The 102,723-nt window shown below is 38.4% G+C and overlaps 1 protein-coding gene across 1 annotated transcript; it reads right to left on the bottom strand.

Moving 5' to 3' along the window:
• Nucleotides 1–28,010: 28,010 nt before the first annotated feature.
• On the bottom strand, nt 28,011–80,193 carry LOC121374577 (gamma-aminobutyric acid receptor alpha-like). The gene is given in 9 exon segments (XM_041501681.1): nt 28,011–28,946; nt 33,451–33,671; nt 35,133–35,285; nt 36,520–36,687; nt 42,047–42,129; nt 43,811–44,031; nt 47,259–47,326; nt 77,850–77,959; nt 80,177–80,193. Coding segments are annotated over 9 exon segments (1,338 nt in total). The 3' UTR covers nt 28,011–28,649.
• Nucleotides 80,194–102,723: the final 22,530 nt, after the last annotated feature.

Here is a 102,723-nt window from a genome sequence, read left to right as displayed (position 1 = left end):
ATATTGCCTAAAATATTGGTATATTAATTGATATGCGTTGACTAAACAGAGTGGGGCGAGTTGACCAACCGCTGAGTCGAGTTTGTAGTGGGCGAGATGGTTTTGGGGCGCGTTGACCTGCTCCCGTGTAGCCAACGCATCATTGATGTCTTAATGTTAAAACGGGGGGGGGGGGGGGGGGGGGGGGGGGCGTTGCCCAGTGGTAAAACACTCACTTGATGCGCGGTTGGTTTGGGATCGTGTCCCGTTTGTGGGCCCATTAGGCTATTTCTCGTTCCAGCCAGTGCACTACGACTGGTATATCAAATGCCGTGGTATGTGCTATCCTGTCTGTGCGATGGTGCATATAAATGATCCCTTGCCACAAATGAACATATGTAACGGGTTTCCTTTCTAAGAATATATGTCCACATGTTTGACATCCAATGGCTGATGATTAATAAACCAATGTGCTCTAGCGGTGTCGTTAAACAAAAAGAAACTTTAACTTTAATGTTAAACCGGGAATGGTAGACAATACCAGTAGTAACAAGGCCTGTTGAGAGTCATGACCTACTTTCCGTGACCTTGACCTTGGTGTACTTGGCAGGTGTGAGTCATAGTGGTGTGGTCTACCAGGGTGAACGCTTGCCCGTGTCCCTGACCGACTTAGGTTGGTACTGATGTCCTTGGACTGGCCCTGACCGATTTGTTTAGCATTGACCGACTTAGAAGGCAGTGACTGGTATACCTGGGCAGGTGTGCGACCTTGGTGTAAGTCATAGCCTTGACGTACTTGGTGTGTGACTCGTCGCCTAGCCTTGACAGGGATGGTGTAGGATCCCAAATTGCTACTAATGGGAAAGTGCAGCGGCTTTCCTCTCTAAAACTGTCAGAAGTATGTTTCACATCCAATAGCCGATGATTAATAAATCGTGATGCTCTAGTGGTGCCGTTAACCTACCACTTCTAAGGACTGCCCGACGCGAGGTAGTGTATTTAATTTTAGCGCGCTGAATGATGAATGGCTATCACTGTTTACATCCGGCAAGTGATGGTATCTTGTGTTGTCAGTCTCTAAATAAAATACTCTACGGAACTTCTAGAAGTTAAGTTCTCAAAGTCTGGCAGAAAGACGAAATGATTGAAATAGGTGCAAAAAGGAATTCTCGTTCTACACTATCTGATAGCGCATTCACAAGATTATTATGAACTGACCTATTTCGTCGCTTCATCCCGCGAGCACACACACACACACCCACACATATATATGGTTTAAATGACAGATTTTGCCAATGTCACCGTAGCTCAGTCGTTAGCGTAGTCGACTTGAGCGCGAAAGTTGCGTCGTTCGTATCTCATGTAGTAGAATTTTTTTTCTTCTATTATTATTTTTTAAATTAGTTTATTTATTTATTTATTTATTTGTTTTTATTTTATTTATTTATTTATTTGTTTATTTATTTATTATGTTCAAGCAGAACCCAATACAAGCATCCTCTAATAACCCTGTGTGGACGGGACGTAGTTCAGTGTTCCCTTGATGTGCGGTAGGTCTGGGATCGATCCCCGTCGGTGGGCCCATTGGGCTATATCCAGCCAGTGCTCCACAACTGGACAACGACCGTGGTATGTGCTATCCTGCCTGTGGGAAGCGCAACTAAAAGATCCCTTGCTGCTAATCGGAAGAGTAGCCCATGTAGTGGCGACAGCGGGTTTTCTCTCAAAATCTGTGTGGTCCTTAACCATATGCCCGTATAACCGTAAATAAAATGTGTTGAGTGCGTCGTTAAATAAAACATTTCTTTCTTTCCTCAATCAATATCTGTGTGGTCCTTAACCATATGTCCGTATAACCGTAAATAAAATGTGTTGAGTAAATAAAACATTTCCTTCCTCGTAAAATAAAGATTAATTGAATACAAATATTTATTTTTAGTATTTTGTTTTAGTCATAGGGAAAGAAAGACATATTTGTCTCGAAGAAAGGAATGTTTGTTAAGAAGAAAGGCATATGCGTTAAGGAGAAGAAAGGAATATTTGTTAAGGAGAAGAAAGGGATGTTTGTTAAGGGAAGAAAGGAATGTGTGTGTGTGTGTGTGTGTGTGTGTGTGTGTGTGTGTGTGTGTGTGTGTGTGTGTGTGTGTGTGTGTGTGTGTGTGTGTGTGTGAAACATCCCCAGCCCATTGCTTTGAAGAAAGAACGACCTTGGCACACTTGGCAGGTGTCTGGCCTTGGTGTGAGTCATGGACCGCCCTTGGCATACTTGGCAGGTGTCTGGCCTTGGTATGAGTCATGCCCTGACCTACTTAGACTAGTTCCGTTGTGCCCTTGGACTGTCCCCCAGACTATTGTCCTTGGCCTACTTACGACTGGTCTTGACCTATGTAGGCTCGTATTTAGATATAAAAAGGGGTGTTTTGTTAGTAGCGTCATTCGCTTGCCGAAAGTTCTGTGAACGAGATCTATTTTTGCCTTGGAGTTTGAAGATATTCTGGTACGAAGAAAATGACATCGGGATATTCGAGCAGTGTTAGTAGCAGCAGCAGTAGCGACGAGGACGACGTCTTGGTCTGCAAATGTTCAGAAAGACATACAATCAAAAGAGTGACTACCAAACAAGATGAGGAGAAGAAGAGTATTCATTATACGGATCAAACGGATGCTACACGTGACATTGGGGTTGGAACTGAAGATGGCGAACTCGTGGATGAACCCACAGATCAGACGGATGCTGCCTGTGAAACAGATGCTGCCTGTGAGGAAGATTGCTATTCGAGACGTTACGTGTTCTGTCATCGTCCCGAAATGAGACTTTTCTATGCCTGGATGCTGACGTATGCTCGGTGGCTCATACAATTACGTCAAAAACCAAAAGAACTTGCCAAGGCCGGTTTCTACTACACGGGAGACCACGATGCCATCACCTGTTACTGTTGCGGACTTCGCGTCTACCGATGGAAGAAGACAGACGACCCAGTGATGGAACATTACAGACTCTCTCCAAGATGTCCTTATGTGAACAACCTGTTCAGACATTAAATGTTTTAGACACTTGTGTGCTATGTTTTCATGTTGTATGTTGTGAATAAAACCGTGAATAACAGGTTTTGCTTTCTTATTTATGTCCTGGGTCCATGAGTGTGTCTCTGGACGTGTCCCTATGGTAGTAACACTGGTAAAGGGTAATATTTTGGTAACGATTATTTTTGGGAGCTCGCACGATGAGATTTGTGCTTGGGAGGAGGGACACTGGTCATACGTATCACACACATTCAAATAGTTGAGAGATGGTAAAATCCAGCCGCCTCCCCAGCGCGTCATCTGGCTCTACAAACGATGGCAACCCCTCTATGATATGATCAAAAAGGTTGCTCGAGGGAAATTTGTTCAAGGTATACCTGAGAATTTGGAAAAGGATCGTTATTTGGATCCCAGAGTGAGAAATCTCATCGTGTTGGACGACCTGATGTGTATGGCTAATAAAGACTCAAGGATCACCGACCTGTTCACAGAAGGAAGTCATCACAGAAACATATCCGTCATCGCTATCAACCAGAACCTGTATCACAGCAAGGACCCGACACAGAGAAGAAACTGCCATTATCTAGCGCTGTTCAACAACCCCATCGACAAGCAGCAAGTTCTGACTTTGGCACGGCAGATGTATCCGGAAAACACTAGTCATTTCATGCATCAGTTTGAGGAAGCTACCCACAGGCCCTACGGACATCTCTTGGTGGACTTGAAACCGACAACACCCGAACATTGGCGTCTTCGGCCTAATTGTTTAGATACGGGGCCGTCCGAATGGTATAAAAGTACGAGCGTAACGGCGAATGTCTCAGAAGACGTGCAACCACTGTCGAAGAAAGAGCTCTACCTGCAAATTATGCAAAGGGGCGCATTCAAGAGAAAACTACCAGGCATACCCGCCTACGAAAGTGACGACGAAGAAGAAGATGATGAGGTAGAACCCTATCTGAAAAAAGTCAAGAGGATGCAGTCTTGCGATACGTGTGGTCTGGTCTTTAAAGACGGAAGCGACTTGCAGCGACACGTGAAAACGTGCGAAAAGGGAAATGGAGAGCCGTCGCCCGACCTGGAAAACGAAGGCATTCGTCTCATGGTGGAACGTGAATTCGACATCAATCGTGACTATCTCCAAAGCAAGAGGAAACGCTACGAAGAAAAAAACATGTCCCAAGATGCCATTGAAAGAAACATGAAGACATTGCAATGGAAGTTATTTTAAAGACACGTACTCTCGCTTTCTGACATATATGCATTACTTTGACAAAGGTCCCAACACCAGGAAAATTTTACAGTTTGTGAATCCAGACAAAGATGTGAGACCACAGATTCGTTCTAAATTAAATCAGTATCGTTCATGGATCGGCGAATATTTGGATGAACAAGACGACGACGATACCGACGATGAGGAGGACGACGATGATGAAGAGAAATGAACACTCATATTATTCGCATGTCGCCATTAAGGCCTCTCAATGTAACCCAATGTGTGTCCATTTCATGTGTAGTTGTCTCTAGAGAGACCAGTGATTGTAATTTAGAAATAAATGAAAAACCAAACCATTGCGTTTGTTTTTTGTGTTTTTTACTCTATGACTAGATTTGTGATTGGATATTTCTACCGCTACTTTATAGTAGCAAGAGCTGTGTGTACAAGACAGAACATACCACGACCTTTCATATACCAGACATAATACACTGGTTGGCTATAGCTTAATGGGCCACCGACGGGGATCGATCCTAGATCGACCACTGTATTTACCCATTTGGTAATTAAAAAGCCCTGTAATTGCTACTCACAGGAACAAAGGCTTGTACTCTAGGGAAATACTTGTGTTTAAAATGCAGTTAAAAGATCATAGGTTAGGTTGGAGGGTTGAGTTGCAGTCACGCGTTCTTTCTTCAAAGCAGTGGGTTGGGGATGTTTCACACACACACACACACACACACACACACACACACACACACACACACACACACACACACACACACACACATTCCTTTCTTCCCTTAACAAACATCCCTTTCTTCTCCTTAACAAATATTCCTTTCTTCTCCTTAACGCATATGCCTTTCTTCTTAACAAACATTCCTTTCTTCGAGACAAATATGTCTTTCTTTCCCTATGACTAAAACAAAATACTAAAAATAAATATTTGTATTCAATTAATCTTTATTTTACGAGGAAGGAAATGTTTTATTTACTCAACACATTTTATTTACGGTTATACGGACATATGGTTAAGGACCACACAGATATTGATTGAGGAAAGAAAGAAATGTTTTATTTAACGACGCACTCAACACAATTTATTTATGGTTATACGGGCATATGGTTAAGGACCACACAGATTTTGAGAGAAAACCCGCTGTCGCCACTACATGGGCTACTCTTCCGATTAGCAGCAAGGGATCTTTTAGTTGCGCTTCCCACAGGCAGGATAACACATACCACGGTCGTTGTCCAGTTGTGGAGCACTGGCTGGATATAGCCCAATGGGCCCACCGACGGGGATCGATCCCAGACCTACCGCACATCTAGGGAACACTGAGCTACGTCCCGTCCACACAGGGTTATTAGAGGATGCTTGTATTGGGTTCTGCTTGAACATAATAAATAAATAAACAAATAAATAAATAAATAAAATAAAAACAAATAAATAAATAAATAAACTAATTTAAAAAATAATAATAGAAAAAAAAATTCTACCACATGAGATACGAACGACGCACCTTTCGCGCTAAACTCGACTACGCTAACGACTGAGCTACGGAGACATTGGCAAAATCCGTCATTTAAACCATATATATGTGTGGGTATGTGTGTGTGTGCTCGCGGGATGAAGCGACGAAATAGGTCAGTTCATAATAATCTTGTGAATGCGCTATCAGATAGTGTAGAACGAGAATTCCTTTTTACACCTATTTCAATCATTTCGTCTTTCTGCCAGACTTTGAGAACTTAATTTCTAGAAGTTCCGTAGAGTATTTTATTTAGAGACTGACAACACAAGATACCATCACTTGCCGGATGTAAACAGTGATTACCATTCATCATTCAGCGCGCTAAAATTAAATACACTACCTCGCGTCGGGCAGTCCTTAGAAGTGGTAGGTTAACGGCACCACTAGAGCATCACGATTTATTAATCATCGGCTATTGGATGTGAAACATACTTCTGACAGTTTTAGAGAGGAAAGCCGCTGCACTTTCCCATTAGTAGCAATTTGGGATCCTACACCATCCCTGTCAAGGCTAGGCGACGAGTCACACACCAAGTACGTCAAGGCTATGACTTACACCAAGGTCGCACACCTGTCCAGGTATACCAGTCACTGCCTTCTAAGTCGGTCAATGCTAAACAAATCGGTCAGGGCCAGTCCAAGGACACCAGTACCAACCTAAGTCGGTCAGGGACACGGGCAAGCGTTCACCCTGGTAGACCACACCACTATGACTCACACCTGCCAAGTACACCAAGGTCAAGGTCACGGAAAGTAGGTCATGACTCTCAACAGGCCTTGTTACTACTAATACCTCACTGAACAGCGAAACGTTTAGTCCATGGATTTGACGATGCCTATATTTAACATTTTCTGTGGTTACTGACCACTTACCACGATGACATACATCACGCACTTCGTAAAAGTACGCCAAAAATGTGAACTGTTTGATTTGAATGTTTTGAACAAGCAGCAACTCACCATGCCTGGACCTTGATTAGATGTGGGCATGTATATACTATACATCAATTCGTTCATCCATTCGTTCATCCATGATTCCATGCGGGAGAGAGAGAGAGAGAGAGAGAGAGAGAGAGAGAGAGAGAGAGAGAGAGAGAGAGAGAGAGAGAGAGAGAGAGAGAGGCGGGGGGGGGGGGGGGGGGGGGGTCAACCTCCATATGTTCAACGCACCCGAGAAAGATGTTGCATGGACATCATAATTCCTTAAGCCTCACTACACGGTTCACTTCCGGGTGAAAGGTCATTCATCACGGTCTACTATAGTTCCTAATTGTAACATATGTTATGGTATACATGTTCACTGTTAGTACTTGCAGAAGAATGAACGGGACTAGTTATTTTAGATACCAGGTCCTCTGGCTGCATTTTGCCCATGAGGTTTTGAAATATTATGCATTTACTTTTGCACACATGATTATGAAGACGAGCAGGTGCCTATAGTGATCCGGTTCCCCTGCCATGCCTCAAAACACACAGTACAGTCATGTAGCAAAAAACGGTGACGGAAATGTTGTCAATAGTGTAGTGTCAACGAGAACCCGTTCTATTAACAATTTGGATTTAAATTTGGCTAATTTAACACAGGTTTCAATGGCATATGGCATCTGTGTAGTGAGACCTTAGATGGACTAACAGCGTGTTACCTAAATGAGACAACAATAGGTAATGTAGCCACTGGGGACGGCGGAATAAGTGAAATTTGGCTCCCAACCATATAGCCCAATTTTCTTTTACAAAAAGTTAAATAATGTCTTCTTTCGTTTATCAGTTATCAGTTACAACAATGAATGTGAGCTTCTGTAATAACAAAAAAATTACACTTCTAGCCAAGGGTGGATTATTAATTGCTATAAAAGACCAACATTCATTAAGAAGATGGACTGCAAATCCAAAACGTTTTATTCAATGGCAACTGGCAATACTGGCAGTAGTAGTCCTATTGAAATAATTTAAGTATAACACATATGACGTACCAGAAGCCAAAATACAAGTATAAATTAGTATATAACATAATTTGTATCTACGAAAGACATGAAAGTCATAAATATCTTGAAAGTTGAATGTGTCTGATAGATGCTGAACAGTGTATTTTAAGGGGTCTTGCGAACTTAATGGGAATTTGAATATTATGCTTTACCACTAAACGAACGCGGACAGCGAACGACCTTTCGCACCCAGTAGCTACAACACTAGTGGTTTTCTTCGATTTATCATCACTTTTATCATTAAAACAAATAATTCCATCCCCGCCTCTAAAAAAAAAAAAAAATCCCCAAAACAAAAACAAAACAGATATAATAATACGTTAATTTTTTAAAAATATAATATATTAAAATCTACACGCACGGCGTAGCCTCTCGTCTGTCCGAGTATACTGTAATTAAAATTTTAATTTAATTTACTGGCCTCGATGGTGTAGTGATCAGACCATCGGACATAAGGCTGGTAGGTTCTGGGTTCGAGCCCCAGTATCGGCTCCCACCAAAAACGAGTTAAATGACACAATGGGTAGGTTTAATACCACTACGCCGACGTTTCTCTTGTTAACCACTAACCCACTGTCCTGGACAGATAGCCCAGATAGCTGAGGTGTGTGCCCAGGACAGCGTGCCTGAACCTTAATTGGATATAAGCACGAATATAACTATAAATGACTGAATAAAATAGATGCACCATACCTATCCCAACAGTGCGCGCTCGTTCTTTCAGAACAGTTTTTCTTCGCGTTCGCGTGCTTCAAACGGGCTGCAGTGACAGTCAACGAACAAGACCAATACAAAGGAAGAAATAATATATTTACTGAACAAAATAAGAAACTTCCGCTAACTTTGCTTAAACATAACTTGATGAAAACAAACCGGGGGAATAATTGTTATATATGCGTTTAAAGAGTGTTCTATGATGCATCGTTTGGTGCAAAAATCATGGCCATAGGTTAACAGAAACTGGGAGATATTATGACCAAGTGTGGTAGGGGTTAAAAAAAAAAAAACCCACTTAATAACGGGTATGACCACCTCTTGAATTGACCACTGCAGTGCATCGCAGGCGCATAGAATTGATTAAAGTGTTGATTTCTGCCTGTGGAATATTGTTCCATTCCCGAATGAGCGCTTGACGAAGTTCGTTGACGTTAGCGGGTGGGTTGGGACGACGCCTCAATCGTCTGTCCAGACTATCCCAGACATGCTCGATGGGGTTGAGATCAGGACTTTTAGCGGGCCAGTCATCAATGAAATCAATGTTATTTGTCCTAAGAAAATTTACAGTGTCTCTAGCTGTATGAGAGTTGAACAGAGGAATGACGTGTTGAGCGAGAATGTCATCGCGGTAACGTTGAGCATTTAAATTGCCATCAATGACGACTAGTGGTGAACGATAACCATGGGCAATGGCTGCCCAGACCATGACACAACCCCCACCCCCAAAACAATCTCGTTCAAGAACACAAAAGTCAGCATAGCGTTCATTTCTCCTACGGTAGACGCGCACCCTGCCATCGCCACGTTGTAAAGAAAATCTGGATTCATCCGAAAAAAGAACGGTATTCCAGCGTCGCCGTATCCAACGAGTGTGTACACGTGCCCAATTAAGACGATTTAGACGATGACGTTGCGTTAAAACGCATCCGACGTAAGGACGTCGTGCATGTAAACAGTTCTCCCGCAGACGATTACGAACAGTTTGCCCACTGATTCGGTTATTATGAAGCCCAGGTGTGTTAGTAGCAGTAGCAGTGGCAGTTTGGAATCGATTGCGCAAATGCGTGTTCATGATATAGCGGTCTTAACCACGCGTTGTAACACGTGGACGTCCACGACGTGGCAAGTCGTTGGTGCTTCCTGTCGTCGCGTAAGATTTCGTATCGCTCGACTAGAACTCCCAGCATGCCTTGCAACGTCTTCTGTCGACATGCCAGCACCAAGCATGACAATCGCCCCTTCGCGTAAATTACTGGGTATTCTTGGCATACTAAAAATGCTACAATGTAAAAAACGTTAATTTTTTTACAAATTTTGAAGCGTTTTCGTTCACTTAACAATGTCAGTAAGACAAATTGACCGAATACTACACGGGACATGTTGAACCATGCATGCACGTGCAAATTGAATTTCACGTTGTCGACGATTAACAGTGCAAAAATAATCGATAAAATTCATGAATCCTGATAATACAGCTCAAGGCTAATACTACCTATATAATTTCATTACACAATGAATTCTTTAACACAACAAATACTATATGTACAAATCGGAAGTTTCTTTTTTTGTTCAGTATATTTTGCTGCGACGCCGAATGTGACTCCATTTTACACTGTCGATTAGTTACGGAATTAACTTCGACAAGAGTCTGCTGAGCAAATCGACATGGGTTTTTTCGTGTATTTTGGTGTGTTTTTTTCTTCTTTTTTAAATCGAGTCCAGTGTGCATGCACTTGCCGCTAGTACCATAGTGCAATTCGCGGCAATTAACACACGTGTACAGAAGGAAGAAACATTTGGGTTTTTTTATGTAACGACAAACTTAACACATTTTAATTTGTACAGGGCGAGACGTAGACCAGTGGTAAGCGGTCACTTAATTTTCGGTCGATTTGTGATCGATCCTCGTTTCTTGTTCCAGTCAGTGCACAACGACTTGTATATCAAAAGCCGTGGAATGTGCTATTATGTTCGTGGGATGGTGCATATAAAAGATTCCTTGCTGATAATGGAAAAATGTTGCGGGTTTCCTCTCTGAGACTATATGTCACAATGACCAAATGTTTGACATCCAATAGCCAATGTGTTCTAGTGGTGTCGTGAAACAACACAACTTAAAAAACAAAACCGGTTACTATATATAGCATCAGACATATGGGCCGAGTTCAGCCAGACCGAACAGGGAAACGTCCGCTAAACTGGTTTATGCGCTTCACATCAAACCAAATGGCCACGTTGGGAACCAATCAAGTAGTTCGCGAACGTTTGCTGGCTGAACTTGGGAGACAGCGCGGAATAGGACAATGCGGGGGTGGTGTATCCACAAAGTGTGATGTTTTAAAAATATGTTCATGGAATATTCAACGTGGTGCAGCCGACAAAATCAAGAAAGCAGACTGTGATATTGTGTTTTTATCTGAATGCTGGTTAAATATCAATACGAAACTAAGCCTTGAAGGCTATAACAGTATAGAAGTGCCAAGGAAGAGATGTAGAGGTGGCGGATTGGTATTACTATATAAAGAATATTTCAATGATAAAATTAAAATTTTGAACATAGAACATGATAGTATATTTTGGATAAGATGTGATAAATCTCTGTTTATTGACAATGTAGACACTTATATCTGTTTTGTATATTTACCCCCAGATCGAAGTGAATTTTATTCAGTGTATGATTGTGACTTATTCCAAGTGCTGGAAGAAAATGTTGAATGTTTTAAAGATAAGGGGCATGTTATACTAATGGGTGATTTTAACGGTCGTGTCGGCCACGAGAGTGATTTCATAGAAAATGATAACACACGTTTTGATGATATCAGCTGTGTACCAAAGCATTTTGATTATGAAAGCGATATATATTATAAAATAAACTCCGAAGACATGACAGTAAACACCTTAGGAAGATCTATCTTAAACCTGTGCATAGCATCTGGTGTTAGAATATTAAACGGCCGGTCAGCTAGTGATTGCACTAGGATAATCACATTCTATAACAAAAACGGCACTAGTGTAATAGACTACTGTAAAGTAGATAAATATTCTCTAGATGTTACACACGATTTTTATGTTGGAGATTTTAATATTTACTCTGATCACGCGCCTATATTCATGTTATTAAGAAAATAGTATGGTATGAATGAATGTACATGTCCTTGTAAAAAGGCAGGCAGAACATATGTATATGAGTGGAATGATGATAAAAAAAAAAAAACATCCAACAATGCTATGTTTACACAAGAAGAAATAAGTGCTTGTATTGACGACCTTATTCTTAAAAAGACTTCTGTTAATGAGTGTGTAAATAATCTAACTGGGGTGTTACATGATATATTTGACGAGACATATAAGCGCGAACCTCGAATAGGTAACAACTGGTCAGTACACACTAACAAACGCGGTATCGTCCGTGAACACAAGCCTTGGTTCAATGAGGAATGCACAAAGCTATACAACAGGTATATGTGCGCTCTCCGGCAATTCAAGTACAACGGTAGCCATTTAAATATATGCAAACTATCAGATGCTAAAAATAAGTACAAAGTGTTACAAAAGAAACTGCGTTCATCTTACCTAATGCAAGAAAGAAATATGATTGGTACTCTTAGGAAAAATAACCCTAAAGCATTTTACAAGAAATTTAGTAAATCTAAAAAAGGCCATAACTGTGATATAACAATAGACACATTTATGAATCACTTTAAACACCTCGCTTGCTCTACACAAAACGACGATACACAAGAGACTAACGATTGCACTAAACAAGATAACCAAGCCTTATACGAAGAATTAGATAAGCGTATTGCCGAATATGAGATCCTATATGTGTTAATTAAAGCTAAGCGTAACAATAGCCCCGGCATAGATGACCTATTATATGAGTTTTTCACTGAATGTAAAGATATAATGCTACCCATTCTATGTACACTTTCTAATATTATTTTAGACTGGCATCTTTCCCAAAAATTGGTGCAATGGCACAGTTATTCCTGTGTTTAAAATGAGTGATAAAAATAATGTAAATAATTATAGAGGTATCACTCTCAAGAGCCACTTATCAAAATTGTTCACAACAGTTTTAAACAATAGATTACTGAATGTGAGTTCAACCTACAATATTATATCTGATGCACAGTTTGGGTTTAAGCCCGGTTTTAGCACATTTGACGCTATTGTTGCTCTGCAGAGTGTTATAACTATTACGCTTGGCAGTAAGAAAAAACTATTGTGCTTTCATTGACTTTAGTAAAGCATTTGATACAGTTGAGCATACGGTATTGTGGCTAAAAAATTATAAATTAGGATTAAATAGTAAGCTTGTAAATGTTGTGAAATCAATGTATGGTCAGATAAAATCGTGTGTGAAATATCTGGGAAATATATCTGAATCCTTCTGGTACAAATCCGGTCTAATTCAGGGAGAAGCTCTTTCGCCATTCTTGTTTTCTTTATTTGTTAACGATCTAGAAATGGAACTGTTAAATTCCACCGACCGACTATACCAGTTAAATATGCTTCATCTCTGTCTATTGATGTATGCCGATGATACAGTACTGTTCTCCGAAAGTGCAATGTTATACACTTTGTATATATACTCAAATAAATGGAATTTAAGAGTAAATATTAATAAAAGTAAAATTGTAGTATTCAGAAAAAGTGGAAATGTGAAACCTGAAGAAAGTTGGACATACCACGAAACCGATTTAGAAATTGTTGACAGTTTTAATTATCTTAGAGTCTGTCTTTATTATAATGGAAAATTTAACACTGCTCAGAAGGTATAATATATGCAACCAAGGTAGAAAAGCTATGGCTGCTCTTTTGGTAAAACTAGTAACTATTTCCTAAATGCAGAAACGTTACTATCACTGTTTGATACATATTAGCAGTATTTTAAATTATGGCTGTGGAATTTGGGGTTTTATCAAAGCAAATGGTCACGAAATCCTACATTTACAATTCTGTAAACGTATTTTAGGCGTGAAAAGGAGCACTACTAATATGATGGTCTATTTTGAATTAGATAGATCACCTTTGTACATGAGTAGGAACATCCGTATTGTTAAATATTGGATAAATTTGTTGAATACAGATAACTGTATTTTGAAAGAGTGTTATAACACCCTATATGACGAGTGCATAAGAAAACCACGTTCTGTTAACTGGATTAGTCAAATACAAGACCTGCTTCTCACCAATGGTTTTGGTCACATATCGTATAATAAAAATGTAGAAAATCGCAATATATTTATATCACTATTTAAACAGAGAATGTCTGATCAATTTATCCAATCTATGTATGCTGTATTCAACAGTTCTCCAAAATGTCTGTTATACAAATTCGTTGTTAATAATTATTGCCTACAACCTTACCTTCAGAAACCTATTGCCCTGAAATACAAACATATTTTGAGTAAATACAGATTATCGTCGCATAATCTCTTTATAGAAACGGGCAGATACCACAATATTGACAGGAATAATAGAATTTGTTGTCTATGCAATATGAATATTGTAGAAGACAAATATCACTTTGTTCTAGTGTGTCCTTTCTACAGTAACATAAGAGATAAATATATTAAACCTTTTTATTATAATAAACCTTTTAAACATTTAAATTAACGCAACTGCTGTCCAGCGACAATTCAAAACAGCTAATTAAATTGTGTATTTGAACACTGCTACCACGCATAGAACAGACAACATTGATACATGGCATATGTTATTATATTGTATATTATTCCTATGCATGTATTACCCATTTACTATAGAATGCAACCCGATGCTACATACCATTCCCCGCAGTGTGCACATTATATTATTATATATATAAATATGTGTGTATGCCTACAAAATGTATATTTTTTGGCAAAAATAAAATGTGTCTTTATGGTTAAATACCACACTGAATCTGAGATGAGAGAGCTAACCTGTTGCCGTCCCATGGGCTATTCTTTTTCGATTAGCAGCACATGCACAGTGTAAAAGTCTTAAAACGGTGATATGTGAGTCTGGCGAAATAATAACTTGTAGTAATAGTGGCGAAATAATAACTTGTAGTAATAGTGGCGAAATACTAGCATGTAGTAATAGTGGCGAAATAATAACTTGTAGTAATAGTGGCGAAATAATAACGTGTAGTAATAGTGGCGAAATAATAACGTGTAGTAATAGTGGCGAAATATTAACTTGTGTGATATATCACATCGTAAATTGGCCTTTAAAACCCTTCTTCTTTTTTTCTTTCTTTTATCCCTTTATGCATATTTTATCCCTCAATTTCATAATTTAAAGTTATATTTATTTTTATTTCTTCATAAAATGCATTACAAACCAAAGTGTGCCGGTGTGTAGCCCAGTGATAAAGTTCACGCATGATGCGCGATCGATCAATCCTGGTTGGGCTATTTCTTGTTCCAGCCAGCGCTCTACAACTGGTGTAACAGAGGCTGTATGCACTATCCTGTCTATGGAATGCTGCATATATACATGTACACACACACACACACACACACACACACACACACACACACAAAACACACACACACACACACACACATATATATATATATATATATATATATATATATATATATATATATATATATATACACACACACACATGTATATTACATACACACCCACACATATACATTGTATATATATATATATATATACCTTTTCTCCTATTAAATCGAAAGGAATAGCTTATTGTGTGTTGGCAGCGGTTTCCCTCTCTGATTAAAATATGTTTAGTGCATCATTCAGTAAAAGGTGTATTTCTTTATTTCCATTTTATTTATATTTTACCCTATCAATTTCTAAAATAATTTAAGACCTGTTTAATTTTACTTATTTATAAAATGCATTTCTACCGAAAGCCAGTCTTATTTTTGTTTCTAGACCGAGTAATTAACCAATTCGCCAGTTCTGCCTTGTAGTCTGGAACTAAGATTGATAGAAACATGTTGACCAGAGGCAGACTTGGTAGGAAATAATCATGTTGTTTGTATCAATGATTCAGAAACTTGAGACAGAAAATCGACGCCATGAAGACAACAGCAACACTGCTTCTTTCTGAAGGCCACAAACTCCTAACCCACATACAGGATTAAGCAATTTCGTTGAAAACCTCCTTCTACAACGTACACGCGGTCCACAAGACGCATTGTGATCTTCCCGCGCATATAACCTATGAATTAATTCATTTTTACCACGATCAGAATTTCCTCTCAACTAAATGTTTATTTTGACAGCCCGGGATATTTAAATGTAGTTATTTATCCCGCTAATGATGTGGCGTGGAAAATGAGCAATTCTTATGCCGTGGTACGTCGTTACCCTCCGCCAGTCTGGCCACTAAACATAACGCAATTAGCTGCGATATCTATTAGGGGAGCCGAGTTGATGAATATCCAAATTGCTCTTTCCACTTGGGGGCAGTGGTAATTGAAACGAGACGTTCGCTATCCGAAATAATTATATTGGAATAATATAGATCTGGAACAAAATATCAAGAATTATTCCGTTATGAATGTGACTTTTTGGGGGTTTTGTTTTTTCATTTACTTGTTTTCTAAAATACAGTAGTTATTGGAATTACACGGGGTGTCTCTACACATACAACTAAATAAAATGACTTAACGCACACACACACACACACACACACACACACACACACACACACACACACACACACACGTATGTATGTATAAATGTATTCATTTATTCATTTATTTATTTAAATGTTTCAGTTTATAGATAGTCTTCATTTTTAGACATTATGTTGCCAAGCGTGTGTACGATGGTGGTGGTGTGTGTGTGTGTGTGGGGGGGGGGGGGTAGAGGGTCGAGGGTCGAAGCTCATTTGCTTCTAGCGAATTTTACTTTTCAAATATAATTTTTGGTGGAGCATGACCTGAACTCTCGTAGAAACGTCTTTAGCCGCAATGTAGACCCCCTTGTTCAATGCCCTACACACGCACCTGGTCGCATAATACTTGGCACACACTAACCGATAAATGCCAACTCGACTGTCGACGCGAAACTGGGGATTAAACGCGATTGTCGCGCCTACCGACACGACGTTAATAGGTAGGTGTGTGCCAAGCATTAGTCAAACATAAAAAATAACATGTACACAATCGCGCGTGCGTGTGTGTGTTTGCGTGCATATGTGCGTGCGCCCATACACACAACCACACACATAGGGACAAACACCCACGCATACACAATCAGTAGGATGCGTAAATATGCCCAGCACACATTGTGTATCCAGCATGGGAATTATTTATTATTTGCCCTTTAAATTTCAAAGCTTAACCTAAACACAAGTTGTTATCTTAATCACAGAAAAAACAGGAACAGAATTCTCGATCGCACGTTTGCTGGTTGTGGAATATGGTACTTTTAAAAGAGACCAATTGGTATGGGAATAAGTGCTTGTTTTCGCCGCCTCGCCGCTCAAGTTATTGTTTGCAGTGTCACGCAATGTCAGTTTCTTAGAGATGTTATTAGTAACGTCAGAGTGATGACGCTCTCTCGTGCTTTAGTTTGGCTCTGAAGTCGTGTTTGGCTCAGTGGTTAGATCAAACGGTATATCAATACCAGCATTGCCATTGGTGGCATAACCCTTCAGCCATCAATTTAAAAAGTTTAAAACTATTTCCCAAAAGGTTGTTTTGTTTAACGACACCACTAGAGCACATTGAGTTATTAATCATCGGCTATTAGATGTTAACCATTTGGCCATTTTAACATATAGTTTAGAAAGGAAACCCGCTACAATTTTCCATTAATAGAAAGGTGCGTTTTATATGCACCATTCCACAGACAGGATAGAACATACCACAGTATTTGATATACCAGTCGTGGTACACTGCCTAGAACGAGAAATAGCCCAATGGGCCCACTGACGGGGATCAATCCATGACCGACCGCGCATTAAGCGAGCGCTTTATCACTGGACTACGTCCCGCCTTCGCCATCAATTTAAAGGCTGATATGTACACAGGGTCGAAATATACGCTATCCCGCTATTCCGAAATTAATACTTTTCAAAACGAAGTAGTAAAAAAATAATCTTCCAGTGTATTCCGTCATGAATAGTTGCAATATAAAACGGAACAGCGAAATAATTTTACAAAAACAAATGAACTTGTAGCATACAACAAGCATTTTTTAACATACTTTTTTATGACTTTTGAAAGGTAAACTGAAGCAAATGGACCTACTAGTAATTAGAAAAAACACGCACACAATGTAATATTTCTTCATAAATCTTGTTCAGCATAGATGTAAACTTGACACGTCAATGGATATTCCAGAGGCCAAGTTTGCAAGTTTGCAAAAAAGCGTCCCCTCCTCACCAAAGCAAGATATAATACTTTAACAAAAAACTAAAATTAGCACACTTTTCTTTGTTATCTTAACTAGTTATCCTCCAAGTTTGAATGTGTTTGGTAAAACCGTGTATTGTTAATTATTAAGCCTAGGGGCTTGTTCTCCATCCCACACTTGAGGACAAAAATGTATTTTTTAAATTTTCACTACTCCACATAAATAAACATGATATAAAGATGAACATCTAGTTTGTATCCGTCACTAGAGACTGTATCCCCCCCCCCCCCCCCCCCACACACACACACTTCAAATATCGTTCCTACAAGCCTGTACAAATGTAGACAATATGTAGAGTCTGAGGTTAGGAGCCAGTTTCTTTTATCTTTAAGATTTTATAATCATAATTTCAAACCAACTGTATCAAGTGGTTTGCTCCACATACTGACATAAAACACATTTGTTATTGTATATATATATTGGAATAAAACAAAAATAATTACAATATATCCAGTGTTATTTTCTTTAATCATTCATGGAGGAAGAAGGAAGTCCTGGTGAAAATATATTACAGGTAAAACAAAACAAAATAATATATGATGCTTATTCCAAGTGGTAACTATTGTAAATTTTGCTTTAAATTGCTAGATGCCAAAAGTGATTAATTAGGGGATAATTAAATCCTTTCTGGCCTAAAAAATTGTCCCATGCCGTTGCTGGGACTCGAACCTGTGGCACCGATTCACCCGCAAATTGCAAGACTAACCACGATACGCTCTGAGCTATCGAAGCTTCCATAGATGTGTATGTGTACGTATACGTATATGTATATGTATATGTATATGTATATGTATATGTATATGTATATGTATATGTATATGTATATGTATATGTATATGTATATATATATATATATATATATATATATATATATATATATATATATATATATATATATATATATATATATATATATATATATATATATATATATATATATATATATACATACATCATACATCAATACAAACATACATACATACATAGAGACAGACAGACAGCGTCCAGACATACATACATAGAGACATAGACACAGACAGACAGACAAACATAGTTTAGACATATACATAGAGACAGAGACACACACAGACAGACAAACATGGTCTAGACATATATACATACAAACATACCAGCAGACAGGCACATCTTATCTAGACCTCCTTTTTCATAAATATACTAGCCGACATCGTCATATGATTTCATTGCATTGGTCCTGTAATTGTGGTATCTCTCAAAGTAAACTAATAGAGGAAACGTGTCTTATGGTAATCGTGGAACAGGAAGAGAAAAGTTTTAATTTCAATCAACGTTTGACTGAGTGTTGGTCTAACGCACCCATATCAGCCAAGTGTAAACAATGGATGTTGGTTTCGCTCTCAGATCGATGCACAATTACCGATATATGATGATCACTTCAAACAAATCATCTCAAACTACTTTGTTGGCCGCTAAACACGATTTACACTCAACCTGTATGTTACTTCCATACGTACTAAAGGGCGGTTATCACTGTGCGATTTACTGTATTTAAACAAGTTCATACAATAAATAATACTTTTACATAACATCAAGATAGGCATTGGGGTTTTTCTTTATTTTGAGGTGAAAAAAGATAATACAGAGTAACGTATTCGTATTATCATCATTTCGATTCCATTCAGAACTTTTATTGCAGTTTTTACGAGATACTGAATTTTATTCTAAATTTTAATTATATCTATCTGTGGTATTTGTATTTTTACACAGTCCTTTACACTGTGTTTTTATTTAACTGTTTAAGTTTTATATTGATGATGATCATCACACTTTTCTTGCATTTGACCATAGTTTGACACCCAATAGCCGATGTATTTTTCGTGCTGGGGTGTCGTTAAACATTCATTCATTCATTCATTCATTCGTATTATCAGTGATTAAAACTAACTGCATATCAGAGGTATAGGCATATATTCGTTACGAAACAAAAAAAAAAGAATAATACATTTTAAAAATATATTAATCATGCAATTAGCTAATTAGCAAGCTAATTAAGCATGATATTGATAAGACATGGCATCGGTAAATGTCTGTTATAAGGTAGAGTGATTTGGTTAGGAAACAAGGTGGTCTTGTACTTGCTTTTGCTCTTCAATTAATATTTTAATACTGGTAGCTGGTACCTGTGTTTCGTGGACACATTGCAGCCATTTTGAAAAAAAGAAGTTATATTCTAATAGTATTATATTTATCAGAAAGAGGTTCAGCATAGTTTTAAATATACTCTTCAAAAAAGGTAGGGGAACCTGAAATATTAATGTTAGACAGAACATACGTTTTGACCACAGACATCCTAGTGAAGAACGTTCAGGGCCCCGTTCCACGAAACGATCTTAGCCCTAAGATCACCTTACGCGCACAGCTACCCAAGTGTCTTGCTTGGATGACCATTTCCAAGGTGATTTTTGCTATTGTTCTGTCAGTAGTGCTAATAGTAGTAGACCGTGTTTTATGAAGGTTGCATACACTGACCCCGACATTTGCCACTTCCAACGTCAGAGGCGTTCTTACATATGATACGTTAGGTTCAGCATGTTTCTAAACATATAAAAATAATATAAAATAACTAATATAAAAAAAACCTATATTAAAATACATCTCAATAATGAACATTAGTAGGACAGTATGGTGGCCATCTTGAAAACTGGCCGCCATATTGAAAATTCAAGTGGTTCATTGATTGGTTTTGAAGAACGTCCGAGGGAGATCATCTGAGTTTGCTTGATCATAAAGTGGTTTGGTTATGGAACAAGGTATACCAGTACACACCTATGTTCTTCTGTTGTAGGTGGTGACTATGTTTGCTGAAAATATGGAAGTCATTTTGAATAAAAACGTTAATTCTGACTGTATTTTAAATACCAGAATTACTTTCAACATGCTTTCAAATACTAGTACATACAGAGTCACCGAGATGGCTAAAATCAGATTTTTTTTTATTATACATGTCAGTAATGGACAATGGTTGGAAAAAAATGGCGGCCATCTTGAAACATTACCGCGATTTTGAAATTTCAAATTGCTTATTGATTGAATTTGAAGAACTCCTCAAAGAGCTTATCTGTGCAAAGTTTCATGCTTGTAGCAGAATTTGTAAGGTATTTTCTGTTATTGCTCTGCCAACAGTGCTAATAGTAGGTGACCATGTTTTACGGAGGATGTCATACATCGACCCCCACTACTTGCCAGTCCCACAGTCAAAGACCTTTTGTACATATTAGACAATGACATTAGGTTCAGCATATTTCTAAACATAAAAATAATATAAAATGACTAATATCGAAAAACTCTATTAAAATACATCTCAATAATGAACATTGGTAGGACAGTATGGCGGCCATCTTCTAACAATGGCTGCCATATTGAAAATTCAAGTAGTTCATTGATTGGATATGACGAACGGCCCATTGAGATCATTTGTGCCGAGTGTAACGATAGTTCGTAATCACATAGACACGCGTACAAGTATACAAGATGGTGGAAGTTTTATTGACCCTTTTGTGTACAAGTGTATGACGTCATATATTAGCCGTATCACGTGATACGCACAGTTCACATGTAGATGTTTATAATCATGACATCTCCCCTCATAAACAAGTTTAGTTAAATGTCAAAGTGTTTTATATCAGAAGTTTAACTGTCTTTGAATCTGAGTGGGACCTTGACCTCGCGGCCTGATCTGGTGGTGATTCTCGACGGGGTGCTACTCTCAGGGGTGGTAACATTAGGTGAGAAAGTCTTAGCTGCTGGTTCGGTCTCTGGCAGCGGATTCTCGATGTCCGGAGCAGGTTCGGCTTGTTCATCATTGTCAGGAACTTTCATCAGATGGCAGCGGTTCCTGCGCAGTACTCCTTTTGGTGTAGCAACGAGATAAGAGTGTGGAGTAGTACAGTTTTTCTCCACCACACCGGGATAGTTCCAGTCTTTCTGTATATCCAGTTTCACTTTGACTTTGTCGCCAGGCTTCAGTTCTGGGAGCGGTCTTGCAGAGTGGCGTTTGTCATAGTGGTACCTGTAGGCATTCTTGGCTGCTTTGTCTGACTCTTGCACTTGTACAGGATCTGCTTTCCCTGGATACAGTTTCTGCTGCAGGGAAGGAAGTTTGGTTCTCAGTTGTCTTCCCATGAGAAGATGAGCAGGGCTATATCCAGTGGCTTCAATAGGAGTTGAGCGATAGTTCAACAGGGCTAGAGTGGGGTCACTCTGTTTCAGGATACGTTTAGCTGTTTGGACAGCTCTTTCAGCTTCACCATTGGCCTGAGGGAATCGAGGACTGCTCGTAGTGTGTGAAAATCTGTAACTTTCACTAAAGTCCTTGAAGTCCTTGGATGAGAACTGAGGTCCGTTGTCACTTACTACTTCTTTTGGAATTCCGAACCGTGCGAATACCGACTGCAACTTCAGGATTACACTTCTGCTGGTGGTCGATGGCAGGTGAAGGATTTCGATAAAGCGAGAGTAGTAGTCAACTACGACAAGGAAGTGCTTCTCCTGGTGTTCGCACAGGTCCATCCCAAGTTTCTCCCATGGTGCAGGTGGTAGCAGTGTTGTCTTCAGAGGTTCTTTGCGATGTGCTGGTCGGTTGTTCTGGCAGAACTCGCAAGATTCCACGCAACGTTTAATGTCTTTCCCAACACCGGGCCACCAGACTGTTTGTCTTGCACGATTTCTGCACTTGGTCACACCTTGGTGTCCTTCATGTAGGCAGTTCAGGATCTCTTTCCGCATTGCCTTTGGAATCACAATACGGTCATTGAATGTAACAAGTCCGTTGCACACACTCAAATGGCTTCTGTCTCTGTAGTATGACCCCAAGCTCGCTCTTATGTTCTGACTGTGGCTCGGCCATCCATCAATGATGCACGACGTCAACAAGTGCATTTCGGGATCCTCTTTTGTGGCTTCCCGGATTCTTTCCAGCTTCACGTCAGACACGGGTAGGTTGACTTCAAATGAGTCAATGTGTGATGTGACTTCGTTCTCCAGTTCAGATGATTCTGGTTTACCGACCGGAAATCTTGATAGTGTGTCAGCGACAACCAAACTCTTGCCAGGCATGTGCTCTGCCACAGGAGTGAACTTCATCATCCTGATGAGTAGTCTCTGTATTCTGGGTGGCACTTGGTCGATGTCTTTCTTGTTGATGATGGGTACCAGTGGCTTGTTGTCCGTGATCAGCCGAAAGCGTTCAAGTCCGATGAGATATTTCTGGAATTTCTCACAAGTCCAGACACTAGCGAGACACTCTTTTTCGATCTGAGCGTAACGCTTTTCCGTATCACTCGGAGTTCTAGAGCAAAAGGCAACAGGCTTCAACTCTGTTCCATGTTCTTGTAGAAGTATCCCTCCGATGCCGTAGCTGCTTGCGTCTGTACTCACGATGACAGGCTTTGTCAGATCGTAGAACGCAAGGTTCGGTGGTGAGGAAATCTGCTTCTTCACGTTCTCGAAGGCTTCTTTCTGACTGTGATCCCATGTCCACACAGTATCAGATCTCAGCAGACTGTTTAGCGGCTGAAGGATGTCTGAGAGGTTTGGCACATACTTTCCCAGAAAGTTCACCATGCCAAGAAACTGTTTTAGCTCGGACACATTTGTTGGAGCTTTCATCTCATTGATTGCCACAACCTTCTTCGGATCAGGTAGGGTTCATTCGCCTGTGATCACGTTGCCGAGAAATTCCACACTTTCCTGGTGGAAGATGCATTTTGCTTTGTTCAGTTTCATTCCTGAAGACTTGATTCTTGCGAGGACCTGGTCCAGTCTGGAGTCATGCTCTTCTGTTGAACTGCCCCAGATGATGATGTCATCTGTGGAGACTTCTACTCCGACGATTCCGCAGAGAATGTCGGTAGGATGTGTCTCTCGCGAACTACAGCTTCGTTCAGTCTTTTCAGATCCACACAGATTCTGAGACTTCTTGGTTGCTGGCACAATTGGAGAACACCATTCTGTAGCTTCTGTGATACTGGCAATGACATCGTTTTCTTCCATCCTCTTCAGCTCGGCTTCCACTTTTGGTAGCATAGGAATGGCGATCCGCCGCGCTGTTTGGACGCTGTATGGTTGAGCATTGTCTTTCAGTTTGATCTTGATGGGTTCCCCCTTCATCAGACCAATGTCATCAAACACATCGTTGGTAACGTCTTCCACCCTTTTGACGAATCCCATACTTGATGCTGCACTTCTGCCGAGTAGACAGTCAACTGCATTCGACACGACGAAGATCCTGATGTTGTGCACCTGTTGTCTTACATTGACTCTGGCAATGAACTGACCTATGCACGACAGCAATCCTCCAGGACTGTTCAGACGAATCTTCGTACTCAGCAGTTTTGGTCGCGGACGCAATGAGCGGAACACTCTCTCAGAAATCACTGTTGCGTCAGCACCTGTGTCAATCTTAAAGTTCAGGTCTTTTCCACCAATATCCAGGTACACTCTCTGCGGTTGTTCATCTTCAGAGGTAGGAGTTTCGATAGTCCCGAGATAGAATTCTTCAATGTCTTCTGTGGACTCGTCAACATCCTCGACAGCGTGAGTGATTTCATGAATAGATTTTGTGAAACATGCCTGTTCGAAATGTCCAACACGTGAACATCGGTTGCATCTTGCACTACTCGCGGGACACTGTTGAGGACCATGCAGGTACGTGCATTTAGAACATGGCTTCAATCCGGTGCCTTTGTTTCCATGGTTACGTGACTGATTCGGTGGTTTACCTCTTCTGAACGTGCCAGGTTTTCCATCTTGTGACTGTAATTTCTTGTATCGTGCACCGTGTGACGATACTGCATCCAAATTCTGTGGATTGTTCAGAGAAACATTCTGCGATTTCACAAGTTCATAGTGGCGTGACATTTCAATGGCAGTGTTCAAGGTTAAATCAGACTTCATTTGCAGTTTCTGCGACAATTCTTTGTCCAAAATTCCGATGACAATTCGATCGCGAATTTGTTCTTCCTTCTTATCACCAAAATCACATTTTTCAGCAATATGGTAAAGATGTCTGATATAGGCTTCCATACTTTCGTCTGGCATTTGATCGCGTTTGTAGAAACATGCCCTCTCGTAAATAATGTTACTTTTTGGAATGAAATGTTCATCAAATTTCGCCATAACCCTGTCATAGTTATTCTTGTGGCCTACTACTTCGAATGTGAATGATTTGAACACGTTTTCCGACTCACGACTCTCAACAGGCCTTGTTACTACTGGTATTGTCTACCATTCCCGGTTTAACATTAAAGTTAAAGTTTCTTTTTGTTTAACGACACCGCTAGAGCACATTGGTTTATTAATCATCAGCCATTGGATGTCAAACATGTGGACATATATTCTTAGAAAGGAAACCCGTTACATATGTTCATTTGTGGCAAAGGATCATTTATATGCACCATCGCACAGACAGGATAGCACATACCACGGCATTTGATATACCAGTCGTAGTGCACTGGCTGGAACGAGAAATAGCCTAATGAGCCCACAAACGGGACACGATCCCAAACCAACCGCGCATCAAGTGAGTGTTTTACCACTGGGCAACGCCCCCCCCCCCCCCCCCCCCCCCCCCCCCCCCCCCCCCCCCCCGTTTTAACATTAAGACATCAATGATGCGTTGGCTACACGGGAGCAGGTCAACGTGCCCCAAAACCATCTCGCCCACTACAAACTCGACCCAGCGGTTGGTCAACTCGCCCCACTCTGTTTAGTCAACGCATATCAATTAATATACCAATATTTTAGGCAATAATGTGCGCGTTACATATTGTTGAATATGCACATCAGTCGGAGTCCAAAAGCCTTGCCTGATTATTATTTTAATGAAATAAGGGACAAACTCAAAAACGTCGTTACAATAGGCTTGACAGTTCATTGTAATAGATTATTATTTATCCGATATTAGGGTCTCCCCAATATAAAACCATTTAATAAGTGGTCGTAATAGCGAAGTTTCACTGTAATATTAATAAATGAAATGACACCAAAGTTGTAAACGTCCATTGTTAATTTCGTCACAATTATTTAAGGACAGTACATTTTGGGGCGAGTTGTCAAACACTGGGGCGAGTTGCTTTGGGGCGAGTTGACCCGTTTTCGGCTACACAAGATGGTGAATTGTACATTTTCTGCGAGAATTGACCACTTTGCAACATGACATACCTCACTCAGTTCTTACATCAGCTGCGTTTGTTTGTTTGTTTTTGTTCTGCTTTGTTTTGTTGTTGCTTTAATTTATATATATAGATTTCAATAAATCTGGATGCAGTGACATTGTACCTTTTCTTTGGGAGTCTTCAGTATACATACATACATACATACATGCATACATGCATACATATATATATATATATATATATATATATATATAGATATATACATATATATATATATATATATATATATATTCTGTATAAAGAAAAAAAGAAGAAAAAAAACATAAGAAAACCCCACAAAAAAAATCACCCTGTACTTTCGGTAAATGTAGTTGCGATGCAAAAATTATATGTTAAACACAAAGTTGTGCTAACAAGTGTATATATACTACATTGCAACGCGTCCTCGATGACGTAGTGCGTAAACCCCCTTAATGCTGCTAAGTGCTGGGTTCGCATCTCAGTACAAGCGTATGTATGCTACTTCTCTACAAAGTTGACCTTCTCATAAAGAAATCTGCGATGGCAAAAGAAACCTGTAATGTCCAGAACTCCCATATGTTTTTAATTTACTTATACTGAAGGGCAGCCTTGGCTACATTGCTTTGTTTTGTTCCCTTGTTATTTCCTCCGTACAGTTTTAAATTAGATTCCTCAGTCTAGACAGTTATTTACATTTTATCCGGCACTGGACACGCGAACACATATGAAACCAAGCCACTTTAGAATTTGTGGCGCTAAAAATATCCCTTGAGAGCGTAAATAGTTTAATGTACCATTAAAAAAGACACCTTAAGCATCTTCTAGCCGCGATTTTAACGGATTTTTGGGTTCTGTTTAGAGGTGTGTGTAATGGGGTGGTGTAGGGAGGGGAGGCGAGGGTGTTGGCTTTTTTTCATACTATTGAAGTCAGAAACAAATATGGTAGTGTTAGGGTTGGGACCCTGATATCACTACCTACGAACATAAGAAATCTCGAAATATTTTCCCCCCAAACTACGAGTCTTTTAGACCAGTAAATAACCTGGATACATGCAATATATAACAACTTTAATAATTAATATGGATACACGAAAACATTGATATTTATCAACACTGAAGCAGTTAACAAAACGATAAAAATTAAAAGGAAGAAAGATGTAATACATCAAGGAAAGAAAGAATGAATGAAGGAATGAAAGAAAGGAGGAAACTTTTTAATGTTAAAGCTTTAATCACGAGTGTTTTGACATTTAAGCATTTATAATTCATCCAGTTTAATGTTCTTTCTGTAACGCGCCCTTCTTAAGACTTCCGTTGAATATGTTCTTCCATATTATATGTCAGTCTAGGATCGACCCCCGTAGGGTGGGGCTATTGAGCTATTTCTCGTTCTATCCAGTGCACCACGACTGGTATATCAAAGACCGTGGTATGTGCCGTCCTGACTGTGGGATGGTGTATATAAAAGGTTTATTATGCATCAATATTTTCTTACGTTCACAAATTAATCCATTGTATACATGCTATATAATTCAAGGAAAGGTTTTACAAAATGAGTTAAATCCATAAAGCAACAGACCTGGGCTCTGTTCCACGAAGCGATCTTAGCCATAAGATCACCTTAAATGTATAGCTACCGTAGGCACTTAAGGTGATCTTGGTGCTAAGATCACTTCGTGAAACAGAGCTATGAATCACAAGACTCACTAGCCACGTTATATCTATCTATCTATATCTATATCTATATCTATATATATATAATATCGCACAAATCACTATTCCCGAAGATTGATTGTCTTTGGTTACAGGAGTGTAGATACCAACCTCACTTAATATTATACAGAAGAATGTAGCATTTATAAAGGCAACTAGAATCATAAAACAAATTTTAATATTTTGACAACAGTTTCAATGTGACCACGTTACTGGTAATGTTTCTTATGATAAACATATACTAAACACGCGTATAGAAGTATTACCACATCCAAAACCGTATATCTGTACACACTCTGAACGAATAACTATTAAACATTCACGTTCGTGTCTCTGTACAATACATAGTTCAACGAACATGTCAACCATAATATATTGTCAGTGGTTTCGTCTGCTGGATGAATACGACTCCACACGACGATATATCCTTTTTACTCTGTCTGTGCGACGATTTATAACTTCCCGGACGATACATTCTTCCTACATGGTTTGTAATACTGTTCAAGGTCAATTGTAATGTACAAAATGTCGTGCCTGAATCGCTAGAGTGTTTGCACACTTTAACTCTCCAAAATAACAATACAGTCGAGCACCGTTAAGTCGATATTTATATTTATAATACAAACACTGTTGATCAAATTTTACTTTTCTGAGTAATTGGCTCTTACATACAGCGATATGATTTAACTGTTTGCTTATTAAATTCAATGCTGTCTCATCCACACACATCTAGTGGCTGAACTGCTGTGCTTCATCATCATTATCAATGGACTGTTGGCTTCACGCTCGTGGTGAACCTGAATCTCACCTCGTTCTTCTACAGGTAAAGTTTTGAATGCATACTTCAACTGCGTCATCACCCGAACACCATCAGCATTTCAGAAATAAGAAAGACCAATAGTTGTCATCTCGACGGCCAACGGGAGTAAGCAATCCAGTACACGGCATTGAACACCAAGAAGGCTAACGGAAACATAATTCTACACAGCCGGTCTATTTTGCTGACGCTGTTGCTAAACGCTCTTTGCATATCTCGCTTCTGTATGCCTTTGTAGCCTTTAGTTTCGGTCAAGCATCCACACAGTTTGGCGAGGAAACCTTTCTTAACTTGATGGTCTTGTGTCGTGTCTTGGATGTCATCCAGTCCGTTCATTCCATTAACTTTGAAAACAGCGCCTCGGCTCTCCATATCTGTACACTCCTACAATAAACAGATATAAGTAAAATATTAGTTGAATGAGAGCTGTTTCATACTAAAAGAAGGATACACAAATAAGCGGTATGTCGTTCTGAACTTAACATCCAATTTTGCTGATGATGTAATGATAATATTTTATAATGGTGATTGATCGTAAATATGACAATGATGTAATTACTGTATGGCGATATATTGCTAACGAATGGAGGACTGTTTTAGTTAACGAGGCACTCAAAACATTTCAATCACGGATATAGGACGCTGGACATATGATTAATGAGAGGAAACCCAATGCCATTACACAAATCAACAGCAAGGGATCTTTTAAACTGTTATATTAGTTTCAAACCGAGTGTCTGCCTGCACGCTTTCTTAACTTCAGTTAATTGGGCTTCCAGTTTTGTGGAAGTTCTGGTTGGCCGATTGGTTACGGTCGAGGTCTGTCATTGATGATGATGCATGAATATTTTAGGACACTCCAGCACAAAAATATATCAGCTATTGGGTGTCACACAATGGTAAATATGAAAATGAATTGATGATATACATCAATACAAAAAATTATAAAATCAAGTTTTAAAAACACAGTGTATACAGCTGTGCAAAGGTATACGTACCACAGGTGAGTATATTAAAATTTTAAATAAAAATTATTTTCGATTACAACCTAGTCTAGCATGATCTATAGGCTCAATTGAATACCATGAAGCCACATTTGGCATGTATTTTCATAAACAAAATTTAGTAATAGACTTGAAATTTTCGTATTTATTGTGTTAATGTCCTTTAACATTCCATTATGTACAAATGTCCTTTTGTCTAGTGAAAACGATGTTCTCATCATCTACAAACCACTGTATGTGCATATATGGGCGTGGGGAACAAATTACCATTCCAATTTTATTAATAAGAAGAAATTATATATATATATATTAGCTTATTGCAAAACCACACCATATGCAGTTCCCAATAAAAGTGTCAAATTGCAATTAAAAACCCTTTATTTTCGATACCAATACCATTAAACCAAATGTGGTTTGTGTTTCGTTAATTTGTTAATCAATGGACTTTTGAAATGTTTGTATTTATTGCATTGACTTTGACATTCCATTTTGTAATAAATTACCTGTTCTCTAGTAGAAAAGATGTTCTGATCATCTACAAATCACTGTACAAATCTGGGCGTGGGGAACAAATTCCCATTTCAACTTTTATCAATAATAAGAAAATAATAAATAGAGTTTATTCAAAACCACACCTGAATGCAGTTTCGTAATAACATTTTCTAATTAGAATAATTAAAAGAAACACACCAAAAAACCCTTTATTTTCTATTACAATCTACTCTAGGATGATCTATAAGCTTATCTAAATACCATCAAACTAAATTTGGGATGTTGTTTCCTAATATTTCAATCAATTGTCTTTTGGGTTTTTCGTATTTATTGCATTTTCATTAATGTTCCTAAATGTTTGTAATAAACTGCAATTTTCAACAAAAAAAACCCGACATTGTTATTATCTCAAAATCACTGTATGTGTCAAAATGGACGCAGAGAAGACATCCCCATTGCATCTTTTATCAATAGTAAGGAAAAACAATTGAGTTTATTGTAAAATAAGATGCGAACGTATTTCCTAAAAGTATAATTTTGCACTAAAAAGTTTCAAATTGTTGTTGTAAATTGCAATTTATATTCCAAGCTACTGTACCATGATCTATATACTTCAATGAATACCACTAGACCAAATTTGTGAAAATAAGTGAAAAAATACCTTTTTATGATATCAAAATCACTGTATGTGCCAAACTGGATGTGGAGGACAAATTCCCATTCCAACTTTGATCAATAATAATAATCAAAAATAATAATTTTAGTTTATTACAAAAACAGATGTGAATGTATTTCCTAAAAGTATAATTTCAAAATAGTGTCAAATTACAATAATGTTTTTAAATTTCAATTCCCAGCTACTCTATATATAGTCTTAACTGAATACCACCAAACTAAATTTGGCATGATTTTTTTCTCTCACAAATTTGTCAATCAATGGAATTTCGACATCTTGAGACATATTGTATTTCCACGATCGTGCCGTTTTCCAACTGAAAACGTCTTTTTCTTCATCTCAAAATCAATTAATGTGTTAAGCTGGACATGGGGAACACATTTATATTACAACTTTTATCAATAATAACAAATAGACGTGGGGAATGACGTGTGAATGCATTTCCTAAAAGTATAATTTTGCAATAAAAGAATCAAATTAAAATATGTTGTTTTAAAGTTATTTACGATTCCAACTTACTATGCTATGAGCTATGGCGTTAACTGGATACTACGAAACCAAATTTTGCAAGTCTTTTCATAATTTGTTAGATCGATGGACTTTCTGTATTTATTGCATTTGCAATTTTTCATCATCTCAAAATCACTGTATGTGCCAAACTGGACGCGGAGAAGAAATTCCCATTCCAACGTTTATCAATAATAAGAATTTAGAACAATTAAAAACATATTGTTTTCGATTCCATCCTACTCTGGCATGATCTATGACCTTAATTGAATACAACCATACCAAATTTGGCATGTCTTTTCATAAAATTTTTCGGTCAGTGGATTTTTGAAATTTTTGTATTTAATAAACCTGTTTGTAATAAACTGCCTTTTTTAAGTGAAAACGAATTATTACAGGGACATTCCTGAGTTTGCTGCAATTTTCAAGATGTTATCAACTAATAGAGACTTTTTAACGATTGTAATTACATATTAAACATAGTTTTCTTCATAAAAGGTTAATGGCTGGATATTAAACGTGTTTCTGATCGTTCTAATATTTGTACTAGGTTAAATTTCATTTATTTCCTAAAATATTATTTTTTCGTACGTACGAAGACAAAATCCAGTTTGGGCTTCTTACAAATATGAAGACGACCAGAAACACATTGAATATATAGCCACTGATATTCTAAACAAGATACTATATTTAATATGCAAGTTTAATCGTAGAAATATTTTATTAGTCGGAAACATCTTACAATACTGCAAACTCAGGAATGTCCCTTTAATAATCTCAAATCACTGTATGTGTTAAACTGGACGTGGGGAACAAATTCCCGTTCCATCTTTTATCAATAATATGAAAGGAAAATAATATTCGAGTTTATTGCAAAACCATACGCGAAAAAAAAGCACAAAAACCCCTATACGCGAATGTATTTCCAAAATATATTGTTTCACAAGAAAAGTGTCAAATTATAATAAATATTTTAAAAACTTTGTTTGATTCCAATCTTGTCTAGCATGATCTATAGGCTTAACTGAATACCACAAAACCACATTTGGCATGTATTTTCGTGTGTTTTTTTTGGATCAATGGACTTTTTCCAGTGAAAACGTTCTTATTATCTCAAAATCAGTGAACGTGTCAAATTGGACACCAGGAACAAATTCCCATTCCATATTTGATCAATTATAAAAAAAATGAAAGAGTTCATTGTAAAACGACAAGGTTATGCATTTCCTAAAAGTATTGTTGCACAATAAAAGTGTCAAATTGCAATAATATATATATATATTTTTTATATCTGATTCCAACCTACTCCAAAGTGATTTCTTGGCATCATTAAATACCCCGAAACCAAAGTTGGTATGTTGGCGTGTTAGTGGATCAACATACTTTTGAAATGTTAGGATTTATAATTACTTTTTTATCATCTTAATCACTGTATGGATCAAGCTGAAAGTGGGGAATAAATTACCATTCCATATTTTATGAATAATAAGGAATTAAAAACAAAATGAGTTTAATTTTGTAAAACAACACCCTAATTATGCATTTCCTAAAAGTGATAAAAAGATGATAATAATAATAATGACAACAAGAAACTGATTGAAACTGGATTAAATGCTACATGAAACAAGTTATGAACAAGTATTAAAGCATTTTCATCCGGTGTATTATGACATAAAAGTGCACTACACTACTGGGTACTGTGGGCCAAGACAGTGTTCGTGTTTGCTTATTTGTTGGTATTCCTTAAAATCGATAAAAAAAAAACTACTGTAAAGGGACATTTATGACTCTGTAACTAGTGTAACATGTTTCTAGGTAATGTATTTTTTACTGATATAAATATCGTACCAATAACATTTTCGAGCTTGTATTATTATCAATCACTATAGTTTCGATGTATTTTTGTCATCCTAAAATGTCTATTGCTCAAACTTAGTTTTAATAGCTACGACTCTTTGGAAGAAGAAATCCCTGTTTGCCCTACTGAGATCATCCGTTCCACCATACACATATTGGATATGCAGCCATTGATATTCTAATCAAGAAAATGTTATTAATATCTAACATTGATAACAAAAACAATCTCCTATTAGTTGTAAAAAATATTGCAGCATCTACAGAGTCAGGAATTTACCTTTAATGAAATCTAATATAATAAATTAGGTATAAAATTTAAATTAAATGGCGCAAGCAAGACAAACACAGTCACCTCGTCAAACGAACTGTCATCATCAGTTGAGTCGTACAGAAAAGGTTCTCCAGTCCCATACTTTGTAAAGTAATGAACGAATGCAAACTCAACAATAGTAGCTAGGATAAAAGCGAAACACACTCCAACGTAAAGATCGAGAGCCGTGCTGTAGGGCACTTTGGGGAAGGCATTCTTGTTTTCTATTCCCAGAAGAGTCATCGTCAGTACCGTGGTTGTCCCTGGAACATAGTTAATCATGTACTTAGAAAACAAAACATATATATCAATATACATTTCCATTTAAACAAGTGCATTTCAAATAATTAAGTAATAACTACTGGATACATTAGTAATTAAGGCACGACACCATCGCTTGAGGTGTCAGTATTTGTTTTTTACAGCTTAATATAGTCTGGTTTAGGAAACAGTTCCTCGTACAAAAATATACAAACGTCTGATACACTATAGATAACATTGACGATTACAAGTAGGCTGACCTCTGTAGTATTTAAATAACTCATTGCTAGTTCGTACTTATTATATTTAGTACTAACGTATAACAAATGTGAATCTGGTATACTGTCAATTGTATAACAGCAACGTGAGGCGGTGATCTGGTATGAGGTTGGTCTACCTATGTTGATGTTTTGCAAGGTACCTATCAAAGGAGAGCACTCCCTAAAACTAGTAGTCACACGACTCTCTCGGTGACACATTTTTCACAGTATATATTTTGACATGGAAATTGTATTTGAACTGCATGGATTAATTAATGCTGGATGCAACCCTAAAAGGAAAATCTATTTCGGTAATATAACACCTGAAATTAACTAATGGTTTAAAAGTGTTCCTACCATTCAGGGAACAGTGTGCATGATAATAGAACTTGTATTGAACTAAATGAATTAATTAATGGAGGTATGCAACCTTAAAAAGGAGTTTGACACCCAATAGCCGATGTATTTTTCGTGCTGGGGTGTCGCTAAAGATCTATTCTATTCTATTCCTTAAAAACGAATTCTATTTCGGTAATGAAATGAACCAATGGTTTTAAATTGTTACTATCATTCAGTGAATAGTGTGCATGATAAAATATTACGTAATTAAAGGAGCATTCTCGTGTATATAGTCAATATCTAATCACTTAGGATAGATTATACAGTTTCATTTCCTTCAATCTGTACTCGAAGCAAATGTCGCCATACGACATCTGAACAACACAACCATTAAAGAGACTGTATATATTTTGTCCTGTATGTACGAATTCACTGGCAGGTAAAATCTAATTTCAACTACTTCAAACTTTAGGACGACAGAAAACACATAACTGATATTTAAACATGAAAATGTATTTAGTATGCAGTTTTAGTTGTTAAAAAGGCATAATGTCTAAAGGACCCTTGAACGCATACTTTTTTAGTGGGGAACATTCAATGTATTGGCCATCTTGATATTTCTGATTAAGATTGCCATATATGTAGATAATACATGTATATATTAGTAATAATGTACCTTTTAATAATGTACATGCACTTTTTTCAAATGTTGCATCCCCTCCTTGAATACTGGAGGTGCCCTTTATAAACGTTGACCCCTATTCCTGAAAAAAATCCTGCATCCGCTCCTGCTGAATGCAAGTAAATAATTAATTAAATAAATAATTAATTAATAAAATCCCGATATAACATAATGAAGCTTGCCTAATGCAATTCTGTCTGCTGTAGCCTCCCTGTTTATCCAGAAGGCCACCCACGACAAGATGACCAGCAAGGCACACGGTACGTAGATCTGGATGATGAAGTAGCCAGTGTTCCGATACAGGTGGAATTTAACCGAGAGAACAGTGTGAGGGGCTGAAAACAAACATGACAAATATTGTACACTTTTAGATATGATTGTCATCATTATCCTCTGCATTACTAAAACAATAATAATCAGAAGAATAACACATGTAACTAAGATGATGCTGATGATGATGCGATGATGAAGATGATGCTGATGTTGATGCTATGATGATGATGTTGTGATGACGATGATGGTGGTGGTGATGACCAGGTTGTTGATTTGTTTGGAGACGACGATGATAAGCATGACGGTGATCATGGTAATGATGATAATGATGACGATCACGGCGATGCTAATGGTGATGACGACAACGATGATGATGATGAAGACGATGGTTTTAAACTGCAGCTCTTTGGTGTCCAATAGTGTATTTATTTGAACACTTGGTTGCGAATTGAAGACAAGAGATCTTTGGTATTCAGTTTCCCACAGGCCTTTGTCTTTGATGTACCGATTGTGGGACAAACGTGAAAAAAGACAATCTAGGATAATCAATTCTCGGACCAATTGCACCACAGTCCGGTGAGTAAATAAAAATGATGCAATATGCAGAGAAAACAAAAAGAGAAAGGAAACTAGAGTTTTCATTTATTTTTCTATCCTGTAATTTGAATTGATATTGTAGTACTCAGGATAGTCTGGGAGATGCAACAGGATGGAGTGGACGTTAGGTGGAAGGACAGCGGTCACTGGGCCCTGAAGACGACTGACGACTTATCGAGTTTTCAATAGAGAGCAAAGATCTCTAAAATCTGAAGATCTTGTATCATGAATTTACAAGGTATAACAAATAGGCGATGTTTTGATGTGTGCGTGCGTGTATGTATGTCTGCATGAATTAATGTACGTACGTACTGGGGTTATTTTCACAAAAAGGGGCAAATAACAGCAAAGACATTGTAGTTGGAATATTTTCCACAAAATAGCACATAATGTAAATAAATAGGGATGGACATAAAAACAAAACGTCATCACTGATGTACTGGATATGATATTTTGAAATTAATTAATACCTACTGAGGGTGGGGTGGTGGTTGGTGTTGTTGCCTCAGACTCACTGGGAAACCTCTTGATTTGATATTGTACAACATTTCTTCTTCTTTAGTTCATTTAATTAAAACATACACCTATATGAATATTATTCAATATTAAAACAACATCCCAACACAATCAAATAATACCAACAAAAACCCCACCTAAAAAGAAATGCAAATACAAGTTACATTAATTCAACGCTATTACCTAGAGAGAATAGTATCATTCATTTATCTCCCTTGATTTCGCTGGTGTAATTGTATAAATTGTTATCCACCAGATCAAACTGGGACAGCCAGATGTCTTTTGCCGTCTCTATCGATTTCTTGTGATCGTACCGCCATCTGTAGATAACGTCGCTGTCGGAATAAGCAACTGAAAAATAATGGGGGCAGTGTTAACCAAATGGGGATATTTTTGACCATCATTGACCGATACGTATCACTGTTTGCATATAAATGCATGACCCTGTCTGACGCAAGAAGAAATACAGAGACTAGCTTGGATGTACGTGATATTGCACATTTACATCTTGGTACAGTAGGACCTTGTTATAACAGGAGGAAAGTTTCTCCCACCCTAAACAAATGAAGTTGTTTGATCAGGGGAAGTACACCCCTGAAAGCTTTCAAAACATTTCAAGGTAGGCATTGAGGCCATTTTACGATTTGACGCACAACTAACTACAACCAAGTCTGAATCAATAATAGCTGATGCCATACTCTATTTTGAAGTTGTAAATGTCTGTTTGTGTTTTGTTATCTGTTTTGTTATTTGTGTTTGGGTTTTTTTTTTTTTTTTTTTTTTTTTTTTTTTTTTTTTTTTATTATTATTTTTTTTGGCGGGGTATCCTTTTGATGAAAAATGTGTACACCTTAAAGTCTTGGTGAAATTAGTGGTATTTAAAGTCTGTAGGCTGTGATCATGCCGGGTGCCACCAGTGGGGCGGGGTATACTCATTGTTTGCTAGAACATCTGGATCATTAGTGTTTTGACAGAGATTCATGAGTGCATACCGTCACTGTATGTGTATGTGTATGTGTGATGTGTGTATATATATATATATATATATATATATATACTGACACACAATGAAAACGCAAAAACAACTTTTCATTGCAAATAACGACAAACTATTAATGAATTGATGGATAATGTAATATGACATTAATGACTGGTATTCATGACATACATTCACATGGAAACATGGCCAGTTATCATCAGTAATCGAGTTGCATTCGAAATCGAAAAGTTCAACACACACACACACACACACACCACACACACCACACACACACACACACCACCACCCCCAATATCAAGGTCAGTATCTGGTGTGTCTACCACTGGCCCGTGAGCATGCGTGAAGACGACGGGAAAGGACTGGCACAAACATCTTAAATAAGCCACAGGAATGTTCCTCCACTCCTCCTGCAAAGCCTGTGCCAGCTCAGCGACGTTATGCGGTGGTGGCTGGCGATGACGTACACGACGTCCTAACTCATCCCACATGTGTTCAATTGGGTTCAAATCCGGTGAAACGGCTGGCCAGTTCATAATGGTGACACCGGCTTGTTGCAGGAATTCCTTGGTAATTCTTGCAGTATATGGACGGTCTTCGGTGACGGCGCGAAAGTGGCTGGAGAACTGGTCTTAGAATAACGTCAACATAACGCTGGGCTGTAAGGGCATCGTGGACAATGATGAGATCATCCTGAAATCACAGTTGATTGCCCCCAATACCATCAGACAACCGCCGCCAAACCGATCACGTTCCCTCACGCATCCGTCAGCGTACCATTCATGGAGTCTCCTGTACACACGTGCTCTTCCATCGGCAAAGGAGACAGAGAAACGGGACTCATCTGAGAAAACAATGGTCCGTTAAAAGGCTGGTGGATGATTACCATTCTGGAGAGCAAACTGTATAGTCTCGCAACACGATGTCGCGGTGTCATGATGTTACTGTTGTACAGACGTCTGCATCTGAGTCCAGCCGTTCTGAGTCGACGGATGACCGTCATCGGATGGATATGCCTTCCATGACGTCCTGTCGTGTTGCTTGCTGTCATCGTCGCAGTTCTGAACCGGTCACGGAGGTGGTGTCGTCGAATCTGCCGATCTTGGCGTGGGGTCGTAACGGGACGTTGACCAGGTCGAGGTCGACCACGGACACTCCCGGTCTGTTGATGACGTTCAACAAGTCGTCCAATAGTTGATGGATGGACTCTGAAGGTCCTAGCAACTTGGCTTTGCGAAGTCCCCCCTTGAACCATGCCCAATGCTTGCTCCCTTTGTTCTTCTCGGAGTCGTGGCATTCGTAATGTGACGAGGAATATGACACCCGTTACGTGACTTTTATGTGTCCACATACTGGCATTTCACATGCATTGTATGCAGCATGATTGAGCATGTAGTGAACGCATTTCACACCATTGTGTGTGTTTCTGCTATTGTATGTGTAACGAGAACAAAGCCAGGATTAAAACCCAGACAAAAGTACCAATCAATGGCTTCCTCTCATAAATTGTTATTTTAAGTCCAATAAATATATTGAAATATTGAAAAATATCTGTTTTGCGTTTTCACTGTGTGTCAGTATATATATATATATATATATATATATATATATATATATATATATATATATATATATATATATATATATATATCTGTGTGTGTGTGTGTGTGTGTGTGTGTGTGTGTGTGTGTGTGTGTGTGTGTGTGTACAGGACCGTTGCTAGCGGGGGGGGGGGGGGGGAGGGGGGCAGTTGGCCCCCCGAACAAAATCCGGAAAGCATTATAGAATCTTAGTTTTAGACTATTAACTACTCAGTTGCCCCCCCCCCCCCCCCCCCCCCCCCAAAAAAAAATCCTAGCTACGGCCCCGGTATATATATATATATATGTGTGTGTGTGTGTGTGTGTGTGTGTGTGTGTGTGTGTGTGTGTGTGTGTGTGTGTGTGTGTGTGTGTGTGTGCATGTCTACCTCCTTCTCGAGATGGTGCAAGTATCTAACGACTAGGGCTTCGTTCCATGAAGTGATCTTAGGGCTAATATCGCTTCATAGAACGGAAACCTGTAAAGTATATCCAGAGTGGTAGTCCTCCTATAGACAAAACACCTGATTGCGATTCCAGAAAAGCAATCACAACTATGCCAATAGAACCTTTTGACTGCCTCATGCAGACACGGTTTGTTTGATGAAAACTGTCACAGAGTGTCATTTATGTTTAGCTGGAGATGACTACATGGCTTTACCCCGATTAATTTGTGTTTACTGCTTCTAGTTATTTTAGGCTAGGTACGGACCTATCTATAATTCTGTATTATCCGATAGGCGTTTCAATTGTAAGAGCAACATTACTGTTATTATCGGCCAGTATTTTACAACAGTCGGACACATATTTTAAGAACTCATAATGACTATCTCATACGAATAATTGTGTATCAGAGAATTCATGGGATATTAATACAAAGACGTAATATGATTAGAAAGTAATTCCAAACAAATAGATGTAATATCATTACAAATGCATTTCACTTGCTCATAGATATCCCTCCAGTTTGCAAGGCAAGGAAAGAGTGTAGTAAGGTCATATATGATACTGCCGTGACCACAGTTTAATAAGTGATCTGGATTCATCAGTATATTAACTTAAGGAAAACTAAATTCTAAATACCTCTCTCAAATTTTAAGCCAAGAACCAAATTTAAGGTGTTTTAAGACATTAAAAATTACCCCTCACCAAACAAAATAAAATAAATAAAAATAAAAATAAAAATAAATAAATAATAATAATAAATTTTTTAATTTTAAATTTTAAAAAAATTAAAAACTAAAAAACATTGAAACCCCCCCAAAAAAACCCCAACAACAACAAAAACAAAGCAAACTAGTTGTACAGAAATGAATAAGACCAGTAAGACCAAATCTAATGCATTTAAAATATAAATCGTTTGTCGTGATTTTAAGAAGAAAAACAACCTGAAACTGAAATGTGAAAACAATAAACTACTCTCAATTGAACAATAATAAGGCATAGATTGTCCGATTTCCAATCCCAATGGTGTACTCAATATTTACAAAAGTCACATTCTACAAGCCATTAGTATTCTGAAGCAGAATTTAAACACAAATGGGAGCATTTAACTGACATCTGGAATTCTTGATTGAGTTTCTGCTGTACAAACCAAAGCTTCTATCAACCACTTAGGTGCAGGGAATCCAAACCTGGATGATATGCTGTTGTGGAAATATCTGATTAATGTGATCCCTACTGAAAACCAGAGAGGTTTCCTGTCAGACAATCCAGTCCATTTAGCGACAAATGTAAAACGGCAACCTCGGTTATCTCACAAATAAAATAGTGGAATTCGTACAGATGTATCAAGACAATGGGATATCCCCATTTTGCATGAGCACATGTTCATTATGTCACTACCATACAATGCTACATTTTGAATATGAACACTACATGTACAGTGCAGTTGGTAGATATACTTGAAATGTCACTTTTACAATGCATTTTATTTTCGTTATGCTTCAATATTTTAAAGGTGGTTACGTTAGACTCATTAGCTTTCCAAATTATTAGGTCTGATTCATGAACTTAATAATATACTCAACAAAAAGAAGAAAGTATACACATTCGAAAAATGCATTTCTACATATTCCTGTATTTATTCGCTCTAGACCACAGCTTAGTGCATAATGCCATGCTACAATACGTATTGAACGTGCATGCCATGGGGGATTGCTATTGGTGACGTCACGGGCTCACGCGCAGGGCAAATGCATGATGTCCACATGCTAGTAATATTTTCTCCTTGAATGTTCACACAGGTCAAATATAAATCTACAACAAATAACGCTCACAAACATTCATTATGACCATGCTACGTTTGACCCCAAATGACCCCGAGATTGGAATTGAAATGCTTCAAGTAGGCAGCATTAGCAGTGACGTTGCCAGACGTGTTGGCCTAACAAGATCGACTTGTCATAAGACAATAGATCTACAGATGACGGCCGTCGTAGCGGTGACGTCGGATGCGCTGGATTGGTATATCCGAACCACAACCACAACCACAACACACCGAAGTCGGTTTCGATCATATACACCATTATTGCCAATCAATTTTTAATCACTGCCCAAACTATAAGAAACCGACTACATACGGTTCTTATTCCATATTTTCAAAACATCCGCATATGTCATGTTAACACCATAACAAGTTGCCCGAGTGTGCATTGATTATCTAAATCAAAAACATGTGGACGTACTGCCATGGCAAGTAATTCCACCAGACCTCATTCCCACAGACACATACAGGCTGAACTTGGGAGGAGGGACACAACTTGCCAGTTATGCTGGTGAACACGTCCGTGAGTCCATGAGACGACGCTGTCAAACCCACATTAACACCTACGGTGACCACACGTCCTACTGATCTGCAGTGACGTTTAACATTTTGCGACTGTGATTTGGGTTTTTTTGGGGGGTAGTGCTGTTGATGATTATTATGTGGTAAGCATAGACCCGCAGTCACATTTATTTACACATACCTCGTTCCGACATAATGGCGCATTATCTTTTTCCACAAACAAAATAATACATGTTTTTGTTTTGTTTTTTGTCATTTTGATTCAATAAACAAAGTATTTTATTTTAAAAGAGGTTTCAGAAGATTACTTGATACTTTAGTAATAAAAACAACAAAAACACTTACAGCTACCAAAATGTAGTGGACAACGCTTGATATCCATCGGGAACCTTTTCAGATCCATAATACAATTTGCCTGTATTGTCAGTCTGCAAATATAAAGTAATACTTGTAAACTAGCAGCTATATCAATATTCCAAGAATGAATGAATGAATCAATGAATGAATGAATGAATGTTTAACGACACCCCAGCACGAAAAATACATCGGCTATTGGGTGTCAAACTATGGTAATGCAAACAAATAAAGTGATGATCAACATCAACATAAAAATTCAAGATTTAAACAAAAATACAGTGTAAAGAACCGTGCAAAAACACAAATATCACAGATAGATACTGACTTTTACTCAAAATTTATTTGTGCTGTATTGACCATTCTCAAAGAGAATGTTACACCCCTGCACCACGGTGAGGTTACAGCACGCGCAGGGGCAATATTCCAAAAAGACCACATACAACTTGGAGAATATTAACATTTTAAACATTGTCAGTCTTGATATAATGCTTTTATCTAGGTATTCAAAGGTTACATATGAAAACATTCCCTGTGCCTATAAAATCCCTCATAAAATTAAAAGTTTCAGCTCAATTGGAAATGATTGTTTGTGTATGGTCAAAAAACCTTTTAGATGCATATTGCGCAATCAGTATGCTCTAATGTTTCGTTAAATAAAACAAACATTAATATTGTTATTGCAATAATTTAATTTTGAATAATGAGTCCAAACTCTGCCCCAACTCAGGATTTGAATATGGCCGTTCATACAGACAACACGGCACATGCCACGATCTTGAAGTACAAGTCACTAGGCACTGGTTGCAAAGGAAACACCTAAGGGCGAGGATATTCGATCTAAGACCAATCACATCTCCAGCAAGCGCTGTCATAATTTATTATTATAATAACAATCATCCACCAAATATGATAATAAAAACAACCCAAAACAACCAAAAATTAAAAAAGAAAAGAAAACCGTACAAGAAACATGGAACTGCGTCCATGAGACTCGAACGCGGCCGGACAGTTGTACGAAAAGGACAGACAGGCTTAACAACGTCAGCAATGGTTTGAACACGTATTGGGTTTAGTATACCAAAGGCGTGACGTAGCCCAGTGGTAAAGCGTTCGCTTGATGTATGGTCGGTCTAGATCGATCCCCATGGCTATTTCTCATTCCAGCCAGTACACCACGAATGGTATACCAAAGGTCATGGTATGTGCTATCATGTTTGTGGGATGGTGCATATAAAAGATCCCTTGCTACTAATGGAAAAATGTAGCGGGTTTCCTGTCTAAAACTATATGTCTGAATTACTAAATGTTAATAAATCAATATGCTTTAGTGATGTCGTCAAACAAAAACTTTTGTTGGTACAGCAAACACTTTCTAGAAAAATATTCCCTTCTGCTTCTGCTTATTAATTTCTTAATATCCATCGGATTCTGAACGATGAATCTGGTGTAATATGTTTAAACACGTGTTTACATACACCGAACGTCCAAGCACAGCCTTCTCAAACACAAGGTCTGACCTCGCTAGATACTCAAGGAGTTTGAATGATCCAAAATGTTTCACTTGAAAGCTTACAAAATGAAGAGAGAAAAAAGTTAATCAACAATTGCTATCTTGTGTTTGTCAGTAAAAGAGCATTGCCGTTGGTAATGCTGTGGATAACCGCATTAACAGCGGTGAAGATTTACCCAGAGCACATTTACCAAACAAATCAATGATGATTTACACAATCACCAAAGAAATCATCCTCTAACCTCTGTGAGTACAGGATGTTGCCGTCGGGGCTGATGCGGATAAACTTGTTAGGCGTCGTGATGGTGTGCAGGTAGGACTTCTGCCCGTTGTAGAAGACGGTGTCGGGATGCCAGATCTTCTCCAGGATGGTGATGCCGAGCGGCATGTGTTCCAGAGAGTTGTTCATGGACAGGCGCTTGTCGTTCCACGTCTGGCGGAAGTAACAGTCCATCGTGTAGACCTGCAGCCAAAAACAAGTAAAACAAGTTTTGTAGCGGTGTTTTGCATGCTGTGTAGTCATGTGGTTGAGAGCTGGTGTGTGCTGGGATCAAATCGCAGCAACGTCTCTTAGCCAGTCGAGTGCACATGGAGAGGTGTATATCAAGTACACGCCTTCTCTCACACTAACTATATCCATCTGCCCCCACCCTCAACCCCCAAAAACCAATTGATAAAAGAAAAGAAACAAAGAAAAGAAAAAGAATGAATGAATGAATGTTTAACGACACCCCAGCACAAAAATACACATCGGCTATTGGGTGTCACAAATGGTAAGTATATGTCAAAATTCTCCAGAAACGATACCACATCTATTTTTTGACTGCAATAAGGTTAACTACATTTGGAGAGCTACAAAACATTGGATACAGACTGAAATTGGAATTGATATTTGCTTTAACCGAGATATTGTTATGTTTGGTATGGTTAATAATAAACACAGCAACTTTGTAAATTGGTTAATTATCAATATTAAATATTATATTTATAGTATGAAAGTACAGAAAAAAGTATTAAATGTAAATGGAGTTAAAAGTATATTGCGAAACAAATTTGAAATCGAAAGGTTTATTTCATACAAAAATTGTGAACATGAAATTTTCAATAATCAATGGACACAGTGGCTTAATCTTTTAACTGAAATTTCTTATAAATAGCTTGTTTCGAATTACAGGTCTTTTCGTTTGTAATTGCAGGTTTTTTCGTTTCGAAATATAAGTCTCTTTTCGTAGCATAGATTTTAAGTCCCCCACCCCCCCCCCCCATTATTTATTTATTTATTTATCTATCTATCTATTCATTCATTAATTTCTTTCTATTCTATTGTATTTTCTTTCTTTGCTTCTACTTTTCTCAAATCTTTCCAAGATATGAATCATAGCATCTTGGCTTTCTTTGCCAATCCCCAACCATATGGGAACACTAGAAATATATTTATATGTTAAATTACTATAATATTATGCATTTTCACTTATATAGCAACTCTATTGTAAGGCCATGAAATCAAGGCTCCCCAACCTTGACATGGTCAAACATGGCTGGGGATAATAAATGATTTAAAAAAAAAAAAAAAAAAGTATATGAAAAGAAAAAGAAAGGCGAAAAATACATTTATAATCGAAAATTGCAATAAGACGGATGTCTGTTATTGTTCAATGTAAGTTACTAATATTTCATTAAAATAAGTCGACATGCCTTTACAAAGATGAATTATGAAAAAAAAAAAACTTTAGGTTGCTTAATTTGTAATGAGAAGTATATTAACATCTGTTCTAGACATATAGCCATAAATAACAAAAATTAAAATGTGTATATAAATGCCTGTTATCCATAAACACACACTTTTTATCACAAACAACGAAAATTTCAGACTGCCGTCTGACCATGCCATTTCTAACTCCGACGAGCCACCATTTCTGTTGAATCGATGTTGCCATACTATTTTAATCGGCAGCTATTATGTGTCACATATAAATTTCAGTAATTACGACACTCGGTCTAAACATGGTGTGTCAGATGCGAAATAACAGGAAAAATCTTCCGTATTAAGTTTTATTAAGAACATTACACACCAACGTATTTTGTATTATTTCAGACTTTGGCAGCAACTAGAAAATGAATGGAGGAAGTAACCATATGACAGGATGCGCCCCAGTTGGATACTCTATATAGTTACCACTGGTCTAAGTTATTTTGCCTTGTCTTTTAAAGAACGAAAGAAATGTTTTATTTAACGACACACTCAACGCATTTTATTTACGGTTATATGGCGTCAAACTTATGGTTAAGGACCACATAGACAGAGAGAGGAAACCCGATATGGTCACTTCAAGGGCTGCTCTTTTCGATTAGCAGCAAGGGTTCTTTTATATGCACCATCCCACAGACAGGGTAGTACATACCACGGCATTTGATATACCAGTCATGGTACACTGGCTTGAACGAGAAATAGCCCAATGGGCACACCGAATCAAAGGCCGTGGTATGTACTATCCTGTCTGTGGGATGATGCATATAAAAGATCCCTTGCTGCTAATCAAAAAGAGTAGCCCATGAAGAGGCGACAGCGGGTTTTCTCGCTCAATATTTGTGTAGTCATTAACCATATATCCTACGACATATAACCGTAAATAAAATGTGTTGAGTGCGTCGATAAATAAGACATTTCCTTCCTTCCTTCCATATCATGTAGAGCTAAAGATCACAGTTTGACTTTCGCCATTATTATGGCCCTTAAATTTTGCACATATGAACATTTTTTGGGCCCGGTAAGGGAGGGACAATTATTGCTTTCGCAATACTCTCAGAATGTTCGTTCAAATATAAGATACACATTCAAGTATCAATACAATTATAGTGAACTGATCTGAAAGGACAAAGCGTTATTTAGTGGGTCTATGAAGGGATTTTAAAAGTAATATCAGTGGGAATTGTAATGTGTCGTCAGCTATATGTTACCAGGTACAATGATATTGCCACACACTAGGCCTATGTCGATTCCTGCTACAGGCATCCTTTACGGGCAAGACTTTATTAAAACATTCAAGATCATGTCTAGACTTTTAAAGTTGTACAAGTTCGGGACCTGGTTCATATTGCTCTCTTTGGGACAATGTACATTGATGATTTCTTGCTCCAAACCGATATGAGTCTCCTATCTACTGGAAGTGATTTCTTCTCTCTTTGGTACACGGGTTGCAATTAACAAATATGGATCGAACATGATTGTGTTGGGGATGCCGTTAGGTACGATTTGAGATACAGTTACAGTTGTTTGAATTCTATCACTGGGGGAGGGGGGCGTCGCCCAGTGGTAAGACGCTCGCTCGATGCGCGGTCAGTGTGGGATCAATCCCCGTCGGTGGGCCCATTGGGCTATTTCTCGTTTCAGCCAGTGCACCACGACTGGTATATCAAAGGCTGTGGTATGTACTACCCTGTCTGTGGGATGGTGCATATAAAATATCCCTTGCTGCTAATCAAAAAAGAGTAGCCAATGAAGTGGCGACAGTGGGTTTCCTCTCTAAGTATCTGTGTGGTCCTTAACCATATGTCTGTAGCCATATAACCGTAAATAAAATGTGTTGAGTGTGTCGTTAAATAAAACATTCCTTTCATTCTATTACTGGATTCTTAAATAACTTGTAGATGTTAATATTTGTAAACTGTTCAAAACAAAGTCGTACATACCATATCTAACTCTGATATAGGTCCCATGGATCGCAGGTTGATATACACGTTCACAGTAACCGGTTTGCCTAAACGTGACAAAAGAAAATAGAGTTAGTGTCAAAATTTAAAGAACAGAAACACTTTATTAAGCAACATCTGAAAGAACGAAAAACATTGTCATGGTGTATGAGCATTGCATTTCGTTAAATCAAATCCCACAGACGACAACGTTTAAATATGAGGTTAACGCAGATATATGCACCATTTCAATCAACATACAGTGTATACACCAGACAATTTAATACAATAGCCCACCCTACAATTTTTTTTTTTTTTTAAATCGGTCATCGTTTCCATCTGTTTCCCTCTTTTTGTTTGCAGAAAGCATCTGTCCTAGTTCCGCTTAGGAACTGTGATACTCATTTTAGTGGATCCATAAAACCAATCATCCAAACTATGTTAACATTTACTTCAGTTTTGCATGCGTGCGTGCGTGCGCGTGCGTGCGTGCGTGTGTGCGTGTGTGTGTGTATGTGTGTGTGTGTGTGTGTGTGTATATTGTCGTTGTGTGTATAATACATATCATGAAGTACAGTCAAAACTGTTCATGAGACCACCTCTATTAGACAACCACCTGTCTTAAGAGGCCATCTTTTCATTCTACCAGATTTACTACAAGTTACAAACTAACCTGTATTAAGCAGGAACCTGTCTTAAAAGAACATTTTGTGATACTGCCTTTGATAGTTCCTTTACTCAGGTTTTACTATGTGTTTTTAACCAAATGTTTTTAAAAGTATGAATACAGCAAATATCAAGTGATGTAACATAATTTGGAGATATCAAATTGGTGGAAGAAAAGTCATTCATACAAAGTCCTGCATATTCTATGAGTGGCACTTTAAAGATTCCAAATGGTAGAACATTTCAGATGACCCACATCCTTCACGTCTCCATCTGTCAGACCATCACCAGTTAAGAGTATTAATATTAGTTCTCCCTCTCAACAACAGACAGTCGAAGTCCCTTAATTGGGAACGGATTTATCCATATAAAACCCTGTTAGCACACAATTGTGCAACATAATTGAACTTGTAGCATTTATGGTCATCATCCTCAAAGAGCCGTTTTCAAGGACCACGCTCTCAACCCATCGTAAACGCTTTCTGCATGTCTCTATTACTACACAACACAATGAAATGCATCAGACCTAGGTATTAAAACAGAATTTAATAGACATGTCAGTCATAAAAGAAACATAATTGCGTTAATGAGCTCCATAGCTCTACGACGCTCTTCGTCAAAGCGATCATTTCTGGAGTAGCTCTACATATCTGGCACCGAACAAAACAAGGAATATTTGCTTAACGGCGTGTTGTGCCCTCTGTACACTACGGCTATTTGTTGTCTAATATACTGTTATTTCATAATGAGAGAGAGAGAGAGAGAGAGAGAGAGAGAGAGAGAGAGAGAGAGAGAGAGAGAGAGAGAGAGAGAGAGAGAGAGAGAGAGAGAGAGAGAGAGAGACAGACAGACAGACCAAGACACATGTTACTCCTTAAGGTCAGATATGGATATATTATATGGATCTTTCATATATGTATTTCTTCATAGACAGGGCGGGACGTAGCCCAGTGGTAAAGCGTTCTCTTGATGCGCGGTCGGTCTAGGATCGATCACCGTCGGTGGACCCATTGGGCTATTTTTAGTTAGTGCTCCACAACTGGTGTAACAAAGACAATGGTATGTATTATTTTATCTGTGGGATGGTGCATATAAAATATTCCTTGCTGCTAATCGAAAAGAGTAGCCCATGAAGTGGCGACAGCGGGTTTTCTCTCTCAGTATCTGTGTGGTTCTTAACCATATGTCCTACGCCATATAACCGTAAATACAATGTGCTGAGTGCGTCATTAAATAAAACAGTTCCGTCTTTCTTCATAGACAGGGCAATGTATACCACGGCATTTGATCCTGCAACCCACCGCTCGTCAGGCTAGTACTCTACCACTGCCTCTAGTGGTACTGAGCAAAATAAAAGCTAACTGTTGTATAATTATCTGCAAGAACTACACATCAAACAGCTACGATCTCGATCTACGTTCTGACAACACAATCCAATAAACGCTAAGAGCTTTACACGGTTTTGTTGTTACTGTGCGATATGATCTGTTTGTGATCTGGTGCGACCATCAGGATCAATTCTTACATGTGTCGTACACACTTTGGCGTCACTGCCACTGCCGTGTTCCCCCAGGGTACGTCACAGCACATGTCGATCCACAAACATTCGGGGATGGGTGTCAAAGATTACACTCCGTTCAATTACAACATGACAGTTGTATTTCGCGAGTGTCCGAAGCCGTCAAACAGTAAAGTGATATCTAAGTTAGTAGAAGGCCAGTCTCTAGGCACAACAACAAATTGAGACTATTGCATTTCTGTCAAAACTTCTCAAGTGGTGCTGAACCCGCGCTGTATACCATTAAAATATTGATGTTAACTTCAGCATCAAATCGCGAGGAGATTAAAGGGACAGACCCTAGTTTTTAAACACTAAGGCATATTTTTCACCTAGACCCTAGTTTCAATCCGTAATAATAGACACTAAGTTTGGTTAATTTACAAACCTGTAACAAATTAGGATACAATAGAGTGAAACAAGAGTCTGGGACGTTGAAATACACTTAAACGTAGACTAAAACGCGACTCCATAACCTTTACTTCTCAGACGCACGTGCGTTTTTAAAAATATGAAAAATGCATTTTGTGGTTTTAGAAACACCAGAATAACCAGAAACACTTCGGTTATATGGAAATGGATAATCTAAACAATAAAATATTAGTAACGTTTGATTTCAGTGATCACAAACGGCTCTAATAGTGAAAATTATACTTAAGTAGTGTTTAAAAACTAGGGTCTGTCCCTTTAAAGAAACGGGACCTATTTCAAGCTTAATGGTTTATTCCTTTTCCATAGTTTTATAGGATTATTAAACATTATCTCTTTTTTGTTGGTTCTTTATTATGCGTACACATGTGTTTTAATGTTTCACTAGATCTATGTAACACGTGATATGCACAGGGAAGTTTAGAACTTTATTTGAAACCAATGGCCGATATGTGGTTTTGAAATGGGGTATCGTTAAACATTCGTTTATTCAGATGGGGTGCGTTGGCCTTATTTTGCGCTTTCCCCAAATATATGACGTGTATAATAAGCCAACCCTCATTACATGAGCCTATATACACGGATCCCGCATATATAGCCACTTCTCTGTAAAGTAACAAAGATGGTGGTCTCCATAACGGTTGTATTTGTCGAATCCACCTTTGTACGTAATATTTAGCGCAAAAAGATCGTTGCTAAATGCAGCACCGGGTAAATACAAAAAAGCTGTCAGCAGTGCAAGTAAAGAAAAAGCGGTTCCAAGTCTTCAAACAGGCAGAAAATCAATATAAAAAGGTGCACATTTCCCATTAGAGGGATAGGTAAGTGCACACCAAAGACGCTTCATACTATAATATTTAGAGTCAAGAAGTACATCAAATCAACAGAAAGGTGCATTTATGTCAAAGAACACGAAACCATACTTAACATATTTTATGAATAATGGATACAGTATCCATTAGCACCATTCTAACCAAATTACTGTCTAGCAATTGGCTATATACGATTGAAAGAGATACGGTTCCAATATATTGTGCCTCCATAATAGCGTTTTATGTTCTTGTTTTTGTTGGCTTGTGTGTGTGTTGTTGTTTTGTTGATGTGTGTGTGTGTGTGTGTGTGTGTGTGTGTGTGTGTGTGTGTGTGTGTGTGTGTGTGTGTGTGTGTGTGTATGACAGTGTGTGTGTATGTGTGAAAGTGTGTATGTGTTTGTGTGTTTTGTGTGTTTTTTAATATTATTACAGTAGTAGTAGTGTATGTACTACTGACTAAGTGTACTATGTGTTTGTGGGTTTTTTGTGTGGGGGGGGGGGCTTTTTTTTTGTTTTGTTGTTGGGGTGGGGTTTTTGTAGGCGTAAAATAAATAGAGGATTCATCATGAGTGTTGTTTAATATAAAAAATATCAACCGAATCTACGTTAATCGGTATCTGTCGAGGCTCTGTCGAGACAAATACCGATTAACTAGACGAGGTTGACATTTTACATATTAGAAAACCCGTGTAGCGAATTCTATTTATCCTATAACACTTCTAAAATAACATTTTCAACAGATAATTAATATATTACAGTACTAAAGTCACCTTCATCGGTAATATGACGTCATCAAGATCAGCACAAATTAGTTTGATGTCACACATTTTTACTAAATCTTATGAAAAGGTTACGCTCAGGTATACAGGTCTTGTCGGCTTGAAAACACATGACCCATTGACAGCGACTAGAGACCTTGTAAATTTACATTTACATTTAAAGTTGCAAACCATTATTAACCGGGTTAAAACATTAAATTATCGCATGGGTTTATGACATGGATATCATGGGTAAGTTATAGAATAAAGACAATTACGCTACCGGGTTGGGATATATTGTTATAGAACTCATCATTGGACCCATCGGATTGTATTTTAAAGTGCAAATGTTTTCCAAAAAAAAGAGGATCTTTTAATGACATTTAGAAGATATAAAGAAGCTGGACATAGTTAGAAAGCACTTTAGGGGTGTATACTACCAAATCAAATCCCATAGACGACAATGGTAACATACGTGGCAAAAATTCCTACCTGCAGCGTATCAATCGACATAAACGCCACGGATATAAATACTACCACCCTTCACCTTTTAAAGTGAATCAGAAAAAAAAACGGGGGTCAAGCTGCTCATTTCTGAGATAACGGGTAGCGTCTATGACTAACCTAGTTCCGCACAAAATTCGAGTACTTTTTTACAGGTACCCCATACATGTTTCAAGCACAAGGCTACTTGACACAGTGGTACTAGATGAAATAAAATTGCATACATTTTTTGCCCAGATGAAACTTTTTTTTTACAACCAACACACTCATATTTATCACCAATCACAGGACTCGTGGTGCTCACTTCTCTATCAAAAGTTGGGTGCACCTTGAACTTTGACCCAGCCGGAAGTTATTTGGTTTAGTACTACCTTTAAGCAAAATAGAAACATAAACGCATGCGAAAAGAGAGAAAACGAGTAAGTTTAAACGATGATTGAAAGCTGATGGCATAAACCAAGCAGAAGAAACCAAACCTCTTACACTGCATCTTGGTGGCTGTGAACTATTCCAAGATAATCCAACACTGACAGTAGGTGGGGTAATCAGGGATTCTATTCGGACTGTCGAAATGATCCCTGTAAGAATCATTCCACGAAACTAGACCTTACATAAATTAATTTAATTAAATATTATACACAATAATAATAATGCGTTGAAGGAACGTTCAAGGAATGATCTAACAATAATTGAAGGTTGTTGTGTGTAACGACACCACTAGAACATATTGATTAACTGATTATCAGCTATTGGATGTCAAACATTTGCTAATTCTGACAGAACAAATGCCACGGCTTTTGATGTACTACAATACAGAGTTGATTTATAAAGTGGCTGGTGATCTAAGGATAACGGGAGGGGCCAGTAGTCCCTGGAAACGTAACATTCCGAATAATAATAATAAATGCCAAGTTGATCCCAGATATAAGTTGAGCCAATAAAGACCTAGCATGATCGAGGAAGAGGTGGCGGGGAGGAGGGGGAGACGGCTATCAAAGTATAGGGAAATTAAACACATAACTTATCCAAAGTCAAAGGCCTAATATAAGTATTTATATATAATAGAATTGTCTAAGGCGTGAAACATCATATGGTGAAATGCTATCCGCATGATTTCTCAGAAGTCTAATCCATTATTAATCGCTTGACATTCAATTTACAAAAAGATGACATCTCGCTTTAATGAGTATATCGTTTCTTAAACACTGGGGACCGCTTTAGCAGAATTAAAGAGCTGGTGATGGATTCCATGTCACCATCTCCATAGATTGTTTTTCTGGCTTCCACGACGATACTTTATATCTGACAAACACAAGTAAAAGATGGATGCATCTGATACGTTTTATTAACCTCTGCCTACATGGAAGATGTACGAGGCAAAAAGAAAGGAAATAATGAAAACATTTCAAATTTGTAAGTGTAATTTGCAGGAAATGAAACTGGCCAACTTTATCCATTAACAGGTAATTAACTGCCACTGATGCAACAATCGTCTACCAAGACGAAACAAAAAATGAGTCACGTCAGATTTTTGGTAAAAAAATAAAATGAATGCAATCATTCTTTATTGGAGCATTACGGTTCGACTAAACCCTGAGCACCAAACATTTTATACATTCTCCTTTGACATTATTAGGCCTATATCATAATATTACATTGAACTTTTTAAGCTGTTCGTAAGTCGCACGCAGTCGGTGTTTCAGTTAAACAACATACATGCATGGACAATGCATTTTACAACCGTTATTATTATTAGAGAGAGAGAGAGAAAGAGAGAGAGAGACGCACGCACGCACGCACGCACACACACAGAGAGAGAGAGAGAGAGAGAGAGAGAGAGAGAGAGAGAGAGAGAGAGAGAGAGAGAGAGAGAGAGAGAGAGAGAGAGAGAGAGAGAGATTGCAATCCCGATACTGAAATATATAGGTTACAACTACCGATATAGAAGCAAGGTATGTTTCATATAAATGTCAAGTATCAAAGTTGAGAAGATAGCATGTACTCGAACATGAACAAAAATTGCTATTAAATTATAGTGATACAATGACATTGTCTTTTTTTCTCAAAACAGTATTTATGTGACACAATTAAAACAAGCATGAAACGACAATACCGGACCCAACAAATATTTCGTATCTCTTATGTTCCAGGGCACAGCGATCTTAGCCCTAAGATCCACTTAAGTGCATAACTACCTAAGGTTGCTTCGTGGAACGTGGCTCAGGGCCATAGCTCTCAAAACAAAATGGACAAACAACATGAAAGTAAAACTTGATCTGTAACTCTACATAAAAAACCTATACACAAAATGTCAGCTCAATATTTTGAGGCATATAGCAAACCAAAACCTATCTATAAGACAGACAGTGTGACGAATAGACCGACAGACGGTGACAAGACAGAGTTTTTTCCGGTTGGTCCGGTAGGGGACTAATAATATGTCTACATAATATTATGCGTTTCACCTTCACTACATTTTAGCTCGGTTCACGGTACCTGACCAAGTTAACGCATAAGGCCTGACCACGATTTTAAGCAACATATAATACATCTAAAAACATTAGGTTCTCGCGAAGACAACATAAAATTCAGTTGCTAGACCACTGGAGACACCACGGCAAAATTGCTCCTCTGTACGCGCGTGATGGATGGACACGCAAACAGCCAATCACCCGATAATGATAGGTCACAAGATCAAGAAGGTCAACTGCGTTGATCAACAATCAACTCTTCAAACTCTGGACCGGCATCGGTGGAGCAGTGGTTAATCCGCCGGACTACAGGCTGGTAGGTACAGGGTTCGCATCCCGGTACCGGCTCCAACCCAGAGCGAGTTCTTAAGGGCTCAATGGGTAGGTGTAAGGCCACTACACCCTCTTCTCTCTCACTAACCACTAACCAACTAACAACTAACCCACTGTCCTGACAGACAGCCCAGATAGCTGAGGTGTGTTTCCAGGACAGCGTGCTTGAACCTTAATTGGATATAAGCACGAAAATAAGTTGAAATGAATGAAATCAAACTCTGGCATTTAATTTGTACGTGTTGATACACACACGGACAAGATATATCTATTATTCGCGAGGTAGTGTCAATATAGTGTTTACCGAATAAACCTTTAGGGATGGAGTTATTAATGGTATACTTATATGCTCGGCGATAATGTTTGGTACGCAGTACAAATCAGAAGGAGGGTTACGAACTGGGGTGCATATCATACAAATAAGGATTAATATGACCTTTAATGACGACCAGATAATTTTTCTTTCTTTTTTTGACATATTATTTTTCTTAAATCTTAGTGGGGGTTTTTTTAATACTTGTTTTTAGACGTCTTCTGAACATTTTTAACTCAGCTCTTATGCCATTTTAAATCTGCTTACTCGCACACTAAAACCGGTTTGCCAGTGTTATCGAGAATTCAATAAAACTTGAATGACCTGCATGCAAATCAAAGGACGTGTCCTTGGTCATGGAATATGCTGGTTCTTCTTGGCCTAACTACAGTCTGAACCAACGATATCGGATAACAAATCAGAGACATCAAGTGCCATATTGACGATATAACGTTGTGCTGAAAGGCATTAATGTCTTTATTCCACTGACCTAGGTGATCTAATCATATTCAACGACACAGATGAAACCATTCAGTCTTGTCCTTGAGATCGTTCGGCGTATTTCCCGCCTTACCAAGCAGAGAACCTACTATTCTTAACATGAACAAGAATTGGTAACCATGCAGAGCCGCATTTACGAAGCCAGTTTTTTCCTAAACGCAGGTGTTTATCCACTGTAAATGTTTGTAGTTACAGACGTGTAAGAGATAAACAAGTTTTGTAAATTCGGCCCTCAGAGTATCTTTGTTCATATACTTTGTGTGCAAAATTCAGCCTCACCAGTAAGTGGTTTTGTAATTACTACTACATACATAGATAGAAACAATTCTGTTCCGTTTTGCTTCACGTCATTTTGTGTGAATCCCGCCTTACCAGCAAGCGATCCTGCAATTATTCGGTGCACACAAATGGCTTTGACTTGCTCTTTCCGTCCATCGAAAGGAAAAAGACTACTTGCCGTTTTGATCTTCACATTAAAGCATTCATTACGTTCTAACGCAACAGTAAAGAGAAAAGATGAATCAGTACAAAACAATGTCCAGAGCTTTCGCGAGGATTGCAATGAATGGCTAAAAAATCCCCCAACATTATCTTTGATTAATTTCTTCTTTTCATTTACTAGAACAAGCACTGGGAGTCATGATTAAATAATTAGTTCTTAGTTATTTCTAATTTTTGTTCTCTCTGGGTGGATTTTTTTTTTTTTTTTTTTTTTTTTTTTTTTTTTTGGGGGGGGGGGGGGTTCTTTAGAAAATAAAATATGCGATATATTAAAAATATTAAAAATATTTTTTTTTAATTGTGACTTAGTTCGAGGCTTGTACATATGCACACATTCCCCTATATTCTCCACTGTAAAATGTTGTGTAAAAGTAGAATAATATATATGCACTTTAAGTATTTTTCCCCTGCGCGTGCTGTAATCTCACCGTGGTGCAGGGGTGTAACATTCTCTTTTAGAATGGCCAATACAGCACAAATTGAAATTTTGAGTAAAAGTCAGTATCTTATACGTGATATTTGTATTTTTGCACGGTTCTTTACACTGTTTTTCTATAAATCTTGAATTTTTATATTGATGTTGATCATCACCTTATTTGTTTGCATTACCATAGTTTGACACCCAATAGCCGATGTATTTTTCGTGCTAGGGTGTCGTTAAACATTCATTCTTTCTTTCTTTCTTTTAAGTATTTTATTTCACTTACACGTTTAGCGTTTAGCGATAAAAACAATAATAAAAATCGAAGTCAATCTAGAAAATATGCCATTTTCTAAACCGTATGATATATCCAGCAATAATCTATAAAATACCTCAGGGCGTGAATGTTCTATCTTAATTTGAAGTACGGCATGGACATAATGCAGAAAATATCTCATTTGAAAGGCTGCTAAAGGCTTATAAATCGTCTTATCATAGATATTCAACGAAACAAAATCCCACTATTGTGACCTCATTAAACATTTTCCATCTCTTCCCCACGGAAATGGAGAATTGTTAATACCTGGCTTTATAACCATTGTTCCTGAGTGCATGCAATACCAATTGTGTCGAAGAATTCCTTGAACTATCTTTTGTATATAAATACCATATTACCATGACAACGACTAGGAAGGAAGAAAATGTTCTATTTAACGACGCACTCAACACATCTTATTTACGGTTATATGGCGTCAGACATGGTTACGGACCACACAGATATAGAGAGGAAATCCGCTGTCGCCACTTCATGGGCTACTCTTTTCGATTAGCAGCAAGGGATCTTTTATATGCACCATCCCACAGACAGGATAATACATACCACGGCCTTTGATATACCAGTCGTTGTGGAGCACTGGCTAGAGCGAGAAATAGCCCAATGAGCCCACCGACGGAAATCGATCCCAGGCCGACCGCGCATCAAGCGGACGCTTTACCACTGGGCTACTTCCCGCCCGCTAAACAACGACTAGGATTAGTAAGTTGACTTGGTACAACATTGTTAACAATACAGAAGTTGTCAGCCATTTTCAACACGGTCCATTTCAAGCACATATGTTCTGAGGTCAAGTTTTGACGATACTGTCAAACTGTCAGCATTAATGGATTGGTTCCTCTTCCGCTAAACCGGAATCACTGAATGGGCATCTGGAGCCATGTTAAAGTAACCGGATGACCTTAATAACCATGCAAATACAAGGGCAGATACAGGAATTTGACAAACGTGGATGCAACATTGTTTATCGTATACATGTGCGACGACCAAACATTTATGGCTAAATAAATCTGAAGTGGAAAATAGGCATGAGTATTATGACAGTTTCAGTATGTTTTTATTATAATACTAGTGTCTTTTTTACAGGATGGTCAATCGATTATTAGGTCGACAGCTTCTAACAAAAAAAAAAGAACAAAAAAAGAAGAAAATACTTGACACATGAGTTTATTATTTAAAATATTTTCTAAAACATTAAATATATACACCACTTCAGTGTACTAAAGCTTATTCAATAATATCAGGCCCTTTCTTTTCTCACATCTATGGGCAGTAAAGAAAATCACTCGAAACTAAGATAGGTGGGTTTCCGGCTGACAACGAATGCAAAATACGGAAACTACCGAGGGTTTCGGTACAGGTAGGGTGCATCGTAATACGAATAATGTACCCTTTGAATCACAATGTACATATGGTATACTGATAATACCGCGCATCCCTAGTGGAAGACAGTTTCTATTAAAAAAACCCAGTGAGAATCCCCTGCACACCAACTCCTCCCATACAGAGTAAACAAAAATATGTTTGTTTTGCTTAACGGCACAACTAGAGCACATTGATTTACTCATATAATCGGCTATTGGATGTCACATATTTGATAATTCTTCCATTTTCTTAGATAGGAAACCAGCTACATTATTTCCATTAGTAGCAAGATATCTTTTATATGCTCCATCCCACAAACAGCATAGCACATACCAATGCCTTTGATATACCAGTCGTGGTGCTCTAGCAGAAACGAGAAATAGCCCCAAAGGGTGAACCTACGGGAATCGATCCTAAACCGACAGCGTGTCAAGCGAGCGCTTTGCCATTGGGCTACGGCTTGTACATACACAGTAACAAACTCGGAACACACGTTTTAAGTTTAAACAGTGATGAATGACTCGTCTATGATCAAACAAGCATTCCTTCCACTCACATAGTCGCAATGAAAAAACCTCGTTTACATTTAGGGGCGGGACGTAGCCCAGTGGTAAAGCGTTCGCTTGATGCGCGGTCGGTCTAGGATCGATCCCCGTCGGTGGGCCCATTGGGCTATTTCTCGTTCCAGCCAGTGCACCACGACTGGTATATCAAAGGCCGTGGTATGTGCTACTCTGTCTGTGGGATGGTGCATATAAAAGATCCCTTGCTGCTTATCGAAAAGAATAGCCCATGAAGTAGCGACAGCGGGTTTCCTCTCTCTGGTGGTCCTTAACCATATGTCTGACACCATATAACCGTAAATAAAATGTGTTGAGTGGGTCGTTAACTAAAACATTTCTTTCTTTTTTCTTTCCATTTCATGTTATTTTCGTGCTCATATCCAATTAATGTTCAAGTACGCATACCTGGGGACACACCTCAGCTATCTGGGCTGTCTGTCCAGGACAGTGGGTTACTTGTTAGTGGTTAGTGATAGAGAAGAGGGTGTAGTGGTGTGACGGAACATGCTATTAATTTTGTATTCGCCTGTGGCAATATTAATTGTTTTAGAGGGCCGTGTGCAGTTCCAAATGCACTTAGCCCAGGTGGGCAACTTGTTACGTGATACCTTTGCGCGACGGTCGTTGAGCTTTTCTATATACACACCTAGCGCAGGTGTGAAGGCCATGTGACCAGTAGTTACGTAATAACTCCGCTAGTGCTGTTTATGACCAGGGGATTGCTCGCGGAATGGCGACAGCCAGTCTGGGCGACCTAAGAAAAATATGCCGGCGTGGTGGCTGTGGAAAATCCACATGATACGTGAGGTACCGCCTTATTCCGCGATATTCGGTTTTTTAATTAATAGCTAGGGTTTTAGAGATATCAGAGAGAAACATAAGGAAGGCTCCATGGGATCGCTGTCCGTCCGGACTGGTAAATAATTTTATTTCTGCTCTGTGTATAACCTTGATGTGATTGATGTGATTTTAAATATTTTAATACTGTATTATACCAATATTATTTAGACGGTGCTGCCGGTCATCTGACGCAGTAAACTGTAGGCTCGCTGTCTAAATAAATATATAAAGCTTAGCCAGTCATCCTAGAGGACCTAGGTAAACTGTAAGTTATTGTCTTTATTGTGATAGGTACCAGTATTAAGTCTGTATTACAAGGTTACTGAATGAGTAGTTAAGGGTTAATTAAAAATTAACCAGTTAGGAATAGAGTTGTAATTCCTTTATTAATTAAGTTCTCCTGGAAGCGTTTCTCAATTATCACACGTGTGGGTGTTATGTCACGGTGAAGTGATTAGCATATTGTGTAAACTAGACACCTAGAGATTAACTAATAAATGATCAGTTCTGGGTTGTTATTATTTGTTGTTGTTAATTAACTACTGCGGCAGTACATTTGTCAGCGTAGGTTAATACAGATTCCAAAGTGTATTGTGTTTTTGTTGTGCTTTCTAGTGAACTAAACGTGCTATAATAATACATACTTTATATAAGATCTTATCTATGATCATACCTAGACGAGCCAGCGGGTATAACTGCCTGTTACAGAGAAATCTAATAGATATACAGTTAGGAGAGATATTTGGACAATCGTGTTTCATTCAGTTACGGGTATTATAGGATCCCCGTGACAGGAGTAAAAATTGGGGCGCTCGTCCCGGATCTGAAACGGGACACGCATATTTAAAAAAGTATTGTTTGTAAATGGGGGCTTTATAAATTATTTTTACAAATAAATAGAAGTAGCAACGTTGTTCGCTAGAAAATTAATTAATAATAAGTGCGTCATATCTAAACATGGATAAGAATTTGCTGGATAGGCCTACGCTCAGTGTAGTGGAGATTAAGCGAGCACGTAAGGCCGAGTTAGTTGAAATCGCGGGTGAACGAGAAATTGATTTAACATCAGCTAAAACCTTAGGAGATATAAGGACAATTATTATCCAGGAAGTTTTTGGTGATAGTCCTGTTATGGAAGACAGTGCGATTGTTCCAGAGATAGAGATAAATGAGTTAAGTGTGGAACAACAATTAGCTTTTAAAAAACTTGAGTACGAAAGAGAAGAACGTGCATTAGATAGAGAGAGAGATAGAGAAGATAGAGAGAGAGAGAGAGAGAGAGAGAGAGAGAGAGAGAGAGAGAGAGAGAGAGAGAGAGAGAGAGAGAGAGAGAGAGAGAGAGAGAGAGAGAGAGAGAGAGAGAGAGAGAGAGAGAGAGATAGGGATAGAGAATTCCAGTTAGAAAAATTAAAAGTGGAACATGAGTTAAAGTTGAATACTGAAGAAGTTAGACGTGAGGCAGGAAATGGTTTTAACATGTCGGAGGCTTATAGATCAGTGCCTGTATTTAATGACCAGGAGGTAGATATGTTCTTCCAACTTTTTGAACGGGCCGCTAAGCAGCTAAATTGGCCGCAGTCAAGTGGACATTGTTAGCCGTGTTTAAGGGGAAGGCTAGTGTAGCTTATAATTCAATGAGTGATGAGCGAGCAAGTCAGTACGACCTAGTTAAGGCTGCAGTGTTGAGGGCTTGTGAATTACGACCTGAGGATTATCGTTTACGGTATAGCGAGTTGAGAAAAACGCAGGGTCAGTCTTATAGTGAGTTTGTGGCTAAGAAGGCAGGGATGTTTGATAAATGGGTGGTGTCTCATCAGGTAGAGTCATATACCGAGTTACGGGAGTTATTGATCTTACAGGACATTAACAATGGATTACCAGTTTGCTTACGCATTCATTTAGAGGATCATGATGTCAAAAAGAGGGAGGAGGCAGGCATAGTGGCAGATGACTACGTGTTAATACACAAAGCTCAGGTAGTACAGAGTAGCTCTATACAACAGGGTGATAAGAAGAAATTTCAGCCAGGTTTTTCCCGAGAAAGTAACTATCGGGGAGAGTCTTCTAGTTGGTCAGCTAGTCAGGCAAGGAATGCACCTGGTGGGCAAAGTAAGGATAAGCCTGCATTATCAGCCAATGCACGAACTTTTCGTCCACATTGCAGTTACTGTAAAAAGGATAACCATCTTGTCGGGGACTGTTTTAAAAGGAAACGCAATAATGCGCAAGTGGTCGGTTTAGTGAGGTCAGCTCCGTTAGCGAGAGAGTTAATGGTTAGTCCCATGGCAAAGAAAGTAAACCCGTATGAGTCCACTGGTATGGTTTGTGATGTGAAACAAGAATTGAGTCCTAAGGCAATATCAGTCTATCGAGATACCGGCTGTAGTCAGTCGCTGATAACGTCAGAGTGTTTAGCTGGTATTGAGAATTCAGATACAGGACGTAGTTTGGCCTTAACCTCGGTTACTGGAGAAAAAATGGTTGTCCGGTTACATAACGTTTTCTTGTGTTCGAAGTTTGTGACGGGACCAGTCGTTATGGGTGTTGTGAAGGACTTGCCTGTTGAAAACATAGGAGTTTTGTTGGGTAATGATTTGACTAGTCAGTGTTGTCAGCCGAAATGTGACCAGTTGTTAATTAAAGACAGCCCTTTACCAATAGAAGAGAGTGAGGTTGATGAGATTAGATATCGTGCGTGTGTAAAGACTAGGGCTATGGCCACTAGGGTAACACGATACCGAGAGTATATTTGTGATTTGTCTGATACGTGTGTGAGCCATGAAATTGGAATGGATGAGGTTATCAGTAAAATGGTAGATAAGTCAACTGAGGAATTAAATGTGGTGGAACCTGTTGATCTCCCGCAGAGGGGAATTGAACCAGTTGTGTTTGATAGAGGGGAATTACCTTGTAATAGACAAGAGTTAATCCTAGAGCAGGGGGCTGATCCAAAGCTGTTGGCAGCTCGCACTACATTGTTAAATGAGAGAGTGTTAATGAATAAGAGAGTTAGAGATAGGAGGTTGCCGGCGACTGAACTAGCTAGGAAGCAACTGAGCCATGCTCAGAGAAAAATAAAATCCGTATGTGATAGAAAGGCTAGGAGTCGGAATTTTAAACCAGGGGATAAGGTGCTGCTGTACTTTCCCATTAAACGGGGTTCATTACAGAACAGGTATTTCGGGCCCTATGTTGTGCACAAACGGGTTAATGAGACAGGGTATGTGATAAACACTCCTGACAGGGTTAGGAAAAGTAGGTATTGTCACATCAATTTGCTAAAAGGTTATTTTGACAGACTGCCGATAGTTCCAGTACTACCTGTCCAAATTGAGAGTCACTCAATTTCCTGTGATGACGTCAAGACTGCAGAGATCAAATTAACCAACAGCCAGATTCTAGCAGACTTGAACCCCCAGCGAGCAAAGTTGACTACGTTGAAACAAGACAATGTTTCCATTTGTCAGAACCTTCCAACGGTTACCAATACCTTAAGCCAAGATGTGCGCTTGGAACCCAACGCTACACCGATTCAACAGCATGCCTATCGGAGAAAACTTGGAAAACGTGCGACACGGAAAAAGAAGGAAAAGAAGTTCCAGTGGCCCGATGAATGCGAGAAGTCATTCAACCGTCTCAAGCAGAGGCGCTACTCATCTCCCGTGATGGCAGCACGAGAGTACCGAAGGCTTTTCAGGCTAGCTGTGGGTGCCAGTGACGTGGGTGCTGGAGCTGTGCTGTTCCAAGAAGACGAAGACGGACTGGACCATCCTAATGAAAGCCTCCAACCAGAGAGTTTTCAGATGGAGTCTTCTTCTGCAGGAATTCCCAATTACCATTGAACATATCAAGGGCACATCCAATGTAATCGCTGATGCCTGTCCCAAAGTTGAACGTTATGATAATGTGTTGACATTCTTGATTTCTGTTTTGTTTTTATATATTTTGTTTGTATACCAGGGACTCAGAGACTCAGTGTGATTACTGGTAGTCACCTTATTATTACATGTGTTATAAATGCCCGGATGCGTCGGTTAACGCACCTTTTGTTTTAATGTAGTATATTTCCCTATTCCTAAAGTAGAGGAAATATCCTTTTTGAGGTGGATGTGTGTGACGGAACATGCTCTTAATTTTGTTTTCGCCTGTTGCGATATTAATTGTTTTAGAGGGCCGTGTGCAGTTCCAAATGCACTTAGCCCAGGTGGGCAACTTGTTACGTGATACCTTTGCGCGACGGTCGTCGAGCTTTTCTAATACACACCTAGCACAAGTGTGGAGGCCATGTGGCCAGTAGTTATGTAATAACTCCGCTAGTGCTGTTTATGACCAAGGGATTGCTCGCGGAATGGCGACAGCCAGTCTGGGCGATTTAAGAAAAATATGCCGGCGTGGTGGCTGTGGAAAATCCACATGATACGTGAGGTACCGCCTTGTGCCCCCAAGCGATATTCGGTTTTTTTAATAAATAGCTAGGGTTTTAGAGATATCAGAGAGAAACATAAGGAAGGCTCCAGGGGATCGCTGTCCGTCCGGACTGGTAAATAATTTTATTTCTGCTCTGTGTATAACCTTGATGTGATTGATGTGACTTTAAATATTTTAATACTGTATTATACCAATATTATTTAGACGGTGCTGCCGGTCATCTGACGCAGTAAACTGTAGGCTCGCTGTCTAAATAAATATATAAAGCTTAGCCAGTCATCCTAGAGAACCTAGGCAAACTGTAGGTTATTGTCTTTATTGTGATAGGTACCAGTATTAAGTCTGTATTACAAGGTTACTGAATGAGTAGTTAAGGGTTAATTAAAAATTAACCAGCTAGGAATAGAGTTGTAATTCCTTTATTAATTAAGTTCTCCTGGAAGCATTTCTCAAGTGTCACGGTGAAGTGATTAGCATATTGTGTAAACTAGACACCTAGAGATTAACTAATTAAGTGATCAGTTCTGGGTTGTTATTATTTGTTGTTGTTAATTAACTACTGCGGCAGTACATTTGTCAGCGTAGGTTAATACAGATTCCAAAGTGTATTGTGTTTTTGTTGTGCTTTCTAGTGAACTAAACGTGCTATAATAATATATACTTTATATAAGATCTTATCTCTGATCATACCTAGAGGAGCCAGCGGGTATAACTGCTTGTTACAGAGAGATCTAATAGATATACAGTTAGGAGAGATATTTGGACAATCGTGTTTCATTCAGTTACGGGTATTATAGGATCCCCGTGACAAGTGGTCTTACACCTACCCACTGAGTCGTTACAACTCGCTATAGGTGGGAGCCGGTACCGGGCTGCGAACCCTGTATTTATCAGCCTTATGTTAGTTGGCTTAACCACGACACCACCGAGGTCGGTTTAAGATCACAAGTCCATAGCTACCTTATGCACGTAAGGTGATCTTAGCGCTAAGAACGTTTCGTGGAACCGGGCTTATACGTTGAACCCATTCTCCTCACTACGCTACCCCCCCCCCCCCCCCCCCCCACACACACACCTCCCCAATTGGCATGCCATAGAACTGGCATGCCATTCAGGTGGTTGGGTTGTCGGAAAGTAAAACAATTTTGCCTCACTTTATAGCTACTCTATCCTCACGGGAGTGTTTGTAAAAAATGAAGAGAAACACGAACGTCCACCAAACTAAAATAGCAATCCTCTTGGGTGGTTCAAGTGGCAAATTAACATTTCAGCTTTCCCTGAAATCGTATAAAGTATTCATCACTTGCTTGTTACGTTTTTTTACGGTGACGTCAGTGTTATACTGAATGCAATTTAATTACCGATACTTTACTGCTTGGAATTCGTACTTGGTCTTTCTCCGCCAAATCTCCATATCTGTTTGTGTCTTTCTGTCTCTGTCTGTCTGTCTGTCTGTCTCTCTCTCTCTCTCTCTCTCTCTCTCTCTCTCTCTCTCTCTCTCTCTCTCTCTCTCTCTCTCTCTCTCTCTCTCTCTCTCTCTCTCTCTCTCTCCCCCCCCCATTACAGCCCGACCACTATAGTACAAAAGTATTGATTGTGTAATTCACAATGCCTGAGGCTACGTAATAACTTTTTTCTGCCGATTTGTAATTCCCAACATGACTACAAAAACTTCACAATCGTGTGCATAAGAAAAGCACTATGTGATAAATGACTTTACACAAAAAGCTGATCCAATCTGCAGTGGTGTGTGTATAGAAACAAGTTGAAAACATTATCTTTTCATGACTCGCATTATCCGCCACCCACTTGAAGGTTTTGGCGCAAATATACACGAACCATAATCATAATAATAACATGAACAATATACTAAAATCTATAATCATAATAATAGCATATACAATATACGAGCTAAAATCTATAATCATAATAATAGCATATACAATGTACGAGTAAAAATTTATAGTCATAATATTGATATACACAATATACGACCTAAAATCTATAATCATAATAAATAGCATATACACAATATACGCGTTAAAATCTATAATCATAATAATGATATAAACAATATACGCGTTAAAATCTATAATCATAATAATGATATAAACAATATACGCGTTAAAATCTATAATCATAATAATGATATAAACAATATACGCGTTAAAATCTATAATCATAATAATGATATAAACAATATACGCGTTAAAATCTATAATCATAATGATATAAACAATATACGCGTTAAAATCTATAATCATAATAATGATATAAACAATATACGCGTTAAAATCTATAATCATAATGATATAAACAATATACGCGTTAAAATCTATAATCATAATAATGATATAAACAATATACGCGTTAAAATCTATAATCATAATAATAATATAAACAATATACGCGTTAAAATCTATAATCATAATAATGATATAAAACAATATACGCGTTAAAATCTATAATCATAATAATGATATAAACAATATACGCGTTAAAATCTATAATCATAATAATGATATAAACAATATACGCGTTAAAATCTATAATCATAATGATATAAACAATATACGCGTTAAAATCTATAATCATAATAATGATATAAACAATATACGCGTTAAAATCTATAAACAAAATTATGATATAAACAATATACGCGTTAAAATCTATAATCGTAATAATAATATAAACAATATACACGTTAAAATCTATAATCGTAATGATATAAACAATATACGCGTTAAAATCTATAATCATAATAATTATATAAACAATATACGCGTTAAAATCTATAATCATAATAATGATATACACAACAATATGATACGCGTTAAAATCTATAATCATAATTATGATATAAACAATGATATAATCAAATATACGATATACACGTTAAAATCTATAATCATAATATTGATATAAACAATATACGAGCGTAAAATCTATAATCATAATGATATAAACAATATACGCGTTAAAATCTATAATCATAATGATATAAACAATATACGCGTTAAAATCTATAATCATAATGATATAAACATGTACTATAAACAAATGTAAAATCTATAATCATAATAGATATAAACAATATACGCGTTAAAATCTATAATCATAATAATAATATAAGCAATATACGCGTTAAAAATCTATAATCATAATAAAGTGATATAAACAATATACGTTTTATTTAAATCGACGCCAGTAGAGCAAAATCTATGATCATAATATGATATATAATAATATACGCAAATACGCGTTAAATATGTAAAAATCTATAATCATAATGATATAAAAAATATACGAGCTAACATCTATAATCATAATGATGATATAAACAATATACGCGTTAAAATCTATAATCATAATAACGATATAAACAATATACGAGTTAAAATATATAATCATAATAATGATATAAAACAATATAAGCGTTAAAATCTATAATCATAATAACGACATAAACAATATACGAGTTAAAATATATAATCATAATAATGATATAAACAATATAAGCGTTAAAATCTATAATCATAATAATTATATAAACAATATACGCGTTAAAGTCTATAATCATAATAATGATATACACAACATATGATTTAAAATTTATAATCATAATATTGATATAAACAATATACGAGCTAAAATCTATAATAATAATATTGATATAAACAATATACTAGCTGAAATGTATATATATATATATATATATCTTATCTAGATAAAAATAGCTATTCAAAATAAAAAGCAGATAGGAAAACTATATTATAAAAGTGAATAAAGATAATACACTGTACGAAAATCCCACAGATTAGACATAAAAACTTTCGCTACAATTTCCTCCCTATGTTTCGGAGTCATGCTGCCGCCTCCGTCAGTAGTGGGTTTCCTCTGATGACTACGTGTTAGATTTATCCAAATGTGCGACATCCAATAGCCAATGATTAATTAATCAATGTGCTCTAGTGGTGTCGTTAAACAACCAATTTTCATCAGGGAGTTAGAGGGGTGGGACGTAGCCAAGTGGTTAAGCGCTCGTCTGATGCGTTGTCGGTCTAGGATCGATCCCCGTCAGTAGGCGCATTGGACTATATTTTGCTCTAGCCAGTAGACAGCGACTGGTATATCAAAAGCCGTAGTATGTGCTATTCTGTCTATGGAATGGTGCATATAAAAGATCCCATGTTACTAATGTAGCGGGTTTTCTCTCTAAGACTAACATTATATCAAAATTACCAAATGTTTGGCATCCAATAGCCGATGGTTGATATATCAATGTGCTCTAGTGGTATCGTTAACAAACTTTAACTTTTATCAGGGGATTAAGGCGACGAAATGCCGCTGAAACATATGGAGATAATTGTAATATAATTGTGATTTACGAATAAATATAGTTTCTAACTGGTACTCTAAAAAGAAGAAAATGTATCGATAAAATCGTTCATCTTCCCTGCAACCTCACTTTAAGATTACTTTAAAAGCAATACCTTTTTTTAGACGAGGCTCTAAATACAGATTCATAGAATCAACCACTATTTTGCCAAACACTCATTCGACTCTGCATTGTGCACAGCTACGACTCTGATCACGTATTACGGTCTTGTCATTTACAATTACAACAATAAGCCAATATCAAACAGATTTTGACCTCGAACTATCTAATGAATCGAACTGTTGAATACAAAATTTAGAGCGTACAATTGCAAATTGGTCATCTGACTGGACGTCGGCGTCACTTTGGATTCAGTGTATCCATAGTTTAGCAGCCGAATACCTTACCAAACCAATATTCAGACTAATTGAGTTCGTACAGGCAAAGCCCCCGCGCTCAGTAGCGTGAAAAGAGTTAGCTACCGTTAATTCCGGCATTACAGAATTCTATTCTACAAACACGGTTCCTAGCAATTGTTCCTGTTACAAAAGATCAATAACTAATTCATTAGAAAAACTGCCACATTCATTTAAGGTCGTCATTGCTGTTTTATGGTCTGCTTGCTGTAAATCCTTCAAAAGTGGAAGGCGATGAAAAGGGGAACGGGTTTCTATTGACGCTCCCTTCTGAAATCTGAAGTCAAATTGATCTTTTAGAGTCGGTGAACTGTGTATAAACTCAAAAGAACACCACTCGGTTTCTCTAAGACTATTTCCTGCTATGGAACGACACTCGCGAAAGTTCACAATTAGCGCTGAATCCCTATTGCCGTAAAACGTCAATGCAAACTCTTCGCCAAACCGCATTATGGATAGATTTGTAAACTGGAATGCACATCGGGATTACCTTGCTCGTCCCCTACTCCCAACAATAAACTATAGCCATAATATGTTTTACCGAAGAAACAAAAACCCAGACTGAGGACGTATTAAGAATCAAACATTTAAATGTAATGAACAAAAATATCTTTCAAAAGGTGAACTGAGATATGCAATTCTGACTGAAATGCAAGTCTGGAATAATGTATCGTGATTTCTTTCCAAGGTTTTAATATATTTTGGCGAGAATAATAAATAATAAATGCACGATTATTCAAGAGAGAGAAACGGGATATTTGCAATCTGTTACTAATAATTTTCTAAACGATAAAACTATCATCGTTTTCAAACCCAAGGGATATTTCTGCAAAGCTAAACATGCAGTTATGAATAAATGCCATTTTACGTTACCTTATATTTTACCACTGGCGGGACCAAACAGATTAAAACTTAGTTTTACATTCATTATAATTATAATAGTGTCATATTATTGAACGAAAGTTCAAAAGTTAGTTTTATTTAATGACACCGCTTGGGCGCATTGATGAAGTAATAATTGGCTACTGGGTGTCAAATATGTGTTAATTTTTACAATTAGTCTTGCGAAAGGAAACCGCTACATTTTTTCTTTTTAGCAGCATGGGGTATTTTATATGCACCATACCACAGACAGGATAGCACATACCACGACTTTTGATATACCAGTCATGGGAGACTGGCTGAGACGTGGGGAACCACTGAGAATGGGTCGACTGAGGGAGTTCGATCTTTCTACCCAAGTACGTCAAGCAAGCGCTCTATTGACATAGCTAGATCCCGTCTTTATTATGGAATTAAACTAAAGTTCTGTTATAATATACTGCCTGTCTGCTACGATACAATTGTCATATTCCAAAAATTTGCATTTTAAAACTTTAGAACCCACGTTGAAATACCATCTATACATTTTCCTTAGCAGAATTAATAATCTCACTAATGCCTCTGAACATATGCCACGATCTTCGATATAATTAAATGACACGTGTAAGCATAGAACGAAGGAGATTCTCCACTGATGGGGTTCGACCATGTAGTCCATTGCACCTCAGCGGTTCGCTGTAAACACTAATCTACCTCTCGTTCTGTCAAAATGGACGATGCAAGTGTGTGGTCTCACTCAACGGTTTCCTTTCGTGCCAAGGTTTACTTATCAAAGCGTGTATAATTCTTGATTACAAGAAGTCCTCTGCTGCAAACATCCACTTCTAATAAGTGGAGTCGGTTCTGTGAGATTCTTGTAAAATGTTGATTGGAGAATCATTTACACGTATCAAATATCTTCTAATTAATAACAGCTCGGTTTATTAGCAATCCAACGTTGAACGTGAGCAGACTACACATCTCTCTCTCTCTCTCTCTCTCTCTCTCTCTCTCTCTCTCTCTCTCTCTCTCTCTCTCTCTCTCTCTCTCTCTCTCTCTCTCTCTCTCTCTCTCTCTCTCTCTCTCTCTTTCTAGCAAGACAGCAATACGTTTAGTAGACAATGGGCAATAAACAATTAATGTGACTTTTAATGAAAGTATTATTTTATTTAATACTCGATTAAGTTTATAGTTGTTCGCTTTTGTGTGTTGGTTTTGTTATGTCTCTTTGTTTTTTGTTCATTTGTCTTAAAATGCTGTTTATGTTCGATAAACACCACTCCCCCCCCCCCCCCCCCCCCCCCCCCCCCCCCCCCCAAAAAAAAAAAAAAAAAAAAACAAGAGAGAAGAAAAAAATCACTTGAAACATACATCTAAATACTATTCGTAGTTATCTTATATCTTTTTAGTTTTCTTAGCAATTGGGCATTGGAAATAGCAAGCTCTGTTTCAAATACGCGACATATTGACAGCTTACCAAAAGCATGATGCCATATTTTTGTATCGTTCATTTGATTGGTCAGAAAGCACCAAAATACTCTTGTGATATAGTTCGTTGCAACTATATGTTTAAATATGAAAATAAATCATGATAATTATGCTGGATGTTAATAAAATATGTAGGAATATATGTTTACAATAAAACAATATACTGGACAGAAATAATTCCATTTTAAAAGGTCATAAGGCGTCGTGGTAAAGCGTAGTGGTAAAGCTCTCGCCAGACATGCGGTCAGTCTAGGATCGATCCCCGACGGTGGACCCAATATGCTATTTTTCGTGCCATCCAGTACGCGACAACTGGTGTAACAAAGACTGTGGTATGTACTATCCTTTCTGTGCTGTGCTGCATATAAGAGATCGCTTGTTGCTAATAGGAAATATATCAAAACCTATATTAGCTCGGCCATTTACCTTTCGACCGACCGTTCAAAATTGCGCCACATTCCCTCAATCAAAATTGCGCACCCTTTTCTCTTTGGCATTTAACTGCTCCATTCAAATTCCATAGCACCACCCCCCCCCCCCCCCCCCCCCCCCCCCCCCCCCCCCCCCCCCCCCACCCGCCTGCTACCGATTTGATCGGGCTGCTGGTGCTCCCTTGCACATGCCAGTGCAGGCGGTCCCTCCTCTCCCCTCCACCACCTTTCCTGTCATGGACGGAGGAGCCGGCCAAGGCCGGCTCTTGTGCCCACGACAGGCGTGCGCTACAACAGCTTGTTCTGAATGTGCACGTAAAACCCTATGACATGACATGGCATAATAGGAAAGAGTAGCCCAATATTATGTAGATCACGAATTGGCCTCAGACGCAATTGAGCCAGGCAATCGTCTAAGCTACGAAAACGAAATAACTTTGATCCACGTTTAAAGACATCGGTATTGCAATTCATTGAACATCTAACGAATGGTGAAAGTAACGTAAGATAACAGGATTCAATGAACCTTTCCAAATTATGACGAAACGTTGTGAAGATTCACTGCAATGAAAACTAACACAATAAACAAATGACACACAATCCAACTTGTGTAAACACGAAAGAAGTACAATCATATAGTACGAAGGCTTATCGTATTAGTGCCGGATGATATTTCGCTTAAATAACAAGTGATATGTGTGTCAGTTCACAATCGTTTTATGGCCACTTTAATCACGGTTATCACAAACGATAGTCGTCAAGATGTATGCTTAAGCGCGGTTAACGATTGTGGAGTTTCCAAATATTAAAACGTTTCATGTGCTCATTGATGACGAAAAAGGCAGAGAGTTTTAAGCTTTATTCTGCGTATTTTTCAACTCGCTCAATAACTACATATACTATAGGGTGTATACTACCAAATTAAATCCCATAGACGACAATAGTAACATATGTGGCTAAAACTTCTACCTGCAGCGTATCAATCGACGTAAACACAGCCACGGATATAAATACTACCACCCCTCACACTTAAAGTGAATCAGAAAAAAGCTGCTCGTTTCTGAGATAACGGGTAGCGTCTATGACTACCCTAGTTCCGCACAAAATTCGAGTACTTTTTTTCACAGGTACCCCATACATGTTTCAAGCACAAGGCTACTTGACACACTTGTACTAGATGAAATAAAATTGCATATTTGTTTTAACCAGATGAAACTATTATTTCTTACAACCAACACACTCACATTTATAACCAATCACAGGACTTGTGGTGTTCACTTCTCTATCAAAAGTTGGATGCACCTCGAACTTTGACCCAGCCGGAAGTTATTTGGTCTAGTACTACCTATATAGAGGATATCATATTCATGAGCGTCCATAACAGACGACACGAGTGCCTAAAGTATCATACTTCCCAAGCGAGAGCGAGTGCGACGGTAATATGATAATATAAGCACGAGTGTCCAAAGGTTGAAGACGAAAATAGGTTACTGATGTAATCAGGTTACGGGACGATAATTATACATTTGCGTCTATTGTAAAGTTAGCACACCTGGAAAATTTGGGGACTTTTGGTATGTTATTGCTAAGGTCTCAGTACACAGATCACTTCCGGGTGAGAGTTCATTGATCACGGTCCACTATAGTTCCTAATTGTGACACATGTTATGGTTCACATATTCACTTCTAGGAAATGGTGAAGAATTAAAACAATATGTATGTTTAATGGTAAGCCTTCTGGCTGTATTTTGCCCATGTCATTTTGTATTATTGTGCATCGACCTATTGGGACATGGGTATATAGCGCAAGTGACAGCCGGAGTGAATCGGTTAATGAACCACCTGTTCGGACCGGTACTACTGCCAGATGCGGTCATATAGCAAAAAACTGAGACGGAAACGTTCTCAATTTTGGAGTAAAAATAAATGCTTATATAATGTATGTTCGCAATGGTGTATGTTGTTAGTGCCAACGAGAACCCGTTCTATGGGCAATCTTCGCTTGAAGTTGGACAGTTTAACATGGGTTTCAATGGTCAGATGACATCTGTGTAGTGAGACCTAATGATATTCTGCAACTATCCTGAAAAATGTATCTCTGTACTATGTATTTTCGGGTTAAACACTATTTTTCACTTTTAAGTGTCCCTGGACTGATAAACACCGTTTGTCACGGACACGAATGTAATATTTTATTTATTACCGAAAACTAGCACTGTTAAATAAACACTCCAGTAAATGTTTATAAACTAACTCATGTTAGTGATTAGTGAGAGAGAGAAGTCGGTGTGATGGCTTTACACCTACCCACTGAGACGTTAAACTTGCTCTGGATAGGAGCCAGTAACGGGAGGCGAACCCAGCACGCACCAACGTTATGTCTGATGGCTTAACTAAAGAAAGAAAGAAATGTTTTATTTAAAGACGCACTCAACACATTTTATTTACGGTTATATAGCGTCAGACATATGGTTAAGGACCACACAGATTTTGAGAAGAAACCCGCTGTCGCCACTACATGGGCTACTCTTTCCGATTAGCAGCAAGGGATATTTTATTTGCGCTTCCTACAGGCAGGATAGCACAAACCATGGCCTTTGTTGAACCAGTTATGGATCACTGGTCGGTGCAAGTGGTTTACATCTACCCACTGAGCCTTGCGGAACACTCACTCAGGGTTTGGAGTCGGTATCTGGATTAAAAATCCCCTGCCTCGACTGGGATCCGAACCAGAAGGCTGATTTATGGTGAAGAATATTCGATTTCAAAGATGATGTTCAGGTGCGGATCCAGGATTTTGTAAAGGGGAAGGTTACAAGATTATGAAAAGGGCTATTTAGGTATGTCAAAGGTAAATGAGCTTCAGAGGTCTCAAAGGTAGCGAGATCTGTAGGACGGTCCTGGGCATGGGGTCACGGACAATTTTAAAATAAAGATGCTCAGAGTCGCAATTTCAGGGCAATTTAGTGTTGCGTATTGTTTCATGAATTTTAAAAAATGTCATAAAACGGGCGAGGGAGAAGTGGTGGTGGTGGTGTGAAGTCGGTGAGATGGCTTTACACCTACCCACTGAGACGTTAAACTTGCTCTGGATAGGAGCCAGTAACGGGAGGCGAACCCAGCACGCACCAACTTTATGTCTGATGGCTTAACTAAAGAAAGAAAGAAATGTTTTATTTAACGACGCACTCAACACATTTTATTTACGGTTATATGGCGTCAGACATATGGTTAAGGACTACACAGATTTTGAGAGGAAACCCGCTGTCGCCACTACATAGGCTACTCTTTCTGATTAGCAGCAAGGGATCTTTTATTTGCGCTTCCCACAGGCAGGATAGCACAAACCATGGCCTTTACTGAACCAGTTATGGATCACTGGTCGGTGCAAGTGGTTTACACCTACCCATTGAGCCTTGTTTGACGTCTTGAAAACCTGATCACAACCCGTCTTGAAGTGAAGTCATATTTATACACACACACACACAGACACACACACACACACACACAAAGAACTGAAGAATTGGACGTTCTTGCTTGCTTGCTTGCTTATACAACTCAAATCTGTTATGAAAATATCACCCAAATACAAACGGTATACTCGTACTGAATAAAGCCTCATTTACCGTATATACAAATTCGTTTAGCTGTGTACTCCACACACAAAATAGTTGTCGACGCACTGTTTGTATTGTAAGAACCGAACACACGGGGGAGGGGGGTTGGTAGCTTAGTGGTCGAGCATTTACGTGAGATGCAATGATGCGCGGAATCGATCGCGATCAGAGTATTCAATTTTCTGTCCTAACCAGTGCCCCATGCCTGGTACATCAAAGGCTGTGATATCTTCTGTCCTCTCTGTGGGAAAAATCACACAAAATATATATTTTCTTGCTCCTTCATTGCTAGGAGTAACCTGTGTGGCAGCAGCAGCAGGATTCCTCTCTATGTCGACCAAATATGTTATGCTATGCTCAGTTATCCAACTCGACGATCTCATGACTTCAGCGATTATCCAGTTGCTAAATCTGAGCGCTCTTACAACTTGATTCTCGTCGTATACAACTCCTACGATCGATTGGTTGTTAATCTAAGCGCACCCGTCTTACGTTCGGTGTGGAGAAAATTAAATTACGACGCAATTGTCGAGTTAGCCAACTCCGTCGTAACAGTTGATACTCTGACTTTAGCATTAGACACCAAAGAGGTGTAGTTTATAATGTGATGAGGTATCGTAAAACAAATATTGCTTTTCTTTCTTTTCTATTCATGCATATCTTTCGCATCTTTGAAAGCAATAACTAAACTACACAATGCTGAGTGAAACTCAATTGAAAAGTTCTAATTTCATTGTAAAATGTTTGAAACCCCAAGCGGAAAATGCCTAATCCTATTCTTCATGGTTTCCTCCTGAATTGTTCGGCCCCAGAACGATCAATATCTAATTTATTTAGAAAAATGCCACGCTCATTTGAAGTTTTCATTGCTGTTTTTACGGGGTTCTTGCTGTGAAGCTTTCAAGACGAGGTGATGATTAAACGAAAACACGTCGACTACTGACAACGCTATTTGAAACGGCGAATCAAAGAGTCTGAACCAAGTTTCCAGTTTAGTTCTTCAGTAATGCAGTCACGATGATGGCAAGTGTGTGGTACAAATGTACGCATAAACGCACAAAACACACACCTACACACTCGGAGAGAGAGAGAGAGAGAGAGAGAGAGAGAGAGAGAGAGAGAGAGAGAGAGAGAGAGAGAGAGAGAGAGAGAGAGAGAGAGGAGGGAGGGAAGAAGAGGGCGAGAGCTCCTGTGTATGATTATTGAGAGAGAATTTGCAAGACAGCTTATCAACTTTCCACTACACATAATCTGATGCTAATTAGGATATAATTTATTTTTGTTTTGTCATTGACACACTTCATTACAAATATTATTCACTTAATGTCAGGTAAGTATATTCATGTAATTTACTGCTGTCAAGCAAACTACTCTTTCGAAGCAATTTTAATATGCCCTTTAAGACAGACAGGACAACACATATCACAGTCTTTATTATTCGATTGTGGAACTATGTTTCGAACTGAAAACAAAACCTTTAACGAACTCAACTAAGAATAGTTGAGCGGAATACGGAATAGGAATACTTATTTATCGCCCTGCGGAGTGACTGTCAGTAATATCGTTCTATAGGCAAAACGCATATCCTTTGGACTCTGAACAGTGAAGAGATACGAATTTAAGAGTCTTTTGTTGTCCAGATTCTCTAAACAGTTTGATGTCGCCATGCGCATTATACGAAAAGTCTGTATCGCACACAGTTACTTTTATTTACAACCCTCTATTATATATTACGCTTCGGTTTTTGTTTATGTCTTTAAATGCTATTTTCCTATTATTTCATCTGAAAAATAAGACTCCCAAGCATATCAATATATAATATGAATAGTATACTTAAGTGTGAAGGGCTTTCATATGCGGTACATTGCATTAAATTATTACCGTCTAAGGAGGCGTGAAAAAAAAGAGGTTTATATCTGACATTACGGCTTCAATTTCGATGTAATTTCACGATGACAGAATGATTTATAAGTCAAATTGTTACATAATTTCGGTTCATCCTTTTCGCACAGAAACTATAATGAATGGCATCACGATATCTAGACGGAATTATAAGCATGCAGTGCTGAACACCTTGTAGAGTGACGTCTGGCTTCTTTATGACATTGCGCCGGCTAACACAGCTACAGTCTTTGTAACAACAGAATGCGACTTAAAGGTGCTTCACCACTTTCCTTAGTCACCTGATCTTCCACCCTCAGATTTCCCCTAAAGGAACGCTGATTTATGGTGAAGAATATTCGATTTCAAAGATGATGTTCAGGTGCGGATCCAGGATTTTGTAAAGGTACAATTTTAAAATAAAGATGCTCAGAGTCGTAATTTCAGGGCAGTTTAGTGTTGCGTATTGTTTTATGAATTTTAAAAAAGGTTATAAAACGGGCGAAGGAGAGGTGGTGGTGGTGGTGTCACGAAACCCCTGTGACCCCTTCTGGATCCGCCAGTGATGTGATAGATGAGTTCATAAACTCACAAAAATGGCGAAATTAGAGCAGAGCAGGACTAAATACGCAGTGGTGCAAGCTGGACATTTCGCAAATGCTGATGAAAAATAATTGACGTCCCTTATCGTATGTCAATAACTGGCTATGTACTAGCATTACCTCCAAACCCCGGTCGGAGTCGTCTATCGTAACCAATCAGCATCTGGTCCAGCAGCAGAGACGTGTTGTACATCTTCTCGGCCGCCATTAACCACGTGACTGGCAGACTGCTGTAAGCAGAAAACAAATAGCCCTCACTGACAATACAGATCTTCTTGAAAGTCAAATTTTCAACGAAATATAACACATTTCATTAAAGGGACACACCCTAGTTACGGCTATTTGTTAACCATTACGGCGTTGTTTTTCGCTATTAAACCCCATTTTTCACAAATAAAATTGCACTTTACTTACATTTTATTATTTAGAATACACAATTCCATTCACCTGAAGTGCTTTTTGGTAATCCTGATGTTTGTAAAACCACGAAATGCATTTTTTTCACAAGACGTTCTGTCGAGAAAAAACCGTTAAGCAAGCGAGGTCCAATCTATTTTTAGAGGGGATATTTCCATTTCAATGTCACAGACGTTGGTATATCACGTGACCGTTATCATTTTGGTTCGATTTGTTTTCTCGTGCACGGTTCGCGCAATCAACATCCGATTTTTTGTTGTTCGTTTGTGAGATTTTTCTTCACAGTTCGTGAATATTTTCAGTAACAATAAAGTTCAGACAAGTAAGTGTCTCAATACAAAACGTTACAAACCCTTAAAACCAATAATTTTGCTAAGTCTTACGATATCTGGAGAGGGGATACAACCAGGACAGAACAGTTGGAACATGTCCAGGAGAGGTGAAACGAACGCACCCCAAGTCTGTGAAATTTGTCGTGACGTAGGCATTGTTGTGCTTCGAGCGACATCTACTGGTGACGTCAGAATACTAACTTTCAAAATTGTTTCAAGCAATTGGGACATGGGGATTCCCATGGTATTTATCGATATAAAACCTGCTTTTTCACTCCATTTGATAAAAACGTGATCTAAGTGTGTTACAGGTTTGTAGATTAACCAAATTATAATTTATTTTCGCTGGATGGAACTAGGGTGTGCGGCTTTAAAGGATAATAGTTATAAACGCCGTGGTTTGCTCATTTTGCATCCATGCGAGATCAATAAATGCAAATTAATCCATCTTGCACATAATCTTTACACACCAGCTTGGGGATGTCCAAGTTGTAACGTGCTTGTACCCCATGTTACGTTTAGCAGTGGCGGATCTTGGGGGTGGGGTGGAGGCGAGGCCGGCCCCACACTCCTAAATTTTGGGACTTTTTAATTTATTTTTTCTTCATTTTTTACGTTGGAGAATCCGAGAAATCCCCTGGCAACATTTGTGGCATTCGGCCACAGGTCAAGGGGGCCTCTCTAAATGGATGTTTTGGATTCGCCACTGTTTAGTACGACTAGATACCTGGACCCAATTTCACAAAACATTGTAAGCCTAGTTTTGCACGTAAACGTAAATCTACTACTAATACACAATTCTTATTACTAGTAACAATACAACTAATATAGTTTGAAGCATACATATATTTTATTTTTAGTCCTTCAAATGCTCCATCTTCCATAATGTCAAACACGTGTAAATGTTTGGCTCGTATAACTGCTAATCGCAGACGTAAATTTGCGATGTTTTGTGGAATTGGCTCCTGCTTTGTCCTATCGTAGCAAGTCTTATGAAATGTAGGAAGGAAATGGTTTATTTAATAACGCACTCAACACATTTTATTTACGGTTATATGGCGTCGGACATGTGGTTAAGAACCACACAGATATTGAGGGAGGAAAAGTGCTGTCGTCATGGGCTATTCTTTTTCGATTAGCAGCAAGGGATCTTTTATATGCACCATCCCATAGTACAGGATAGTACATACCACGGCCTTTGATGTACCAGTCGTGGTGCACTGGCTGGAACGAGAAATAGCCCAATGGGCCCACTGACGGGGATCGATCCCAAACCGACCGCGCATCAAGCGAGCGCTTTACGTCTCGCCCCTCAGTCTTATGAAATCGACGAATTAAAAAAATCTGGCAGTGACTGTCGGCAGCTTAATAGGCCGTCATAGACAAATGAGTTGCACGAAGCTAGCAAACTTGTCGGCCATATCCGCCTGGTATAGCGTTGCTGATGGTTCGCCTTAACTGAACGCGCCCAATTTCGTCGATCGTTCTCTAAAGATTATCCAATAAAACTAGGTTTTTTTATTATTAAATACAGAAATATATGTGGTTTATTTGTTATGGGCATATAGCTAAGTATAGTGTAAACTTTTCAAAGCAACCGTTGATAACTAAGTATGACATTTCACTTTTAATCCTTGAATCTACAACAGCCATTCCGTGACTGAGTGTTAGACAATTGAATTATCTCGGACACATTACCTCATACGAACTACCATTCTCGTTATATTCACACTTTAGATACCGCTATAACGTCCATATATACCAAAGCACAAAGTGTTTTGAAAGGGCCTCCTTCACGTCCCAACACATACACGCACATACACAAACACGTAGGAATCACGCTGGGGCGCGGGGTGGGGGGTGAAGGTGGGGAGGGGGGGATTTGGGCGAAATAATTGCCCTATGCTACCGAACTAATGCGGCATACGTAACGGAACTAACGGGGATGTCAATACAGTAACAATGGGCGTATACCAATAATATTTATGAGTCGCGTAGCGTTGGCGGGGCCACCGGGACGGTTGTCCTGGGCGCAAAATTCTGGACTGGTGGAAGAGACTCGGAGAGTGCTAACGGTCCACTGGTAAGGGGGCGCAATACTTGCCTTGCCCCGGGCGCTGGCAACCCACGCTACGCCACTGCTGGCAATGACAAATAAATTCGCGTTCAAGACCGTAATTTAAACAAATTGTCGCTTTTGTTTCTGTTTGATAGCAGAACCTTTAAAATGTGATTTAGTTCTTGTTATATTCTTGGTATGTATTTTTAAATAATGTTTACTTTTTATCTTTATCGAACATCAAAATCTACAAACAGCAGCTGTTTGGCATTTCAATTAGCCTCGTGTCTAAAATTAAATGCCCAGTGCAAACGTTTATGACGTCATAAAGACATGACATTTAACCTCGTATATATCGTTTCAATGAGGCAGATTCTGGCGGGCGAGTGATGCTGGTTGCTCGCTAGACTAATTTATGCGCTTAACGCGAAAAAGTCAAAGTTTATTTTGTTTAACGACACCACTAGAGCACATTGATTTATTAATCATCGGCTATTGGATGTCAAACATTTCATAATTTTGATATATAGTCTTAGAGAGAAAACCCGCTACATTTGTCCATTAGTAGCAAGGGATCTTGTATATATGCATCATCCCACGGACAGGATAGCACATACCCAGGCCTATGATATACCAGCCGTGGTGCACTGGCTATAGCGGAAATAGCCCAATGGGCCCACCGACGGAGATTGATCCTAGACCGACCGCGCATCAGACGAACGCTTTACGATGGGGCTACGCCCCGCCTTCCTAACGTGAAATGAATGTAATTTGACAGAAGACGATGGTACCAGTATATATGTTCGCGAGTGCACGGCCTCCTGAATACTCCACTTCGTTATGTTCTTCAGGCTAACGCCAATTACTAATACTTTTAACGACGTACCATGGACGCATTTAAGGCAGTTTCGACTGCTACATGGCTGGCCGTTAGATACCAGTTATCTTATAACGAGTTGTTTCAAATCTAACTAGCGAAATATAGATGGTATCTACCGGACACGAATGCAGTATTCTATTTCTTACATATCCTCAAAATTAAGGGCTGCGTTCAGCCAGATCAAGCAGAAAAAACCCTTCGCTAGACTGGTTTAGGCGTCTCACGTTAAACCAAATCGCTACGTCGGGAATGTTAGCGAAACGTTTGCTGGCTGAACTTAGGGAAGCTAGCTAACTTACAGATTAATCAGTTTCAGTTAAACTATACGTCACAGCTAAGCCAATTTCCAGCGTGCTTTTTCTTAATCGGATGCTACGGTAGTGGCGACCTGTTCACCACCTAGGAGCAGCAGGGAACATTTTGTTTTCAAAATCTTGATTATATCCTCGTTTAATCGAAAACCGTACGACTAAGAGGAAATGGCTGGTGCGCATGCTCAGTCATGCCATGCTATCAATTTAACGACATTAAGGTCTCACTACACAGATCACTTCCGGGTGAGAGTTCATTCATCACGGTACTACAGCCAGATGCAGTCATATAGCAAAAAACTGAGACGGAAATGTTCTCAATTTTGGAGTGAAAATAAATGCTTATATAGTGTATGTTCTCAATGGTGTATGTTGTTTGTGCCAACGAGAACCCGTTCTATGGGCAATCTTCGCTTGAAGTTGGGCAATTTAACATGGGTTTCAATGGCAGATGACATCTGTGTAGTGAGACCATAATGTAAAACATGAAATTACTGTTTATCCCAAAAAATATAAGTTTAGCAAGCCAAAATGAAAATGTACTAGTGTAGCATCCTTATAAAAGGTAATTACATCGATGTGGATTTGAGCCAAGCGTATGGGGGCCCTATTTGGGTAAATATTGCAAACATGTCAATTTTATTTATTTTTATCATTTTTCTTTTTCTTTTTTTTATATTTTTAGGGGGGTGTGTGTCAAAATCTATATTCTAGTGTTCTTACATGTAATAAATAAATTGATCTGAGTGTCTAACACTGAGTTTCTCATTGTAAAAGGTCAAAATTCAAGGTCACAAGGTCAATATCTAAATTCACCCTAATTTCTGTGATTTTGTGCATAATGAATTTTTTCGAATGTACAGTCATAGTGACAAACAGTTTTGATGGTATTGTGAATATATAACATAGTATTCTACTATGAAAGTAGAATTTGTATCTGCCATTAATAATATGTGGATCTTCATGCTGAAATATACAGAAAAAAACAGGATTTCAACACTTCATTATGAAACAATTGTTGCCCATAGCAACAATTGATGGAAACTAATATTTTTAATGAACTAACTAGATAATTAGCTTCTTTGTATGTTCCCCATATCAGAACTACCAACAAGGTCATACATAACCATATAGTGGCTGCTTGTTTGATGGCCATCTATTGTGTGGATGACCAAGGAGTAACAATGTGATATGAAGTTTTATTGGATGGTATGGTGCATCTATCTTTTGGTGTATTGGTTTGAGTTCATAAGTTACATGGCTCTAGTATAGCTTTTCATGGTGTAAATGACCCAAATTATCAAATTGACTTCAAACCAAGTTTGACAAAATCGGTCACTAGACTTTAAGGTCTCAGTACACAGATCACTTCCGGGTGAGAGTTCATTGATCACGGTCCACTATAGTTCCTAATTGTGACACATGTTATGGTTCACATATTCACTTCTAGGAAATGGTGAAGAATTAAAACAATATGTATGGTTAATGGTAAGCCTTCTGGCTGTATTTTGCCCATGTTATTTTGTAATATTGTGCATCGACCTTTTGGGACATGGGTATATAGCGCAAGTGACAGCCGGAGTGAATCGGTTAATGAACCACCTGTTCGGACCGGTACTACAGCCAGATGCAGTCATATAGCAAAAAACTGAGACGGAAATGTTCTCAATTTTGGAGTGAAAATAAATGCTTATATAATGTATGTTCGCAATGGTGTATGTTGTTTGTGCCAACGAGAACCCGTTCTATGGGCAATCTTCGCTTGAAGTTGGGCAGTTTAACATGGGTTTCAATGGCAGATGACATCTGTGTAGTGAGACCTAATGTTTACCTTGTTCAATTTAGAAATAAACTGTATAAAAAGGTAAGTACATACTAGCATGTTGTCCCTGTTCCATCAAAAATTATACCAGGTGGTATGAAAACGTCATTTTAAAAGCATTATCGAAAACCGTACTATGATGTTATCAACGTAATGGCAACTACATAAAATCGGCTTTTCCCGCGAAAACAGTAACATGACAGTCACGTGACCTAAAAGCGGTTATCCGGAAATGATCCGTCATTACTCATTTGGCAGTGCTAGCAGACGTGTTTGGTTGTGTGGATTCCGTTGTGCACTTGTTACTGTTTAGGAATGCATTTGCATTGCATTCATTAAGATTCCATGGTGCAAATTAACTGTAATAAAAAAATTTCATTGTGCATAAAACTTATTCTTACTTTTTTCCCGCATTTTTAAGGAAATTTGTTTTAAGTGTACTTCCTTAATAAGAAGTTCCTGTCGTATTAACGATCGAACATGTGCTGCCATTACAAAATACCCGGAAGTAAAATAATACGGTTTTCGATTTCGTACGGTTTTCGACAATTGGCGACATATTTCTAGTAAATTAAAAATTGATTAGCAACTACTGTTTAATGTTTTAAAATTGTGTAGCGGTCTCTGAAACTTGCGTAGCGAATCGCGACGCGATACTCAAAAAAATGTTCCCCGAGCAGCCAGTGGTACGTCTTTAAATTAAATTGTTATCACACGTATGTGTGTTATTTAGTATGCGTCACCAACGGGTATGTAAGCAATTTATTTATTTATTTATTTATTAGATAGTTTAAATTACAATGGAAATGTAACAAGAGTGTAGGCGACATTGACACATATGGGTTGTGTGAATCCATACTTTTCAGGGGCGTAGCGTGATCTGGACCTGGAGGGGGTTCGAATGTGAACCAAGTGGACCCTTTTTCTATTTTTTTTTGCACCACTAGAAACTCCATATGTACAAACCTGTATGTTTTAGTTTTGAAAGCGGACCATTTGCTTCGTCCACCCCCACCCCCACCCCCCACCCCAGCCTACGCCCCTGCTTTTCACTATAGGCATATTACCACCTGTGGTAATAATATTATGTACTGCCCTGTCTCGTTTGTGTTCATCAATGAATCACTTGATGACATTTCTAAGTCGAGGCAATGTTGTTTTTCTCCACGATCAGCAATATATCTTATCAGATGCATGTAAAGTGAAACGACGAAAGGAAATATCCAGAGCGCTTCTCATTAGGAGATATACGGTAACGTAATTCATGTTGGCTATATGTCATGTGTAAAATAGCTAAACACATTTATCCTGAGATTCTTTCCTCATTACAGCCGGTAAACTGAAACTTGAAATACGAGTAACTCATTTCCTTTTCTTCAGTAATTATCGCATATTCGGTTTGCTTGTAATACCAACACAATCGTCAGTATTCAACTTTTTCGTTCATTTGTTGTGAGCGTTCCGTGGCGTTACGAAACGCTCACTAGCATAGCCTGCGTTCAGCTATAGCCAATAACGCTAACATTCGTAAACTATTTGATTGCTTGCAGATGCAGATGAGGTTTAATCTGACTTGCGAACGTTTTTCCCGTTATGTCTGGCTGATTGCAACCCCGTGTTCAGCGACAGCGAAGGACGCTAACGTTTGCGAATCATTTGACTGGTGCCAGATGCGGTCATATCGTTTACCATGAAGAGCATTTATAAACCAGTTTAACGAACGTTGTTTTTATTTTGTTTCGTTCTTGTTTTTTGTTGTTGTTTTGTGCGTTTGTTTGTTTGTTTGTTTTCGGAAGGTGTTGTTGTTTTGTTTTTGGGTTTTTTCTTGGGGGGGGGGGGGTAAACGAAGTCCCAAAAATTATTAGTTTACGTACTTGACTCTTATAGATGTAATTGGTAACAACAAATGCTTCTTTCCTGCGCATAATACGAATAAGGGACAATCAAACGCGTTCATCCTGGGCGAACGTGAAACTTGTAATAACACGAAGGCTTATTTTCTTTAGTAGTTCTCAGATTTCGCTAAGTGAACTTGGCAATTAAACTTAAACGAAAACACCATCTGTGTTTCTGAACATGCACTCTCGAGACGGTGTGTTTAATATGTCCCGTCTTTACGACAATACAATTTCCTCCTGGAAACGGCGTTGTGTATGAAATAAATCGTCTAGTAATGGCCAAAATCCACACACGTAAAAAAAAAAAAAAAAAAAAAAAAAAAAAAAAAAAACTGAAAAATCAATCCAGTTGTATAGACGACCATTAGCGGTGTTGGCCCTTTAAAATACGTGATGACATTCGGATCAATTTGCTTGCTTTAAACTTGTAGAATTGCCCTTTACGTGATCGTCTAACAGACCGGCGAGCCAGATAAAACTAAAATTAATTACCAGCTCGTTATCACGGGTGCCATTTATCAGGTCTCTGATTTCCCAAACCCGACGATCGAAGCAACTTTCATTTCCGTTTTAGTATCGCGGGGTTCTATCCTACGCAGAGCAGTCCCATTACAAATCATTCATGGACGCGAAGGACTGGGAGAATCCTATATAGCTAAATGTCTGAGACCAATAATACGTCTAGCCTCGTTCAGTGGAAACATCGCGGTCATATCGTATCTCTGTACAAAAGTTCAAAGGGAATCGAAACATTAACTGCTGAAATTTACAAAAGAATATCTAACTCACAAAAAACAATTACTGAATTAACAAAATAAAGTAAAGTATGTTTAAAGTTTGTTTGTAACGACACCACTATAGCATTTTGATTTATTAATCATTGGCTATTGGATATCAACCATTTGGTAATTTTGATACATAGTCTTAGAGAGGAAATCCATAACATTTGTTAAGTGATCTTAAGTATGTACCATACCGCAGTAGTAGTAGTAGTAGTAGTAGTAGTAGTAGTAGTAGTAGTAGTAGTAGTAGTAGTAGTAGTTTGACTACGGTTTGTTTTGTTTAACGACACAACTAGAGGCACATTGATTTATTAATCATCGGCTATTGGATGTCAGACATTTGGGTAATTCTGACATAATTAAGCATTTTACTACTGGGCTACGTCCAACCAAGTTACCTTGAAGACACGACTATAAAACTGAAGACAAGTGTTTTGGTGTGTGGGAGTTAGTATGGGGACAGAAATACAAAAGATAAATTTTTGATGCCAGTGTGAGTTGAAATGGATACTCTAATGAAAACAAGAATCGTTACATTTTCGCCCAAGATTAACGAGTTGGCTTGTCCGCTATTCGTAATCTGCCCCTAAACATGGCATATGAATCGCTTATTTCTAACAAAATAGCCTGAACTGTTCCCATCAGCTATGGCATTTGTTCCCTTAGTATCGCTGCCTACGTTGTATAACTATTCTATAAGAGTCGAGTATCTATACAAATAACTATTGTGACTTCGATTAACACATTCATCACGTCGATCGCTGACCTCTACAAGGCAAAGGTGTGATTCGGAAGGAAGGAAGGAAATAGTTTATTTAACAACGCACTCAACACATTTTATTCACGGTTATATGGCGTCGGACATATGGTTAAGGACCACACAGATATTGAGAAAGGAAACCCGCTGTCGCCACTTCATAGGCTACTCATTTTCGATAAGCAGGATAACACATACCACGGCCTTTGATATACCAGTCGTGGTGCATTGGCTGGGGCGAGAAATAGCCCAATGGGCCCACCGACGGGGATCGATCCCAGACCGACTGCGCATCAAGCGAACGTTTTTACCACTGGGCTACGTCCAGGTTCTCATATCTCCTAAGTTCATGGGAATAACTGTGAAAAAATGGGTAAATCATGATAAAGCAATAAACACAATTTCAGTTCAGTATCCAAAGCATCGTAAAAAAAAAACAAATCCGGAAAACTATATGTGGAACGGACAGGCAGACAGACGGACAGACAGAGAGACAGAAGTACGGAGTTGAAACATATTGTTCCCTCCGGTTGGACCGATAGAGGACTAATAAATTTGATTTAATTTAATATAACGTGACCTCGAGCAGTTTGAATGAGAAGACAATGCGAGGCACTGCAGAAATCAAGAAGCGATGTTCGCGGTAAATGGATGAAAATGGAAGCTGAATGTCCAGTAAATCGCGTTAGATGAGAGATGGACAACGGATGTTCTCACTAATTGACTGAAAATCAAAGCGAAATGCAAGGAGGTTGACCTAAGTGGTGAAAACCAGAGCAGGTAAAAAGGAGGTTCGCAGTAAAGGGTAGCACGGTGAGAGCAAACGGAGATTTGCAATACACTGAAGGCGATAGTCAAGTAGATAGGAGATTCGCGGTAAAAGTCGAAAGGTTAGAGCAAATAGGGAGACCTGTAAATTAGAGCAAGTATATGTATACAAATGTTCGCAATGAATGTCAAAAGGCGAGGACAGTAAGAAAGTTCTGTAGTAATTGGCAATCATTCAGAGTAAGACGAAAGATTTGCTGTAAATGGCAAACGATCAGAGATTCAAAGCAAATAGAAATATTTGCAATAAATGGCGGCGAAAGATCAGAATGAATAGAATGAAGGTTTGGGGGTAAACAGCGGAGCGTGTTGGCAAGTGATGCAAGGTTCTTAACGAAATCAAAGACCCAAAAAAGAATAAATTGCGAGAAAACAAAAAGAAGAGGGCTTTGAACTGGGTGGAACATCAGAACAGACAGAGAGAGAGAGAGAGAGAGAGAGAGAGAGAGAGGAGGGGGGGGGGGGGTAAAGAGTGAGAGAGATGGGGAGGACAAAGTAAAGATAGAGTAGGCTTGCTTTAATTAAATGTGGTGGAAGATCAGACCAAAATAAAGGAACTCGGCGGTTAATGCGATTGCGGAGTAGATGAAAAACAAAATATCCATACATAGCAAAAGCGGCGCAATTTTTTTTTTATGTCCCCAGTAGGCTTAACTAGCGGAAGATCGGCGCTAAGAGAAAAAGCGAAACGAGTAGTAACTAGCGGAAGATCAGAGATATGTAATATTGGCTTAGAACTAATTTCAAATTGATCTCTTCTGCTGTACGTGTTTGAATGTCCAGTCATGTAGACACGCATTTTACACACCTAATGACTTTTTATCGATCACCCAATATAGACATTTCCGCTAGCTTTACAATGCCAGTCTCTCTTAACGTTAAGCGGCCGCGGACCCCAGTCATGATCTTGTTAATTTCTTCAGAACCATAAAACCCGCGGTGGCTACATTGTACACAGAGATCATAGCCCTGTGTACACACCATGCGACAATAGTAGCACGAGAAGTTGTCCAACACAAGATCACAAATGAAATATGATCAGCAGAACGGTAATCAAGCTACTCCAAGTTATGAAAAGATAGTTTCTACGTTGAGAAAGAAAAGTAATAACTAAGGATATATCAATCACTGAGGGAGATTTAATTAAATGGGTGCGCAGCCGCTAGGGAGTCCCAGTGGTCGTGAGATCGATCCCCTGAAGTGATCGCGTTCCAAAATGTGTTTATCATATGCTCTGTGTTCAAAGCAGCTTTAATTATATTTGTTAAAATATATAGTATTTTTAAATTAGATAATATGTTAAGAGAGAACCTCGTAAGTGGAATAACTTGTGTCAATCCTTTTATATATTATATGGAATATATGCACTATATTTTGATAACTGAACTCTCAGTGCAGTTTTAGTATTTAAGCATTTAGAATATAGCATGTCGTTATTGAATACCCGTTTGCCGTATGTATGTCTCAAAATTCATAGGCATCCCACATGTTCAAAATGTTCAAGCTAGCACCTTCACCAACTTGCAGCTGTGGACTTGAAGACCATTCTACAACAGTGCCCAACCTATCAAGGTTTGAGACAAACTGAGTGGCCTACTGAAACAACCATACAAACCAAACTATATGGTGACAGATGAGAATTGGAAAAGACAGCTCGTTTCATTGTATAGACTGGACTACTGGTGTAGCTTGTGCAAGAAACAAAATAGGCTTCCCATTGATCTATATTATATTTCTATAGTATAATTTGGTGAGCCTTTGATCATTGGCATATAATCTTTGCAATGCCATTGTTTATGGTTAATATTCAGCATCCATAGTATTTACTGCCTAACGGTAAATCAAATCATACCATAGATTGCATGTGTGTTTCAGGGTGCGTGTTTTTTAATAACTTTCTTACGTACCTTAAAATAAAGCACATTGTGACTGTAATGTCCTCTCCCTTCATTGGAAATCTGAAATTGAGTTAAACAGATTTTAAAAATAAATGGACCAGCAATTTTCATCATTCAGGTACGAATCAAGCAGAGGAATCGTTGTGTAATATACGGTAATTGCGACTCTCTCCTTTAAAACTACATTCCCTGGAATATTTTTATTATTTAAGCATATAGAACAGAAAATCCAATTACGTTTGGTGCATATATGACGCCGCACTCCGCATTGGTTTCACTACGCTGGCTTATCCAGGTCAAAAACAAAACCATGATTTTGAAAGTGGAACATTTTTGACGGGCTCGTACCGATTTCGGTTTTCATTGGCTTATCACAGGTATAGAATTCCCCAACAAGAGATCACGTGAGATTTTTGAACAAATTTAACTGTCTTGATTGAAGGGTCGTCTCATATCTCCAAAATATATTTATATCCATAGAGGTATGGCACAACGCCTTTCCAGGGGTCGGTGAGTGGGGGATTTGCCTTGAAATTTCGACAGTGGCCAGCTGTTGGCATACGCGTTACATGTAATGGGGAGTTACTAATTACGTAACGCTCTAGGGATAGAGGAAGAGGGTACTGTGTTCGATTTACGTAACATTTTTCAAGATTATATGTTATTTTTATTCATTACTTAGACCTAAAAAGGTGTTTTTTGGAAATGCGCGGTCAGTCTAGGATCGATCCCCATCGGCGGGTATACAAAAAGACCATGGTATGTGATATCCTGTCTGTGGGATGGTACATATAAACAATCCCTTGCTAAAACAAAATGTAGCGGGTTTTCAAGGCGCGTGTGCAGGGATTTCAGCGGGGTTGGGGAAATAGACTGTTAAGCGAAGTTTATATGGGGCCTCCAATGCCCTCCCCCTGCACATGCACCCGATTCCTCTCTAAGATTATATGTCAAAATTACCAAATGTTAGACATCCAACAGCAGATGGAAGGAAGGGTAGGATATGTTTTATTTAACGACGCACTCAACACATTTTATTTACGGCTGTATGGGGTCGGATGATTATTAAATCAATATGCTTTATCTTTGATGTCGTTAACCCCCCCCCCCCCAACTTTACCCTTTCCAAACGAAATGATATTTATCTGAATTTGTCGATTTTAACACGTAAAATTAAGAAGTGAAAACGTTCATTGTCTACTTTAGTATATTTTATTTTAAAAATATATACATGATTAATGTGTTACTAGTATACAAACTAAACTTTGAAAGTTCTACTAACACTTTATAAAATATCAATTCTGAAATAGGAAGGTACGACTTTTGATCATACGTTGTCAAGATCAAACCGGTTTTAACTAAAGACTCTAGTACGGTATCCTCAACCGAACGTTCTTCGTACAGTGCAAGATTTCTCTTTTAATTTTTTGAGACGAACCCTACAATCTGAAATCGGCAAAAGCACGTGTTAAAGCCGCACGCCCTAGTTCCATCCAGCGAAAATAAATTATAATTTGGTTAATCTACAAACCTGTAACACACTTAGATCACGTTTTTATCAAATGGAGTGAAAAAGCAGGTTTTATATCGATAAATACCATGGGAATCCCCATGTCCCAATTGCTTGAAATAATTTTGAAAGTTAGTATTCTGATGTCACCGGTAGATGTCGCTCGAAGCACAATAATGCCTACGTCAAGACAGACTTGGGGTGAGTTCCTTTCACCTCTCCTGGACATGTTCCAACTGTTCTGTCCTGGTTGTATCCCCTCTCCAGATATCGTAAAACTTAGCAAAATTATTGGTTTTAAGGGTTTGTAACATTTTGTATTGAGATACTTACTTGTCTGAACTTTATTGTTACTGAAAATGTTCACGAACTGTGAAGAAAAATCTCACAAATGAACAAAAAGCAAACGATAACAAATCGGATGTTGATTGCGCGAACCGTGCACGAGAAAACAAACCGAACCAAAATGATAACGGTCACGTGGTATACCAACGTCTGTGACATTGAAATGGGAATATCCCCTCTAAAAATAGATTAGACCTTGTCTGCTCAACGTTTATTTCTCAGAGGCCCGTGGCATTTTATGAATAACGAAAAATGCATTTTGTGGTATTACAAACACCAGTATTACCAGGATTACCAAAAAACACTTCAGGTGAATGGAAATGTATATTCTAAATAATAAACGGTAAGTAAAGTGCAATTTTATTTGTGAAAAAAATGGGTTTAATAGCGAAAAACAACGGCGTAATGGTTAACAACTAGGGCGTGTCCCTTTAACTGAAACTGACAACAGGCTGTCGTTTGTGCTTCGCCGAGCTATGGCGGCACAGGCGACGAACCAAGCGTATACGTTTGACGATATCCGTTCATAGCGAACACACACGACATTTTTAAAAGTGCATTTGAGTTTGTATTTCACATTTGTACATGATGTTATAATATGGTAACCAGAGAATGTAACTTTAAGCGTTTGTTTTGGTAGCAGAACACAGTTATTTGTGAATCTTCTGCTGAGATTTATGCATACCAGCCCATGGCATCCTAAATGCCCACCTGTGGTTTTAAAATAAAGATACAGGTATTTGTAGTCTCAAGGAAATTACAAAAAGGGTTATAATTGTAAAGAGGACTTATTTGAAATATTTTTAGTTAACTATTTGTGTTACTTTCATCATAATGTGTCAAAACTGCATGATTTTGGGTGGATTTCTGACAATATTCACACCCATACAAACCACACCCAAGCGGGAGTTGGCGGATATCACACATATATTTACGGAAACTTTACTCATCAAACCTTACGAAAACTCTCATTTGAATAAAGGTTTAGCTATTCAATTTTTCACAAAATCAGCTTGATCGCGGCCCACTTTTGTCACAAGGAAAACCCGGTGTATTAATACTAAGCTCCTTTACAGCTAAACTATTTGCACTGCTGGTTAACAACCAATTGTCATTGTTAAAAATAACTACTTGGCTATCACTAAGCTTAGGAATTTGCTTCCTATTCCAAATAATTAGCCTTCAAACATGGCCCTGTGCAAAACCAACAAGCGAACGGGTACACAAGGGAGTTAATTCTATACTGCTACTTTTCGTGCGTATTTCCACAGTCAAAATCTCTCTTTAAACCAATGTAGCATTTAATTTGCACTTCCCAAGAATATGCTATCCATCCGATCACCACACATGATTAGATGCAAATTTGCAAGGGCGGATACAGGAAAGTGTTGGACTCCTTGGGTCTTCCTCCCATAATTCATATAGCCAACACTCGTCTAGATTCGCCACTGAGATTTATACCAACCTTTACAAAGTGCACTGACCATATAACCATCACAAACACTACAAAAATATAATTATGTGAGTACTTAAAAAATTATTGTATCCTACGTGTAATGGGGTAGTGCATATTATTCAGAGGGAGTGCATATTATAGATATAATATAGACTGGGGGAGTGTATATTATATGTATAATATGCACTGGGGAACGCTCATTCTACGTATAATGTTGACTGGGGAGTGCAAATCCAGGGGAGTGCAAATTATGTGTCACACCGGCCTCGGTGGTGTCGTGGTTACACCATCGGACATAAGGCTTGTAGGTACAGGCTTCGCAGACTGGTACCGGCCCCCACTCAGAACGAGTTTTAACGACTCAAAGGGTAGGTATAAGGCCACTACACTCTTTTCTCTCTCACTAACCACTGTGTATATGTGTCTGTCCCACTGCCTGTATGTTTATCTACAGAGCCCCACCCCCCCCCCCCCCACCCTTACATTTTTGCAATAGTTCTAATTTTATTATATATTAATTTTCTTTCTTGTTTACGGTGTCCCTCCAAAGTTCCCTTGGCATTCCACCTCACGTCACTGGGGCCCCCCTAAATGGATTTTTTGGATCCGCCCCACTGATCTATACATACATACGTATACGCACACGCACACGCAAACTGGCACTGAACAATATAAAATCAATGCTCTATACCTAAAAAAAGTGGACTGCATTTAACATCGTGGTATCTTTCAACACTGACATTAATAACGAGACACTGTTGTTAGTGACCGGCCTCGGTGGCGTCGTGGTTAGGCCATCGGTCTCCAGGCCGGTAGGTACTGGGTTGGGATCCCAGTCGAGGCATGGAATTTTTAATCCAGATACCGACTCCAAAACCTGAGTGAGTGCTCCGCAAGGCTCATTGGGTAGGTGTAAACCACTTGCACCGACCAGTGATCCATAACTGGTTCAACAAAGGCCATGGTTTGAGCTATCCTGCCTGTGGGAAGCGCAAATAAAATATCCCTTGCTGCTAATCGGAAAGAGTAGCCCAGGTAGTGGCGACAGCGGGTTTCCTCTCAAAATCTGTGTGGTCCTTAACCATATGTCTGACACCATATAATCGTAAATAAAATGTGTTGAGTGCATCGTTAAATAAAACATTTCTTTCTTTCTTTCTTTCTGTTGTTAGTGCCGCGTAAAGAAACATTAATTTTATATTGGTTAAACATCTTATAGCCGTTGGCGCCAAGCAATAAATGCGTATCACATGCAAATAATGACGCAAATTAAGTCAGCACCTTATTAGATTGACAAGCACGAATTTCGGACCCCATTATTCGATAGAAATGCGACATACTGATATAGCTCTCCTCAAACTATATCATTATTCAGTCAATGTGCCAGTAAATATATATTTATCTGATACATGCCGCTTGTAACTAACACTTGTTACGTAATACAAACATCTGGTCTTCTTTTAACTTTTCTGAGCAAATATTTTAGATATCCAAGCTAGCTCTAGAATCCAGTTGTTACCCATGTGTTGAACTAAAACCAGGAACAACTTCCAAAGAAGCAGTTAGTTGTGTGACTGTCACCCTATTAGAGCCAAAATGTAATATCCATATAATGAGGATATGGTTTGGCTGTTGACTTATTGAAGTCAAAAAGTAGTATACTAGCAGTAGACTGTGGTTTGACTTTTGACCTGTTAGTTCCAAAAGGTGCTATCCATGGAAATAGCCTGTCGTTTGACTGTCAACTTAATAGAGCCAAAAGGTGATATCCATAGAATGATTCTGTGGTTTGACTGTTGACCTATTAGAGCCAAAAAAGTAGTATCCATAGCAGTAGTCTGTGGTTTGACTTTTGACCTGGTAGTTCCAAAAGGTGATATCCATAGAAACAGCCTGTCGTTTGACAGTCGACTTAATGGAGCCAAAAGGTGATATACTTAGAATGAGTCTGTGGTTTGACTGTTGACCTACTGGAGCCAAAAAGTAGTATCCATAGCAGTAGTCTGTGGTTTGACTTTTGACCTGTTAGTTCCAAAAGGTGATATCCATAGAAATAGCCTGTCGTTTGACTGTCGACTTAATGGAGCCAAACGGTGATATTCATAGAAGTAGTCTAGATCTGTGTTTTGATTGTCGACCTATTAGAGCCCCCCAAAAATAGTATCCATTGAAGTAGTATGTGATTAAACTGTCAACCTATTAGAGAAAAAAGGAGATATCCGTAGAGGGAGACATATTAGGACAAAAAGGTGCTATCTTCATTGTTTTCAAAGCTGTGTTTAGTGTACTAAGACTACTCGTAGGTACTATCTTATATTGCATTATCTAAACTACTTTTGAATATTCTATGACACATTGTATTTTGAAAGCGATACTGCAGGATTCTGCAGTAAAGTGTGCCAACCAAACGGTGCTATATTTATGTGCCAAACTTAGAACCTAAAACAAGTGGAGATAAAAGCTTTTGTTTCTAATTTAGGTCGTCAATGTGTTTTTAGTTTCTAAGGCTGGTGTGTAATGGCCATGATTAGTCTGTAACTGCAGTTTGTGTCTTTTCTACATAATTATGTGTGATTTAATGGCAATGATGCATATTCTGTTTCCACGTGCAGTGCTTGGAAGTCTAGTGAAAAAAGCAAACTTAGCACACTTCGAATCGATAATTTTCGTCTCATATTTATGTTTACATGGATAACCACAATAATATAGCTGACTGGTACGTGCCATCCTTGTTCAGGGCATTTTGTCCCATTGTAAGGTAAGGCGTATTAAAAAAAAAAGAGTAATGTTAACAGTCTGATGGTATTAATAAACGGAATACAGTCACTGATGGTATATTGAAACATAAAGGGGAAATAACTGTGATTCCATGCCAGCTAGACTGTGTGTTTGGTTTGTGTAGCTTCCGGTTAAGTTAATTACTAGAACACCAGGTGGCACACTGGTTGCGTCTAACTCCCTGGTTGTCTAATCAATTTCCTTTTTTGCGTTGAATGTTTCAGAAAAAAATTCACAAAAATATTTTTAGAAAAAAAAATTCTCTAAAGCTACACAAAATATTTTACCTCTTTTACTTTATTAATAACCATCTTTGTCATGTATTTGAAAAAAAAATCAATGGCAGACAACAGAGAAAAGAAATAACACAGATGCTGCCACCAATGGGTTTTTACACTGATTCCTTGTTACGTTAGTGTTGTTAAAGTGCACCTTGTACGGATTTCATTATAACCAGATGGGTAATAACCTATGCAGTAATTGAGCGAGTGTCTGGAACACCGCGATATAACAACTTCATGTCTAAACAAGCATTCAGATGGGTAATAACCTATGCAGTAATTGAGCGAGTGTCTGGAACACAGCGATATAACAACTTCATGTCTAAACAAGCATTTTGAGATCACTGCTAGAACAATGCATGATCATGTCCCTTATTCGGCTCAACGGATTTTCATATTTCCTAAATCCAAGGGCCATAACTCTGTGAGAAATGGGTAAAATGCCAAGTCACTAAATCGTGATCTTTAATAGTGCAGTGAAACCTGTCTAAACCGGACCGTGAACACACCGAAATCCTGTCAAAACCGGACAAATTTCATGGTCCTGAATTTTCTCTAATTAATACTCGATTGTTTTCAATTGCATTGTCTGATGCAGTGCGAATTATTTTCATCTTCAGACAAATCTCAGATACTCACACATTAGAGTTTCCACCTTTGACTTTTGGTCAGTGCGCTTTGATAATGAAATACTGAGAGTAAAATGATAGAAACAACTAAATTTAGAGAAAAATACACACACGTGACTCAATGGTAAAGCTATACACAAAATTTCAGCTCAATACCTCAAGGCATTGTGAAAAACATCCTGAAAACTATATGTGGGACAGACGGAAGGACAGACCGACAGACAGAAGGATGGAGATAAGACCTATAGTCCCCTCCGGTTGGACCGGAAGAGTACTAAACACGGGGACTTTAGAAGGGTGGATGAGTAGTAGGCAGTGGATGCAGGGAGTTTTGCCATAGTCTAGAGAGCTGGAGAGAGCTGGAGAGAGAGAGAGAGAGAGAGAGAGAGAGAGAGAGAGAGAGAGAGAGAGAGAGAGAGAGAGAGAGAGAGAGAGAGAGAGAGAGAGAGAGAGAGTACCTTTTGACGTGCCCCTTTACCACTAAGGTTTCGGGCATATCCATCCAGGGCCCGGCCTCTGGATAGCCAGTGGTCTGATCCGGGACAGAATACAAATACGCAATTTAGAAACTTAAATCAAATGGGGGAATGGGATTTTAATAATAATTAATTAATATTAGTTTAGAAAGCGCAATTCAAAAATATATATATTTTTTTTTTACCCTACTTTATTTAATTAATTAATTAAAATTATTTAGACGCTATTTTGGATCGGGCATTCCACAAAACAAAACTAATATTTAATAACTATATAACCAAAAATAGTTTATCCCTAAGGAGGCCAGGAGGAAGGTGGAGTTTAGGCCTCACAGGTTTATTTAGTGGGTTACTTAAAAAGGAGTACTGTTCCTAAGAGAGCTGGAACCAATGGACGACTAAATAAATGAATGAATTTTAACGACACCCTAACACAAAGGAAATAGGTTACTGGGTGTTAGACGAAGATACATGAACGAATGAACATCGTCACATTTTGTGGTCGAAGCAATGTATGATGATACCCAAAACGAAAAGACTAGAACAAAAAAGTAAAGGTTGTTTTATTTAACGACGCCACTAGAGCACATTGATTTTTTATCTTATCATCGGCTATTGGACGTCAAACATATGGTCATTCTGACACTGGCTTTTAGAGGAAACACGCTGTCGCCACATAGGCTACTCTTTTACGACAGGCAGCAAGGGATCTTTTATTTACGCTTTCCACAGGCAGGATAGCACAAACCATGGCATTTATTGAACCAGTTATGGATCACTGGTCGGTGCAAGTGGTTTACACCTACTCATTGAGCCTTGCGGAACACTCACTCAGGGTTTGGAGTCGGTATCTGGATTAAAAATCCCATGCCTCGACTGGGATCCGAACCCAGTACCTACCAACCTGTAGACCGATGACCTAACCACGACGCCACCGATGCCGGTAGACTAGAACAAACACTAGCAACGAACAACGCATAGAGAGAATGTTGAATTTTTTTATAAATATCAAAGACCAATGCTTTTAGATGATTTTATAACTGTTGAGATGCTGGTGATAATTGCGTCAAAAGCTGGAAGAGACTTGACCTTTCTCGAGCGTTCAATAAGGTGTGCTATAAAGAGGGACCCGCCATGACAAATTGAGTTAGAAGTCAAGCATTTAGTTTTGTTTTATAGCTAGAAACAAAACCCCACAAGCAAACATGTAACGAAAATTAAATTGTTTTCGACACCCATTCGCTTTCGCTCGTTAGATACATTTTAAAACAACTCATTGGGAGATAAATGGTACCTAACGGCCTAAATGTGTTATTCACTATTTGCCATGTGCGTCAAATATAAATATTTCCATTGGTATAATATCATAATAGTTGGTTTAAGAAATGTATCGTCACATGTGCGGTTGGGGTATTGGCCAACAAGCATAAGCCTATATTAAAGCGTCTCCCTGTACTAATTATATTTAAATAACGTCGACCTAGTTCGGACATATTGTGTACAAAGGTATCACGGACATGGGTTTTAAAGAGCGAACGTTTTAAACAAGCTTCATTTATTGTATTAAAATATGTAAAACTGCAGCTATGCGTACGCCGAATTAATTTATGCACATAGTCGTTGTGACATCATATATTTATAAACCATTTATACATACTCTTGATTCCATTTTTTTTTTAATATCAGATATAACTTTATATGTATGAAACTATAACATATGTTTGGTATACCCTATTTTGAACTGATTGATAAAGTTCTATCACTTTTCAATAATTCTTTTTATTGTCCACTACTTGCGTTCATAGTTTCTTTGAAATTCGTACTCTGCAGTTTAGAGCCACTATAGTTTACACACATATGAGCACACATGATTTTAAAAATCCTTATTCAGATACGTATATATCACTAAACATTAACAAAACAGCAAAATCTAATATAAATACAAAAGAAATCAAATAAAAGAATAATTAAAACATCACTCACCAATTATTCCTTATCTTGAAATATTCATACAGATATTGCACCATTGATCAAACGCCCGTAACTGTCTCTGCTTGTGACACAAGAAATTCTTTTAAAACAGCATTCCCCACGATTGGTCGTATCCATTAGCCTCGCAATGTAAGGAATCGCTTCCATAGACCAGTGCCATCTTTCAAGTTGCGCCACATGGTTGGGGTGGCTTCCAGTTGCGATCGATTAGCCCCCGGTCCACTCCGAGCGTAATACACATCCTTTAAAGAGGCAGCGACAGGGTTTCTTGTCTTTGGCTGAAGTCGGCTGAAATTAATTATCGATGCTTAGCGGCCGTGTTGATGGCAGTTATGTTTGCAATCAAAGCTGTAAATAAATGTTGAAACAATTTTCTCTCGCGATTCATCTCCCGCTCGGGTTTCGTCGGCCGCTCTAGGCCATCTGATTGCGCTCGTAAGTCAGTAACAATATCCTGTACAAGAGAGGGTTCCTTTCCTTACCGCGATTTACCGCTCGGAAAGTCGCGGACCTTTTTTTCCTTTCTTTTATGTTTGTGAATCGTGGTACACCTTCCAGAAAAAAAACTCCAATCTGATTTTCTCAAAGTTAATAGTATGGTCGATATGGGAAGAATGTTCCGCTAATTCCATTTTCTTTCAGTTCAAACGAGACATCAATGTCCAGTGGTGAATGGAGATTTTGAGAATTAGACCGGATTAAAAATTGTCCCCGTGGTCTTTTGTCTCCGGTAATTGAAACACAAATATGAGATATCGTCATAAATATTCAGTCGTAGATTGGCAGATTTTGTGTTAATTTAGATTTATTTCTATGATGTGTTATTGCTTTGTCATTGATTAATTAATGATATTTTGATTATTATGTAGAATAAAACATCTTTTGTTGCTACTCTATAAAGAAATCGGGATGGGATTTAGCTCAGTCGGTTGAGTTCTCGCTCGAGGTGCTTGCGTCGCAGGATCGAATCTCCTCGGTGGATCCATTGAGCTGATTTGGGTATGTGCTTTCCTGCCTGTGGGAAAGTGTATATAAAAGATCCCTTGCTGAGTTGGGGAAACTGTAGCGGGTTTCCTCTGATGACTACGAGTAATAATTACCAAATGTTTGACATCAAATAGCCGATGATTAATTAATCAATGAGCTCTATAAAGAAAGCATGTAATTATAAATATAAAAAAGCGACGTTTTAATTGAACAAGTAGTATTATAGAATGGGTTATATATTTTGAAGAAACGTATTACTAACATTATCTCTTTTGGTTGGAGCGGGATGTAGCCCAGTGGTAAAGCGTCCGCTGTCGGTCTGAGATCGATCCCCGTCGGTGGACCCATTTGGCTATTTCTCGTTCCAGCCAGTGCTCCACAACTGGTGTAACAAAGGCCGTGGTATGTACTACCCTGTCTGTGGGATGGTGCATATAACAAACCCCTTGCTGCTATTCGAAAAGAGTAGCCCATGAAGTGGCAACAGCGGGTTTCCTCTCTCAATATTTGCGTGGACCGTAACCACATGTCTGACGCCATATAACCATAAATAAAATGTGTTGAGTGCGTCGTTAAATAAAACATTTCCTTCCTTCCTTCTTTTTGTTGTTTTGGGGAATTGACATTTGCACATTCTCGACCCAGCTAGTGTAGCAGTTTGTTGTGGTCAGGTTAATTGCTGATACACAGACTTTCTGGAAGAAAGAAATGTTTTATTTAACGACGCACTCAACACATTTTATTTATGGTTATATGGCGTCAGACAGAACCACACAGATTTTGAGAGGAAACCCGCTGTCGCCACTACATGGGCTGCTCTTTCCGATTAGCAGCAAGGGATTTTTTATTTGCGCTTCCCACAGGCAGGATAGCACAAACCATGGCCTATGTTGAACCAGTTATGGATCACTGGTCGGTGTAAGTGGTTTACACGGTATCTGGATTAAAAATCCCATGCCTCGACTGAGATCCGAACCCGTTACCTACCAACCTGTAGACCGATGGTCCAACCACGATGCCACTGAGGCCGGTTACTTCTGAAAATGAAATTCCCAATGACACAGCATAATCTCTAACACTTGTATGTTGTTAGATCGTTCTTACAGACACTTGCATCAGACAAAATGGCTACATACCTCACAACTCTGATGCATAATGGATCAGTCAGTTTCATTTTGTTATGATTCTAATCGTGATAAATAGTATGGCCTCTTCAACACTCAAAGGATTCAATATTATGTTATGTTTAATCTCAACTTGTCAGTATGCTACCCGGAAGTACAAAAAGAGCATGCATTTAGAGGCTTTCTGTCAGAAAATAATTTAAAGGTACGTAATAAAAACAAAATAGATTATAAGTGCCCGTATTAGAAGCTTATGGGTTAAAAATAAGTGGACACACCATTTCATGTACGTTGACAAATTAAAAAAAATCAGTTCTCTCATTGTAATCTTTTTAAAACCTTAAAAAAAATGTATCCACTAATTTCAAAGATTTTGGGGTATGTAATTTTACCCTTCGTACCCTCTGGCAGAAACCCTGATGTCTCGATCAAACGAAAAGTCGTTAGTTTTGAAAAGGAAACAAAAAGTTATCGATTCTCAAAATAAAACGTAAAGTCATCAGATTTTAAAATGAAACGAAAGGCACTCCTTTTGTGTGCATTAGATTGACATTATTTTTTAAATAAATATGCTACACGCACTCATTGTTTTTGGAGTTTGTTCAGGTGCGTCACTGTATATGTGAGTATGCACTTCAAGTGGCATTTGTATTATTGCGAGAATCCAAAATATGCTATAAGAAATGTCTTAAATAATAGCTGTTTTAGTAATTTATGTAATTTAGATGTTAATAAAATGGCATATATTATTCTATTATTCAGTTAAAAAAAATTAATAGGCTATCTACCGCAAGTCAGTCTTTTGTGTAATTCGTTTTCCTGTGAGGTTTATTTTTTCTATTTCATTGTAAGTTTTTTTTCCCGTGTGAATTAGGCATATGGACTAGAATACATCAGTTATTGTTTCTTCCTCACAGACTAAACAGTTAAGTGCAGAAATGTGCCTTAACAGCTAGGTCCGTTGTGTGCACTAATTATAGACGTAGGCTACGTTGTGCTATTTTCCGCTGGGAGGGAACACCGGGAACAATAATGTTTGTGATTAGCTACAACATATATCTACGACCTGACACACCAACCAATTTCCTGTCTTTTGGGGTGCATTACATCTTCTGTCTACATTTTCTCTACCGTCTAATGTTTGACACACACCTACCGATTAACACCGACCCGACTATCCAGTCTGCAGTAGTCTGGAAATGTACACCGCACACACCTGCCGACGCGACTACCTATTCGTGGCAAAACCGGAGATTAGACGCGAGTGTCGCGTCTTTGACCTGCACATACCTACCGATTAACGCCAACGCGACTGTCGAGTCGGCGTAAATCGCTAGGTGTGTGCCAAGCTTAATATACAGTCAACGATTTTATTTCTTCCTTACAAGCTTTACCTGCCGCCACCATAACTACCATATACTGTAAGAGTGCA

The sequence above is a fragment of the Gigantopelta aegis genome, chromosome 6 (assembly GCF_016097555.1).
Source record: "Gigantopelta aegis isolate Gae_Host chromosome 6, Gae_host_genome, whole genome shotgun sequence".
Lineage (NCBI taxonomy): Eukaryota > Metazoa > Mollusca > Gastropoda > Neomphalida > Peltospiridae > Gigantopelta > Gigantopelta aegis.
This window is presented reverse-complemented; position numbering and strand designations above follow the sequence as displayed.